The sequence below is a fragment of the Salvelinus namaycush genome, chromosome 18 (assembly GCF_016432855.1).
Source record: "Salvelinus namaycush isolate Seneca chromosome 18, SaNama_1.0, whole genome shotgun sequence".
Taxonomy (NCBI): Eukaryota; Metazoa; Chordata; class Actinopteri; order Salmoniformes; family Salmonidae; genus Salvelinus; species Salvelinus namaycush.
Genome location: NC_052324.1, coordinates 3,837,739 through 3,981,917, shown reverse-complemented (window position 1 = coordinate 3,981,917; position 144,179 = coordinate 3,837,739). Strand labels below are relative to the sequence as shown.

At 42.3% G+C, this 144,179-nt stretch overlaps 4 protein-coding genes and 1 long non-coding RNA gene across 11 annotated transcripts; 4 read left to right on the top strand and 1 right to left on the bottom strand.

Annotated features, from left to right (window-relative positions):
* Positions 1 to 11,016: 11,016 nt before the first annotated feature.
* Positions 11,017 to 13,987, top strand: LOC120063508 (protein Largen-like). The gene is made up of 2 exons (XM_039013884.1): positions 11,017 to 11,239; positions 13,244 to 13,987. Exons 1-2 carry the CDS (start codon positions 11,102 to 11,104, stop codon positions 13,985 to 13,987), a joined length of 882 nt encoding a protein of 293 aa, XP_038869812.1. The 5' UTR covers positions 11,017 to 11,101.
* A 9,856-nt stretch (positions 13,988 to 23,843) lies between these two features.
* On the top strand, positions 23,844 to 24,608 carry LOC120063507 (sesquipedalian-1-like). Its single transcript, XM_039013883.1, has one exon. It carries the CDS (start codon positions 23,844 to 23,846, stop codon positions 24,606 to 24,608), a length of 765 nt encoding a protein of 254 aa, XP_038869811.1.
* A 13,055-nt stretch (positions 24,609 to 37,663) lies between these two features.
* LOC120063028 (SH2B adapter protein 3-like) lies at positions 37,664 to 105,755 on the top strand. Of its 3 annotated transcripts, none has more exons than XM_039013136.1 (8): positions 37,664 to 37,747; positions 53,985 to 54,959; positions 96,614 to 96,715; positions 97,052 to 97,143; positions 102,296 to 102,387; positions 102,877 to 103,091; positions 103,232 to 103,397; positions 103,656 to 105,755. In XM_039013136.1, exons 2-8 carry the CDS (start codon positions 54,012 to 54,014, stop codon positions 103,994 to 103,996), a joined length of 1,956 nt encoding a protein of 651 aa, XP_038869064.1. In that variant the 5' UTR covers positions 37,664 to 37,747; positions 53,985 to 54,011; the 3' UTR covers positions 103,997 to 105,755. The 3 variants fall into 3 exon arrangements, with proteins under 3 accessions (XP_038869064.1, XP_038869065.1, XP_038869066.1); XM_039013137.1 differs by lacking the exon at positions 37,664 to 37,747 and adding an exon at positions 37,760 to 37,893; XM_039013138.1 differs by lacking the exon at positions 37,664 to 37,747 and adding an exon at positions 53,187 to 53,276.
* Positions 105,756 to 106,652: 897 nt separating this feature from the next.
* On the bottom strand, positions 106,653 to 137,730 carry LOC120063027 (ataxin-2-like). Of its 5 annotated transcripts, none has more exons than XM_039013130.1 (24): positions 137,227 to 137,730; positions 132,338 to 132,371; positions 132,002 to 132,061; positions 125,988 to 126,059; positions 124,703 to 124,853; positions 123,467 to 123,481; positions 122,549 to 122,682; positions 122,318 to 122,409; positions 121,954 to 122,142; positions 120,083 to 120,249; positions 118,621 to 118,833; positions 116,327 to 116,506; positions 115,952 to 116,128; positions 115,635 to 115,742; positions 115,444 to 115,514; positions 113,293 to 113,603; positions 113,041 to 113,107; positions 112,745 to 112,891; positions 111,220 to 111,292; positions 109,090 to 109,283; positions 108,804 to 108,933; positions 108,197 to 108,531; positions 107,861 to 108,026; positions 106,653 to 107,209 (listed from the first exon to the last, which is right to left on the bottom strand). In XM_039013130.1, exons 1-24 carry the CDS (start codon positions 137,304 to 137,306, stop codon positions 107,190 to 107,192), a joined length of 3,186 nt encoding a protein of 1,061 aa, XP_038869058.1. In that variant the 5' UTR covers positions 137,307 to 137,730; the 3' UTR covers positions 106,653 to 107,189. The 5 variants fall into 5 exon arrangements, with proteins under 5 accessions (XP_038869058.1, XP_038869059.1, XP_038869061.1 ...); XM_039013131.1 differs by having other exon boundaries at positions 111,226 to 111,292; XM_039013133.1 differs by lacking the exon at positions 137,227 to 137,730 and adding an exon at positions 134,405 to 134,447.
* A 3,475-nt stretch (positions 137,731 to 141,205) lies between these two features.
* Positions 141,206 to 142,896, top strand: LOC120062822. Its single transcript, XR_005478440.1, has 3 exons — positions 141,206 to 141,474; positions 142,100 to 142,260; positions 142,353 to 142,896. It is a non-coding gene; the product is annotated as an uncharacterized LOC120062822 (long non-coding RNA).
* The last annotated feature ends 1,283 nt before the right edge of the window (positions 142,897 to 144,179 follow it).

The following is a 144,179-nucleotide window of genomic DNA, read 5'->3' as shown; positions in this document are numbered from 1 at the left end:
GAAGAATAGTGAAGACATCAAAACTATGAAATAACACATATGGAATCATGTAGTAATCAAAAAAGTGTTCAAAAAATCTAAATATATTTTACATTTTAGATTCTTCAAAGTAGCCACCATTTGCCTTGATGAGAGCTTTGCACACACTTGGCATTCTCTCAACCAGCTTCACCTGGAATGCTTTTCCAACAGTCTTAAATGAGTTCCCACATATGCTGAGCACTTGTTGGCTGCTTTTCCTTCACTCTGCAATCCAACTCATCCCAAACCATCTCAATTGGGTTGAGGTCGGGTGATTGTGGAGGCCAGGTCATCTGATGCAGCACTCCATCACACTCCTTCTTGGTCAAATAGCCTGGAGGTGTGTTGGGTCATTGTCCTGTTGAAAAACAAATGATAGTCCCACTAAGCACAAACCAGATGGGATGGCGTATCGCTGCATTATGCTGTGGTAGCCGTGCTGGTTAAGTGTGCCTTGAATTCTAAATAAATCACAGACAGTGTCACCAGCAAAGCACCCCCACACCATCAAACCTCATCCTCCATGCTTCACAGTGAGAAGCACACATGCGGAGATCATCCGTTCACTTACTCTGCGTCTCACAAAGACACAGCAGTTGTGAAACTCTGTGAAACATTTATTTGGGCTGCTATTTCTGAGGCTGGTAACTAATGAATTTATCCACTACAGCAGAGGTAAGTCTGCGTCTTCTGTCAGTTTCATCATAGCGCTTGATGGTTTTAGCGACTGCACTTGAAGAAACTTTCAAAGTTCTTGACATTTTCAGATTGACTGACCTTCATGTCTTAAAGTAATGATGGACTGTCGTTTCTCTTTGCTTATTTGAGCTGTTTTTGCTATAATTTTGACTTGGTCTTTTACCAAATAGGGCTATTTTCTGTATAACACCCTTACCTTGTCACAACACAACTGATTGGCTCAAACGCATTAAGAAGGAATTAAGAAGGAAAGAAATTCCACAAATTCACTTTTAACACCTCATGAAGCTGCTTGAGAGAATGCCAAGAGTGTGCAAAGCTGTCATCAAGGCAAAGGGTGGCTATTTGAAGAATTTCAAATATAACATATATTTTTCATTTGTTTAACACTTTTGTGGTTAATACATGATTCCATAAGTATTATTTCATAGTTTTGATGTCTTCATTATTATTCTACAATGTAGAAAATAGTAAAAATAAAGAACAATTCTTGAATGAGTAAGTGTTTCCAAACTTTTGACTGGTACTGTATGTAATATATAATGTATATATAATATACAATATATATTTCCTTAATTATTATTATTAATAATTTTTCTGCCTCTTGGTTCCCTCACAAGCCTGGGCACAGGGGCTTTGGCCCCGTTAAACACCTGCATTAATCCGGCCTTGAGGCTATAGATCATTTGATTGAGACCACAATAGGCACACTTGATATTAGCGCCCAGCAGAGAGTTAGGGATGAGGGGCAGCATCGGACACACATCGAGATATAATAAGCAACTAATGATCAAACACTGAGCAATAGGACATTTAATAAATTATAAGTGACATGACCCTCCCCTGGACTAAATAAAAAAATACTAAACCCTCCCCCTGACTGAAATTGAAAAAGCATGACCCTCCCCCATTTCTTTCCTGGTAACAATTGGATATATTTCGACCTCTCACTTATTGGTTAAAGCAGTTTTCACTATTGTTGAATCAGGTGTGCTAGTGTTTGAATGCCTAGATCAAATATGAGGGTCATGAGGACCATTTGGGATACACTGGGTTAATTCAAGGTAACTAAATGTAATCAAAAATGTAATCTACGTAATCCCTAAAAGTAATTATTTATCATGAGAGGGCCATAAACAATAACTAGTAATTCTTTATACTTCAAGAAAGGCTCAAGTGCACAGTACAAATACTGTATGGTAAATAGGATGTATTTCCTATAAAAAAAAACTATGAAAATGGCTTGAAATGACTTATATGCTTTCTAAATATAGTATAATACAATTATAAAACGACTAACTATAAGATTTCACCTTCGTTATAACTGTAAAATACATAATTGTATGTTCAACGATGGATCGAAATTTACAGAATGTTTACTTGGAGGAAAATGGGGAAGGGTCATACTTTTTAAATTTCAGTCAAGGGTAGGGTTTAATATATATATATTTTATCTAGACCAGAGGAGGGTCATGTAATCTGTAATTGATACAATTTTGATATTTCTCAGTTTTAGAATTAGTTGTGCCCGATGCCGCCCCTCATCTCTGATTTTCAGCAGGCTATTTAGTGTGGTCTCAATCAAATGATCCATAGCCTACAGGCTATGAAGTGCATGCTCGGAGAAGCACGGAGCAAAGTTATATTTCTAAGATAGCTGCTGGAATGGTGTAAATTAAACTATGCTGCATTACACACTGCAGTGGATATTGCGGCCTGCTCTGCTCTTGCTGATCAAAACTTTATTTTGTGCCGCATACCCAATGTTGTGCTGAGTAGCCCTACCGTGGCAGTTCAGGAGTAGAGTCAAATAATTCTTCCACACATTTTTGGGGATTATGCCTATTCCAAAAAAAACTATATCTTGCCTTGGACTAGCCTATATCCTATGTTTTATTCCATTTGAGAAGGAGAGCGCAAAGATGAAAACGAGTCAACTTTGATATCTTGCTACTACTATAATGTATTTGAATAAAAACAATATGTTTCTTGCCCATTATATAGTCATCAGAGAGTTATTGACTTCACAATAAGACAGATTCGAGTAACTTACTTTGTGGTGCTGAAATTTGAAGCATCAGCCGCGGAACAATCAATCAGAAATGGAAAGCTCATGGTGCTGAAAGTAGGCAAATTGGAGTAGCCTAGGCATAATTCATTTCAACCTTCTTGTCATGTTTTGTCTTTGATCTTCATGTCTTGTCCCTGTGCTTCCCTCTGCTGGTCTTATTAGGTTCTTTCCCTCTTTCTCTCTCTATCGTTCCGTTCCTGCTCCCAGCTGTTTCTCATTCTCCTAACGACCTTATTTACTCTTTCACACCTGTCCCCTATTTTGCCCTCTGATTAGAGTCCCTATTTCTCCCTCTGTTTTCCGCTTCTGCCTGGTCGGATTCTTGTTTGATGTTTGCTGTTCCTGTGTCCTTGTTCCGCCCTGTCGTGTTCTTTGCCTTCTTCAGATGCTGCGTGTGAGCAGGTGTCTATGTCAGCTACGGCCAGTGCCTTCCTGAAGCGACCTGCAGTCTGTGGTCGCGTCTCCAGTCGTTCCTCTCTATTGACGAGAGGATTTGACCATTGATAATATCCAGGAGAATCATTATTTGTTTATTACTGGAATAAAGACTCTGTTACTATTACGTCGCTTTTGGGTCCTCATTCATCAGCATAACAGAAGAATCCGACCAAGATGGACCCAGCGACTATGGATTCTCTCAACACTGCCGTCGAGTTCCAGGGAGCAATGCTCGGCAGACACGAGCAGGAATTGTTTGCTGCTCGTCATGCCGTTGAGACCCTGGCCGCTCAGGTCTCCGATCTCTCTGGACAGTTTCAGAGTCTTCATCTCGTGCCACCAGCTACTTCCTGGTCTTCCGAGTCTCCGGAACCTAGGGTTAATAACCCACCATGTTACTCTGGGCAGCCCACTGAGTGTCGCTCCTTTCTCACCCAGTGTGATATTGTGTTCTCTCTCCAGCCCAACACGTACTCAAGAGAGAGAGCTCGGATCGCTTACGTCATATCACTCCTTACTGGTCGGGCTCGGGAGTGGGGCACAGCTATCTGGGAGGCAAGGGCTGAGTGTTCTAACGATTATCAGAACTTTAAAGAGGAGATGATACGGGTTTTTGATCGTTCAGTTTTTGGGAAGGAGGCTTCCAGGGCCCTGGCTTCCCTATGTCAAGGTGATCGATCCATAACGGATTACTCTATAGAGTTTCGCACTCTTGCTGCCTCCAGTGACTGGAACGAGCCGGCGTTGCTCGCTCGTTTTCTGGAGGGACTTCACGCTGAGGTTAAGGATGAGATTCTCTCCCGGGAGGTTCCTTCCAGCGTGGACTCTTTGATTGCACTCGCCATCCGCATAGAACGACGGGTAGATCTTCGTCACCGAGCTCGTGGAAGAGAGCTCGCGTTAACGGTGTTTCCCCTCTCCGCATCTCAACCATCTCCTCCCACCGGCTCAGAGACTGAGCCCATGCAGCTGGGAGGTATTCGCATCTCGACTAAGGAGAGGGAACGGAGAATCACCAACCGCCTTTGCCTCTATTGCGGTTCTGCGGGACATTTTGTCATGTCATGTCCAGTAAAAGCCAGAGCTCATCAGTAAGCGGAGGGCTACTGGTGAGCGCTACTACTCCTGTCTCTCCATCAAGATCCTGTACTACCTTGTCGGTCCATCTACGCTGGACCGGTTCAGCTGCTTCCTGCAGTGCCTTGATAGACTCTGGGGCTGAGGGTTGTTTTATGGACGAAGCATGGGCTCGGAAACATGACATTCCTCTCAGACAGTTAGGGAAGCCCACGCCCATGTTCGCCTTAGATGGTAGTCTTCTCCCCAGTATCAGATGTGAGACTACCTTTAACCCTCACAGTATCTGGTAACCACAGTGAGACCATTTCCTTTTTGATTTTTCGTTCACCTTTTACACCTGTTGTTTTGGGTCATCCCTGGCTAGTATGTCATAATCCTTCTATTGATTGGTCTAGTAATTCTATCCTATCCTGGAACGTTTCTTGTCATGTGAAGTGTTTAATGTCTGCTATCCCTCCTGTGTCTTCTGTCCCCTCTACTCAGGAGGAACCTGGTGATTTGACAGGAGTGCCGGAGGAATATCATGATCTGCGCACGGTCTTCAGTCGGTCCAGAGCCAGCTCCCTTCCTCCTCACCGGTCGTATGATTGTTGTATTGATCTCCTTCCGGGGACCACTCCCCCTCGGGGTAGACTATACTCTCTGTCGGCTCCCGAACGTAAGGCTCTCGAGGATTATCTGTCTGTTTCTCTCAACGCCGGTACCGTGGTGCCTTCTTCCTCTCCCGCCGGAGCGGGATTTTTCTTTGTTAAGAAGAAGGACGGTACTCTGCGCCCCTGCGTGGATTATCGAGGGCTGAATGACATAACGGTTAAGAATCGTTATCCGCTTCCCCTTATGTCGTCAGCCTTCGAGATTTTGCAGGGAGCCAGGTTCTTTACTAAGTTGGACCTTCGTAACGCTTACCATCTCGTACGCATCAGAGAGGGGGACGAGTGGAAAACGGCGTTTAACACTCCGTTAGGGCATTTTGAATACCGGGTTCTGCCGTTTGGTCTCGCTAATGCTCCAGCTGTCTTTCAGGCATTAGTTAATGATGTACTGAGAGACATGCTGAACATTTTTGTTTTCGTTTACCTTGACGATATCCTGATTTTTTCACCGTCACTCGAGATTCATGTTCAGCACGTTCGACGTGTACTCCAGCGCCTTTTAGAGAATTGTCTCTACGTGAAGGCTGAGAAGTGCGCCTTTCATGTCTCCTCTGTCACATTTCTCGGTTCTGTTATTTCCGCTGAAGGCATTCAGATGGATCCCGCTAAGGTCCAGGCAGTCAGCGATTGGCCCGTTCCTAAGTCACGTGTCGAGTTGCAGCGCTTTCTTGGTTTCGCTAATTTCTATCGGCGTTTCATTCGTAATTTCGGTCAAGTGGCTGCCCCTCTCACAGCTCTGACTTCTGTCAAGACTTGCTTTAAGTGGTCCGGTTCCGCCCAGGGAGCTTTTGATCTCCTCAAGAAGCGTTTTACGTCCGCCCCTATCCTTGTTACTCCTGACGTCACTAAACAATTCATTGTCGAGGTTGACGCTTCAGAGGTGGGCGTGGGAGCCATTCTGTCTCAGCGCTTCCAGTCTGACGATAAGGTCCATCCTTGCGCTTACTTTTCTCATCGCCTGTCGCCATCGGAACGCAACTATGATGTGGGTAACCGCGAACTGCTCGCCATCCGCTTAGCCATAGGCGAATGGCGACAGTGGTTGGAGGGGGCGACCGTTCCTTTTGTCGTTTGGACTGACCATAAGAACCTTGAGTACATCCGTTCTGCCAAACGACTTAATGCACGTCAGGCTCGTTGGGCGTTGTTTTTCGCTCGTTTCGAGTTCGTGATTTCCTATCGTCCGGGAAATAAGAACACCAAGCCTGATGCCTTATCCCGTCTCTTTAGTTCTTCTGTGGCTTCTACCGACCCCGAGGGGATTCTCCCTGAAGGGCGTGTTGTCGGGTTGACTGTCTGGGGAATTGAGAGACAGGTAAAGCAAGCACTCACTCACACTGCGTCGCCGCGCGCTTGTCCTAGTAACCTTCTGTTCGTTCCTGTCTCTACTCGTCTGGCTGTTCTTCAGTGGGCTCACTCTGCCAAGTTAGCTGGCCATCCCGGCGTTCGGGGTACGCTTGCTTCTATTCGCCAGCGGTTTTGGTGGCCTACTCAGGAGCGGGACACGCGCCGTTTCGTGGCTGCTTGTTCGGACTGCGCGCAGACTAAGTCAGGTAACTCTCCTCCTGCCGGTCGTCTCAGACCGCTTCCCATTCCTTCTCGACCATGGTCTCACATCGCCTTAGACTTTATTACCGGTCTGCCTTCGTCTGCGGGGAAGACTGTGATTCTTACGGTTATCGATAGGTTCTCTAAGGCGGCACATTTCATTCCCCTCGCTAAGCTTCCTTCCGCTAAGGAGACGGCACAAATCATCATTGAGAATGTGTTCAGAATTCATGGCCTCCCGTTAGACGCCGTTTCAGACAGAGGTCCGCAATTCACGTCACAGTTTTGGAGGGAGTTCTGTCGTTTGATTGGTGCTTCTGTCAGTCTCTCTTCCGGGTTTCATCCCCAGTCTAACGGTCAAGCAGAAAGGGCCAATCAGTCGATTGGTCGCATATTACGCAGCCTTTCGTTTCGAAACCCTGCGTCTTGGGCAGAACAGCTCCCCTGGGCTGAGTACGCTCACAACTCGCTTCCTTCGTCTGCTACCGGGCTATCTCCGTTTCAGAGTAGTCTTGGGTACCAGCCTCCTCTGTTCTCGTCCCAGCTCGCCGAGTCCAGCGTTCCCTCCGCTCAGGCTTTTGTCCAACGTTGTGAGCGCACCTGGAGGAGGGTCAGGTCTGCACTTTGCCGTTACAGGGCGCAGACTGTGAGAGCCGCCAATAGACGTAGGATTAGGAGTCCTAGGTATTGTCGCGGTCAGAGAGTGTGGCTTTCCACTCGTAACCTTCCCCTTACGACAGCTTCTCGCAAGTTGACTCCGCGGTTCATTGGTCCGTTCCGTGTCTCTCAGGTCGTCAATCCTGTCGCTGTGCGACTGCTTCTTCCGCGACATCTTCGTCGCGTCCACCCTGTCTTCCATGTCTCTTGTGTCAAGCCTTTTCTTCGCGCCCCCGTTCGTCTTCCCTCCCCCCCCCCCGTCCTTGTCGAGGGCGCTCCTATTTACAAGGTACGAAAGATCATGGACATGCGTTCTCGGGGACGTGGTCACCAGTACTTAGTGGATTGGGAGGGTTACGGTCCTGAGGAGAGGAGTTGGGTTCCATCTCGGGACGTGCTGGACCGTTCGTTGATTGATGATTTCCTTCGTTGCCGCCAGGGTTCCTCCTCGAGTGCGCCAGGAGGCGCTCGGTGAGTGGGGGGGTACTGTCATGTTTTGTCTTTGATCTTCATGTCTTGTCCCTGTGCTTCCCTCTGCTGGTCTTATTAGGTTCTTTCCCTCTTTCTCTCTCTATCGTTCCGTTCCTGCTCCCAGCTGTTTCTCATTCTCCTAACGACCTTATTTACTCTTTCACACCTGTCCCCTATTTTGCCCTCTGATTAGAGTCCCTATTTCTCCCTCTGTTTTCCGCTTCTGCCTGGTCGGATTCTTGTTTGATGTTTGCTGTTCCTGTGTCCTTGTTCCGCCCTGTCGTGTTCTTTGCCTTCTTCAGATGCTGCGTGTGAGCAGGTGTCTATGTCAGCTACGGCCAGTGCCTTCCTGAAGCGACCTGCAGTCTGTGGTCGCGTCTCCAGTCGTTCCTCTCTATTGACGAGAGGATTTGACCATTGATAATATCCAGGAGAATCATTATTTGTTTATTACTGGAATAAAGACTCTGTTACTATTACGTCGCTTTTGGGTCCTCATTCATCAGCATAACACTTCTTCATTTAAATTAGACTTTACTAACAACGAACAAGAGGGCTTTGTGTTGAGGCGTATTTATTCCTAAGAAATAAGAGATAGGCCTACCTGTTGGACAGACGGAATTAGATATAGGCTGCTATATCCATAGATTTTCCGGCCAATTCCTCCACCCACCATGCACTCTTTAAAATAGCCTGCCTCTGTGTCAGTAAAGGGCTGTGAAGTTAAAATCAGGACTCGAATTGAGGAGGTTTGAGAGAGTATGCCATAGGCCTACCTTTTATAAAAGAAAATGTCAAAACAGATCCGATTATTTACAGCGCTTTGGTCCGTGATGCTTTATGCTAGAAACAAGCTGTAAAACACCCAGAGAAGACGTGACAACGATTCATATGGGGATATCATTGTTTCATTTATTTGACACTGAGGCTGAGCTACAACCTTCTATAGCCGAGGAAAACAACAATTGACTTTAATTGTGAAGTAATTTAATTCTGACACTATCAATTAATTAAGACATGAACTTTCTGTACAGTAGAATATGTTTGAATGCAGACAGCTTTTAGGGAATCACTTGTGACCTTTTCTGGTTGGGTTAAGCCACGGAAGAAGAGTAGCCAGCAGTTAACTCTTAGCGCACGGATCCCGTCAACGGGATCAAAATCGACAACATCCGGTGAAGCTGGAGCGCGCCAAATTCAAATTACAAGATTGTAATATTAAACTTTCATGAACAAACAAGTGTTCTACATCATTTAAAAGCTTAACTTCTTGTTAATCGAACCGCGTTGTCAGATGTCAAAAAGGCTTTACGGCGAAAGCATACCATGCAATTATCTGAGGACAGCACCCCACATACAAAATTTACATTTACATTTTACATTTACTTCCCAGGACAAATTAGCTAGCATGTGCAAGCTAGCTAGCTAAATTGCCATAAATGTTTAATGCCTTTTGACCTGTCCCCAAATTAATGTAATTGGTTCAGAGTTTGTTTTGATATTTTAACCTGCGTGTCGTGATCGCATTTGGTGTGGGGGGACAACATAAATGTATGCACGATGGCGCACGCGCGCAGCCGGTTTGGGTTCTGTGTAACTATAGGTGAATAACTGCTTATTGTGAAGTCTACACAATGTCTCCCCCTTGTGGGAGTAAGAATACTTTTGGAACTTTATGACCAATATATATATATTTTTTTTGGAGAGGTTAATAATGGGATGGAAATCCTTTTGAGTTACATTTCCTTAGGAAACGCTTATATTGGCATAACAAGGTTGTTGGTTGAAGTTTATGTCTTTATCTCTTTGTTCAATTAATGTCAGGGGTATTCGTAATTTACTCAAGCGTAAGGCTATTTTCCTGTATTGCAAACGGTTAAATGCAGACTTTTGCAAGGAACTTTTAACAAGGTACACCTGCTAATAAAATGACGGTAGGCCTTCATTGTAAATAAGAATGTTCTTAACTGACTTGCCTTGTTCAATAAAGGTTAGATTAAAAAAAACTTTAAATATTGAAATGCATTTCAGGTGACTACCTCATGAAGCTGGTTGAGAGAATACCAAGAGTGTGCAAAGGTGTCATCAAGCCAAAGGGTGGCTACTTTGAAGAATCTCAAATATAAAATATATTTTGATTTGTTAAACACCTTTTTTGGTTACTACATGATTCCATATGTATTATTTCATAGTTTTGATGTCTTCACTATTATTCAACAATGTTAAAAATATTATAATTAAAGATAAACCCTTCAATGAGTAGGTGTGTCCAAACTTTTGACTGGTACTGTATATATATTTTATTTATTTATTATTATATATATTTTTGCTAGAAAGGTAAGGTAGAGCTCAAAACAGGTGTGGCTCTGCTCCTCCTGCCCTGAATGACCGGTTGCCACTGCATGTAACCGTTATTATATTAAATGGTATTCACTCCCTAATGGCAAATGGCTGCATTCTTGTTCATATTTTTTCCCAGTTGTTTATGAATAAGCTTTTCATCATATCCCCCATTTGCACAAAATACTTACTTGCCAGCTTGCAATACAGTAGGCTATTTTTGCCAATAGTAGATGTGTGTACGCATGATCTAAAGTTTGCTGGGATGTGAGCACATTCTCATGTCAAGTACATTTTTTATAAATGCCAACTTTGCGTGAAAACTGGCGCACGCACATTTTGGGGTATATTTTGTACATACTGTACACATGGTTTATAAATGAGGCCCCAGGTGATCTGCTTCTGCGGCGCGTGCGCGTGTGTCATGCGACTACAGCTCTAAGCGCAGCCGTATAGAGACCGTTCTCTCCCCCGACGTCGGCTATCAAACACCATGGAGGCTTCGATGAAGAGGCAATGTGAAAATGGAATGATTTTCACTTGTCATTTATTCAGTAATGTAACTGCAGTTTATGAATTTAACCTATACTATATCGGACTGTCGTTGTGTAGAATATAAATATATTTTTGAGAGAGAATCTGATCAACGGGGATGCCTGGCGCAGCCAACGGACCGTTATGATTAGAATATTGGGCATGGATTGGATTGCTGTGTTCTATCCTATTTGCCTTGTTCCTTATCATTCTGTTATCATGCTGGACCTGACTAGGCATCTTCAAAATTGTGAATTTGCAGTGCTTGCCACAAGGAAATGTGACTATCAGCATTTTAGTTTTTGAGAAAATGTGAAAGGTAACAGCGGAATGATCATGAGCGACTGTCGACAAACACCTCTTCAGCAACATTATATTGTATATGTTTCTTAAGATAATAGTATTTTTGCTATGCTCTATTGCGCAGGCGTGCTCGCCGGGACGCTGTCACTGCACTTCACTACATTCTTGCGTGATGTAGCCAATAGGAATGTGAAGAAAACTGAGCAATAAAATGCATCGACAAAATGGTCTTGCTTCGCCGAAAGGATTTATTAGTGATCCTTAAAATACATTGTGCCAACGAAGAATGTCAGGGACATCAAATGCAGAATCTTCCGAAGGAGTAGTCTCCAAAGTGAAAGTAAAAAAGCAGATCAAGACAATCATGAAGGATTTGGAGACCATCCTGGGAGACTTGAGGGATGTGGCCAAGGAACTCAAAGAGGTTAGTGGAATAGGTTTCCTTATGTCTAGCTTAAGTGGCTTTTAGACTGTTTGAGATGAACATACATGTTTTTTTTATTTCATGCTGGTATGGTTTGGCTATTGTTTTTCTGTTGGTGGGGAGCAAAACAAGCTTATTCTATAATAAACATCTGAAGGCTCAGATATAAATAATTAAGTCCAGGGCCTACAAACATTGCATTGGCCTATCATATGTGACAATATATCTTATCAGTGAACATGAAATATATTTAGGACAGGTTGTCTATACAGAGGATGACAACGCCTTGGAGCGCATGCTTTGATTTAAGCACACAAATTATTCATGATTAATTGTTCATCTTGAAGTTCCCCGGAATGGTTTTGCATTTCATGTCATCATCTTAATACTGTCTAGCCTAGGCCTGCTGTTTCCATGAGATTTGTCTCCTGTCAAAATATACAGCAGCTCTCTCCAGGCACCTTTTTACAATATCAGGATTTTGACAGTGCTGTCATTGGGTCCAAGTTATTTAAGCTGAATAACAATTGCAATTTTACTGCATTTATTCATTCATCTCATGCTTTCTTTGTTTTATTTTAATTTCACACATTGATCATAATAATCCTTGTTGTCTACCATCTTCCATAACCCGCAGTCTAACGTGCTTTGACATGTGGATGTCGCCAACCTATATGCTTTTGTAAGAATAGAGCTGTCCAGCTTGCTGGGGCTGAAATACTCGCCCCTATCTGACATGTTGTCACTTGGATAAGACCTACTTGCAAGATTTTTCTTACATCCTGAATTAAAATGGATATACGGCACACGTGACCTCTGAAATAATGTATTTGAATGGAATAGTAGCAGGGTCAGTGTGTTCTATTCAGGGAAGCATACACAGTCTGTTAGTCTAACAACACTGCTAAAACAACCAACCTAGAGGACATATTACAAGATTTCAGTCAATCCCATTCAAATGCAGTTATCTACTGCAACTCACACACTATACTGGCTGGATTCAAGCCTATGTTTAAGGGGAGCTGAACCCAGATGCTTGGCACGGAGAGAGAATCAACATGCCCTACAGCATGTGGCACTGGATACTGTGACTCTTTTTTTTGTGGCCCACTAAATGATCGATTTATGACTGTGCATGGAGATTTCACTCTACAGGAGCTTTTCGCCCAGCCACAGTTTAATATTCCATGAAATGTAGATATGCGGATATTGCTTCAATATTACATCAATGTCTTTAATTACTTCAAAATGATTTTTAAAAAGGTATACTGTATGGATACTGTTCACAGACATGGTTTGGCAAAGTATTGACTACCACTGTATTGTGAGTAGTGAAATGTTTTCATGATATGTAAATGATCTCCATAGGTCTTAATAGGTATTGTGTCAGTTATGGGTTACAAAGTCATTTCAGACTATCCATAATAGTTCTGAACATTGTGTCTTTTGATGCATGCATTTCAGTAATACGGGTTTATTTCTAGTCCAAATTAGTAAAGATACCTCAGGGCAGATGTAGTCATTCACTACGACACTGACTATATAGTATATTATTATAACCTCAACCATGAATGTATGGGAGGCAGAGTATGTGCTTTCAACAATTTTAAATTGAATATGTCCACTATGTGTAAGTGCATACACACAGAATTAATTCTTATCTAAACAAGTTAGTACTGCTAATTCATAGCCAGAGGGTCCCACTTTTGAGTCTGAATACAATTTGGTGGGTTGTGTGGGTAGTTTCCCCTTACCTTACAAATACATAATGAATCAGATAATATTGTTGTGTTGCAAGTGAATCCGGCTTGAGAATACCAAATGTTAAAAGTTATTATAATAATGCATTATTTTAATAGCCAGGTTGCACATCAACAAGTGCTTCATACGGTAACATTTTGGCTGCTGCTGTATTTTGTACTCTAATAGTCTGTTATTTTGATGTCTGTCAAGCTAAATATAAGTACTGTCCATGATAGCTCTTTTTCCTTTCTGCTGGTGCAGGTTGTGCATGAGATCGACTCCCTCACGTGTGACCTACAGCTGGAGGAGGCGATGACGGACAGTTCCAAGACAGACACCCTGAACAGCAGCTGTAGCAGCAGCACCACCACCACCACAGCCTCCAGCACTGACAAGATCAAGATCTACCCTGACGACGCTATCTTTAGGCCCCCATCTGTCAGCCCTGCTGTCCTGACTGTGCTGAAGAAGCCCCACCCTCCTCTGCCGCCTCCCAGGCTGACATCTATCAAAGCGGAGGAGAACAACAAGAATCCTCCATCAGGGAACCTACTAGCCAAGGCTAACGGGACTCTTATGCGCAATGAAGTTTTCACAGGGAAGCCAAACAGAGACTTATTGTACTGCATCTCAAATAGTATTCCAGAGAAAGGACGTACGCGCATGCCTTTGCTACGGCATGAAGAGAGCAAATGCCACCAGGCCACCAGGGAGCGGGTCCGATTCAGTGAAAAGGTCCAGTATCACGGGTACTGCCCTGACTGTGACCTGCAATATGACGTCAATAACACAGATATACACTTACAGACAGAATTGACTGGTGAAATGAGCCCTGTCCATCAGTGCTCCTCCTCCTCACCACCACCCCAGCTCCTGTTGGAAAATGGCAGCCTCAGCGTCAGCCATAGTTGCCCTCCTGCAAACTCGCCTTGTGTGCCTCATCCTAACCCTACCTTGAAACCACAGAAAACCATCCTCCGAAAATCAACCACCACAACGGTTTGAAAATCAACCACCACAACGGTTTGATGTTAATTACCCTTAATTAAACATTTCAAAATTATTTATAGTGTTCTATTTCTATTTTACCAGCTTTCTACTCCAGTCAAACGTGGATTATCTAAACAATGAGAAAAAAGAGAGACAGATAATGCACAAGGAGAGAATGAATGGTGAGTGAGTGCCAACCGACAACTGTCCTTGGAGTGTAAGGGGGTTTGGCAGGGTTGGGTTGAGAGAAGTAAAGTTAAATTGACTCATATTTTTGAAGGGATTCAAGAAACAGGAAGCTGTGTTAGAACATGTTATTAATTTATGCTCTAGGTTAAACAAGAAACCTAGCTTCCCTCAAATCCGTCCGCTGCACAACACACTCTGTCTGACAGTATGGCAATAAGGTCATACCTTTTCCCACTCAATATCGCTCCACTCTCACACTTCACTTGAAGGATACAAATACTGAGCTATATTGTATGCTCAAAAAAAGTGTTAATTGGCCACAAAATCAACATTTTGCAATGGTCTTCTCAGTCTCCGGACTTAAACCCCATTGTAAACCTGTGGTTTGAATTGAATAGGGCAGTCCATATGAGCCGATGAAGGATATCAAGGATCTGGAAAGATTCTCTATGGAGGAATGGTCTAGGAAGCTTTCCAACGTGTTCTCCAATCTCATAAAACATTTTAGAAAACGGCTGTGTCGTTATCCTTGTAAGGGGAGCATTATGACCCCTATCTTTTTGAGATTTGCTTTTATTTCTTGTTGAACAAAATGTCTTTCTCTGAGCAATTCAGAAAGTATTCATACCCCTCAACTTATTCCACATTTTATTGTGTTACAGCCTGAATTCAAAATGGTTAAACGAAACAAATACATGTCCACCCAGCTACACACAATAGCCCATACTGACAAAGTGAAAACATGTTCTTAGAAATCTTCGGACATTTATTGAAAATAAAATACAGAAATATCTCATTTACATAATAAGTATTCACACCCCTGAGTCAATACATGTTAGAATCCCCTTTGGCAGCGATTACAGCTGTGAGTCTTTCTGGGTTAGTCTCTAGGGGCTTTGCACACCTGGATTGTACAATATTTGCCCATTTATTCTTTTCAAAATTCTTCAAGCTCTGTCAAGTTGGTTGTTGATCATTGCTAGACAACCATTTTCAAGTCTTGCCATAGATTATCAAGCAGATTTAAGTCAAAACTGTAACTCGACCACTGTCTTCTTGGTAAGCAACTCCAATGTAGATTTGGCCTCTCCTGCTGAAAGGTGAATTCACCTCCCAGTGTCTGGTGGAAAGCAGACTGAACCAGGTTTTCCTCTGGGGTTTTGCCAGTGCTTAGCTCCATTCCATACATTTTTGTTTATTGTGAAAAACTCCCCAGTCCTTAACAATTACAAGCATGACACAGCCACCACTATGCTTGACAATATGGAGAGTGGTACTCAGTAATGTGTTGTATTGGATTTGCCCCAAACATAACGCTTTGTATTCAGGACAAAAAGTGAATTGATTTGCCACATTTTTTGCAGTACTATTTTAGTGCCTTGTTGCAAACAGGATGCATGTTTTGGAATATTTTTATTCGATACAGGCTTCCTTCTTTTCACTCTGTCAATTAGGTGAGCATTGTGGAGTAACTACAATGTTGTCGATCTATCCTCAGTTTTCTCCTATCACCATTAAACTCTGTAACTGTTTTAAAGTCACCATTGGCCTCATTGTGAAATGCAATAAGTGGTTTGCAACTGAGTTAGGAAGGACGTCTGTATATTTGTAGTGACTGGGTGTATTGATACACTCTCCAAAGTGTAATGAATAACTTCACCGTGCTCAAAGGGATATTCAATGTCTTTTTTTTTTACCCATCTACCAATAGATGCCCTTCTTTGCGGGGCATTGGATAACCTACTTGGTCTTTGTGGTTGAATCTGTATAGGTGTTGATTACTTGACTCAAGACATTTCAGTTTTTCATTTTTAATGAATTTGTAAAAATGTGTAAAAATGTAATTTCACTTTGACATTATGGGGTATTGTAGGCCAGTGACAAAAATCAAAATTAAATCTATTTCAAGTTCAACACAAAAAAATAGGAAAAAAGTCAAGGGGTGTGAATACTTTCTGAAGGCACTGTAGCTCCGTTTTTGTATTATTTATTTTATACAGTCTTTTTTGCTAATCTTGATTAAGGCTGCCAATAATTATGGACCTGGCTGTATATAACCATTCATCAGATGTTGGTATTTTGGTCTTAATTGACCCCATAAATGAATAGAACTGTAGTCAAACAGTCATACCCATGTGTGTATGTGGTAGGGCTTTACTATGTTATTATGCCATTCAAAACGTATGAAAACAAAGACATTTAGAACCTAAAATGGTTATTTTGCTGTCCCCATAGGAGAACCCTTTGAAGAACCCTTTTTGGTTCCAGGTAGAACCCTTTTGGTTCTAGGAAGAACCCTTTTGGGTTCCAGGTCAAACCCTTTGGGTTCATGAATTACCTTTTCCACAGAGGGTTCTACATGGAACTCGAAAGGGTTCAACCTGAAACCAAAAAGGGTTCTCCTATGGGGACAGCCAAAGAACCCTTTTGGAATGAATCAAATTAGGCATACCCTGGAGGTGGATGGAAATAGGGGCACCTCCTACTAGCAAGGCTTCTAATGAGCAGGACTAGGCTATTACTATGCTGATAGCAATCTTTCATACTGCCTTTGTACCAACACAAATGTTGACAATGCTCTAAAACGGACATGGAAAAGCAGCGTGTGTTTGAAATGTGTGTGAGACAAAGACAAAAGACAAAAAGCGGGGCGTGAAATTTTATGTTGATGTGACTCAATGCATGATCTCTTTGCTCTACTGGACAAGCTTACTAACTGCGTTCACAATTTAGATAAGGATTTGTGCTTATTCAAGCATTTAAAAAATTAGGAATGCCATGAAGGATGTAGCAATGTCAGGCTTGTGTGCCCGGTCACATTGTTGATGAGATTAGTAGAAACATTTTATTCTAGAGAAATCAAATGAAATCAATGTATTTACCTTCATCAAGAAGTACAGTGCTATTGAAAACTAACAAATTAAGAACAATTTCCAGGAAATACATAAATACATAATATAGCCTACTGAAAGGAAATGCTGAGAGATCAGTGTTGTGAGAACCTTAAAAGGGCTTCCACAAGAGTGTGCCCACACGAGCCATATAAAGAGATATCTATCGCAATGATGAGAGAGAGAGAGAGAGAGAGAGAGAGAGAGAGAGCATGAGTTTGAGAAATGTTGTTGTGAAGCCAACTTAATCAGAGATTATTATGCCCCTTTGGAGACTATTAAAAGCAGAGACATCAGCTGCATCTCCTTTTTTTAAGGGAAAACAATATTACAATTTGGACTTGTGTATCACAGCTATGGTGACACAGCTGTCCAGATATACACTCAAGAATTTGTCAAGTGTAAGAATTGACCAAGAGGCTATGAGGAATGTATGAAACCACACACATTTAGGAAATACAGTTAGGCCTTTTATGTCACCCCAAAACTTCACAGAAACTGTAAAAAAGGGACACTATCAACATTATACTGTTATGTGTCATCACCGTTGATGTAAGCCATTTGACTCTGACAATTAGATAAAGACAGCCCAATCTTCAGTCCAAGTACAAAGCATTCAAGTTGACCAACATCTGTGAGTTACAAACTGTTAGGTTCCAACAACATACAGGATTATTGATGTTGGCTATTATTCTGTTGCTGCATGCACATGTTTTATAAGAGAATGTTCTATTTTGTTCACTCTTTTGTGATTAGATGAAAAAAAAGGTGTACAATGCAGCCTTGAATGCTCTGAAAGGAATTGTGCAACAATGTCTGACAAAAAAACGTTTATTTGAATTGTGGTCGTGTTCTTTTTTTAATCTGTTCATTCCCATAGCTGCAGCTGTTTATGCAAGTTCAATTGCATTTCCCTCTTATTGTCAGAATGCTCATATGCATGTGTTTTCCTTGTTTCCCCTGCAGGTCCTTCTGGGTAAGAGTGGAAACAGCCTTCACTGACATTAAGCTGATCAACTTCAGTTCATCATACAGTCACTGAGAACGATGCTCCCTACCTTTGACAGGACATCCCCCAGAACCCCCGAGCCATGGCCAAATAATTCATCCTCACAGAGAGAGAACATTGGAAGTCCTCAAGTCATAGTCTTAGTCATAGACTCATAGTCATAGACTCACGGAGAAGTATGGCAGAAGTTCAAATGTAATGGAAGAATAAGATGAAAACATTGTGTCCAAGTGGGACTGGTTCATTTACAACTGAAATTAAGATGTTCTGTTTAGTCATAGGTTAAACGGATGTCCCCAGCATTCGGAGAACTCTTCCAGGTGGAAGTCTACTCATAACAGTCTCAACTCCTGTTGAGAGGGCAAGAGAGAGAGCGTGCGCGAGAGAGAAAAAACCATGGTCAATATTTTAAAGCCATAATTTGAACAAGAAAAGACCCACTCAGTTACAGTTTTTAGCTCTGTGAATTGTGCTATATTTGCCTTGAAGATAACATATTTGACATAAACATCCAGTGAAATCTGGTAATCTGCAGTGACTGCTCTGAAGATAGAAGCCGCAACATGGTCCTCTAACGTCTATACTGTAGTAGGGTGTGAAAAACATAAATGTGTCCTTTTGCAAATCCAACATACAATATGAGGCAAGTTGAATGGCTCAGAAATTGTAATGGAGGCTGGTCACTCATTTGTGTTCAGAATATGTTGTGCATATTGAAATCTATGTATGTTCAATGTCATGCTAGTTACTTGCAAAGATATGGCATACAGCTTTAAACAACTCTCAAAGACAGAATCATTTGCATCAAATTGTATTTGTATATATTTAGAGTCATTTTCTACAGAGATTTTAACATAAAATAATCTAATATTTTTGATATTCCATGGGATGAGAGTAGTATTTTGAAGAAGACTGTCACACTTTTGAAATACATTTATCTCTGCAGGGCATATGTGGATATTCTATTTCTATAGTGAGAGAGTATTTATATAGATTTTAAAAAACATGTTATCGTTATGTTACCGGGGTGTCAAAAAATGCGTAGCACATGAAAGCAAACTAGATTAAACCAAATACAGTACATTGTTGTGCTCATCAGAGGAGGCATGATGCTGAATGAATGCACGACTGATTCTTCTTCCACCTCATCCTGTCATCACTGTGGTCTCCTATGCATTTACTGGAGAGGCTGTTGAGACATGCTGCCCCTTCCACAAACTGGAGTGCACCTCACTTTTGCCCACCCTTAGCTGATGTGGACTTTGTGACTGTGTGTCCTTGTCTCTCTGGACCACTAATGACTTCGCTTTGAAGAGGATGGAACGTAACAAAACAAACTTTGTCAATGACGTGTCGGGAAAACAATGTACATGTCCACATCTTTATAAATAATTTGCACTTTGCACTTATGTTAGTCTTTATACTTTGTGGACTTTTCCCTTTAATATGTGAATTACAGGATAATTTCAAGTATGTGTGTTTATTGTGTTGATTTTACATGTCAAAGCTTTTTGAAAGGTCAATGACCTACAGTATATCACCCTCTGTAGGTCAAATGAAAAAGTAACTATTACAGCAAGCTACTACAATGTCATTATCTCAATCTCAAACATAAGAGGCAAAAGGAAGAAAAACAGAATAGATATTTTAATAATTGTATTGCATGAACCATGGGCTTGTGTGATCCATCCACTGTCCCAAGTAGACCTTCAATGTAACTTCCACCGACTTCACTCCTCGTCTTTTGTCTAAAGTCAGTTGCTTTCGCCTTACCACTCAAACGAGTCCAATGACTGTGTATATATGAATGGACAAAGCCATCGATCACGTGACACCATTCGTTCCTATGGGAAGACTCAATAGCGCATTGAAGCCAAATGAAGTCGGTTAAGACGGCGTCTCACGGAGACATAACATGCGCAGTTTGAGCTACTCCAGGAAGTCAAGTTGCAGGCTAGCTCAGTGCTGCCTCCTCTCATTGAGTAACTCAAGTTGAAGGCCGACCGGGGCACTGCAGGCTGCCATTAGCAACAAAGATATCCTTATAACTGCTTCTGTGTGCGATTTTTAAAATCATCAGTTCAAGGACTTATAACTGGTGTATTATAAGCAATTATTGGTACCGTGATTGTCTTCCAATTTTTGTTTTTATTTACATGAAGATTGACCACGAAGACTGCGATTTTTCTATTCACTATAATAAGGGATCCTGTTTTCTGCTAACAATGTCATCTTGAAATGTTTGCCCCCTCTCATTGAAGGTACGTAATTTTCCCCAAGCAGTTACCCATACTTGACGCATCGACCAAAGATGGTGGATAAATTAAGATAGTTCACGCAGAACAGTTGAAACTGTAGCAGCAGCACGACCAGGTGGACTGGGGACAGGCAGAAGTCATCAGGCCAGGTAGTCCTGAGGCATGATCCTAGGGCTCAGGTCGTCCGGTAGGAGAGGGAGAGAGATAGAATTATAGGGAGCATACTTAAATTCACACAGGACACCAGATAAGACAGGAGAATTACACCTGATATAACAGACTGACCCTAGCCCCACGGCACAAGGACTATTGCAGCATAGATACTGGAGACTAAGATGGGTGGGTCGGAGGACACTATGGCCACATCCGACGATACCCCCAGACAGGGCCAACCAGGCAGGATATAACCCCACCCACTTTGCCAAAGCACAGCCTCCACACCACCTGACGGATATTAACAGACCTTCAACTTACAACTCTGAGACCAGGCTGAGTATAGCCCCTGAATACCTCCTCCACCTCACCTCACGAGCCCGAGGGGGCACAAAACCGAACAGGAAGATCACGTCTGTGACTCAACCCACTCAAGTAACGCACCCCTCCTAGGGACTGCATGGAAGAGCACTAGTAAGCCAGTGACTCAGACTCCGTAATAGGGTCAGAAGCAGAGAGTCCCAGTGGAAGCCGGCCAGGCAGAGACAGCAAGGGCAGTTCGTCGCTCCAGTGCCTTGCCGTTCACCTTCGCACCCCTGGGCCAGACTACATTCAATCATAGGACCTACTGAAGAGATGAGTCTTCAGTAAGGACTTAAAGGTCGAGACCGAGTCTGTGTCTCTCACACGGATAGGCAGATCATTCCATAAAAATGGAGCTCTATAGGAGAAAGCCCTGCCTCCAGCTGTTTGCTTAGAAAATCTAGGGACAATAAGGAGGCCTGCGTCTTGTGACCGTAGCGTACGTGTTGGTATGTACGGCAGGACCAAATTGGAGAGATGGGTAGGAGCGAGCCTATGTAATGCTTTGTAGGTTAGCAGTTAAACTTTGAAATCAGCCCTATCCTTAACAGGAAGCCAGTGCGGTGAGGCTAGCACTGGAGTAATATGATCACATTTTTGGGTTCTAGTCAGGATTCTAGCTACAAAGTAGCCTATGCTTACCTGGCAGAATATCATGATTCTTTGCATCAATCCAGTGGCCATTTGTTTTGCAAACTCCATCTCATGTGCGCTACAGAAACACTGCTAACCAAACAACATTGCAACGTGCCTGCACACTTGAATTAAATGGTCACAACTAAAAAAATCTAAATTTCTTGTTTTTTTCTGCAGACCTCAAAAGTGGTCTTGTGATGTGATTTAAGCATTGTTGTGAACTTAGAACATCCAATTTAGTTGTTTTTCTATAAAAAAGTGTTGATTTGAGAGCAAAAGTTTGGAACCACCAAGACTCATCCTAGAGCTGGCCGCCTGGCCAAACTCAGAAATCGAGGTGCGAAGGGCCTTGGTCAGGGAGGTGACCAAGAACCCAATGGTCACTTTGACAGAGCTCCAGAGTTCCTTTGTGGAGATGGGAGAGCCTTCCAGAAGGACAACCATCTCTGCAGCACTCCACCAATCAGGCCTTTATGCTAGAGAGCCAGATGGAAGCCCCTCCTCAGTAAAAGGCACATGACAGCCCACTTGGAGTTTGCCAAAAGGCACCTAAAGGACTCTCAGACCATGAGAAACAAGATTCTCTGGTCTGATGAAATCAATATTTAACTCTTTGGCCTGAATGCCAAGCTTCAAGTCTGGAGGAAAGCTGGCACCATCACTACGGTGAAGCATGGTGGTGGTAACATCATGCTGTGGGGATGTTTTTCAGCGGCAGGGACTGGGAGACTAGGCAGGATTGAGGGATAGATGAACAGAGCAAAGTACAGAAGGATTCTTGACAAAAACCTGCTCCAGAGCGATCAGGATGTGGTTGATTAAGATGAATCCAATACAAAAAAACGTATCTCTATCTCTTAACTGACAGATTTTATGTTTTTACATTTTATTGTGCTAATTACAATTCCACAGGGGTGTGGACATCAACTTTAGTCTTTTTTCAAACCAACTTGCATAAACCTAAAACGGACCCTTACCCTAACCTTAACCAAACCCTTAACTCCGACCCTAACCCTTACCCTAACCACATTTTTAAAATAAATTCTGTCCTTATAGCCTTTTCCAATTGACACACTCCTCGAGCACTTATCCAGGTATTGGTCTTCGGATTAAGGAAGGAGAGGAGAGGCCATTGACTTCCATTGAAACAGAAAAAGATTGGGAGTGGGATGTTGACCCCCAGAGGTCTGATGTCTCGTTCCCTCTTCCGTCTCTGGCTTCAACAACACTGCAAGGTATGAGAAAAAACCCTGATGGACATGGGACAACTGTCATACCCAATTTAAAAAAATATATATATAAATATTACCAACGTAGCATAAAGTAGGCTACCCTGTTTTACGGTGAGCAAACTGCACTTGCTGAAGTTTACTGTCTGGACCAAAAACATTTAGCTAGGCAGATAGTAGGGGCAGCAAACTATAGTTTTTTTTTTGTGACCGTTGTCTTTTTTCAACTTTCCCTGGTTGGATTGACTAGCTAACACTGGGGTGTATTTATTACGCTGATTATGTGACTAGCATACTCCCTTAACTATCTACTACTAACCGTAGCTCTAACCATAACCTTAACCCTTATTCTAACCCTAAATTTAACCATTACCCTAGCCTTAGCCCTGTCCCTTACCCTAACCTTTATTCTAATTCAGCGTAATCCCAAATGCGGTCCTGGGGACCCCAAGGTGTGCATGTTTTGGTTTTTGCCGTAGCACTACACAGCTGATTCAGTGTAATATTTTGCAGTATACTATTTTCTGTTTCAACTCCAGCAGAAGGCGAGAGGAGGGATGTTGAATTCTGAGTTCCAAGGCTGTTGTGAGGTTAAACTGGACTGTGAAGGATTCACTTACTGGATATGAGATAGACCTATGAGGATACCCCTCATCTACATCCAGTCTTTGACGCACCAATTGACTGAAAATGCTGTTAAATGTAAAAGCACATTTTTGCACCCTAACCCTGTAGTAGCCTAATACTTAAAAAATGCATCACTGAAAAGACTTGTCTGGACATGTGAAAGCTACTGTATGTGGCAGAGCACTCGCCTTCACCTGTCCAATCATATTACGTCAATGCCATTAGGCTAAGTGGATCTAGCTAGCAGAGACCATTACAGTGACCTCTTGCATGACCCCAGGCATCTCGTAAACAAATCCAAATAATTCAAGACGTTGCACTACACTACTTGTAACCTACAAATGGGTAGACAGGACGTTTGTTTACAGTAGTCTAATCCTAGACGCTTCTAAACCGTATTGTGAAAGATGATTACCTAAATAATTCATACATCATCTTATTGATGAGTTTGACTAGTAACCAGATGCTGTATTGTACTTTTTCTATTATTAAGGACTCCCCTGTGGAGGTAGAGTAATGAAGCTGAACAAATGTAGTGTGGCTCACTATGCCACCTGCGGCTCGCCGCCAGACATGATGGGTTTTCTGTTCAAGAAGGGGGAGTGGAACACAGCCTACCACAGGCGCTGGTTCATCCTGAAGGGCAACATGCTATTCTACTTTGAGGAGTGTGAGAGCCAGGAACCCAACGGCGTCATCGTGTTGGAGGCCTGCACCGTGATGCTCTGCAAATCAGCTGAAGAGCTCGCCTTTACCATCAAGTTTGACTGTGCCAAGGTGTGTGTCTACAAGATGGCGGCGGAGAACCAGGCAGCCATGGAATCTTGGATGAAAGCTGTGTCACGAGCCAGCTTCGGCTACATGCGCCTGGTGGTGTGGGAGCTGGAGGAGATCCAGGATGGGCCTGGATGGCTGCAGGGCATGCCCAAGTCCTCCAGGAAGGTTGTGGCGGTGGCACGCTCCAAATCAGGAACATCATCCAGTGCTCCCCTGGTGCCCTCTTCCCAGGTTACAGGTTCAGCTGTCGCACAGGGGGAGACTCATACCCTCAGCCTTCAGGAGGAGGTGCAACTCCTTTCAGGCAGATCTAAAGAGAGTAAGCCCTCTGCTCAGGTCAATGGGTGCGCAGACTGCCCCCCTCTGGTGTGCCGTGGGAGGGGAACAGAAATGGGAACGGAGGGGGCGATGTGGTCAGGCCTCCGCCTGTGCCTCCGCGCAGTAGGGGTGCGTCTCTCTCCTGAGTTTTGCTTCTCCAAATTTCACGACTGGTACAGAAAATAGGTTGCTGAACTGAGGATGGAGTGGCTTCAGAGCTAGTTAGGCGCCCCTCCCTCCCACCTCACAGCCCAACATTAGAAAGGGTACTTGTCACCTCGCACATTTGATTTTAATGTGAGAGTGTGTCCTTGTAATTCCAAACACTGTCTTGGGGCAGTCTGGGAAGCTGGCTGGTTTGCTAAAAGCAGCACTTTCCCGGTAGTTTTAGCTGTCATGGGCCATCGGTAGTATGATGTGTGTTGTCATATGACTTTACTGTCACTTAATTTTATATGTGAGTATGGTATTTCAAAGAAAAGCTTTGTATTTACACATTTCTAGTTATTTTGTATTTTTTAAATCTTAAACTACAATTGAATCAGCTATTTTATCACGTTTTATATCATTGTTGTTTTCTACCATTTTTCTATACACAAAGGATGACCCCTGAATGTTACTGAATTGAGTATGTCTGACAGATGATAGAAATCAGTATATCGGTACGTACAGTACCAGTCAAAAGTTTGGACACACCTACTCATTCAAGGGTTTTTCTATTTTCTTGTCACGTAGCTAGGAGTGGTGGGTGTGGAGTCAGGCGCAGAGAGCAGAGGTTTCGGGAAAAAACTTATTTATTTCGGTAAGTAAATGGTCACGCCAAAACAACAGGCTAAAATAATGACCGACCCAAAACAGGACACCAAACAGTCCGGAAAATACAAAACATAACCATCCACAAACAAAACAGAGAACAAGCCCGCACAAAAGCAGGCGGGCATAAAAGGCTTAAATAGCCCTGAAACAACCCCCAAACAAGAAACAGGTGAAACCAATACAGACATAACCAACAGAAAAAGAAAAGGGAATCGGTGGCAGCTAGTAGACCGGTGACGACGACCGCCGAGCGCCGCCCGAACAGGAAGAGGAGCCACCTTCGGTGGAAGTCATGACATTTCTACAAAATATCATCTATATTTGAGATTCTTCAAAGTAGCCACCCTTTGCCTTGATGACAGCTTTGCACACTGTTGGCATTCTCTCAACCAGCTTCATGAGGTAGTCACCTGGAATGCATTTCAATGAACAGGTGTGCCTTGTTAAAAGTACATTTGTGGAATTTCTTTCCTTCTTATTGCGTTTGAGCCAATCAGTTGTGTTGTGACATGGTAGGGGTGGTATAGAGAAGATAGCCCAATTTGGTAAAATACCAAGTCCGTATTATGGCAAGAACAGCTCAAATAAGCAAAGAGAAACGACAGTCCATCATTACTTTAAGACATGAAGGTCAGTCAATCCAGAAAATTTCAAGCACTTTGAAAGTTTCTTCATGTGCAGTCGCAAGAACGATCAAGCGTTAGGATGAAACTGGCTCTCATGAGGACCGCCACAGGAAAGGAAGAGCCAGAGTTAAGTTCATTAGAGTTAACTGCACCTCAGATTACAGTCCAAATAAATGCTTCACAGAGTTCAAGTAACAGACACATCTCAACATCAACAGTTCAGAGGAGACTGCGTGATTTGTTTCACATTTTTTGGGTTACTAAAACCCAAAACTATTGTTTTGATGTCTTCACTATTATTCTACAATGTACAAAATAGTTTAAAAAATTAAGAAAAACCCTGGAATTAGTAGGTGTGTCCAAACTTTTGACTGGTACTGTACATTGTTGAAAATATGCATTTTATGATGTTTTACCAGAAGTCTTGAAATGGGGTCCATTGAAGAATGAACACGGTTTCATTATTTCTTTAAACCACAATGACTATGCTCATGCTATGGATTACATATTTTGGAAATTGTTCTTTCTCTTTAACCTGTGCCTTTTGATTTTCCTCCCAAACCTGTCATTGACGATTCGACACACAATATTGGTCCGTCTAATAATGACAGAGTACCCTCTGCCTTCATCTCTGCCTTGTGTTTTTGCCAAAGCCACATCTCAGTGGAATTTTGTTCATTTGTGACATTTAGCCAGATTTAACACAAAGTATTATCATTAGTACCTTTAAAAAATATATATATATGATTACTGATAATGGAATAACTAGATATTTTTGCGGTTTTTCTTTCCTGGTCACACCATCCTAACCTGGTAGCTTCAGACAACACTGTTGTGTTACTTGTCATGTAGGACAAGGAACAACAACAAGATCTGTGACCTGGCTAAACTATACTCTTTTATTGATTTCTTCTAGAGAAGGATGGACTGTGAGGCTGGAGGTGGTGATACAGATGTGATTATGACTAACCCTCACTGTTGCTGGGTGAAAGATGATCAGTTGTAATTTACTCATTATTATATTATTATTACATCAATTTCTCTGACACTAGGAGATCATTTTTGTACTTACTGATTATATACCTAGTTACATTTCCCTTTTTAATGACATGATATTTGGAGTATGTCAAATTATCAGATGAGACATTTCAAATATCTGTAAGGTCCCTCAATGGAGTACTACATTTCAAGCACATATTCAACCACAAAGACCAGGGAGGTTTTTCAATGATTCGCAAAGAAGGGCACCGATTGGTATAAGTGTAAAAAAAAAAAAAGCAGATGCTGAATGTCCCTTTGAGCATGGGGAAGTTATTAATTATACCCAGTCACTACAAAGATACAGGCATCCTTCCTAACTCAGTTGCTGGAGAGGAAGAAAACTGCTCAGGGATTTCACAATGAAGCCAATCGTGATTTTAAAACAGTTAAATAGTTTGATGGTTGTGATATGAGAACTGAGGATGGATCAACAACATTGTAGTTACTCCACAAAACTAACCAACAGAGTGAAAAGAAGGAAGCATGTATAGAATACATATATTCCAAAATCCTGTTTGCAACCAGGCACTTAGGTAATACTGCAAAAAATGGAGGAAAGAAATTCACTTTTTGTCCTGAATACAAAGGGTTATGTTTGGTGCAAATCCAATACAATACATCACTCAGTATCACTCATCATATTTTCAAGTATGGTGGTGGCTGCATCATGTTATGGATATGCTTGTCATTGGCAAGAACTAGGGAGGTTTTTTTGGGATAAAAAGGAAAGGAATACAGCTATTAGCACAGGCAAAATGTTGTCTGCTTTCCAATAGACACTGGGAGAGAAATTCACCTTTCAGCAGGACAATAACCTAAAACACAAGGCCAAATCTACACTGGAGTTGCTTACCAAGACGACATTGAATGTTCCTGAGTGGCCTAGTTACAGTTCTGACTCAAATCAGCTTGAAAATCTATGGAAAGACTTCAAAATGGCTGTCTTGACTCGTACTGTTAATACTTACGTAAATGAGAAATTTCTGTATTTAATTTTCAATAAATTAGCTAACATGAAATAAGCAGGAGATACAGAGGAACCTATAAGTCACTTAATTAAACAAATTTAAAAAGCTCCTTATTTTATCCAATTGTTTATCCTCGATTTCAGTGTTTGAATGAATACATTTATGTTGAACAGATTCTCTATTGGCTGGAATACCTTTTTGAGGGTAAACTGATGCCAGTTTATCTGTGTTGGCATTGGCATGTCTGTAGAATGTTTGTGAATAAGGATGGGTGTCCCGCTAGCGGGACAACTTCTGGTGAAACTGAAAAGCGCGCAATTCAAATAAATAATCATAAAAATGATGGATATTAAACATTTAGGAACATTCAAGTGTCTTATATCGGTTAAAAGCTTAAATTCTTGTTAATCTAACTGCACTGTCCGATTTACAATAAGCTTTACCACGAAAGCATGCCATGCGATTGTTTGAGGATGGCGCCCCACATCAAAATATTTTCCCACCGGCACAGGTTTCATGAATTCACAAATAGCGATTAAATATTCACTTACTTTTTGAAAATCTTCCTCTGATTTGTCCAAAGGGTCCCAGCTATAACATGTAGTGTCATTTTGTTATATAAAATCCTTCTTGATATCCCAAAAAGTCTGTTTAGTTGGCGCCGTTGATTTGAGTAATCCACTCGTTCAACATGCCAAGATAGGAATGCAAAAATCTTCCCCTCTTCCCCTCAAAATACGTTTCTATTAAATCCTCAGATACCCTAAAATGTAATTAAACTATAATATTTCATACGGAAAGAAGTATGTTCAATAGGAAAACGTTATTAGCAGGTCCTCTTCCTCGCGCGCGCATACACGAATTTCCAAGTCTGTATCCCTGTGGTAAAACTTATTATTCTTCCTCGTTTTGGAAGTAACAAGCCTGAAACCTTGAATATTGAGTGCTGAAACACAGTGGAAGCCATAGGAATTGCACCCTGAGAGCTAGATTTCAGAATGTCCCTTTACTTTCCATTGTAAGAGCATGGGCTCTCAAAAAAAAAAAATCAGTTTGGTTTTTCTTTGGATTTTCTCCTATCATATAAATTGTGTTATAGTCTCCTACATTATTTTAACATTTCTACAAACTTCAAAGTGTCTTCTTTCGAATTGTACCAATTATATGCATATCCTGGCTTCAGGGCTGGAGCAACAGGCAGTTTACTTTGGGCACATCAGTCAGGCGGAAATTGAGAATAAAGGACCTTAGCCCTAACAAGTTTAAATTAACGTGAGTGAGGAAACATAAATGCACGGCTTGAATCAACATCAGGCGACGAGTCCAGAGGGGACAATAGGAAATCAAAACATTTTACTCCATCAGATGTCGCTTCAAAGAAATGTCTAGGTGACTTCTCAAATTGGGGTATGAAAGCTGTATGGAATGGGTGAATATTATAAATTGTATGGCCAAATCTACAACAAGACAATTTGTGTTTTTATTTATTAGTGTTATAAGGATGTAATGTGTTGTTTTTTAACACTAAACTTTAAGTCTAACATGATAGTCTAAATAATAATTCAAATAACTTACCATACAGCATTGAATAATTTTTGTAACTTTATTCTTGCACATTTCACTTGTTCTGTTTCCCCAAAATATCAATACGAAATGAACTTGTTTTATGAGCTACTTTAAATAATTACATTTATATTAAATGCATAAGCTAGCCTAATCTTCTAGGGGGTGAAACCCAGTGCTTGACTTGGTCTGAAATAAGTGCTGGCACAACTTTGGTTTTAGAAGTGAGCGGGACATTCTTTTTGTATATATATATATTTTTAATCCAGTCAGATAAACACTTCAAACAGCCTACCCGACGCTCGGAGGCGTCCGCATGGTCCTAAAGAACACCCTACTCGTTTTGTATCACATTCCAATGATAAAACTGGGGGGGCAGACAAAAAGGCAATTTCAGAATCCCCACGTCCCCAGTGAAAGTTGTGCCCCTGGGTGCTGGTACTCAATTAATCCATGCTTTTGTTACTTCTAGATTAGACTACTGCAATGCTCTACTTTCCGGCTACCCGGATAAAGCACTAAATAAACTTCAGTTAGTGCTAAATACGGCTGCTAGAATCCTGACTAGAACCAAAAAATTTGATCATATTACTCCAGTGCTAGCCTCCCTACACTGGCTTCCTGTTAAGGCAAGGGCTGATTTCAAGGTTTTACTGCTAACCTACAAAGCATTACATGGGCTTGCTCCTACCTATCTTTCCGAGTTGGTCCTGCCGTACATACCTACACGTACGCTACGGTCACAAGACGCAGGCCTCCTAATTGTCCCTAGAATTTCTAAGCAAACAGCTGGAGGCAGGGCTTTCTCCTATAGATCTCAATTTTTATGGAATGGTCTGCCTACCCATGTGAGAGACGCAGACTCGGTCTCAACCTTTAAGTCTTTACTGAAGACTCATCTCTTCAGTAGGTCATATGATTGAGTGTAGTCTGGCCCAGGAGTGTGAAGGTGAACGGAAGGCTCTGGAGCAACGAACCGCCCTTGCTGTCTCTGCCTGGCCGGTTCCCCTCTCTCCACTGAGATTCTCTGCCTCTAACCCTATTACAGGGGCTGAGTCACTGGCTTACTGGTGCTCTTTCATGCCGTCCCTAGGAGGGGTGCGTCACTTGAGTGGGTTGAGTCAATGACGTTATCTTCCTGTCTGGGTTGGTGCCCCCCCTTGGGTTGTGCCGTGGCGGAAATCTTTGTGGGCTATACTCTGCCTTGTCTCGGGATGGTAAGTTGGTGGTTGAAGATATCCCTCTAGTGGTGTGGGGGCTGTGCTTTGGCAAAGTGGGTGGGGTTATATCCTTCCTGTTTGGCCCTGTCCGGGGGTATCATCGGATGGGGCCACAGTGTCTCCTGACCCCTCCTGTCTCAGCCTCCAGTATTTATGCTGCAGTAGTTTATGTGTCGGGGGGCTAGGGTCAGTTTGTTATATCTGGAGTACTTCCTGTCTTATCCGGTGCCCTGTGTGAATTTAAGTATGCTCTCTCTAATTCTCTCTTTCTCTCTTTCTTTCTCTCTCTCGGAGGACCTGAGCCCTAGGACCATGCCTCAGGACGACCTGGCATGATGACTCCTTGCTGTCCCCAGTCCACCTGGCCGTGTTGCTGCTCCAGTTTCAACTGTTCTGCCTGCGGCTATGGAACCCTGACCTGTTCACCGGACGTGCTACCTGTCCCTGACCTGCTGTTTTCAACTCTCTAGAGACCGCAGGAGCGGTAGAGATACTCTTAATGATCGGCTATGAAAAGCCAACTGACATTTACTCCTGAGGTGCTGACTTGCTGCACCCTCGACAACTACTGTGATTATTATTATTTGACCATGCTGGTCATTTATGAACATTTGAACATCTTGGCCATGTTCTGTTATAATCTCCACCCAGCACAGCCAGAAGAGGACTGGCCACCCCTCATAGCCTGGTTCCTCTCTAGGTTTCTTCCTAGGTTTTGGCCTTTCTAGGGAGTTTTTCCTAGCCACCGTGCTTCTACACCTGCATTGCTTGCTGTTAGGGGTTTTAGGCTGGGTTTCTGTACAGCACTTTGAGATATCAGCTGATGTACGAAGGGCTATATAAATACATTTGATTTGATTGGATTTGATTTTGTGTGCCATCACTGTTTATATTAAGGTGCAGGAGAGCCACAATACTTTTGAGCTAATATTCTGTAAGAGGGACAGGAGCTCAAGCAGTAGAACATTTTAGGTGCCGGTACTCAGCTCCAGTGTCCTCCTGCCCAAGTCAAGCACTGGTGAAACCTGAAAACATGCACTCGACCATGGCAATTTGACAGCGGAAATGAGGCCAACTTTTTTCCATGTAGAGTTTCATCTGTGTGAAGCCAGAAAAGCCAACCAACAGCTGCCTACAAACATGCCCTTATCTCTGTGATATGCAAAATAAAAGTCCTGCGAATAAATGGCATACGAACGTCATAGTATTGGAGTATTTTATGTTACATTCTCATTAAACATGATTATATATAGGCTACACGGGTCATTTCACCAACAGGATTCCTTTTGGTTAGTGTAATTTGGTCAAAACGTTTTATTTTACCTAATTTTAACATTGTCAATCAATCAATTAAATGTATTTATTAAGCCCTTTTTACATCAGCCGATGTCACAACATTGTCATAAAGAGCACATGTTCAAATTCATAAAAAAGCATTTCTTCCCCATCTCAAGAGGTTTCAAATTAAGAACAATTACTATAGTAAGTGTCAATTAAAAGTAACAGGGTTGAAGTTTTCATTTTAAATCAGCCATAACTCCCCTTCTGACAGGTGGAATGGACGCTTCTTCAACATAATGGGTTGTTTGAATGCAAGCTTCACAAAAAAAATTGGAATTGTTAAAACATGTCTAGCCTATCTATCTATGGGTATCAGGTTTGACATGTTATGGCCGACCTGCTCAGTTTTCCACCACAAAACACACGAAAATGGTCAAAAAGAGTAGAACCAGCTCACCTGCTTTCACACTATGATTTGACTACTTATTAATGTTCAATGTTTCTTTTGAAAAAAAAAAATTATGTTTTTTTTCACCACATTAAAATGAGAGTTCAGTTCACTAAACAGGGTTGACTTTAAAATGAGCGACAAACCTAAATGAATCACTAATCATGTGAAACAAATAATCTTCAGAAATGTCAAAGCAACAAAGTAACTAACTAGGGCTTTAGAATTATAGTGAAAGCTTGGGGCCATTTTTTGGTTAAGTGGTTTAAAATCTACCTAGAAGTCGGAAAAGCTGGAGGGACATGTCAAAATGCTGATTATTTGGCACTTTAGAAAGTCTTTATTCATCTTAAAAATCTGATTTATAGGGCCTCCCGATTGGCGCAGTGGTCACTATAGACCGCTGAGGCGTCACTATAGACCCGGGTTCGATCCCAGGCTGTGTTACAGCTGGCCATGACTGGGAGACCTATGCACACAATTGTCCCAGCATCGTCTGGGTTAGGGGTGGGTTTGGCTTGCCGGGTTGTCCTTGTCCCATCATGCTCTTGTGGCTGGCCGGGATCTTGTAAGCTGACTGGTTGCCAGTTGTAGGGTGTTTCCTCCGACACATTGATGCAGCTAGGTTCCGTGTAAAGTGAGCAGTGTGTCAAGAAACAGTGCTGCTTGGCTGGGTCTAGTTCCGGAGAACACATGTCTCTCCTGAGTCCGTATGGGAGTTGCAGTGATGGGACAAGACTAACTACCAATTTGGGAGAAAAAGGGGTATTTATTGACGTCAGATACCATAGGTTGATGATAGAGGAGGTTTTGTTGAAAAGGTATAATACCCATATCGTCGACCTACGGATATGCCATAGCCATGAATTTTCTGCAGCACCACGTTCAGCAGCACGACTACATTGCATCAACCAACAGTTGTGTGCTACATCATTGACTAGGCATCAGATTGTTATATCATATGATGTGGTTAGCTGCTATGTTAAATACCTATCCAGCCGTTGTAAGATTTGACATGCATCTGCATGTCAGGAACAGGAACTCTGAAGAACGGTGTGCACCGTTTTGCAGAAAGGTGACATTCGACTCATTCAGTGCAAATCTTCACGCAACGTAGCAAAACTAACCTCAGCAACAGTAGTGTAAAAACTGGTTAGAGTAGTGATTGAATAAAGGACTGTATCTTGATGTTGCTGGTTCGAGGTGGAGCCATCATGGTGGTGTGTCCATTAAAACACAGAGATGGATGCATTTTAACGGTCTGTTGCTAATGTTAGGATGATTTAAGGATGGGATAGTTAACTAGGAAACAAGAAAAGAGCATACATGGTGGTAATTTCATGTAAGGTAAAACAAATGCAAATAAGTACACTCAGGAATCTCAATAAAACAAAGGAATACTACAGGGAAGAAACTTTGGCAGTGGATTCAAGCATGAGTAAAACAAATGCATAAGGAAAACAAATATATCAGAGGAGGCTGGTGGGAGGAGCTATAGGAGGATGGGCTCATTGTAATGGCTGAAACATGTAGTTTCCATATATTTTATGTGTTTAACGTTCCATTAATTCCATTCCAGCCAATACAATGAGCCCGTCCTCCTATAGCTCGTCCCACCAGCCTCCACGGAAATAGATCAAATAATAACAGTACAAATGATAATATAAATCAAGAAATAAGAACAACTTTGACGTAAACACATCAAAAAACAAAAAGGTGACTTAAAATGTTTTCTTGATGGTGTTGTATTGGCAAATGTATTTTCTGTGTATCATGTATTCAAGTATGCAGTGTGTTGTCTATTTTAATTTAATTTTAACAATAAACAAAAAAAGTAATATGTTTTTGGTTTTTACATTATGAGAGGATGAGGTGGGACCGCCAGGGGTATATTTGGGATGGGTAGAGTGGGAGGGTGTGTTTGTTCAAAAATGAAATTGTTATTTTTTTTAATGATTGTGTTGCTCTTGTGATCCATTAAAAACAATTGTTCACAACAACAATAAAAAGATAAAAGGTGACATGCAAACAAAGGATTTGGTCAACCACACTGATTGGGGACAGGTGCGAGTATTTGACCTGTTGGTGGAGCCAAAGTCCCACCTCTGATAGAAGAGGATTGGACAGGGGATGGTGGTTGGTGATAGGATGAGGGGGACTGTCAGGTTAGGGGCAATTTGACAAAAGCGCCCAAAATATGGCACTATATTTTATTTCCATCCTCTAACAATTGCCAACTGTCCATCCTCATCCTCTGGTTCGAGAATCTCAGCCCTCCGGAGTTTGGCTCCAACTCGAATGAGACCTGTGGACTTGTCCACTTCAGGAGAGAGGTTTTGGAGTCGGCTTTCGTTGACAAGTAACAACTAAGCCTACCTACAGTATAGGACATTCTGTGCAGTGAAGTCCAATATGACAGGAGTACATGCAATCTTTCCATGGCTGGATTACCGACCGAGCACGCAGGGCACATGCCCAGGGGCCCGAACTCCAGGGGGCACCCATTGATTTAGTCATAATGTTTGAGTGACTCAGATAGCATGTGAACATGGCCATTGCAAAATGTGTAGAATTGCAGGAAATTGGCTTTAATGCTGCAAAATCTTCTCTCAGCCCCATGGCAAAATGTGTGGAAATGCAGGAAATTAGCTTTGAAACTGCATATTGTTCTCTCCGCCGCTAAGATCCTGGGACTAAACTCCTCCCTCTGCAACTGGATCCTGAACTTCCTGACGGGTCGCCCCCAGGTGGTAAGGGTAGGTGACAACACATCCGCCACGCTGGTCTTCAACACGGGAGCCCCTCAGGGGTGCGTGCTCAGTCCCCTCCTGTACTCCCTGTTCACTCATGACTGCATGGCCAGGCATGACTACAACACCATCATTAAGTTTGCCGAAGACACAACAGTGGTAGGCCTGATCGCAGACAACGATGAGACAGCCTATAAGGGAGGAGGTCAGAGACCTGGCCGTGTGGTGCCAGGACAACAACCTCTCCCTCAGCGTGATCAAGACAAAGGAGATGATTGTGGACTACAGGAAAAAGAGGACCGAGCACGCCCCCATTCTCATCGACTGGGCTGTAGTGGAGCAGGTTGAGAGCTTCAAGTTCCTTGGTGTCCACATCCCCAACAAACTATCATGATCCAAAGACAGTCGTGAAGAGGGCACGACAAAGCCTATTCCCCTTCAGGAGACTGAAAAAATTGGACATGGGTCCTCAGATCTTCCAAAGTTTGACAGCTGCACCATAGTGAGCATCCTCACTGGTTGCATCACTGCCTGGTATGGCAACTGCTTAGCCTCCGACCACAAGGTACTACAGAGAGTAGTGCGTATGGCCCAGTACATCACTGGGGCCAAACTTCCTGCCATCCAGGACCTCTATACCAGGCGGTGTCAGAGGAAGGCCCTAGAAATTGCCAAAGACTCCAGCCACCCTAGTCATAGACTGTTCTCTCTGCTACTGCATGGCAAGCGGTACCGAGCGCCAAGTCTAGGTCCAAAGGGCTTCTAAACAGCTTCTACCTCCAAGCCATAAGAATCTTGAACAGCTAATCAAATGGCTACCCAGACTATTTGCATTGCCCCCCCTCTAATAGGCTGCTGCTACTCTGTTTATTATCAATGCATAGTCACTTTAACTCTACCTACATTTACATATTACCTCAATTACCTCGACTAACCGGTGCACCTGTACATTGACTCTGTACCGGTACCCTCTGTATATAGTTTAGCTATTGTTATTTTACTTCGGAAAGTATTTAGACCCATTGACTTTTTCCACATTTTGTTCCATACAGCCTTATTCTAAAATGGATTAAATAGTTTTTTCCCTCATCAATCTATACACAATACCCCATTAATGACAAACCTCGCTATTGTTATTTTACTGCTGCTCTTTAATTATTTGTTCCTTTTGTTTTAAATTTTTTATACTTATCTATTTTTTACGTAACACTTATTTTTCTTAAAACTGCATTGTTGGTTAGGGGCTTGTAAGTAAGCAAGCATTTCACTCTAAGGTCTACAGTACACCTGTTGTAAACTGGTCATCTCTGTATACCTGTCGCAAGACCCACTGGTTGATGCTTATTTATAAACCCTCTTAGGCCTCACTCCCCCCTATCTGAGATATCTACTGCAGCCCTCATCCTCCACATACAACACCCGTTCTGCCAGTCACACTCTGTTAAAGGTTCCCAAAGCACACACATCCCTGGGTCGCTCCTCTTTTCAGTTCGCTGCAGCTAGCGACTGGAACGAGCTGCAACAAACACTCAAACTGGACAGTTTTATCTCAATCTCTTCATTCAAAGACTCAATCATGGACAATCTTACTGACAGTTGTGGCTGTTTTGCGTGGTGTATTGTTGTTTCTACCTTCTTGCCCTTTGTGCTGTTGTCTGTGCCCAATAATGTTTGTACCATGTTTTGTGCTGCTACCATGTTGTGTTTTTCCCACGTTGTTGTCATGTTGAGATGCTACCATGCTGTGTTGTCATGTGTTGCTGCCATGCTATGTTGTTGTCTTAGGTCTCTCTTTATGTAGTGTTGTGTTGTCTTTCTTGTCGTGATGTGTGTTTTGTCCTATATTTTATTAAAAAGTATATTTTTAATCTCAGCCCCCGTCCCCACAGGAGGCCTTTTGCCTTTTGGTAGGCCGTCATTGTAAATAAGAATTTGTTCTTAACTGACTTGCCTCGTCAAATAACAGTTAAATAAAATTAAATAAAATTCGGCCCATGTGACAATAAAAAAATGTGATTTGATTTGAAGAGGGGGAGACATCTGAAATGATCTTGCCCATGGCCCCAGATTATCCGGCCCTGGATTTTTCCATGGGTTTGACACAGACATCATTTTCGTTCTCTATTGAGTTTTCAGTGGAGGCTGGTGGTAGTAAATATAGGAGGGTGGGTTCATTGTATTGGCTGGAATGGAATACATTGAACGTTATCAAACACATCAAACATATGGATTTGTTTGACAATATTTTTGAATCGTTTCCATTTATTCCATTTCAGCCACCAGCCTCCTCTGAGTTAGATACTGATTATGCAATAGTAAATAAAATAATTATTTCACCAGCAATTATTTCACCAACAATTTATAATAATGGCCGAAATGTCGTTAATGAATCGTTAAGAATTCACAATTAATTTCACCGCCGTTTGTACTTTTTCTTTCTTTTAGGTCCGTACTTTTATTTTGAAGGTTTTGCCGGAACGTCACCGGGAACTGATCACCACGATATTGCTAATGCTGCTGGCGTTACACCAGTCAATTTCCTTCCTGAAAGTTTGTAGCCTGTTGCACGCATTCAAAATGAGAGAGAGAGCAACGGGCTTTTGGGCATGCAGGTACATTTTAAATACATATTTATTATTATTTACCGAGGTTGGTTTTAGTTATTATAAATGTTTCTCAACGCATATGGGTTATGCTACGTCACATTTTTGGTACGTCGTCTTGCTACGTGTGCTCATCCAACAAAATAACAGAGAACGTAAGTATGTTGTCAAGAGCCGTGTCAAATTTGGTCTCGTTTCTGTAGTGCTCAAAACTCCAATCGTTAGAATAAGTGTCATAAAGAATATGGTGGCTTGCTTGTAGTTAGTTGTTCAGAAAGTAATTTCGGGAAAGGTTGATAACGAACTCCAAATATTTTTTGTTGTTGATAGCGATCTAGTGTACTTTTCTGGATGACATTTAAAGAGCTGTCCTCTCCATCACTGAGGTGAGGACTGGTTGCCACTACTTTGGGTAGTTTCTTGCAAAGCATTTTGATAGCTAACTAGCAAACTTGTTCTCAGAAAGACTACCACGTCAGACCACGAACTGGATTTATTTAGTTAGTAAAACAGCCAACCTTGCTGAATAGTGATGTAATACTGTTTTTACTGAAACACAATACCAGAAACATTACACCAGGGCACGTTCATCGCAGTTCTGTAACGTTATAGTTATGTAGAACTCACATCCCTCTGACAGGGTGAATAAGGAATCATGTCTATTTGTAACATTTGCCTAATGAACATGTCGTTTGGGTAAATGGAAATGGTGCTGTCTGAACTCCAGGGTCGCATTCAGAAGGGTGCAATATAGTGAACTTTGCAGATAGACATGTCATTTAAAAAAACTCAGCTGGCACAAATCTTACCTGTCAGGCATACATGTTTGCTTGCTAGACATGCATTTTCTCCTACATTATGTTTATCTGAACGCTCTACAAAATGTTGCCCTGTTGAACAACATTTTGCAACAGTGAAACCTACTGAAGATAACCAAGCAGCACAAAATAGCCTACACCCATCCTCCGGTTGCTCAGAGGGTGGTTGTATACTGTGCTACTGCACAAGCTTGTCAATTTCTTAAAATAGGTCACTTGCTGCTTGGGGTCACATACAAAGATCAGTGACACACAAAGATCACATTTGGTATCTGATCCAAACTTAATATCCCTTGGGTTGGCTTGGACTGGCTAATCAGCGTCCTCCCAAAAACCTATGGATGGGCTAAGTCTGGATTTGCACTCCACTAGAAGTAGACTACTCCGTAGAGGCTCCACAACCTCTTTGTGAATTCACCACACACTGCACAGAGGGCTCCACATGGAGATTTCGATGAAATGCGGAATTTGTAGGCCTAATTATGCAAGCAACAGTGATGTTTCACTCAGGAGAACGCTTGGTGGAGTACAAACCCAAGGCGAGGTGATGCAAAAAAAAAAAACATTTTTTGTTGTTGTTGTCACATACACCGGATAAGTACAGTGGAATATGTTGTTTTACAGGGTCAGCCATAGAAGTACGGTGCCCCTTGAGCAAATGGGGGTTAAATGCCTTGCTCATCGACAGGTTTTTCACCTTTGTCGGCTCGGGAATTCGAAACCGTGATGTTTCGGGTTACTAGCCCAACACCACTAGGCTATCAATGGTTGCATGCCACACATCGACTGGCAAATTTTTATAACATTATGCAGTTAGTTGGTACTTAAAATACCTATTTATGTGTTGTAAGATCTGTCTGGCAACATTTGAGCCTAGGAACCCCGATCTTAGCTAGAAGACTCAAGTTGTCAAATGCTACACTTTGGATTACATTTGGTCATCTGATTGTTTGAAGGTGAACTGACATGATGTGAACGTGACATTAGACTGACTATTACTGTAAAAATCTGAGCGATAATCAGTTTGGATTCCAGGCTATGCCAGACCCACCAAACATGAGCAAATATACAGTGCATTCGGAAAGTATTTAGACCCCTTGACTTTTTCCACATTTTGTTACGTTACAGCCTTATTCTAAAATGCATTCAATCGTTTTTTTACCTCCTCAATCTACCCACAATACCCCATTAACGACAAAGCAAAAACAGGTTTTTAAAAACTTTAGCAACAAAAAAAGATAACATTTACATAAGTATTCAGACACTACTCAATACTTCGTTGGAGCACCTTTTAAACTGCTGCTACTCTCTGTTTATTATCTATGCATAGTCACTTTAACTCTACCTATATGTACATATTACCTCGACTAATCGGTGTCCCTGCACATTGACTCTGTACCGGTACCCTCTGTATATAACCTTGCTCTTGTTATTTTACTGCTGCTCTTTAATTATTTGTTCCTTTTGTTTTTAATTTTTTACTTACTATTTTTTACTTAACACTTATTTTTCTTAACTGCATTGTTGGTTAAGGGCTTGTAAGTAAGCATTTCACTATAAGGTCTACAGTACACCTGTTGTAAACTGGTCATCTCTGTATACCTGTCGCAAGACCCACTGGTTGATGCTTATTTATAAAACCCTCTTAGGCCTCACTCCCCCTTTCTGAGATATCTACTGCAGCCCTCATCCTACATATACAACACCCATTCTGCCAGTCACACTCTGTTAAAGGTCTCCAAAGCACACACATCCCTGGGTCTTTTCAGTTCCCTGCAACTAGCGACTGGATGGAGCTGCAACAAACACTCAAACTGGACAGTTATATCTCAATCTCTTCATTCAAAGGCTCAATCATGGACTCTCTCTTACTGACAGTTGTGGCTGCGTTGCGTGATGTATTGTTGTCTCTACCTTGTTGCCCGTTGTGCTGTTGTCTGTGCCCAGTAATGTTTGTACCATGTTTTGTGCTGCTACCATGTTGCGTTTCTACCATGTTGTCATGTTGTTGCTACCATGCTGTGTTGTCATGTGTTGCTGACATGCTATGTTGTTGTCTTAGGTCTCTCTTTATGTAGTGTTGTGTTGTCTCTCTTGTCGTGATGTGTGTTTAGTCATATATATATATATTTTTTTTTTTATATATATATTTTAATCCCAGCCACGATCCCCGCAGGAGGCCTTTTGGTAGGCCGTCATTGTAAATAAGAATTTGTTCTTAACTGACTTGCCTAGTTAAATAAAGGTTAAATAACATCAAATTTGGCGCATGTGACAAATAAAAAATGTGATTTGATTTGAAGAGGTGGGCCTCTAAAATGAAAGATCTTTGTGAATTCACCACACACCGCACAGAGGGCTCCACATGGAGATTTCGATGCATGGCAGAATTTGTAGGCCTAATTATGCAAGCAACAGTGATGTTTCACTCAGGAGAACTCTTCGTGGATGCTTCACCTCACCAAGGCGAGGTGATGCAAAAAAAGAAAAGTGGAAAGTTGTTTTACAGGGTCAGCCATAGAAGTACGGTGCCCCTTGAGCAAATGGGGGTTAAATGCCTTGCTCATCGACAGTTTTTTCACCTTTGTTGGCTCGGGGATTCAAAACGGGGAACTTTCGGGTTACTGGCCCAACACCACTAGGCTACCAATGGTTGCATGCCACATCATCGACTGACACATTTCTATAATATATTATGCAGTTAGCTGATACTTAAAATACCTATTTAGGTGTGGCATCAGCAACATTTAAGCATAGGAACCCCTAATCTTAGCTAGAAAACTCAAGTTGTCAAATGCTACACTTTGGATTACATTTGGTCATCTGTTTGGGTGAAGGTGAACTGACATGACGTGAACGCATTATTAGGCTAACTGACCAGTTTTTTTCTGAATTCTACGTTAGCGCGACTCCTAATTTGAACTTGCTAGTTATCTAAGTAAGTTGCTGAATTAATAAGTTGGACAGGGCATCGTATTGGGTTAGCTTTCTGCAGTGTTTGAGAAGTCAATGTCCTTTGGATGAGTTCTGTACAGCCGCCACTGCTATCTTGATTTCCTCGTTTTTTCTTCCGTGTCTGCTCCTCCCCTCCCCCCTCTTCTCCAAGCAGAGCAGTATTTGTATCTATTAGGCCTATAGGCTACTCATCTGAAAGCTCACGCATTTCACTGTAGCCTAACCAATAACCTAAAGGTCTACATATTTCGTCTATGGCAATGTCGCTTAACTTTTAGCCTAGGCCAGGCTGCTTCATGTTTAATTATAGAATATCTGAAGGCCTACTTGAAGTACAATTCCTGCCTGCCTTTAGGCTTGTTGAGCAATTACAAAAAGTAATATCATCATATCCTATTTTTAGGTCAATTTGATCTTTTCTAAATAGCAACTGACATGGGCTTTATTCATTCTTGCTCACAGTTTACGCAAACTGAAGAAATGCAGAACTGACAAACGTTTCATACAAAATAACAAGAAAACAATTAACACATTTGTAACACAAATACAAACACTAAAATACATAATAGGCTACAGAGCATTTCTTCTCTTGATGGGAAAACTGTGTTAACAAAAAAAAGATTACAATAGATTTGAGCTACAGCGAACTCTTCAGCTTATTTTCTGTAATAATTTTCAGCACGGGACAGCTCCTGTAACGACAGTTAAGTTCCACTTTGTAACAAGTGCACTGTGTGGTGTTTTTGGAAATGGGTGTGACATCGTCAGATGTTGACTATCGTAAAAAATAATGTGAAAAATAACACCAAAACATGCAAAGGAGGATATTGTACCTTTTTGTGTACCTATTCAGGACATGTAACCATGAAGAGAATTATAATTATGAATTTCTGTATAGTACAGATCAGGGACCCATGATGTTGTTTAACTTTGCAATCAATGGATTTTGTTTGGAGTCTGTCATTCTGTTACCATGCAATTAGTTGCAGTTGGTTAAACAAATGTGAAGGTATTGGTGTCATGTCTCCTAAAACTGCACACCGTTTTTGATATATAGTTTTTGTTTGTTCATTTTTTTTGTTGTCTATATTTTAATTGCACCTGGCAACAGTGTCATCGTGCACTGCACCCGGCCCGCCACAGGAGTCGCTAGTCCGCGATTGGACAAGGACATACCTGCCGGCCAAACCCTCCCCTAACCCAGGTGACACTGGGCCACTTGGCAGGTGTACACCGTTAAACTTTATTTGAGGTACAGTGCATTTGGAAAGTATTCAGACCCATTTTCCCACATTTTGTTACGTTACAGCCTTGTTCTAAAATGTAATACATTATTTTATTCCTCAATTTACACAATGACAAAGCAAACACACGTTTTTGCCAATTTATTACCAATAAAAAACTGAAATACTTTATTTACATACACTACTGTTCAAAAGTTTGGGGTCACTTAGAAAGGAACATCTGAAAAATAAGCTTTTTTGTGCATATTGAACATTTCTGGGATAATTTTATTATAGCTCATGAAACATGGGACCAACACTTTTCATGTTGCGTTTTATATTTTCGTTAAGTATGCATAAGTATTCACACCCGAGTCAATACATATTCGAATAACATTTTGGCAGCAATCAAAGCTACACTATATATACAAAAGTAGGCGGACACCCCTTCAAATTCGTGGATTTGGCTATTTCAGCCACACCTGTTGCTGACGGGTGTATAAATTTGAGCACACAACCATGCAATCTCCATAGACAAACACGGGCAGTAGAATGGTCTTACTGAAGAGCTGTGACTTTAAACGTGGCACCGCCATAGGATACCACCTTTCCAACAAGTCAGTTCGTCAAATTTCGTCTCTGCGAGAGCTGCCTCGGTCAACTGTAAGTGCTGTTTTTGTGAAGTGGAACAACTAGGAGCAACTACGGCTCAGCCGCGAAGTGGTAGGCCACACAAGCTCAGCACTCGGCGGTCCCGTTCTGTAAAGCGTGTAGCGCATAAAAATCGTCTGTCCTTGGTTGCAACACTCAATATCGAGTTCCAAACAGCCTCTGGAAGCAACATAAGCACACTAACTGTTTGCTTCATGAAATAGACCAGCAGCTGCACACAAGCCTTATATCACCATGCGCAATGCCAAGCGTCAGCTGGAGTGGTGTAAAGCTCGCTGCCATTGGACTCTGGAGCAGTGGAAATGTGTTCTCTGGAGTGATGATTCGCCCTACACCAATTGGCAGTCCAATGGACTAATTTGTGTTTGGCGGATGCCAGGGCAACGCTACCTGCCCGAATGCATAGTGCCAACTTTAAAGTTTGGTGGAGGAGTAATGGTCTGGGACTGTTTTTCATGGTTTGGGCTAGAACCCTTAGTTTCAGAGAGGGGAAATCTTAACGCTACAGCAAACAAAGACATTCTAGACGATTCTGTGCTGGGAAGGTCCTTTCCTGTTTCCTCATGACAATGCCCATGTGCACAAATAGAAATGGTTTGTTGAGATCTGTGTGGAAGAACTTGACTGGCCTGCACCGAGCACTGACCTCAACCCCATCAAACACCTTTGGGATGAATTGGACCGCCGACTGTGAGCCAGGCTTATCGCCCAACAACAGTGCCCGACCTCAATAATGCTCTTGTGGCTGAATGGAAGCAAGTCCCCCACAGCAATGTTTCAAAATCTAGTGAAAAGCCTTCCCAGCAGAGTGGAGGTTGTTATAGCAGCAAAGGGGAACCAACTCCAAATTTAATTTCCCATGATTTTGGAATTGATGTTCGACAAGCAGGTGTCCACATACTTATGTTCATGTAGTGTATGTTTCTTTTTGCGTAAGTCTAAGAGCTTTGCACACCTGGATTGTATACTATTTGCCAATGATTCTTTAACTTATTCAAGCCTTGTCAAATTGGATGTTGATAATTATTAGACAGCCCTTTTCAAGTATTGCCATAGATTTTCAAGCAGACTTTTAAGTCAAAACTGTAACTCGGCCACCCAGGAACATTCACTGTCTTCTTGGTAAGCAACTCCAGTATAGATTTGGCATTGTGTTTTCAGTTATTGTCCTGCTGAAAGGTAAACTAATCTCGCAGTGTCTAGTGAAGCAAATTTTCCCTCTAGGATTTTGCCTGTGCTTAGCTATATTCCGTTTCTTTTTTTATCCTGGGAAAACTCTCCGGTCCAAAACAATTACAAGCATACCCGTAACATGATGCAGCAACCACTATGCTTGAAAATATGAGGAGTGGTACTCAGTAATGTGTTGTATTGAATATGCCCCAAACAACCATTTTGTATCAGGACAAAAAGTTAATTGCTTTGCCACATTTCTTTCTTCATTACTTTAGTGCCTTGTTGCAAACAGGATGCATGTTTTGGAATATTTGTATTCTGTACGCTTCATTCTTTTCACTCTGTCAATTAGGTTAGTATTGTGGAGTAACTACAACGTTGTTAATCCATCCTCAGTTTTCTCCTATCACAGCCATTAAACTCTGTATCTGTATCGTGAAATCCCTGAATGGTTTCCTTCCTCTCCAACAACTGATTTAGGAAGGACATCTGTACCCTTTGTAATGACTGGGTGTATTGATACACCATCTAAAGTGCAATTAATAACTTCACCATGCTCAAAGGGAGATTAAATGTCTGCTTTTTCTATTTTTACCCATCTACCAATGGGTGTCCTTCTTCGCGAGGCATTGGAAAACCTCCCTGGTCTTTGCTGTTGAACCTGTGTTTGAAATTCACTGCTCGACTGAGGGATCTTACAGATAATTGTGTGTGTGTGTGTGTGTGTGTGTGGGGTGCAGAGATGAGGCAGTCACTAAAAAATAATGCAACATGTGACTTAAGCACATTTTTACTCCTGAACTTATTTAGACTTGCCATAACAAAGGGGTTGAATACTTATTGACTCAGGACATTTCAGCTTTTCATTTTTAATTTGTACAAAATTTAAAAAACATTCCTCTTTGACATTATGGGGTATTGTGTGTAGGCCAATGACAAAACATCAGTTTAATCCATTATGAATTCTATCTGTAACACAGCAAAATGTGGAAAAAGTCAAGGGGTGTGAATACTTTCTGAAGGCACTGAAGATATAGTATAGGCAACAAAATAAACATTCCAGTGACACTGACAGGCTGACCACACCGCTCGCGTTGCAAAATACATTTAGGAATCTATGTTATTCAATTATTGCACCCACACTGCTCGCGAGCGTCTGCGTTGCTAAGGGCTAAAATAGAAGTTATTCCTATTTCTGACGCAGATCGCGCTGCAAGTCCTGCCTTCCCATCTCCTCATTGGTTTATAGAAGCAGGTACCCACGTGCCATCTCCTCATTGGTTATACCCACGTGGGTGATTTAAAGACGAACTGTGTTGCCGGTCGGTGTAGTAATACTATGAAAGTTTAGATGCCAATCACCATATAAGTTCAAAGATGGAAAAAGCCTGGAAGGAGGAGAGCTGACTAGAAATGATTCGGTTGACCGTTTTATGTGTGGATTAATTGTCGGAGTAGAGGACCTTGTGCATTTTAGGTAAGATAACGACTCAATGTTTATATCCCAGGACAAATTAGTTAGCAACAGCAAGCTAGCTAAATAGGACAAATTAGCTAGCAAGTGCAAGCTAACTAGCGAAATTGCCATAAATGTTTAATGCTTTGATCGCGTTTGGCGTAGGGGGATAAAATAAATGTATGCACGATGGCGCACGCGCACTGCCGGTTTGATTTCCGTGTGACTCACCCAATGATGATGATGAAGCATAGGCTACTCACCGGTGATGGCCGATGTGCTTGTGCCAATATCTCAAGATAAGGTACTTTGAAAAACAGTACTGAAAATGTTTGTTTTTGATTAGTCTTCTCTTTTCAGCAGTAGGCATTTGCTTTCCAAATGGTAGCCTATGTTTTTCTTGCGATTGTATTTAGAAATTTGTGAAAGACAAACTGACAGCTGCAATGAACCATAAAAATAGAATCCCTAGATGGCAGTTCCCATTCAAATCATTTCTGGCAGCCATTGCTAGTGTACCCATGAGTTTAACAGTCAGTGTCAGGGTTAGAGGTTCCAAAATCCTTCTATGAATTATACAGTTGAAGTTGGAAGTTTACATACACCTTAGCCAAATACATTTAAACTCAGTTTTTCACAATTCCTGACATTTAATTCTAGTAAAAATGCCTTGTCTTAGGTCAGTTAGGGTCACCACTTTTATTTTAAGAATGTGAAATGTCAGAATAATAGTAGAGGGCATGATTTATTTCAGCTTTTATTTCTTTCATCACATTCCCAGTGGGTCAGAAGTTTACATACACTCAATTAGTATTTGGTAGCATTGCCTTTAAATTGTTTAACTTGGGTCAAATGTTTTGGGTAGCCTTTCACAAGCTTCCCACAATAAGTTGGGTGAATTTTGGCCCATTCCTCCTGACAGAGCTGTAACTGAGTCAGGTTTGTAGACCTTGCTCGCACACACTTTTTCAGTTCTGCCCACACATTTTCTATGGGATTGAGGTCAGGGCTTTGTGATGGCCACTCCGATACCTTTACTTTGTTGCCCTTAAGCCGTTTTGCCACAACTTTGGAAGTATGCTTGGGGTCATTGTCCATTTGGAAGACCCATTTGCGACCAAGCTTTAACTTCCTGACTGATGTCTTGAGATGCTGCTTCAATGTGTCCACATAATCTTCCTTCCTCATGATGCCATCTATTTTGTGAAGTGCACCACTCCCTCCTGCAGCAAGCACCCCCACAACATGATGCTGCCACCCCCGTGCTTGACGGTTGGGATGGTGTTCTTCGGCTTGCAAGCCTCCACCTTTTTCCTCCAAACATAACAATGGTCATTATGGCCAAACAGTTCTAGGTTTGTTTCATCAGACCATAGGGCATTTCTCCAAAAAGTACAATCTTTGTCCCCATGTGCAGTTGCAAACCGTAGTCTGGCTTTTTTATGGCGGTTTTGGAGCAGTGGCTTCTTCCTTGCTGAGCGGCCTTTTAGGTTATGTCGATATAGGACTTGTTTTACTGTGGATATAGATACTTTTGTACCTGTTTCCTCCAGCATCTTCACAAGGTCCTTTGCTGTTGTTGTTCTGGGATTGATTTGCACTTTTCGCACCAAAGTACGTTCATCTCTAGGAGACAGAACGTGTCTCCTTCCTGAGCGGTATGACGGCTGCGTGGTCCCATGGTGGTCCCATGGTGTTTATACTTGCGTACTATTGTTTGTACAGAATAACGTGGTACCTTCAGGCGTTTGGAAATTGCTCCCAAGGATGACCCAGATTTTTTTTCTGACGTCTTGGCTGATTTCTTTTGATTTTCCTATGATGTCAAGCGAAGAGGTACTGAGTTTGAAGGTAGGCCTTGAAATACATCCACAGGTACACCTCCAATTGACTCATATTATGTCAATTAGCCCATCAGAATCTTCTAAAGCCATGACATTTTCTGTTATGTTCTAAGCTGTTTAAAGGCACAGCCAACTTAGTGTATGTAAACTTCTGACCCACTGGAATTGTGATACAGTGAAATAATCTGTCTGTAAACAATTGTTGGAAAAATTACTTGTGTCATGCACAAAGTAATGTCCTAACCGACTTAACAAAACTATAATTTTGTCAACAAGAAATTTGTGGAGTGGTTGAAAAACGAGTTTTATTAATGACTCCAACCTAAGTGTATGTTAACTTCCGACTCCAACTGTATCTATGGCCACAATGCATCAAGCTGTTCTATATTAAGTGCGAGAACCTCCCAAATTGCGGCCTTCCCGACTTTAAGTGCTTGTTATAAAACGTAATCCACAGCCAGTTTTTGAGAAGCTATTGATCCTCTGTGGCTAAATTATGCTCTCTATTGTAGTAATTTGAATGATGTTATTTATTTCTGTTTAGACAGGAGTAATATAATTTTGTGGGAAATATTTTTTGGTCTAATTTTGCCCAAATTATTTTTATTTATCATTGGCCCCAGCACCCCTAATTCACGCTGCTATGGGTAAATCCATTTTAGTTCTATCACTTTTTGATTTGAACGAAGCCATCCGTACCTATTTGCCCATTGTAGAAGTGCTCAGAAAGTGACCTTTTGGACCTGAATGCCAGAACATTCGAGGTCCTCAATGTTGACCCATTTTACATACCCCACTGTATTATGAGACATCCATATATTCATCACTGGAAAAGATAAATGGTTGAGAGTTGATATCATTTAAAAGCTTACAAGCTTACAGGGTTGTCAAACTATTGTATAATTTTCTGCATAAAAATGTTTTTAATAAAAGTATGTAATTTGTTTAACCTTTTAACGTCAATTAGTGCCTATTTTACATCATCTAAGGTTTTTGTGTTGTGCCCGCCATCAGCTGAGACAACATGCTCATGTTTAATAACTGTAGAAAATGTCAACATTCAAGATGGTTGGAGTGCCACACTTCGAATAATGTTTTATTGAATGGTATATCTGTTTTTAAATTATACTGTCAATCCTCCATAGGAAACCTATGGAAATATAGATAATAGAATATACATGACAATTTAACTTGACATTCAATGGTAGGTGGACCGGCAGTCATCTTTGTGGTAGTAATTAGAAGTAAAAATGTACATTTAAATATCAAGATAATCCGTCCACCTGACAGGTGTGGCATATCAAGAAGCTGATTAAACAGCATGATCATTACACAGGTAAACCTTGTGCTGGGGACAATAAAAGACCACTCTAAAATGTGCAGTTTTGTCATGAAACACAATGCCACAGATGTCAAGTTTTAAGGGAGTGTGCAGTTGGCATGTTGACTGTTGGAATGTCCACCAGAGCTGTTGTCAGATAATTGAATGTTCATTTCTCATTTTGGAGAATTTGGAAGTACGTCCAACTGTCCTCACAACCGCAGACCAAGTGTAACCACGCCAGCCCAGGACCTCTACATCCTGCTTCTTCACCTGCGGGATCATCTGAGACCAGCCACCCTGACAGCTGATGAAACTGTGGGTTTACACAACCAAAGAATTTCTGCACAAACTGTCAGAAACTGTCTCAGGGAAGCTAATCTGCCTGCTTGTAATCCTCACCAGGGTCTTGACCTGACTGCAGTTTGGCGTCATATCCGATTTCAGTGGGCAAATGCTCACCTTCGATGGCCACTGGCACGCTGGAGAAATGTGCTCTTCAGGGATTAATCCCGGTTTCATCTGTACTGGGCAGATGGCAGACAGCGTGTATGCCGTCGTGTGGGCCAGCGATTTGCTGATGTCAATGTTGTGAACAGAGTGCCCCATGGTTGCGCTGGGGTTATGGGCAGTCATAAGCTATAGGCAACGAACAAATTGCATTTTATCGATGGCAATTTGAATGCAGAGATACTGTGATGAGATCATGAGGCCCATTGTTGTGCCATTCATCCGCCACCATCACCTCATGTTTCACAAAGATAATGTACGGCCCCATGTCGCAAGGATCTGTACACAATTCCTGGAAGCTGAAAATGTCCCAGTTTTTCCATGCTCTGCATACTCACCAGACATGTCACCCATTTAAGCATGTTTTAGATGCTCTACAGTGTATTCCAGTTCCCAACAATATTCAGCAACTTCGCACAGCGATTGAAGAGGAGTGGGATAACATTCCACAGGCCACAATCAACAGCCAGATCAACTCTATGCGAAGGAGATGTGTCACGCTGCATGAGACAAATGGTGGTCACACCAGATATTGACTGGTTTTATTATCCACGCCCCCACTTTTTTTTTTAAAAGCTATCTGTGACCAACCGGTGCATATCTGTATTCGCTGTAATGTGAAATCCATAGATTAGGGCTTAATTTATTTATTTCAATTGACTGATTTCCTTATGAACTGTAACTCGGTAAAATCTTTGAAATTGTTGCATGTTGCGTTTTTATTTTGTTTGCGTTCTATATTGCAGTGTAAATCCAGGAAATTGTTTGTGTTCCTTCTGTGCATCTAAAGTATAGCTACATTGTGTTGGGCTGAGCTTGCATTGTTGTGTGTAAAGCATGTTGAAGGACTGGGGATTAAAACAAAGGGTAGACTTTATGGCTCCTCTGCCAAAGAGGAATCAACTATACTGGTAACGTACCCAGAAGCTACTAGAGAGGTAAAGAAAAGCTCCAGTTGCCAATACAATATACTCCACTAGTAGCCTATACTATAGTTTACGACCGCTTTAGATTATTGCTTTGTATGGACAAAGAGTTGACACAGAGAACTGAACACAGCCTACGTATCCCATCCCTTTCCCACATAGCCTACACCAATATGATGTCGTTGCTGTATGTGGACTTCAAGCTGGCTGGTGTGCACTTCAGCTTCCTCTCTGGCTCAGGGTATTGAACTGTATGGGAGCTGGCTCCCACCGTTTCCAGGCTAGTCTGGGGGTAGGGTTTCTGTTGGAGCTGGTTGCCAGGCCCGGGCAGGGCAGGGTTTCCTGTTCCTGAGATTGCTGCCCAAGCAGAACTGGCCGCTAGAGCTATCTTTTGTCTCAGTGAGTCTGCCACCTGGGTTCGTTCCCTCCCTCCCTCAGAGACCCAGGCCAGAATGTGGCTTTTACATACTTCTCTGTGTGCCCAGTTTGTCAGTGTTTTCTTCTTTCCTGAAAACTACTTGTATTCAAACACCAAACCAGTGCAATATGGAGAATCAACAAGAGTTTTGGATTGGATTCAAGTTATCGTGCGATAACAGGGGATTGGCTACTTTAACAGTTACTTATGTAGCCTAAGAATAGAGGGGTGGTTTCTCTTGCTAAAAACAGCCTCAGTAAAACAGTCAACTTTATCTCTGTGTCATAATATGTTCAAGGTGAGTGTTTGTCATCTGCCTGGGATAAACTCTTTACTGGGCCCACTGCAGCAGGCTTGAGAATGTAGACAAGTCAGTGAGGGCTCTTTTGTCTTCTCCATGCCCGAAAGTAACCGCCGTTCCCACCGGGGCTAACAAGAAACACTGTGTAGTGTGTGAGCACAGATATGACCTCAGATATCTAGGTCCACCCTGCAAGAGGGCATCCACTAGGGCTGATAATATCACATGATGACACTGCTGTGTATGTGTAGGGTTGTCTCTGCTCTGCCTCTAGTAAAACATGATGGCACAGTGAGTATGGACTGTTGGTGACCCAGGGAGGAGGGTTTGGGTAGTGTCACTGGGCACACGGCTGAGCCCAAAGAGAATGCGGGGGACTGAGACAGCCTAGGCCAGGGCAAGGCAGGCACACTGGAGGAGAGGAAGTGTATGTTGCAGTGCTGGAGGCTGCTGAGTCATGACTGAGCTGGCTACGCTGATAGAAACAGTGATCTAGGGGCCAGCGACAGGGGTGGGAGTGCCGGCGGGAGCATGCGTACAGGGGTTTTGGGGTGGTGAGGAAGGGTAGTGGGGCATTGATGGTTGGTGACGCAATATATCTGGATGCTACCTATGCCTCTGAAACGCATTGAAGTGACGTCTCAGACTCCTATACGTTATATAAAAAAACATGGTTTGTTAGTGAGCCAAAACAGGAAAAAAGTGGGGCACGCAGTCAAATTTAGGTTAGAGATTTCAGTCCAAGAGACCGCACTTTTTTTTTTTTTTTTTTTTTTTTCTCCATGCAGGGCTGGGCCACTCCCCCTGATTCTGTGGTTTCTGTGATCTGTTGAAAGGTTCGCCCCCACTTCCTCTAGTAGACCTTACTCTGCTGCGAAGGTATGTAATGAGGAAATTATTGTTTAATACACCATGAAAGTGCATAACTCCAGCATTGAGTTGTGTTGCTTTTTGATGTTGGGAGCCATGTTGAAAAACAAACCTTAGTCAGAGATTGTCTTTTGAAAAAAAATTCCGTTCTCAGAAGGGTCATTGAATGTCTCTATTTTGGAGAGATGGATGCATCAGTCCATTGACCCATTACTTTAAGGACGCGTCCAGTGATTTGTTTAATTTCCTTATTCCGGTTAAAATGTGTATGAGAGTAGAAAGCTGAGGTTTGATCACTGCACCCATTGATAAGGCAACTGGTAAGTGATCTCATTTGATTTAAAAAATGCCACAGCATGTGACCTTTCGGTTTTTGAAGGCAGTTGGAGACTTTGGCGTTAGACTTTGACTATTTCCACAAAAGCAATGAATTCTGGCTAAAACCGTGAGGTCTATACAATATCACAATTAAGCTCAGAATGTTGGCGTTTCACAGGCCTTGGTCTTCTGTCTCGAGGGAGGGAGAAGCCATAGATGACTGCCTAGTGTGTGTTTTGGCAACAGTAGTCCACAACATGGGCTCTCATCTTGAAAAAGGAGAAGCCTCAGCTGTTTGTAGCATCCATTGAGAAATGCTAAAGCCAACTTCCTCTATTTGCCCTTCATTCACTGTCACATTACTGTGTTGGCTCCATTCATGTGGCCTTCTTCCTCTGTAAAGCATATGAAACTGATTTGGACTTAATCTAATCAGGTTTTATTGACCTGCCTTTTTACTAACTCCGGTTAATATTTTTATTTAACCTTTTATTTAACTAGGCAAGTCAGTTAAGAACAAATTCTTATTTAAAATGACGGCCTACACCGGCCAAACCCGGGCGCCGCTGGGCCAATTATGCGCCACCCTATGGGACTCCCAATCACGGCCGGTTGTGATACAGCCTGGAATCGAACCAGAGTGTCTGTAGTGACCCCTCTAACACTGAGATGCAGTGCCTTAGACCGCTGCGCCACTCGGGAGTTGAGGTGTAATGAAGTTGTTCTCAAGGTAGGCTAGCAGGATACTTTTTCCTTATTATTGTGCTTGCCGAAAGCAAGAACACTAGACATCTCACCCTCTTTATTATTTGCATTTCAATGGTCATAGAAGTAAATAGACTCACTTTGCTACAACAATTACTTCAAGACTAGCAAGCACACACTTTTTTTGTTTTTTAAGGATATATGCTTTTATAGTTTGACTGAGGCTACTATAATCATCTAGTAACTTTTTCCCTCTGGTTGCTCTTCAGATTTATCAGAATCTTGTGTGTGTGTGTGATGTGTGTGTGTGATGTGTGTGTGTGTGTGAGATGTGTGTGTGTGAGATGTGTGTGTGTGTGAGATATGTGTGTGTGAGATATATGTGTGTGTGTGTTTTTCCAATGATTCAAATTATATTTTTGGGTGCAGCAGATACTTAATCTGTAAATAAATTGAATTTGTTTTATTGTATATAAAATCAGAAATTTGCTCTCCTTTTCCAAATGTCCAACTACGTGTTGTGTATCATACTCTTCCCTTAGACTTCCAAAGGTCTTGGATTTTGGGTGCACAGAGGTTCTTAATGATAGTTGAAGGTTTTAAGTTAGATTGAATAGGCCTTGGATCTGTATCAATAGATATTTTTCAAATGTAAGTGAATGTATTAAAATGGCCCCTATTAATAATACATCTCTTCCCTCCCCTGTCCCCCCAACACCTTTTTAATTTGTAGTGATTCTCAGCTGTGCTGGTTACTGCAATGAATGGTGACACTATCCATCAGGCGACAACCACAGCTTCCGTTGCAGCACCGTGTGGCTGGAGGGAATTCTGCGAGTTGCATGCCATAGCCACGGCCCGGGAACTAGCCAACCACTACCGTAACTTTGCCAGGGAGCGGCCAGATCATGATGTCATCCCACCGGACAGCTTCTCCAAGCAGTTCAGCGAGCTGTTCCAGCAGCACTTCCACAGCGAGGTGGCCGAAAATATCCCTGCATTGGCCCCTTCGCCCATGATGGGCCAGCTCCGCATCACCTCCTCCGGGGTGCTGGACTACCGGGAGGCGGGCCAGCCTGGCGCCCCGGCCCTGTTCACTGTGCTGGACCCAAAGCCGAAGCACGGGGTGGTGGAGCAGCCCCTCCAGTGCTCATCAGCCAACCCAGGGGTGCGAGCTCGAGCTCCCGTCCGGAGCCACAGCCAGGAGGAGGTGTCTGTGTTGGAGCGGCGGCCTGTGTCTGAATGGTACACCCCCACCTCACCCTCCTTCGCTGCTGCTGATGTCACGCACTTCTCTGTCAGCCAGATCAGGCAGAGCGTGCGCTGTCTTCTTAAGGAGCCCCTGCCGCCACCTCAGGACCTGCTGTCGAGAGGGCCGGGGGACAGGGGAACAGGAGGGACTCTGGACGAAGTGACGGCCTTATCGTTGTCAGCGCTGACTGTGAACTCCTCCCCCGAGACCTCTGCCTCGTCCAAGGCGGTCCACCTCCTAGACCGTCTGGCCAGCAGGTTTGGCAGTAGGCAGAGTGTGAAGCGCGGGCCGCAGGCTGCGGGCAGGTGCAAAGAGGGGCAGCTGAGGTACCTGGTGGTTGACGACACGATCTCGGACACACAGCATCGCTGGGAGCGCTGCCGCCTACTGGTGAGGAAGATCAGAGACGGCCTAGCAGGAGAGAGGTTCCAGCTGGAGCTCTATGACCCCCCCAAGGTAAAGCCCCCTGGTCCCAGCTGCTGAACTGGGCTCTCCCCTTCTACTATCACATTAATCTGGCTCTTTCTGATGGGGTTTTATTTCATTAAACTGGGCTTCACCTATTATTGGCAATTGCTGCTGCAGGAGCTCTGATAATTTGGAAGTGACGTTTAGGTTGCTCTACCTAAACTGTCTGTCAAATACAGGTGATCTAAAGCTTGACAGAAACGTTTCAGTTCAGCTGGCATGGTCTTTCTCTGGGCAGTAACCATATTGGGCTCTCATCGAGTGTTAACTTTGTACCCTAAGGGGTACTATAGACACACACATTAAGCACATTGCTTATATTTACAACAGCAGTATAGCCTACCTAGCTGGCATGAAAATAAACCACGGGGAAAAGTGTCCTCCATTCGCTTTTTAAGTGCATAGATGACATCACGCTGACCCGGTTTCGATACAGGTGCATGATAATGGTCCATTCTAAATCAAAACAACTTTCACACATAAACTCAGCAAAAAAAAGAAACGCCCTCTCACTGGCAACTGTGTTTATGTTCAGCAAACTTAACATGTGTAAATATTGGTATGAACATAACAAGATTCAACAACAGACATAAACTGAACAAGTTCCACAGACACGTGACTAACCGAAATTGAATAATGTGTCCCTGAACAAAGGGGGGGGGGGGGTCAAAATCAAAAGTAACAGTCAGTATCTGGTATGGCTACCAGCTGCATTAAGTACTGCAGTGAATCTCCTCATGGACTGCACCAGATTTGCCAGTTCTTGCTGTGAGATGTTACCCCACTCTTCCACCTAAGGCACCTGCAAGTTCCCGGACATTTCTGGGGGGAATGGCTCTAGCTCTCACCCTCCGTTCCAAAAGGTCCCAGACGTGCTCAATGGGATTGAGATCCGGGCTCTTTGCTGGCCATGGCAGAACACTGACATTTGTGTCGTGCAGGAAATCACGCACAGAACGAGCAGTATGGCTGGTGGCATTGTCATGCTGGAGGATCATGTCAGGATGAGCCTGCAGGAAGGGTACCACATGAGGGAGGAGGATGTCTTCCCTGTAACGCACAGCGTTGAGATTGCCTGCAATGACAGCAAGCTCAGTCCGATGATGCTGTGACACACCGCCCCAGACCATGACGGACCCTCCACCTCCAAATCGATCCCGCTCCAGAGTACAGGCCTTGGTGTAACGCTCATTTCTTCGACGATAAATGTGCTGTCTGGTCCAGCGACGGTGGGTTTGTGCTCGTAGGCGACGTTGTTGCCGGTGATGTCTGGTGAGAACCTGCCTTACAACAGGCCTACAAGCCCTCAGTCCAGCCTCTCTCAGCCTATTGCGGACAGTCTGAGCACTGATGGAGGGATTGTGCGTTCCTGGTGTAACTCGGGCAGTTGTTGTTGCCATCCTGTCCCGTAGGTGTGATGTTCGGATGTACTGATCCTGTGCAGGTGTTGTTACACGTGGTCTGCCACTTCGAGGACGATCAGCTGTCCGTCCTGTCTCCCTGTAGCGCTGTCTTCGGTGTCTCACAGTACGGACATTGCAATTTATTGCCCTGGCCATGTCTGCAATCCTCATGCCTCCTTGCAGCATGCCTAAAGCACGTTCACGCAGGGACCCTGGGCATCTTTCTTTTGGTGTTTTTCAGAGTCAATAGAAATAGGCCTCGTTAGTGTCCTAAGTTTTCATAACTGTGACTTTAATTGTCTACCGTCTGTAAGCTGTTAGTGTCTTAACGACCGTTCCACAGGTGCATGTTCATTAATTGTTTGTTTCATTGAACAAGCATGGGAAACAGTGTTTAAACCCTTTACGATGAAGATCTGTGAAGTTATTTGGATTTTTACGAATTATCTTTGAAAGAGGTTCCTGAAAAGGGACGTTTCTTTGTTTTTGCTGAGTTTATATTATTTAGTATATGTAAAGACAAGATTAAATCACGAATAGTCTAATGGGTGACAATATTAGCCTATCAGTTGTGAAATATATATTATCACTTGTGAATGATGCCCAGCATAAGAAACAAAGCCTTTTTTTGCGACTTTTTCTAATCATAGTCGCACACCCTATGTAGCTTAGCCCATATGCCTATAAGTTTTGATACAAATATTATTTAAACAAAAGGGGTCTAAATATGTAAGCTCATTAATCCGCTTTACAAGGGGTGTAGAGCCTAAGTGCGTGAGTTTCAAGTTTGTGGAAGATAATTTTCACCACATAAATGCATCTTTAAACTCAAAGCATTACATGCATAATTGCATTTGCGGTCACTTTTGACAATGGTGTTTTTTGCGCTAATGGAACTTACTACCATGTGCGCATTGCTGCGCTTATAATGTGAATAAATTGTCTAATAGTTTAAGCTAAACGTTCTGATCTGTTGCGTCAAAAGTTTTTTTGATGCTAGTGGTTGTATTAATTTGGGATCTATGGATCTATCGCATCCCACAACTGTCCCAGACTATGTTTGGATTATTTAGAATAGAATAGGTTTACCTTTTGTACTATGGGAGATAGTAGATTGGCATACAGTGCTTCGACAGTATTCAGATCTCTGGACTTTTTCCACATTTTATGTTACAGCCGTATTCTAAAATTGATTCAATGTTTTTCCTCATCAATCTACACAAAATACCCCATAATGATGAAGCAAAAACAGGTTTTATACATTTTTGATTAATTTATTTAAAAAAATAAACAGATACCTCATTTACATAAGAATTCAGACCCTTTGCTATGAGACTCGAAATTGAGCTCAGGTGCATCCTGTTTCCATTGATCATGCTTGAGATGTTTCTACAACTTGGAGTCCACCTGTGGTAAATTCAATTGATTGGACATGATTTGGAAAGGCACACACCTGTCTATATACAGTTGTAGGCGGGAGTTTACTTACTTAGGTTGGAGTCATTAAAAGTCTTTTTTCAACCACTCCACAAATTTCTTGTTAATTAACAAACTATTGTTTTGGCAAGTCGGTTAGGACATCTACTTCGTGCATGACACAAGTATTTTTTCCAACAATTGTTTACAGAGAGATCATTTCACTTATAATTCACTGTATCACTATTACAGTGGGTCAGAAGTTTACATACACTAAGTTGACTTTTAAACAGCTAGGAAAATTCCAGAACATGATGTCATGGCTTTAGAAGCTTCATAATTTGAGTCAATTGGAGGTATACCTGTGGATGTATTTCAAGGCCTACCTTCAAAATCAGTGCCTCTTTGCTTGACATTATGGGAAAATCAAAAGAAATCAGCCACGACCTAAATGTATTTGGCTAAGGTGTATGTAAACTTCCGACTTCAGCTGTGTGTATATCTATCTATCTATCTATCTATCTATCTATCTATCTATCTATCTATCTATCTATCTATCTATCTATCTATCTATCTATCTATCTATCTATCTATCTATCTATCTATCTATCTACACATACACTCAATTAGTATTTGGTAGCATTGCCTTTAAATTGTTTAACTTGGGTCAAACGTTTCGGGTAGCCTTCCACAAGCTTCCCACAATAAGTTGGGTGAATTTTGGCCCATTCCTCTTGACAGAGCTGGTGTAACAGTTAGGTTTGTAGGACTCCTTCCTTTAACACGCTTTTTCAGTTCTGCCCACAAATGTTCTATAGGATTGAGGTCAGGGCTTTGTGATGGCCACACCAATACCTTTTACTTTGTTGTTCTTAAGCCATTTTGCCAAAACTTTGGAAGTATGCTTGGGGTCATTGTCCATTTGGAAGACCCATTTGCTACCAAGCTTTGACTTCCTGACTGATGTCTTGAGATGTTGCTTCAATATATCCACTTAATTTTCCTGCCTCATGATGCCATCTATTTTGTGAAGTGCACCAGTCCCTCCTGCAGCAAGCACCCCCACAATATGATGCTGCCACCCCCGTGCTTCACGGTTGGGATGGTGTTCTTCTGCTTGCAAGCCTCCCCCTTTTTCCTCCAAACATAACAATGGTCATTATGGCCAAACAGTTCTAGGTTTGTTCATCAGACCAGAGGACATTTCTCCAAAAAGTACGATCTTTGAGTCCATATGCAGTTGCAAACCGTAGTCTGGCTTTTTTATGGTGGTTTTGGAGCCGTGGCTTCTTCCTTGCTGAACGGACTTTCAGGTTATGTCGATATAGGACTCGTTTTACTTTGGATATAGATACTTTTGTACCTGTTTCCTCCAGCATCTTCACAAGGTCCTTTGCTGTTGTTCTGGGATTGATTTGCACTTTTGCACCAAAGTACGTTCCTCTCTAGGAGACAGAACGCGTCTCCTTCCTGAGCGGTATGACGGCTGCGTGGTCCCATGGTGTTTATACTTGCGTACTATTGTTTGTACAGATGAACGTGGTACCTTCAGGCGTTTGGAAATTGCTTCCAAGGATGAACCAGACTTGTGGAGGTCTACAATTTTTTGGGGCTGATTTCTTTTGATTTTCCAATGATGTCAATTGAAGAGGCACTGAGTTTGAAGGTAGGCCTTGAAATACATCCACAGGTACACCTCCAATTGACTCAATGATGTCAATTAGCCTATTAGAAGCTTCTAAAGCCATGACATCATGTTATGGAATTTTCCAAGCTGTTTAAAGGCACAGTCAACTTAGTGTATGTAAACTTCTGACCCACTGGAATTGCGATACAGTGAAATAATCTGTAAACAGATTAATAAGTCTGTAAACAATAGTTCGAAAAATTACTTGTGTGCACAAAGTAGATGTCCTAACCGACTTGCCAAAACTATAGTTTGTTAACAAGAAATTTGTGGAGTGGTTGAAACACTTAGGTTGGAGCCATTAAAACTTGTTTATGTAAACTTCCAACTTCAACTGTATATAAGAAGTAAACGTTTTCTTGTATAAAAAATAAATAAAATCTGGAATATTGTAACATAAAACAGATACCTTATTTACGTAAGTATTCAGACCCTTTGCTATGAAAATAAGCTCAGGGTGCATCCTTTTTCCATTGATCATCCTTGAGATGTTTCTACAACTTGATTGGAGTTGACCATGCATGTCAGAGCAAAAACCAAGCCATGAGGTTGAAGGAATTGTCCGTAGTGCTCCGAGACAGGATTGTGTTGAGGCACAGATCTGGGGAAGGGTAACCAAACATTTCTGCAGCATTGAATGCCCCCAAGAACACAGTGTTGTCCATCATTCTTAAATGGAAGAAGTTTGGAACCACCAAGACTCTTCCTAGAGCTGGCCGTCCGGACGAACTCAGCAATCGAGGGGAGAAGGGTCTTGGTCAGGGAGGTGACCAAGAACCTGATGGTTACTCTGACAGAGCTCCAGAGTTCCTCTGTGGAGACAGGAGAACCTTCCAGATAGACAACCATCTCTGCAGCACTCCACCAAACAGGCCTTTATGGTAGTGGCCAGACCGAAGCCACTCCTCAGTAAAAGGCACATGACAGCCTGGTCCAAAAGGCACCTGAATGAGTCTCAGACCATGAGAAACAACATTCGATGGTCTGATGAAATGAAGGTTGAACTCTTTGACCTGAAGGAAATCTTGCACCATCCCTACGGTGAAGCGTGGTGGTGGCAGCGTCATGCTGTGGGGGATGTTTTTAAGCGGCAGGGACTGGGAGACTAGTCAGGATCGAGGGAAAGATAAACGGAGTAAAGTACAGAGAAATCCTTGATGAAAACCTGCTCCAGAGCGCTCAAGACCTCAGACTGGAGCGAAGGTTCACCTTCCAACGGAAAAATGACCCTAAGCACACAGCCAAGACAATGCAGGACAGACTTTGGGACAGAGACCTGAAAATAGCTGTGCAGCGACACTCCCCATCCAACCTGACACAAGCTTGAGAGGAATTGCAGAGAAGAATGGGAGAAACTCCCCAAATACAGGTGTGCCAAGCTTGTAGCGTCATATCCAAGAAGACTTGTGGCTGTAATCGCTACTAAAGGTGCTTCAAAAAGTACTGAGTAAAGGGTTTGAATACTTATGTATATGTAATATACAATTTTAACAAATAATATTTGCTAAAATGTATTTTAACCTGTTTTTGCTTTATCATAATGGGGTATTGTGTGTAGATTTAATGAGGAACAATTCAATCAATTTTAGAATACGGCTGTAACGTAACAAAATGTGGAAAAGGTCAAGGGGTCTGAATACTTTCCGAATGCACAGTGCATGTGTCAATACTGCCAATGCATGTTTTTCTGGATGCAGGATAAAGTCAGTATATTTTGGGGGACTTTCATTTGAAAAGGACATTCCAGGACTTTTCAAAGATTGTTGATTAACACTTTTCTCATCTTTCTATCTCAAACATATTACTGCCATGTATGAGAAAGGCATTTCAGCATATAGTTTCCAACAGAATCTTAGCTACAACACATAATTTTCAAGATATCAACAATTGCTTCCGTGAAAGCCTGAAGAATACATCTCAGAACAATCACACAATGTGGTGAATGCACAATCTTCTGAAGCGAATATATGGTGCATCAATAACCATCACATCCAGATCTGTTATGGATGTTACGGATATCAATACGCTAAAAAAGGATACTGATAATGAAAAGAAAAAACAATTATAGACCATATAAAACCTTGAAAGAAGTTCGCTTTACAGAGAAAGTTTCAAGATGATCTGATGTAAGGTGCATTTTTGACAAAACCTTTTCCTAAAAGTACTTTATGAATGTTACATTGCTTGTCCCAGTTGCTTCAATAACATCTCATCTTCATAACTAACACTGGGGGACAGTGTGGAAAAACAAGTTCTGTGAGCCCTTTTTAAAAGCCATGAAATATGATTGACTGAAAATACTTTTTTGAGACTTGACATCCTACTCTGTAATGGTCTAAATTCATACAATTTACTAACTGAACATTTCAAATAAAGTCTGAACTCTAACATATAGACTTTTTTTAAAGATACATTTGACCATGGTTTCATTCGAAAATGACTAACTTCATTTGTGGATGCTCAGGTTGACTTTCCCACGGAATTGCCCCAATGGAAAATACTTATTATACTACCAAACCTCATCGGCCATCTGTTTTTTGTTTGGGCCTATACTTCAAACCCACAAAGCAACATGCAGCGTTAATTTCAGTCACACTGCATACCACAACTAAGCATCTGAAAATTTAGCCTGAGCCAGTGAAAACAGTTACTCAATTAGCCGCCCTCAAGAGTTACAGGAAACGTAATGAGTGATGAAAAAGACATGCTTTAGTACTCAGAATAACCCTCTCTGCCTTCTTGTTCTTTTTATCAAAGTTAAAGCTACTGTCTTCTCTTAGGCTATCATTATGCACACCAGTGAGTTTCTTGTTTAGGCCTAGTCACTACACTGTTATGGAACTAGGAATGTGAATTGACTCAAACTTTGATTGAAATTGTGGGAATTGTTCCACTATTTGCTATTGGGGAAATGTTTTTCTGCTTTTTAATATAGTATTTATATAATGTTACAATGATCCATTATTGGGATGTAATGTAATATAAGCCTATTTCCATATGCTTATGGCCTTATGATATTATATGAAATGATATTGCGATCTAGGCCTAGACTATTTGGTAAAAAAAAAAACGATATCAATTTGAAGAGAATAGATAAACTAGGGGTGCAAATTTCTGTCAATGTTGGTTCCGACTAACCAACCCTCATTAACCGATCAACAAACTGTATTTTTTTCCCCCCAAACCGTAAAATAACAAAAAATGCTATGCATACATACAAGGAACTGACATTTTTCATTAAGAGCTTAATGAAAACATGGAATAATGGCAAGCCTATCGTCTTAAAGGCTATAGCCTATTATTGAACATGCAAATGCTGTAATGAAATCTCATCGACGGGGCTGTAGTGGAGCAGGTTGAGAGCTTAAAGTTCCTTGGTGTCCACATCACCAACAAACTAACATGGTCCAAGCACACCAAGACAGTCGTGAAGAGGGCACGGCAAAACCTATTCCCCCTCAGGAGACTTGGCATGGCAAACTTCCTGCCATCCAGGACCTCTATACCAGGCGGTGTCAGAGGAAGGCCCTAAAAATTGTCAGACTCCAGCCACCCTAGTCACAGACTGTTCTCTCTGCTACCGCAAAGCTTGCAGTTCCCGGAGCACCAAGTCTAGGTCCAAGAGGCTTCCAAACAGATTCTACCCCCAAGCCATGACTCCTGAACATCTAATCAAATGGCTACCCAGACTATTTGCATTGCCCCCCGCCCCCTTTAAGCTGCTGCTGCTACTCTGTTATTATTTATGCATAGTCACTTTAATAACTCTACCTACATGTACACTTCCGTTCAAAACTTTGGGGTCACTTAGAAATGTCCTTGTTTTTTCCATGAAAACATACATGAAATGAGTTGCAAAATGAATAGGAAATATAGTCAAGACATTGACAAGGTTATAAATGTTTTTTATTTTTATTGAAATGATAATTGTGTCCTTCAAACTTTGTATTCGTCAAAGTATCCTCCATTTGAAGCAATTACAGCCTTGCAGACCTTTGGCATTCTTGTTGTCAAATTGTTGAGGTAATCTGAAGATTTCACCCCATGCTTGTTGGATTGGCTTGATGGGCACTTCTTACGTACCATACAGTCAAGCTGCTCCCACAACAGCTCAATAGGGTTGAGATCCGGTGACTGCGCTGGCCACTCCATTATAGACAGAATACCAGCTGACTGCTTCTTCCCTAAATAGTTATTGCATAGTTTGGAGCTGTGCTTTGGGTCCTGTTGTAGAAGGAAATTGGCTCCAATTAAGCGCTGTCCACAGGGTATGCCTGTGAGTGATGGCCTTCCTTTTTCAAGATCCCTTTTACCCTGTACAAATCTTCCACTTTATCACCACCAAAGCACCCCCAGACACCACATTGCCTCGACCATGCTTGACAGATGGCGTCAAGCACTCCTCCAGCATCTTCATTTTTTTCGAATGTTGTTCTTTGTGATCAGAACACCTCAAACTTAGATTTGTCTGTCCATAACACTTCTTTCCAGTCTTCCTCTGTCCAGTGTCTGTGTTCTTTTGCCCATCTTACATTTTTTTTTCTTGGCCAGTCTGAGATATGGCTTTTTCTTTGCAACTCTGCCTAGAAGGCCAGCATCCCGGAGGCACCTCTTCACTTTTGACATTTAGGCGGATGTGTTGCGGGTACTATTTAATGAAGCTGCCAGTTGAGGACTTGTGAGGCGTCTGTTTCTCAAACTAGACACTCCAATGTACTTGTCATCTTGCTCAGTTGTGCACCGGGGCCTCCCACTTCTCTTTCTATTCTGGTTAGAGCCAGTTTGCGATGTTCTGTGAAGGGAGTAGTACACAGTGTTGTACAAGATCTTCAGTTTCTTGGCAGTTTCTCACCTGGAATAGCCTTCATTTCTCAAAACAAGAATAGACTGATGAGTTTCAGAAGAAAGTACTTTGTTTCTGGCCATTTTGAGCTTGTAATCGACCCACAAATGCTGATGCTCCAGATATTCAACTAGTCTAAAGAAGGCCAGTTTTATTGTTCTTTAATCAGTACAACAGTTTTCAGCTGTACTAACATAATTGCAAAAGGGTTTTCTAATGAACAATTAGCCTTTTGAATATTATAAACTTGGATTAGCTAACACAACGTGCCATTGGAACACAGCAGTGATGGTTTCTGATAATGGGCCTCTGTACGCCTATGTAGATATTCCATAAAAAATCAGCCATTACAGCTACAATAGTTATTTACAACATTAACAACTGTATTTTTGATCAATTTGATGTTATTTTGGGGCGGCAGGTAGCCTAGTGGTTAGAGCGTTGAGCCAGTAACCGAAAGGTTGGTGGATGGAATCTCTGAGCTGACAAGGTAAAAATCTGTCGTTCTGCCCCTGAACAAGGCCATTAACTTCTCTTTGCTACGGATCCCTTTAGCGGGATCATTTTCCTAAACAACCGCTGAATTGCAGGGCGCAAAATATTACTAACAATATTTATAATCATGCAATCACAAGTGAAATATACCAAAACACAGCTTAGCTTGTTGTTAATCCACCTATCGTGTCAGATTTTCAAAATATGCTTTGCAGCGAAAGCAATCCAAGCTTTTGTGAGTGTATCAATCAATGCTACAACAGCTAGCCCCAAATTAGCATGGTCACGTAAGTCAGAAAAGCAATAAAATGAATCGCTTACCTTTGATAATCTTCGGATGTTTGCACTCACGAGACTCCCAGTTACACAACAAATGTTCTTTTTGTTCGATAAATATTACTTTTATAACAAAAAAACGACATTTGGGTTGCGCGTTATGTTCAGAAAACCAAAGCCTTGTTCCGTTCGACTAAAATTCCAAAAAGTATCCGTAATGTTCGTAGAAACATGTCAAATGTTTTTTATAATCAATCCTCAGGTTGTTTTTAACAAACATAATCGATAATATTTCAACCGGACCGTAACCTATTCAATAAGAGAGAAAAACAAAATGGAGAGCTACCTGTCTCGCGCGCAGGAACTAATCAGAGGACACCTGACTAGTTTTGAAAAATCTCGCTAATTTTTCAAATTAAAAGCCTGAAACTGTCTAAAGCCTGGTCACAGCCTGAGGAAGCCATTGGAAAAGGAATCTGGTTGATACCCCTTTAAATGGAAGAAAGACGGGCCAGGAAACATAGATTAAAAAAAAAAAAAAATCACTTCCGGGTTAGGTTTTCGCCTGCAGAATCAGTTTTGTTATACTCACAGACAATATTTTGACAGTTTTGGAAACTTTGGAGTGTTTTCTATCCTAATCTGTAAATTATATGCATATTCTACGATCTGGACCTGAGAAATAGTCTGTTTACTTTGGGAACGTTATTTAAAAAAAAAAAATAATCTGACCCCTAGCGTCAAGAGGTAACCCACGGTTCCTAGGCCGTCATTGTAAATAAGAATTTGTTCTGCCTAGTTAAATAATTTTATGGACAAAAAAATTGCTTTTCTTTCAAAAACAAGGACATTTCTAAGTGACCCCAAACTTTTGAACGGTAGTGTACATATTACCTCGATTACCTCGACTAACTGGTGCCCCGCACACTGACTCTTTGCTGCTGCTCTTTAATTATTATTATTATGGGGGATTTTTTTTCTTTTTTTTTTCTCTAAACAGCATTGTTGGTTAAGGGCTTGTAAGTAAGGTATACATACACCTGTTGTATTCGGCGCATGTGACAAATCAGATTTGATTTAATGAAGTAGCTAATAAAATGTACTTTTCAAACATTTGCCAAACTGCAATTCGCGGGAAAATACTGTTCTAAACAGCGCCCCTCATGCTGTTCCATATGTGACAGAGATAAACAAAAATTGCAGTTAGAAACTTAGAGGGGGAATCTAATAGCAACAACCAGGGTGAGTTGCTAATATGATTATGATTGTGCCTTTGGCTTTTGGACAACAAAAGAAAGTTGATGTGAAAACCAATAGAACAGGGGAGAAATGCTGGTTAACGGCATGAGGAAGTCTATAAAATAATTGCCGCGACATTTCTACGGTTGGATTTTGGCTAGGCTAATTTCAAGCAAGGTAAGACATTCCTCGTTATTTGAGGTAAAGTAAGACGTTCAGGGTTCAAACAAGTATACTGCCTCAAGCTCACATTGTAGTTGTGGGTGACGCGCTGATTGCCTGTTTACCGTTGACTATAGCCTATGCACTCGAATGGGAGGCGCACTTTTATTTACGAGTTGAGAATGAGAAATAAAAATAATGTATTTTTAATCGTATCCATCAAAACAGTTTTAACACGCAATTGCATTTAGAATTGTTATTTGTTGCGCAATGACTGGGTTTATAAAAGCATGTATCACTCCAGTACCAGCTTTTTGAGGAGCTGCTCTTGTGCTGTCTGACAGGTGATAGGCCATTCCGCTCCTCAAACTAGACTCTGTATGCTGTGCGCCGTGTGATAAAATACGACGACAAACGAAAAGACACATGCGCCAATTTAATTCCACTAAATTAAGCAAATTAACCTATAGACCGATAAGCATGACCGGTCAAATGTATTTTCAGCGGCTAACTGATTAACGATTAATGGTTAACCATTAACATCCCTAAACCAAACACCATATTTTCTGGAATGTATAAATCAGAACACCTGCTACTAGCCTACCGCACGCAGATGAATGAAAACCAACTAAACTGGCTCTAGTACAGGGTTCATAATCATCCACAGATATTACTAGACACTGCAGTTTCAGTTTTCATCACTCGGGTCTCAATTTCAAACCAACTGTCTTTCTCTTACCAGGTCCTGTTTCTTGAAAACCCTAAGCAATTTTGCAACCTTGAAATTGTAGAATTATGTAGGCAAAACTAATCTATAAATTTAGTTTGCTTGTTCCAGGCAGGCATAAAGGCATTGCCAGTGTATTATCTGCCAAGTAATATGCCTACTAGGCCTGAATGCATTAAAATGCCAGCATTTTCATTTTCATGTGCTATAATTACATTTTTTATTCATGCTTAATAAGGAATCATAGGCTAGCCATTGTATGGGAGTTGACACAACGCATATTATTGTGTATATCCACATGTGAGAGAGAAACAGTTCACACACCAACAGTGACTGTGTGCAAAGGGCAATGTGTGGTTAATTAATGTTGCTTTTAAATGTGCTTAATGAGATGTATGGCTTTCCGCCATTTAAAATGTGTCAGTGGCCTCCTTACGTGTAGACTGGCAAGTGTCCTCCGGTGGAAATAGATCTGAATGTAACGTGCCATGTTTCTAACAGAATTGTAGCACAGTCAAATGATCATGATAATTTTGCACATAACACCCAAGCTGCCATTTTGATAATGTATGTTTTGTGATTAAAAACTAGGAAAACCTGCTGTCACTGAAATAGTATTTGTCTTTTAAGCAGCAGCGGTCAAGTAAACGGTCAATGCTGATGCTGAATGTCATCAAAACGTGTATTTGATTGACCTCTGCTCCTTTAAAAAAAATACATTACATTTTAACACATACTGTGAGTGGAGGTTTTCGTTTTGTTTAGTTAGTCTCATTTTCAGGCTAAACCAGTTCCCAAAATGGCCAAATCAGTCCATTCTCCATGCGCTGACCTCGGGACCAAAACGCTGCTTTCTTACCAATAATCTTACTATAGGTCTATACAGTGAATTCAAAGTATTCAGACCCATTTACTTTTTCAACATTTTGTGTATGCACACGTTTAAGTTTGTGCACATGAGCACAGAAGCAAACCATCAGAGATAAGGAGGACTGGTAAAAGTGGGAGACTGTGTGAGTGTACACTCCAGACATTTGCTCTCCCTTGTCTTTGTCCACTGCTGGGCACAGAATGAAACATGTACAGCCCTGCAGTTTTGACCTCTGACCGGGGCTCCTAAAATAACAGGGCCTGGCCCCGGCAAAACAGGCCCAGAGGTGCAGCACCGATAAAGCAGCCTTCGTGGCTCAGGAGCTTAGTGGTGGTGCGTCTGGCTCTGTCTGTCAGTTGGTCTGTGTACACTGGCCCTGGCTCTGTAAAAAGCTATTCAGGCAGATCAGTCAATCACACGGGGCCACTCATCTTGTGTACAGGCTAAAGACGGTAAACCACACACAGTACCATGTCTCACACACACAGGGGGGTAGGGGCACACAGCCAAAGAGAGTGGAGGCATAGACAGAGTGATAGGGGAAAGAAAGGGGAAATGTGATTTAAAAGAGAAAATTACCAGAGACTGAGAGAGCAGAGGAAAGGGGTTGCAGAGACAGAGGTAAGCTAGATGAGAGACAAAGCTCCACTTAGGGGCTTTCCACAGGCAACTCTGCAAGGTCACGTGCACTAGCACTGTGGTTACAGTCCATCACAGAGCGATGAGCATTGTTGCCCACAACACACACACATCAGCGAACTAGTGTTGCACGGTATACCAAAACGTCTGTACTTTTTCGATACTAGAACATAAATGGTCTGGTACTAGAATTTGTGTTAATTTCGTTACTTCTGTCAAATGTGTCTCACGGATCCAGACAGTCTATATAAGTGCAGCCGACCCCTTGTTCCTTGTTATAACGCACACTGTGCCTGCTCCACTTACTCATGCTAGCCTGTTGCGCCTTTGTTTAGACGGGTCGTTGCGGAAGCTTCCGTAGGCTGGTGTCCTTGAGCAACAAAATCAAAACTATTCGGTTTCACCAAAATATAGTTTCCAGTCAACAGAGGCATATCCCATATCTCTAGGAACGATTTGACAAGTTGAATGTGTCCTTCGCTATCAAACAAGCATTTTAAAACACGTTTCTATCCAGGCTCTCCCGTTTTCTGTCTGTAGAAATGGGAGATTACCTTGTACCTTACTCTCGCATGACTGGGTGGTCTAGAATGGACTACAATGGCAACCCACAGGCATAAAATGGGAGACCCTGGATAAAAATGTGTTTTTAAATGCTTATTTAACTTTTTAGGGATAGGGGGCAGCATTTTCACTTTTGGATGAATTGGTGCCCATGGTGAACTGCCTCCGACTCTGTCCCAGATGCTAATATATGCATATTATTATTACTATTGGATAGAAAACACTCTGAAGTTTCTAAAACTGTTTGAATTATGTCTGTGAGTATAACATAACTCATATGGCAGGCAAAAACCTGAGAAAATATCCAAACAGGAAGTGGGAATTCTGAGGCTGGTTGATGTTAAACTCATTGTCTATTCACATCCCAGTAAGATATGGATCTGTTCGCACTTCCTACGCCTTCCACAGTCAGTAGAACGTGGAATGAAGCCTCTAGTGTGATGTGGGGCCGGATGGCAGCTATTTGAGTCAGTGGTCTGGCAGAATGCTAGTTCCTGGTTATGCGCATTACTCATGATATGGCCATGCGTTCCATTACTCTGTAGACAAAAACGTATGCTCCGGTTGGAACGTTATTGGATATATATGATAACAACATCCTGAAGATTGATTCTCTACTTAATTTGACCAGTTTATTCGACCTGGAATATAACTTTTTAAAGTTTACGTCCGAGTTCGCCTGGACCGCCGCCAGCGTTTGGACATGTGAACTAAACGTGCTAGCAAAAGTAGCTAATTGGACACTAGTAATGGACATTATCGAACAAAACAACGATTTATTGTGGAACTAGGATTCCTGGCACTGCATTCTGATGAAAGATCATCAAAGGTAAGGGAATATTTATGATGTAATTTCGTATTTCTGTTGACTCCAACATGGCGGAGAAATTTTGTATTTCTGAGCGCCGTCTCAGATTATTGCATGGTATGCTTTTTCCTAAAGTAAAAAAAAAAGAATCTGACACAGCGGTTGCATTAAGAACAAGTGTATCTTTAATTATATGTAAAACATGTATCTTTCATCAAAGTTTATGATGAGTATTTCTGTTATTTGACGTGGCTCTCTGTAATTACTCCGGATATTTTGGAGGCATTTCTGAACCTGGCGCCAATGTAACCCGAGATTTGTGAATATAAATATGCACATTATCGAACAAAACATAAATGTATTGTGTAACATGATGTCCTATGAGTGTCATCTGATGAAGATTATCAAAGTTAGTGATTCATTTTATCTCTATTTCTGCACTATTTCTGCTTTTATCTTTGGCTGGGAAAAAATGGCTGTGTTTTTTTGGATTTGGTGGTGATCTAACATAAATATATGTTGTGTTTTCGCTGTAAGACATTTTAAAAATCGGACACGATGGGTAGATAAACAAGATGTTTATCTTTCATGTGCTGTATTGGACTTGTTAATGTGTGAAAGTTAAATATTTCTAAAAAATATTTTTCAATTTCCCGCGCTGCCTTATCAGCGGAATGTTGGGGGGGGGGGGGGGGTTCCTCTTGCGGGACGTGTGTCCTAGAAAGGCTAACATGATGCAGCCCGACTCCCAGTGCAGGCTAGCTTGCTTCACGAGCCATTGTTTACAGATGGCTCGTTGCGGAAGCTTCTGTAGGCTGGCATCCTTGATCAATGAAATCTAAACTATTCGGTTTTACCAAAATAAAGTTTCCAGTCAACAGAGAGATATTCAGTATCTTTAGGAACAATACTTACGATTCTACATGTTGAATGTGTCCTTCACTATTAGCTCCCATGTTCTACGTGTTGAGTCACGATAATCTCCTCTTGTCCACTCTGGACATATCTCTAACGATCATCAGTTCTCTAATGGTCTGGTACTCAGGGCTCTATTATCCCTCTAACCACTCTGTCATAAATGCAAATGCAGTTGAAAATCACATCAAAACGGTTAAAACTCACATCACTGTGATTGATCAATTTGAAGAAAGAAGTTCAACATTGTCATTTTGGATGTTGTTTCAAAGCCTAACACAACGAAATGGACAGCGCTTTCTAAGGTGATGATTCATTCAAAACACCCATATGCATATTAAAGCTTATGCATACGCTAAAGTGCATTCGAAAGTTTTCAGACCCCTTTACTTTACTTTACTTTATTTTGTTACGTTACAGCCTAATTTTAAAAGGGATTAAATAGTTTTTTCCCCTCATCAATCTACACACAATATCCCATAATAACAAAGCAAAAACAGTTTTTAATTTAGCAAATTTATTAAAAGTAAAAAACTGAAATCATATTTACATATGTATTCAGACTCTTTACTCAGTACTTTGTCTGAATGCACTGTATATGCATAGGCCTATATGAGTCCAAGCCCCCAAAAACGTAAATAAAATTATTGTCCCGTTATACAAAACATAGCCTACCGCATATTACACACGGCAGAAAGACATTTAAAAAAAAAAATATATATATATATATATATATTTTTTTTTTTGGTACAGTTAGCCTACAATTATAGTGAATTTGTATTTTCTTTTTGAATAGCATAGTAACATAGTTAATAGGCTGACATATTAGCTTTAGCTACAGAATATCTTACCACCATGCATTTCCATCTTCTCCCCTCTCTCCTTTCCTTTTTCCAGTGCGCAGAGAGAAGGGCTTTCAACAGTTGAAATATGTTTAGTTGTGAAAACATGTTACTTTTAATGTTCCCGAACAGATTTGACTCAAACACTTATGGCTGCAGGAACAGGGTTGGAGAGCCCATGGCATACAGAGGTTGGGAGGAATGTCACGTAGCGAAATAACCGGAGTAGCCTACCCAACATGAGTGAAAAATTAACATGCGGTAAAGTGGTCTCCATTCGCTATTCGAGTGCATATTAAATCAAAACACACGGATCCTCTACCAAATCACCCCCCCCCCCCAACCCCCTCCCATGCTCTAACAGAGCACCAACCCAAAACCAGACTTAAAGTAGGCATGATATACAATGAGCAATATTATCAAATAGTAAAAAATATATATATTATTCAAAAAGTTAAAAAAATATATAAGAATTTGGGTTGGTTTATGGAGTTGTGAAATTAGCTGGATCCATGTCTTCTACAAAGGATAGGATGGAGTAGTGTATTTTCTCTAGCTTGAGATATTGCATAAGTTCCTTTTCCAATGGTTAAAAGTAGGAAGAAACCATCCTTCCACTTAAATAGTATAAGACGTCTAGCTAGAAGAGTAGTAAATGCCAGCATGTTGCCCATAACTGTTTAACCTCTCTTGGGTAGGGGTCAGTATTTTCACGTCCGGATGAAAAGCATGCACAAAGTAAACTGCCTGTTACTCAGGCCCAGAAGCTAGGATTTGCATATAATTGGTAGATTTGGATAGAAAACACTCTAAAGTTTCTAAAACTGTTAAAATGATGTCTGTGAGTATAACAGAATTGATATGGCAGGCAAAACCCCGAGGACAAACCATCCCTTCCACTGTTTCCAATGGCTTTCATGTTTATTATGAGGCGAAGTCCTCCCAGATTGCAGTTCCTAGGGCTTCCACTAGATGTCAATAGTCTTTAGAAAGAGTGTCAGGCTGGTTTTTGGAAAAATGAGCTAGAAGTTGTAGTTTTTCGAAGTGGCTCCCATTTTGGCTGTAGTGTTTCCATGCGCGTGGGTGAAAGCACGTTCTTTGTTATTTATCTTCGGTAATGAACATACTATTCTCCGTCTTAAATTGTATTGTTTATTTACGTGTTAGGGTACCTGAGATTTGATTATAAAAGTTGTTTGGATAAGTTTATTGGTAACGTTTGGGATTAATTTTGTATTAATTTTGAAGGAGGGAAACCGGTGGATTATTGAATGAAGCGCGCCAGCTAAACTGAGTTTTTTTAAAATGGATATAAAGAAGGACTTTATCGAACAAAATAACCATTTGTGATGTAACTGGGACCTTTTGGAGTGCCAACAGAAGAAGATCTTCAAAGGTAAGGCAATGATTATATCGCTAATTCTGACTTTCATGTCGCTCCTGCCTGGTTGAAAAATGTTTTTCATGTTTTTGTATGCTGGGCACTGTCCTCAGAAAATCGCATGGTGTGCTTTCGCCGTAAAGCCTTTTTGAAATCTGACACAGCGGCTGGATTAACAGGAAGTTAAGCTTTATTTTGATGTATAATACTTGTATTTTCATGAATGTTAAATATTTATATTTCTGTAATTTTAAATTCGCGCTCTGCAATTTCACCGCATGTTGGCCATAATAAGTTAAAGGGGCCTCCTGTGGTGCCACACTGAATAATGCAATAAAAGCAGAACGTTCTATAGGTCTCTCCAGTATCTTAGAAAAGGTCTCAAATTGATATCCAGAAGTCTGTCAATTTTGGGCATGTTCAAAACATGCAATAAAGTAGAAGGAGCCTGCTGTCATGTACTCCCGCGTTTCCCTTCCAGCATTCGAAGCCGGTCCTAACAACCATAATCACGCGTACATGGCATCAAACATTACGCGCACCTGCGGTTCATCATGAGGCACACCTGGACATTACCTCACTCATTACCTCTCCTTTATATGGCACTCCATTAGGTTAATTCCCCAGGCAGTATTGCTTCTGTGTTTCATGTCAAGATGCTACTCCAATGTTGTATCATTCCATATTCGTTGTTTTATTAAACTTACCACCTGTACCTGCTTCTCGACTCTCAGCGTCTATGTTACAGAATGCTGCCTCTACAAATGGAAGCAGCAGGAAATCAGAACATCTCCCAGATGGTTGACGAACAGGGATACTTACTTCGTCAACGTCACGACCAGCTGGCGCAACTGTGGAAGGCTATGGAAGAGGTTCTTTGCAGTGTTAAACGTCTCGAACATACCCGAAAGGCTTTGATTTTCTCCACCACCAGTCGATCCAGCACACCAGCCCATTCAACAACCCGCTCAGGTCAGCGACACCCATATGTCCCTTCCAGATGAATATGACGGCACCCTATGCCGTGGCTTCCTACTACAGTGCTGCCTCGCACCAGATGGAAGCCCCAACCGCCGAGAGGTCCAAGGTTGCCATGGTTGTTTCTCTGCTGATTGGGCGGCCGTTGGAATGGGCCATGGCCGTCTGGGAGACAGGAGAGGAGGAGCTGGATTCATATGAGGTGTTCATGGCTATCTTTGATAATCAACCGGAGGGCAGAGCCGGCGCTTCGTACGCTATTCAGAGGACTGCACGAGGAAGTCCAGACAGAACTGGCCTGTCGAAACGACAACCTCTCCTTTGAGGCACTCATCACAATGGCCATCCGTCTGGATAACCTACTTCGCGAGCGTCGGTACTCTCATCGCTTCTCTCCCTCCCTCAGTGAACACTTTGAATCAGAGCCTGAACCCATAGAGGTAGGCGCTTCCCCGCGGCGGCGCAACGCAGATAGATACAGCTGGGGCTCTGTCTCTATTGTCGTCAAGGAGGGCTCCAGCAATGTCACCAGAATGCACCAGAATGCCGGAGGACCTGCTTGCTCATCCCCTGTGGTTCCATGTCAGTTTGAGTCCTGCGGTTGCCCTTCAGTCCAACATCCCAGAGGTATACCAGGATCTGCGGGAGGTATTTTCCAAAACCCGCGCCGGGGGTATGTTGCATCCATGATGCACTCCAACAATGATTCATCTGCATGTCCACTTCTGCGTCTGCAGGCTTCTTATTCGTGACCGAGAAGGATGGAGTGTTACACCTATGTATTGACTACAGAGGACTCAATGATATCACCACCAAGTACCACCAAGTCCCGTTACCCTTTCCTGTTGGTGACGGCAGCCATCGAACAGCTCATCGGGGCCCGTCATCCGCATCTGGGAGGGGGATGAATGGAAGACAGCTTTTAGCATGATGTCTGGTCACTATGAGTACTTGGTGATGCCATTTGACTTATCCAATGCTCCTCAGTGTTCCAGGCATTCGTCAACAAGGTGTTCCCGGGACATTCTCGGACTCCAAGTGGTTGTGCATATTGACGACATACTGGTCTCCTCGGCTACCTTGGAAGATCACATCGCTCACGTCCGAGTAGTCCTGGAACGCCTCCTGGCTAACCAACTGTTTGTCAAGACAGAGAAGTGCCAATTTCATCTGGAGGCTGTCTCCTTCCTAGGCTACCAAATCAGCCTGCAAGGGGTGAAGATGAAATTCAATAAGGTAGATGCAGTCAGGTCATGGCCAGTTCCAACCACCATAAAGGGGTTACAATAGTTTTTGGGGTTTTGACAACTTCTACTGCTGTTTCATCAGGAACTTTATCTCCATCGCCACTCCTCTCACTTCTCTCCTCAAGGGTGGTCCCTGTAGGTTGGTGTGGAGTCCATCAGCTGACGAGGCCTTCCGCCTACTGAAGGGACATTTCACCTCCGCCCCATTGCTGAAACGCACAGATCACACGATACCCTTTGTGGTGAAGGTGGATGATTCAGAGGTTGGAGTGGGGGCAGTTCTGTCTGAACGACAAGGTAATACACAAAAATTGTATCCGTGTGCGGATTACTCTAAGAATCTGTCCCCTGCCGAGAGGAATTACGATGTTGGTGATTGAGAGCTCTTGGTGGTGAAGTTGACATTAGAGAAGTGGAGACACTGGCTTGAGGACGTCAAGGACCCATCCGTCATCCTCACTGACCACCGGAACCTGGAGTACATACGGACAGCGAGGATGCTGAATCCGCGCCAAGCAAGGTGGGCCCTTTTCGTTACGAGATTTGACTTCACGCTGACCTATCCCCCAGGTTCAAAGAACACCAAAGCCGATGCCTTGTCCTGTCTCTACGACTCGGGAGAGGGTCCTGTCCTGAATGCACCCATAATCCCTTCCTCTCGAGTCGTAGCCCCTGTGGTCTGGGATGTAGATGTGCACATTCACCAGGCTCTGGAGAGCGAGCCCGCACCCACTACCTGTCCTCACGAGCGCATCTACGTTCCCACGGGGATAAGGGATCGGCTGCTGACCTGGGTGCACACAGTTGTCGTCGCTGGACATCCAGGTATTTCTATTTCCGAGAAGTACTGGTGGCAGGACGTTATTCACGACGTCAACTCCTGTTCCGTATGTGCTCCAACCAAATCCCCCCCCCCCCCCCCCCGGTGCGCTCCAGCAGGAAAACTCCTTCCCATGCATCAGCATCATTGGTCTCATCTATCCATTGACTTTGTCACTGATCTCCGTCCTTTGACGGTTTCACCACCAATTTGGGTTGTTGTGGATAGATTTTCTAAATCGTGTCGTTTCATCCCTCTCTCTGGTCTCCCTACTGCTCTTCAGATTGCTGAGATATTGTTCCAGCAGGTCTTCCAGCATTATGGCCTTCCAGTGGACATCGTCTCTGACTGTGGCCCCCGATTCACATCACGGTATGGAGAGCCTTTATGGGGAAGCTCAGGGTCATGGTCCGCCTCACTTCCGTGTATAGGCCTCAGTCTAACGGGCAGGTGGAGAGGATGAACCAGGAGCTGGGGAGGTTCCTGAGGAGTCACTGCCAGGACCGGCAGGGAGAGTGGGCCCAATTCCTTCCATGGGCGGAGTACGCCCAGAATTTGTTACGTCACACCTCTACCAGGCTGACTCCCTTTCAGTGTGTTCTGGGTTTCCCGCCGGCTCTGGCTCCGTGGACCCTTGGCCAGACCGAAGCTCCTGCAGTGGAAGAGTGGTTCAGGCGCGCAGAAGTGTGGAGCGACGCTCACGTGAGACTCCAGCGTGCCGTCCACCGTCCGAAGGAGCAGGCAGACCGCCACCTCAACGAGACTCCCGTGTTCCATCCTGGGGATCGTGTATGGTTCTCTACCAGGAATCTACCACTTCGCCTGCCCTGCAAGAAGCTGAGCCCCCAGTTTTTGGGGCTGTTCAATGTTCTCCGGAGGGTCAACGAGGTGACGTATAGGGTTAGAGCTTCCCAGTGAGTACGGTATCTCACCTTCTTTTCATGTCTCCCTTCTCAGGCCGGTGGTTCCTGGTCCCCTGGCTGATGCTGTCCCCCACGACACCCGAGGGAGGTCCCGCCTATTCCGTCAGATCCCAACTGGACTCCTGACGTTGTGGGGGTTGGCTCCAGTACCTGGTGGAATGGGAGGGGTACAGACCAGAGGAGCGGTGTTGGGTTCCGGTGGAGGACATGCTGGATCCCAACATCATTCGTGATTTCCATCTTTGCTGCCCATCCGCTCCTTGTCCTCGGGGCCATCCCTCTGGTCAGCGTCGTCCTGCGGCTGGAGCTGGGGGGGGGGGGGGGGGGGGGGGGTTCGATGTCGCTGGTTTACTAACCACCGGTCCTGGCAACCATCATCACGCGCACCTGGCATCAATCATTACGTGCACCTGCGCTTCCATTGCCTCACTCATTAACTCCCCTTTATCTGGCACTCCCTTAGGTTCATTCCCCAGGCAGTATTGCTTATATGTTTCATGTCAAGACGCTACTCCAATGCTGTATCGTTCTTTGTTTTATTAAACTTACCACCTGCACCTGCTTCTCGACTCCCAGCGTCTACAATACACCTGCGTACATCGTTCACAAGTGTGATCTATTTCTGGTCTAATTTTGGATAATTTGCCTTTGACCATAGCAGCCGATTTAACTATTTTAAATTGAATTTCAGCATGTCTTAGACATATAGATGAAGAATGTATTCTCTGAAGCATACTCTGCCAAGTTTAGTCATAAAGTTGTTCACCTAAATCCTCTTTCCATTGTTTCTTAACCTCTCTAGGGTACGTGGTACAGTAGCGTCCCACCTCTTCAACAGCCAGTGAAACTGCAGGGCGCCAAATTCAAAACAACAGAAATCCCATAATTAAAATTCCTCAAACATACATGTATTTTACACCATTTTAAAGATACACTTGTTGTAAATCCAGCCACAGTGTCCGATTTCAAAAAGGTTTTTACGACGAAAGCAAACCAAACGATTATGTTAGGTGAATGCCTATTCACAGAATAACACAGCCATTTTTCCAGCCAAAGAGAGGATTCACAAAAAGCAGAAATATAGATAAAATGAATCACTAACCTTTGATGATCTTCATCAGATGACACTCATAGGACTTCATGTTACACAATACATGTATGTTTTGTTCGGTAAAGTTCATATTTATATCCAAAAATCTGAGTTTACATTGGCACCTTACGTTCAGAAAAGTTCCAAAACATCCTTTGATTTTGCAGAGAGCCACATCAATTTACAGAAATACTCATTATAAATGTTGATGAAAATACAAGTGTTATGCTTGGAATTTTAGATGCACTTCTCCTTAATGCAACCGCTGTCAGATTTCAAAAAAGCTTTACGGAAAAAGCAAACCATGCAATAATCTGAGGTCGGCGCTCAGAGCCCAATCAAGACAAAAATATATCTGCCATATTGTGCAGTCAGCAGAAGTCAGAAATAACATTATAAACATTCACTTACCTTTGATGATCTTCATCAGAATGCACTCCCAGGAATCCCAGTTCGACAACAAATGTTTGTTTTGTTCGATAATGTCCATCATTTATGTCCAAATTCCTCCTCGTTGTTCTAGCGTTCAGTACACTTTCCAAACTCACGACGCGCGGAAAGTACGGACGAAAAGTTTAAGTTATATTACAGTCCATAAAAGCATGACAAACTAAGTATTGAATCAATCTTTAGGATGTTTCTAACATAATTCTTCAATAATGTTCCAACCGGAGAATTCCTTTGTCTTCAGAAGTGCGATGGAACAGAGCTCGCTCTCACATGAACGCGCATGGTCAGCGCATGTTCAGCTCATGGTAGACCTTACTCAATCCCCTCTCATTCGGCCCCACTTCACAGTAGAAGCATCATACAAGGTTCTAAAGACTTTTGACATCTAGTGGAAGCCGTAGGAAGTGCAACATGACCAATATCCCACTGTATCTTCAATAGGAGCTGAGTTGAAAATTGACCAACCTCAGATTTCCCACTTCCTGGTTGGATTATTTTCTCAGGTTTTTGCCTGCCATATGAGTTCTGTTATACTCACAGACGTCATTCAAACAGTTTTAGAAACTTCAGTTTTAGAAACTTTCTATCCAAATCTACTACTAATATGCATATTCTATCTTTTATGGCTGAGTAGCAGGCCGTTTACTCTGGGCACGCTTTTCATCCGGACGTGAAAATACTGCCCCCTACCCCAAAGAAGTTAAGAGTTAAGGGAATCTAGATTGTGCGACTTTAATAATGTGTAGATCAAGCTTATGCCCCCTTTGATATAAGGGTTCACTTTAAAAATAGAATCTAGAAGGGAGGTAGGTGGGCGTGATGGGAAGTGACTAGAGTATGAAGAGGCCTACAATTACGTAGTTTTGTATCTAAAGAAATGGGATCTAGGAATATCAAACTTTTGTAGTAACTTATCAAAAGATGTAAAAGTCATATCAATGTACAAGTCGTTCAGTGAGGAGATCCCTTTTCCAGCCCAGATATGAAATGACCGGTCTAATAATGATGGAGAGAACGTATGGTTCTTTAATAATGGAGCAGAATTTTTTTTAATTCCCAGAGACCAAACAATCGCCTGAACTGTTTCCAGATTTTTTTGAGTGTTTCACAATAGGGTTTTTAGTGTATTTGGAAACAGGCTCAGCTAATGCAAGTTTTGAGCAGAGTAAGGCAGCGGGGCCACATGATGAGATCTCCAAGGTCATTCATTTCAGGCCTGTAACATCTGGGATTTCTGTCAGCCAATATAGAATGATTCTTATGTTAGCTGCCCAGTAATAGTATTGAAAGTTCAGAGGTGCTAGACCACCCTGAGAGCGAGATCTCTGCAATACGCTCTTATGTATCCAAGAGTTTTTCTTGTTCCGGATAAAAGCAGATGTCAGTTTATCTATGGAGATAAAAAAAGATTTTGTCAGAAAGATGGGAATACATTGAAATAAGTATAAAAACGTAGGTAATAGATTCATTTTAATTGTGTTAATTCTTCCGCCCAAAGAAAGAGAAAGTAAATCCCAGCGTTCAAGTTTCTGTTTCAGGCGGAGTGTTTTTAAATTTGTATTTTATTTTAACCTTTAACTAAGCAAGTCCGTTAAGAACAAATTCTTATATACAATGATGGCCTACCCTGGCCAAACCTGGACGACGGTGGGCCAATTGTGCGCCACCCTATGGGGCTCCCAATCATGGCCGGATGTCATACAGCCTGGTATCAAGAGAAATTGGCTTTATAGATTTCTTTGAAATTGTGTGTGACTCAAATTCCTAAATATTTTAATTTCTTGTGTAGTGACTCTGAAGGGCACATGACTAAAATAAGTTTGCATGGCATAAGTATTAATAGGCATCAATTCACTTTTTTGTAGATTAACCTTATACCCAGATATTTTATCAAATGTCTTTAGTAGAACCTGGTTGTCTGGAAGACCAGTTAAAGGGTCAGACATATATAATAGCATGTTATCTGCAAAGAGTGAGACTTTATGCTCTAAGCCCCCTCTTCAAATACTTTTGATAGTCGTGGTATTACGTATTGCTATGGCTAAAGGCTCGGGGATAGAGGACAACCCTGTCTTGTCCCACGTTGAAGTTTGAAATATTATTATTATTATTATTATTTGTGCGCACTGCAGCCATGGGAGGGGTAAAGAATTTTGATCCAGGACATAAAATTGGGACTGAATCCAAATTGTTTGAGAGTATATAATCGATAATCCCACTCCACCTTATCAAAGGTATTCGAAGGCATCAAGTGATAACATCTCTGGAGTGTCAGATGAAGAGGGATTATGAAGTATATTGTAAAGATGTCTGATGTTGAAAAAATAATTACGATTTAAAGAAAAATGAAATCTGTAGAGATAATGGAGGGAAGTACTGACTCAAAACGGCAGGTAATCATCTTAGAAAGTATCTTTACATCACAATGCAGTAAAGAAGTTGGCCTAAATGAACCACACTTAACATTTTTTTTTTTTCCTTTTTCAGAATAAGTGAAATACATGCTTCTCATTGTTGAGGGTAAAGAGTTTGAGGAGAATGATTCCTCATGTACGGAAAGCAAGAGGAGAGAGTTGATCTGAGATTTCTTTTTAAATAATTCACTCGGAAATCTGTCGGATCCAGGGGATTTACCACACTGCATAGATTTAATTACCAACACAATCTCTTCTTCAGATAGCTGCTGAATTAGAAGAACAGTTATCTCAGGTTCAACTGTAGGAATATCTAAGTTCTCAAAGAAGGTGTCGAGTAAGGTGGCATTACCAGCTGATTCCGAAGTGTATAGTTGTGAGTAAAAGTTATGAAAGCATGAATTGACCTCTAAATGATCAATACATTTTTTACCCAGCTTGTCAGTTATCTCAGGTATGGTTTGATTTGCAGCTGGTGTGTGAGCATTTTCCCTGATTTCTCTCCATGTTCATAAGTTTTGTATCGAGATTTACTAATTTGATTTTCAGCTTGTCGAGTTGAAAGAAGATCCAACTCTGTCAAACATTGTTTTAGTAAATCTGCAGGTGGAGAGTGTGAATATGCCATATCCAAATCCAAGATTTTATTTGTAAGTTCTCCTAGGCGTTGAATATTGCACTTCCTTAATCGCACTGTACGAAATAATTTGTCCCCTTAGATAAGCCTTCATTGCTTCCCATACTGTTGTAGGAGACATTCCAGGGGTTTGATTAACCTTGAGAAATAGCTCAATTTGAGATGAAATAAAAGCAACCAAGGTTTCTTCTGATTGCAGGAGTGAGTTAAGTAGAAGTAGTTTCATAGTAAGGGGAGAATGATCCAAAATGACTATAGCTTGGTAATCACACTCAGTGATAAGTGGCAGAAATCTATTGTCTAGGAAAAAGTAGTCTATACATGAGAAGGTCTTATGAACTGGTGAGAAAAAATAATACTCCCTAGCTATGGGATTGCGGAAACGCCAAGCATCAGATATGCCGTATGTCTTAAGAAATGGCTAATTTGTGGATACTGTGTTTGATGAAGATGATACCTTAGGAGAGCTACGATCCAGATTGGGCGACAGTGCACAATTCATATCACCACCTAGTATTAGGTGGTGTGTGTCCATATTTGGTAATCGAGAAAATACATTTGTGACGAATTAACTGTTATCCTAATTTGGTGCATAAATGTTAGCTAAAATAACAGGTGTATTATTACAGTCTTCCTACTACAATAATGAAACGGCCTGCTGAGTCTGCCTCTACACTTGACGTTGCGATTGGTATGTTTTTACTAATTAAAATGGCTGCTCCTCTAGTTTTAGAATGAAAATTGGAATGATATGATTGACCGATCCACCCTCCTTTTAAAAGAGAGTGGTCGAAAGTGCAGAGATGTCTCCTGAAGAAAGATGATATCTACTTTAAGGTGATATAGATGAGAAAGAATTATTTTACGTTTCACTAGGTGATTTTAAAGATTTAACATTCCAGCTAGCAAAAGTGTCCCTCCCAGTTGTCCCTCGTGAGATTAGGCCTGGCCATGTAAAGTCAGGTGGGGAAAGGATAGATGCCAGATTACAAGAATAACTGATCCATAAAAAATGTTTCCAAAAATGAAAAAAAAAATGAAAATAATTGAAGAATAAAAAAACAATACTTATGAAAAAGAAAACCCACCCTGGTCTCCTTAAAGAACAAGGTAACCGCTAATCCCCACGCAAAGATATCCACACATGATGTGCTTGTAGTGGGGAACACTAAACCTAACGAGTAGAGAGCCCTGCTGAAATAGTGAAGGATTTTAAGCAAGTTGTGCATAACAAATAAATAAGAGTTATTTACAACCCAAACTAGGCTGTTTTAAAAGCAAGTATAAAACATTTTATAAATCGCATCTTACAGCAATACCACTAGCAGCAATGTCTTTAAATAAATGACTTAGTGCTTTTTTAAATGTTATTTTATTTACCCCCTTTTTTCCCCTAATTTTCGATCTTTTGTCATCGCTGCAACTCACCAACTGGCTCGAGAGAGGCGAAAGTAGAGTCGTGCGTCCTCCAAAACATGACCCGCCTAACCGCGCTTAAGAGCCTCCAGTTTAACCCGGAAGCCATCCGCACCAATGTGTCGGAACACTGTTCAACTGGCGACCGGTGTTAGCCCGCAAGTACCCGGCCCGCCACAAGGAGTCGCTAGAGCGATGAGTCATGTAAACCCACACCGGCCAAACCCTCCCCTAACCTGGACGACTCTGGGCCAATTGTGCGCCGTCCTGTTGGACTTCCTGGCCACGAACGTTTGTGGCACAGCCCTGGAATGAACCCGGGTCTGTAGTAATGCCTCTAGCACTCCGATACAGAGCCTTAGACCGCTGCGCCACTCGGGAGACCCAATAGAACTGTGCTTTATCTACCCTGGATACGGGTACCATCGAGAAATAGAATTAGGGATGCACGATATATCAGTAAGCATATTGGAATCGGACGATATTAGCTAAAAATGCCAACATTAGCATCGGTCCGATGTCTGTCTAGTTTAAAGCCGATGTGCAAAACCGATGTAAAAGCTGACGTGCATACCTACATAACGTAGGTAGATGTAGTAATGACACCACAAAAAATATAGTCCTCACGTGCAACACAGCATTCCTAACCTAGCCCACAATGTCTGCTGTGTGGATCGAGCAGACAACAAGTCAAGCAGTCATTTGAAAGAGTAAGAACATTTCAGCGAGACAACTCAAAGGCGAAATCCATTATCGGATGTACACAGTATTGTTGAAATGCACATCCATGAGCTACTGCTATTAGCTTCCATTTGGACCAGCGACGTCAGCCCCATGAGCATGCTGAGTCTGACAGCACAGTGGGTCGATGAGGATTTCGTACTGAGGAAAACCGTATTGCATGCTCAAGAATGTGCTGGTTCTCATACCGCTGCTGCCATTTCAATGGCATTTGAGAACATGTTTTTTGCCGTGGTATCGTTTTGGTATAGAGTATCGTGATGGTATCGAGTATTGCAATACTTAACCTCGTATCGAAATTAAAATTCCGGTATCGTGACGACACTACCGCAAACCACAGGCGTGCATCCACGAACACACATGCACACACCAAGGTTATTATAGTTTTGTGATTTTCCAATCGTTTTTATTTCTATAAGTTTTTAGATTTATATTTTAAATTCTGTCTAGTTTGTTCAGACTTGATTTACTAGTTTTTATTCTGTTTTTATTTTGTTTTAGTGTTAGGGACAGAAAGTAGCCTTATGCATGGGAGGCTAGGAGCAATGTATGTGATGTAGGCCTATAGCACGGGTACTATTATACAATTTGAGATGGTCCTGTAATACAAATTTCCTATGTGACAAAAGTCCGGATGCATTGTCATGTATCGGCTTAGTAACAAACGCCCACCTCACAACCCATGAGACCCCAAACACCCTTCTTGTTGGCAGAGAGAAAAATGTGCAGTTTCAAAGCACATTTCCTGTAATTCTAAAAATGTTCCATGTCTTATGTGTGTTCATATGATACCAGGAGTCGAATCCTGACCGAATTGTAAAAATAAAATAATAGCTGTCTCACTCAAAATAATCCCATATAAGGCTTTGCCTTTTGCGACCGACCACTGCTGGTGTTGGGGTTTGCTGCTGCCATTGTTCACACCTATGGTTCACGCTCATGCTCTGCGCTCGCCCTTGGAATACTTCCCTGTTAGCTTCTGATAGCTAATGATAATATTGCACAAGATAGGCCTTTTTGAAAAATTGCCATCTACTGGCAGCATTTACATGCCAGATTCAGAAGCTAGAAAAGCCCATTTGAAAAAATGCTTGATTAAACCCATTTGATTTTTGCCACATAGAAAATAAAAAAACTAATACATTTTGTTTTTTTATTTTGTATTGGATAGTTTTGCAGTCAGTTTCAGTAGCCAATAGTTTTTATTTCAGTTTACTAAATTGTTTTTCCAATCTTAGATTTTATTTTAAGTTTTCGTTTACTATAAAAACCTTGATATACACACACACACACAAACACACAGTTTTTTTCAAATCCGTCGGTTACAGACTCATTTTCAGCTGGCTTCATTTACCACTTCAGGTTACTTTTAATTTAAAAGTTTAAATTCACTAGTACGTCGAGTCCTCTCCCGCTAGAATGAACGAAATGCATCTTCTAGTGATCTATTAAAGCGAGCAATGACAGGGAAACACTGCAGAGAGGAAGGTTTCACTCTCGCCAAAATATGTCCAAAATAAGCCCAATGCGTTTCTATGGGCTTATTTTGGACCTAAATTTGTCACCTTTGGGACAACAACTCCTATTGTTAGGGCGGCGACATGAGTATCTCGTCATTATACTGTGTAGCTACAGATCTTTGGTTGCAGTCAAATTTCTTTACACTGATGGAGAGAGCATGATCCTCGTGAATTTGCTCGCCCCATGTAAGTAATGTAAGTGGTAATGATGAGTCGAAATCCACAATTTAGGCTAATTATTGTTTTCTGACACATTCTTCACATAGCCAGCCACGCTGAGTCGTGGTGCATAGTATGCCTAGGCTATTTACTGTGCAGTGCAGTGAGTTACAACTGAACAGAAAGTGTTGACTAGTTTATAAAATGTGTCGAACTGACTGAATAAAGTCGATTTGCTGTATCCCTTTGCCATTCATAAATCATCCAATGTCGTATCGCATCGGGGCAAGTAAACCAAAGGATTACCCAGGTTTCCTTTCCTAGGATGTTGGGGCTTGCCAGACCGTGACGCTAAAGTGAGTGACACTTCTCGTCAGTCAGCGTAGACTATCGCATAGGTGAGAAAGCCGTTCATTTGTCTCCTTAAATTGTATAGGCTACTGGTAGGCCTCGGCTTTTTGGTGATTATCTGCAGATAAATTATGAAAACACCTAATGAAGATGGTGAATCATCACTGTAGGAACAACTAAATGTATTGGAAATTATTTAATTTAAGATAGATAGATATTTCGAGAATGCCCGTCTGTGTGCGGTGCGAGCGTCTATCACTTTGTGTAGCCATTAGCGATGATGCTAAGTCAAACAGTCTTCTGGTAGATGGAAAGGCTTTCACAAAAACCTTCTCAATGAAATGTTAACTACAAAGTAGCCTATGGTTACCTGGCAGAATATTATGATTATTTTCATCAATCCAGTGGGTACTTGTTTTGCAAACTCTACGATCAAGTGTGCTACAAAACACTGCTAAAAAACAACCTCTGGCTAGGTGTGCACTTGAATTAAAGGGTAACTACACCCAAAAATCTAAATTTCTCAGAATTTTCCCAGTGTTCTCCTGATGTGGTTTAAGCATTGTTGTGGACTTTAAAAAACAACCAAATGCAATGTTCTGTTATAAAATCAGGGAAAAACGCAAACCCCCCACAAAAAAGGAACATTTATTTTTCATAATGTGTGCTATTTACTTCATATTTCTGTTTCAATAAAATACATAATTTGAAGAACAAACATCATTGTGGCAATTCATATCTTGCAGTATAACTGTAAATAAGGCTAGAATCTCAAGAGAAGACAGGTTAAATGTTTAATTTTTAATGTTCTCTTACTTAGAAAATAGTCCTGATCATATAAACCTAGACCTGGACAATATTCAAAACTACTAGCAATACACTGAATTCATACATTTTCTGTGATATAAATTGTAAAGTCTTTCTACACAATAACACAACTAAAAATACAGTTTTTACAACCGTTTGAAGCTGGTGTAGAAATTGTATTTCATCTTATTAAACGATATTTCACAGCAATTTAGATGGCACAATGATTCCCTACACTATAAAGAGCTTGTTTTCTCACATAAACTGAAATTGAACGAACAGTGTAGAATTTTAGCAACCAGGAAATGACAGAGCGTTTTCCACTAGATAACATAGCCACAAAGTCACAACAGGTTTCCCAGTTTGACAACAGATGCCAGTCCTGCGTGAGAAATCAATCGGCGAATATCATAGCCAATCACAACACTGGCGGGTAAGTAATACAGTGATGCACTATCATTCCACTATTAGCGGCAGATATATTCTGGACATTTTCTGAAATTACAATGCACAAATTCTATGTGTAGAACCTTTAATGTGCTGTAATATCTATTATTACCATTTAATTCGAAGATACTTGACACAAATTCTAATAGAAAAATAGGGTCTATTCATTTCTGTTGACCTCTTTCACTTTGCTTCCCTGGCACACATCGACAGACGGTGTCTCTGAAATGTTTCCTAGAAACCTGTCATTTCTCAGTTTTACCTCGGCCCCGCTGTCCCCACATCCTTGCTGATGTCATATCTCGCTAGATCTGATTCGGAGAGCTTTATCACCATTCTATTCGCTGCTGGTCCCTTTAGAGACTCCAGAGAGTCTAGGGGCTTTTTCTTTTCTGTGACACTTCTGAGGATGTAGAGTTGTTTGAAAACCTGCTTCACCATGAAGAATGCAAAGCATCCATGCCGAAGCTGATTTGCAAGCACATAGCCTAGTGTACCGGAGGCCATGGGTGGATGTGGTAAAGGACCTATTCTAAACGTGAACTACCAAATTCTCAATAACCTAATGAGTTTGTCAACCAAATTAAATCTAAATCAAATGTGGCATATGAAAATCAAATCCCCCTGTATTGTGTGTATGTGTGTGGTGTGTGTGTGTATTAATAGCAGAGGGGAACATTTGGAAAGTCTCTGGAGACAGTTCTGATGATGACGACAACCCCAGGGTCAGCGGAATGTTAGAGCAAAGCAAGCTTGGAGTCCTGCCCCGGGTGGACAGTTACAGCGGTCTTAACCCTCTTAGGGGATAGCGGAATTCTGGGTGAGTGGGGTGTTGTCATGGAGACGGCCTGAGAATGGGACCCTGGGAGGCGCTAGGGGACCCCAAACTTCCTGTGTCTCCTCTCTGGTTCAGTATGACTGTGTGGGTGGGGGTGGGTCTGAACAACCAATATGTCTTTGTGTTTAAAGGGATAGTTCACCCAAATTACATTTTGGTTTCCTAGTCTATTACATTGCAATCATTTGATATAGTGATTTTCATTACAAACAAGAATCTTATTCTATGGACAAGGTGTGATGACGGCAATACATGCTTTAGTTTAGTTTCCCTGCTGCCACTGTTTCTAAATGCTAACGTTTTAGCATTTGTAACACAAATCCCATACGAGTCATGGGACCAATATAAGCATTTTCTGCGCATGTGCAAATCATCAAAGTATCTCAAATTGATTGTGAAGCTCACCGAAGTCACTTATAGATGATTTGAACACGAAAAATGCAAATATTGGTCCCATGACTTGAATGGGATTTGTGCTAAAATGTTAGCGTTTGGAAACAGTGCCAGCCACCGCCAGGGAAACTAAACCAAGCACGGATTACTGTCATACCTTGTACGTTGGTTTCCTTACCCCGTAAGCAGTTTGTGTCCGTTTGTAATTTGGGTGAACTATCCCTTTAAGTGCAGAATGTTAAGGTCTACCTACAGCTGACACCAACACTTTTTTGTGTTGTCTTGTAAGTTGAAGCCTGTACATACAGTATGTGTAGCCTAAGTTTGTTTGTGAATGTGTAGATGAAGTAGGCCTATATGGGCCTAGGCTTATTATGTAGTCTAACTCACGCATGTTGAGGTTTGTGAATGTGATCGTGTGAGTATTTGCTTTGCCCACGCGTCTGTGGGTTAAATTGGCAATTTCCTCAAACCGCAATATCAAATGTTATGTTTGTGTGTGACTGAAGCTGAAAGGCCGACGTGCACTCACTTGTCTCTCAGCATCATATTGAGTGGCTTTCTGCAGTTCAAACAACAATAAAAGGCACCCCGCCACTGTTTTGGTACGCAGCTGATCTCTGATGTGAGATGTGGTTGGGACGGGCGCTGACTGAGTAGCATGAGACCCCCGTTCTGCATGTGTGCTGTTCGCTGTTGTCACCCAGTCATTTCTGCTTCGCATCAAATTTCTTGAATTTGTGTCGCATCTCTTACTGCCTACACCATGTTCTATTTGCTCATCACTTGTGGCTTCACAGGCTCAGAGCATACCTTATGAAGTACACAGAAATGTACAAAACAAGCTTGGAAACGGACAAACAGTTTCGATGCGTCGTGTATACAATCGAGGAGATGGTGTCTGGCATTTCGAAGTAGACAGCTACAGCAAGGGCAATTCCACAGTAACAGAGTGATGCTGTTCAGTGGAAATTGTTGAGAGTAATCCTTGTGCATAGACATTCGTTTTCAAGTGCTCACAGGCTTCTAATGTCATCACCCTCACAAAGCCTTCCTGTCACATACTCTTAATACATCAGTCACATGTAGCCTCTCTGGTGTTCTTTCCTGTTTGTATTAAAGGTTGAAGAGCTCTGGAGTTTTTCTTTACGCTAGACCCTCTACCGAGTCATTCCACGCCATTTCAGCATGCCATGACACCCACCATCTCTGATTGTTCTGAAATCGTTTCTGTATTTAGAAACAGATATTAGCATTCCTGCAAAATTGTTTTATTGAAAATTAATTTAGATATCTGAGAAATTCAGCTTCACGATTGCACCCAAATTAGCCCTTTTAATTTATAGGATTAACATAATATTCAAGAAATATAGTATCCAACATCTGATTTGCATAAGACATGAGGAATCCAATAAAATAGTAAAAAGCCACCCACACATCCCACGCCAATCCTACCCCAACAACCACTACACAGTATTCAGTTCAGTACTCAGTTCTCTGTCTGACAAGGCCTTGTTATGGATCTGCAGATTTGAGTATTGCTTCTTCATCCTTTGTCGTGTATTCCCTGTGAATCTGGTGATATTTTTTTCCCCCCTGTTCAGAGAAATGAGCTGTTGAAGTTGCTTGCTTTATTTACCATGAACTACAGTGAACTTTCACACTAGATGCCGCTGTTCCTGCTACTGCCACATCCTTTTATACATTTTGCTGGTCTCTTGTGTTTCTTAAATTATGGATCGCAATATTTTCTTTGCAATTTTGGATTGAAAACCAATAGCTTTTGCTCATGATGAAAAGCAATTGTGTGGTGATCTTCACAAGTCAAGCCAGTACTCCATGAAAGCAATTCACTCAAGTGGGCCAAACAAACAAAGCATCACCAGATTTAGGGCTGTGGCTGTCCTGATTTTTTTCCCCCAGCAGGTTATTGTCATGCAAAAGTCCGCTGGTCTCACGGTAATTGACCGTTAATTAATAAACACCTTTAGCATATCTAGGCCTCCACACATATAAGCTGCTGATGTGGCATTTTTGAACATCTACACATCTACAACCAATTTAATGTACACCATCACAATAAATCCTTTATTTTAGTCGGGTCTAAAGAAACAACATGATATGAAGAAATTGTATTTCAGGTGAATAGAATATGAGTTGGCTTACTGTAGGCCTATGAAATCTGGCTATGCGCCAATCCATAGGCTGTATGCTTATAAATCCTGTGCAATTGTTTTATTTTATATGATTTTAAAGAGGAATATAATTGAATTTAACTGAATGAAATAGAAAGGATATTTTTCACATTATGTAGCAAGTGCGCATATTGCGCTATGTTGAACGTAAAAGTGATAATTTGAAACCGGTCCTATATGCTAGATTTAGTTATTTGGCAATTTTAGTTGTGAACGATATCAACCTTAGAATGTCTTAGAAATCAACAAACTATATGGGCTACATGGACTATAGGCTATTGATGATTTGAGAAAGTAGCAAAAAAAATCTTGCCCTCTGTTCCTTGCCTCAGGCTATTCTCAATTTAATTTGGTCTTTACTAATATGTAGAATTTGTTTAGATTCAGAATGGTCCATAATCAAATGGGCAGGGGAAAAATAAGGGGATGACAAGCAGATAAGAGGCAATCCGTAATTTCGATTAAGACATTAATGAGCGATCTAGGACGGACTTAGTCAATAAAAGTATTTGTTTAGCACTTTTGAAATGTACAGCGACAGAATTCATGACATGGGCTGTTCTTACAGTGTTCTCCCTGTACACCAAGTCAGAACCGTAGGATAAATCAAGGGGGCATATAAGCAGACAATGAAGCTCTTACAATATTCTATGATTAAATTTCTCTACAACAGACTATAGGCTACATGTGCACCACCAAGTCAATACAGTAGGAGAAATTAAGAGGGGTAAATAGACCAAATTATTAGGGTGAGGCACATGGGCTACTACCATCTTACTACACAACATACACTTAGTATTACTTTCTAAGCTACAGTATACATATCTCCCTGGCATATTACATAATTTATGCAGCAGCATACAATACATTTTTGGACTCGCCTTGTTGTGCTGCGCTCACTTGAACAGGAAGGTGGCGTGGCGGTCCTTAGTGGGCAAATTGTGTCATCAAAGGCTGGTACATCAAAGTCTGGCATTCTCTGGATTTATGCCGCTTTCAAAACAACTGGGAACTCTGAAAAAAACAAGTTCGAATCATGATGATGTCATTGATCTTCAGGTCGTAGCTCTAGAAAGAGGCCATATTTACAATTCCGAGTTGGATGACAGTTCAAAACGTATTTTCCCAGTCGGAGCTCGTTTATTCCTTACTTCCCAGTTTTCTTGAACTCACTGAAGTCAAGTTTTCGCAGTTCCAAGTTAACAGTTGTTTTGAGTGCAGCACAAATCATGCTTCATTGACAGCATGGCCAATGTTGAATGTTTATCATTTTAAACTTGGGAAAGAGCCCCTTAATCCCAGATTTGGGACCACACAGCCACTGTCACTGATTCCTTCCAAACCAATCTTTGTTGAATTTGCAATTTCCAACTTGTTGTGTAATGTTTATGGCCGATGAGCACCAATACGTTTTATCTGTCATTTAAAAGGGATTTACCAGTAGATTGTCAACTTGATTCATGACGACGACTGCTAGCTAAGATTTTGAAAGTATGATGTTGACATGATCAGTCCAATCAAAGCTACTGTACATATAACGTGATTTGATGTCATTTTTCAGTGGCCAATGACTTTGAGCCTTCTTGGATGGGCACTTCTAATGTAACTCTATGGTAGCACCCAAGGGGCTAGAATTTTTGAGGTCTACCCTTAGACTTGGCAGTGACGTAGTGTCCCCATGAGTTACAGAACACTGAGCCAATCACGCCTCACCGTATTTTCTGCTGGCTTGCCCCACCACCACAGAAATCACTGAAATAGGCTGAAACACCTTCATTTTGGAGCTTCCTTACTCAAGAAATCAAAAAAGAGACCGTGTTTGTATGCGGCTTTATTAACTGAATGATATTTTTTTATACATTGTTTGAAAACTGAAATGTGACACGTATTAATGCCAACATAACATGCAAAACAGGCAAAACATTTGGAACTCAAAACCGGTGTGCCCTGAATGACGGGTCGCCACTGGCCTTGCGTAATATGCGGTAGGCTATGTATTGTGTAACTGCACAATCATCATTTTCATTCAGGTTGTTTTTTTTATTTTAGGTTTAATGCATAAGCTCTAATATGCTTATTTGTGTTTTGAATGAATCATCCCCTTAGATAGCGCTGTCCATTTCGTTGTGTTAGGCTTTGAAACAACATCCACAACAACCATGTTATACACTGTTTCAACCTGCTGTTGAACTTCTTTCTTCCGATTGATGATCACAGTGAGATGAGTTTTACAAGTATGATAGGCCTACTGTTTGGATAAGTGTTTGATGTGATTTTCGATATCATTTGCATTGATGTCAGAGTCGTTAGAGGGAGAATTGAGCCCTGAGTACCAGGACATGATGATAGTTAGCAAGTTGAGTGCTACCAAAGCATGTCCAGAGTGCATAAAAGGAGATTATGTGACTCAAAAGTCACGTGGAATTTTACTGCAGTCATGACTCATGACTGCCGGTGTGGTGATAATATGGTCACAGCAATAGCCCTAACCAGATTTACAGGGAATACATTACAAAGGATGAAGAAGCTGCAGCCCTGTACTTCTTGTCAGACATACAGTATACTGAACTGATAGTGGACATACAGTACACTGGTTGTCGGGGTGGGATTGGCATGGGGTGCGGGGCATCCGTGGGTGGATGGCTTTTGATTCATTTTATTGGATTCCAGAGGTCTTACTCATTGTTAGGAAGAATTATGTTTGAATCCTGTGGAATCAATTATCTTAATTTCTCTTATGTTTCTAACTACATAAAAGATTTCAGCACAATCTGAGATGGTGAGGGTCGGATATTCCTACCTTTTTTTGCCAGTCTGTTCCACTTGTTTGACAGTGTCAATAGCTATTGATCTTTCTTGCTCTTATCAATCAACGAACGCTATGTATACATAAGTATTTGGACACCCCTTCAAATGAGTGCACCCATTGCTGACAGGTGTATAAAATCGAGCACACAGCTGTAAGTGCTGTTATTGTGAAGTGGAAATGTCTAGGAGAAACAACGGCTCAGCTACGAAGCACACAAGCTCAGAGAATGGGACCGCCGAGTGCTGAACGTGTGTAGCGCGTAAAAATCGCCTGTCCTCGGTTGCAACACTCACTACCGAGCTACCGAGTTCCAAACTGCCTCTGGAAGCAACGTCACCACAATAACTTTGTCGGGAGCTTCATGAAATGGGTTTCCATGGCCGAGCAACCGTACACAAGCCTTAAGATCACCATGCGCAATGCAAAGTGTCAGCTGGAGTGGTGTGAAGCTCGCCGCCATTAGACTCTGAAGCAGTGAAAACGCGTTCTCTGGAGTGATGAATCACACTTCACCATCTGGCAGTACGATGGACGAACCTGGGTTTGGCGGATGCCAGGAAAACGCTACCTGTCCCAATGCATAGTGCCAACTGTAAAGTTTAATGGGAGGAGGAATAATGGTCTGGAGCTGTTTTTCATGGATCGCGCTAGGCCCCTTAGTTCCAGTGAAGAGAAATCTTAACGCTACAGCATACAATGACATTCTAGACGATTCTGTGCTTCCGACTTTGTGGCAACGGTTTGGGGAAGGTCCTGTTTCAGCATGACAATGCCCCCGTGCACAAAGTTAGGTCCATACAGAAATCGTTTGTCAATTGGTGTGGAAGAACCTTACTGGCCTGCACAGAGCCCTGACCTCAATCCCATCGAACACCTTTGGCATGAATTGGAACGCTGACTGCGAGCCAGGTCTAATCGCCCAACATCAATGCCCGACCTCACTAATGCTCTTGTGGCTGAATGGAAGAGTCCCAACAGCAATGTTCCAACGTCTAGTGGAAAGCCTTCCCAGAAGAATGGAGGCTGTTATAGCAGCAAAGTGAGGACCAACTTTATATTAATGCCCATGATTTTAGAATGAGATGTTTGACAAGCAGGTGTCCACATACTTTTGTTCATGTAGTGTATGTAAACTGAGAGTTTGGGGTTAATGGTTACTTGGATTGTTGATACTTGACAAAGCTGTGGAGTGCGCACTGAACCTCAGGTACATTTGTTTGAGTGTCGGTACAAAGGCTCGGCGTTGTGCTGTATCGTGGATATTTGTGTAGGCCAATTTATGATGGCTGGTGTGTGTGTTTGCCTATGTTTAGCGTGTGTGTGTGTGTGTGTTCAGCATTTGGTATATATTACCCCCCATCCTCACTCAGACTCAGCATGGTGGATGGGACAGGGCACATGCCCATAGGACTGTTTAAAAAAAATAATTTGACAAAATATTTTGAACTTTTTGGAGTGTGTGTGGAAGGTAGGTTGATGGAGTTGGCAGAAAGAAAAGCTGTGGGCACGGACTCATTTGTCTGCTTCTTTTTTGTACACACTCAGTCAGTGAGATGGTTTCTCAGAGAGCCAGTTAGTCATTTCTTCTCAGATCCCTTCAATGAGTCAAATACTTTTAATTTCTCCCTAAAGCTGTTTGGATGAACAATGACTGTGTTATTAATTTATACTAAGATTCATGAGGAAAGGAAACGAGGGGGAAAGGAATCTCCTTTTGATGTGCCCAACCTGTCTGTGATTATTCCAAATGGCACACTATTCCATATGTAGTGCACTACTTTTGACCAGGGCCCATAGGCCTCGTCCCAAAATTAATTCACTGTATAGTGGATAGGGTGCCATTTGGGATGCACCCATAGACATTCATCCCGCTCACACACTGTGACATTTGCATAGGGTCACACTCATCTGACTCAGCCTTCTGGAATACACCTCTTGAGTGTTGCGCCAACTGTGCTTTGTTATGCTCTGCTGTTTGATCCCCATTTCTGGGATTTATTGTAAAGGAGCAGAGAGAGTGAGACGTTCTGGTGATACATGTCATTGTCTTTTTAGGGATTATCTACAAAAATAATGGAGATCTAGGCTTAGTAATTGGCTGTACAGTGAGGAGATGTACATTTTGGGTTATGCCGTTCTGACTACACCATATGCAAATCCAGTACATATTGTTTCCACCCACCCACCCACTCTCTCCAAGGTACACTTGCCTTCACATAGCATAAGGATTCCTCATAACGAGGTGACTGGGGCTGATATCACATGCACTTCATCCATCCCGGCAGCCAGCACGTGGAACAGCTCACACATGACACACACAAAAGCCCAGCTATCATCAGCACACAATGAGCACCTTCTGCTCTCTTTCCCTCCACCCATTTGCGCTGGGGGAAAAAAGCGACGAGATTCAATTTGGAAAATGGTGAACTCTCCTCCTCTCGTGTCCTTTCCTCCTTCTGAGCTGGGCTGGAGAGTGCGTGTTCCGTGAGCAGTAGCCTTCCTCCAGCCCACTCTCTGGGTCTCTCCAGTCTGAACGGGGCCTGGTGCTCAGCCCAGAGAGCTCCACTGAGGGACGCTCCAGGGTAAGAGCCAAGCTGGATTTTCAAGAGCAAAGACTCATACACACAGGCACACATACTTTAGACACACTGAAACTGAGAAAGAGAGGCACGCACGCACACACAACCTGCATGTCCCAGTGAATGTGCGTTTCCCACTAGTTCCTCCAGCATCTGGTACCCCTCTCCATCCAGTTCTGGAGCTCCTGTCAGCGAGATCTGTAGAGCAAAAGGAAAAACATCAAAACAGCGATAGATAAAATTCATGCAACCTAATATTTCTACTCTCCAAACCAACACAAACTTAACCTCCTCACCACAAGCACTGGCTAAAATGGTCCTGACGAACGAAGATGTACGTAAAGCAGAAGCAAACTCTAGCTCGAAACTTCTCTTAATGTGGCACAAACACACCGGTGTGACGTACGTGGTGTTTTAAAGGGAGTTCCGTCGATGTGGTGTGTTACTGGAACAGAGTGGTGTTTGAGGGGTCTGGAACATGACATGCTGTTTCAATGTCTGCTTCTTCTCTGTCTGTCTATCTCTCTTTCTCTCTCTCTTTCTTTCTTTCTCTTTTCCAGGGCTCTAGTCCCAAACTGACAGTTCATTGCGTAGACATCCTGGCGATCCGCCGCTGCAACCGCCTGGAGATGCCCGACAACATGAACACGTTTGTTTTAAAGGTGAGGAGGAGACTCTCCCCTGCTAGTGATGCTGATCCATCTTCCTGCCTTGTGTCGTGTCCCTTCGCCACATGGTCCATGCACACATTCAGCCAAGGAGTCAGCTTGTTCTGTCCAAAAGGACTCTTGGATTTATAGTGCCCATTGAGCAGTGAGCTTCCACATGAAACATCACTCAAAGTGTATACACGCAAGCAAGCACACACACACACACACACACACCCTCTGCCAAACTTGTCTGTTTCTTTCCATTCCTGTTCTTGAGGGTGTGTTTGTCACATATTTCTGTGTGTGTGTGCATACAATCTCCTTTACCACTAGTTTTGTCTCCTCCAGGTTAATCACTATCCAGGTAGTCTCATATTTGAGACGGAAAATAACCAGCAAGTCAGCTCCTGGACAACAGAAATTAAAGAATGTATCAACAGGTGAGGGACACGGCACACTGTAACGTTATCAGTACACTAGTTATTTAACATGCTACTCTCCCTCCCCATCTATTTTGTATTTTCTTCATCTAGCTTTATTCCATGTGTTCTGTGGTGTGTGTGCACGTGTTTCTGTGTGTGTTTCTCTCTCTCTCTCTCTGTGTGTGTGTGTGTGTGTGTGTGTGTGTGTGTGTGTGTGTGTGGGGAGCTATGTGTCAGGCGCAGCCATGTGAAAGAGGAAGTGTGGGGGAGGTCTGAGTCTCAGTGGGGGAATCTCAGGACCTTTCTCATTTCTGCAGATGTCTGGAATTCTCTATCTCGCTTCCCCTCCCCAGACTCTGGTTTTCAGTCCAGCACGGCTTCAGCTCTGTAGCCCCCATGTCCCGAGGCCTTACACACACACACACACACACACACACACACACACACACACACACACACACACACACACACACACACACACACACACACACACACACACACACACACACAGAGTTAAAATGTAAGTTAAAAATGATCATCTTCTTGCTAACGGTTGGACCCCCTTTCATTGGGGCGCCAAACATTAAACTTCCATCTCAGAAGGCAGTGCTGTATTTGCTAGACTATAACAAGCTAGCTACTGTAGCTGTCGGAATTGCTGACAAAGGCTAATGAATACAATACTTATTTCAGTCTCATGCATTTCTCTTATGCAGTACTGACACATAGTATGGTAACACTTTTGTCATCAAAATGGACACCCTGTAAAATGGTTGAAGTGTGCAGGGAATGGTGAGCTATTGACACTGATAGTGCTGTCATTTCCTATTTCGGATGATAGGATCGTGCTCTCTATCCATGGCATGGCTGCCCTTTCAACATGTATGCTATCATGCTGTTCCAAATCAGGCAGTTAGTCACAGTACACAAGATTGTACTCAAGATTGTATGAGTGTGCACATTCATGAGTTTGCGCATGTGTGCGTCTATTTTTAGTGTGTGTGTGTGTGTGTGTGTCTTAGAGAAATATATAGAGGCTTCGTCTTTCTCCTTTTGGGTGGAGGACCTGTGAATATGTATGAGGAGGAAAAACTCCATCTCTCTCTCTCACTCTTACTCTCTTTCAAAAGACAGACAGACCGTGTGTGTGATATTGGGGGTGGAGTGGAGGTATCATGTACAATAACACTAGCGTTTTCAAGATTTACTGTAACAAGACATCCTTCCTGACCGAGCCCCGACGCTTTTGTGTGCCTCCGTCCTGCTGCTTCCTGTAGACTCGATGGCCCCCATCCCTCTCTCCCGCTTCCTCTTCCTCTTTCTTTTTCGTTCTTTCGTTTTTTCACTTCTCCCCTAGTGTAACCACAACTCCAAAGCTCCCGTTTGTGGTTTATATGATTGAATAAGCAGATTGTTGGATTAATATTGACCTAGTGTGATATAAATGTTTACTTTCTTGTGAATAATGCAGTATCTTTACGAGAGGCCAATGCACATACCGATAGGACGCATGGGGAGTGAGTAGCTCCGTTTTGTACCCTCAAAACTGTGATTCTATGTAGAAGTCGGACAATATCGTTTAAATTAAGCCTCTAAAGTCAAAAGATCAATATATCCCCAAGCAACTGGAGGAGAGTGAGCGGTCAGTTATATACAGCCACGAACCAATCTGTGTTAAGCGACGCCAACAAGCCATGGCTTCCGTTGACGAAGAGGAAAAGACAAAGAATAACTTGGAGATGCAAATGAGAGCCACGGACGGCTAAAGGATATCCAGGAAAACATAGCTAAAATGCTCTCAACGCTCACCAAAACAAGCAAACTGTTACAATCTGTTGTTAAAGAGGTAGATTTGCTCAAAAGGAAAGTAGAGTATCGTCAGATATGCATATACAGGGCAGGCGCGTGGACGAATAGGACAACAAAAATGGCCTTCTGGAGACAGAAGAACTCTAAATATCCTCACACGGTATGGGAACACAGAGGATGGAGTTCACAAGTGCCGATGAAGCCCTGAACAGGCTGCAGTAAGCCTTTCCAGTTGAAAGAGAGCCCAATGCCCTGAGGAGGAAGAGGCAGAAAAGTGATAAGCACACTAGGCTACATACAATGATGCCCAAGACCATCTTATCGTAAGTTGAGAAAATATTATTTCCCTCTCCCCCCCCCCATACAATCTAGACTCCATTGTCTCCAAGTAACTGTTCTTATCTAGGAAGTAACAATTGAATTAGTCAATGCCAATGAGATACATGGTCAATGAAAAGGCAATATAAAAAAGGAATTATAAACCGGTGGTTCGGGCCCTGAATCTGGATTGGCTGAAAGACGTGGTACATCAGACTGTATACCGTCGGTATGACAAAGCAAATCGTGTTACTGGTCTAATTACGTTAGTAACCAGTTTATAATGGCACTAAGGCACCTCTGTTGTTTGTGGTATATGGCCAATATACCATGGCTAAGGGATGTACTCCGCGTTGCGCCGGGCATAAGAACAAACCAAATACCACACCTCATCGGGCCTCATTGCTTAAATATAGCATGTACAGTACCAGTCAAAAGTCTGCACACCTACTCATTCCAGGGTTTTTCTTTATTATTTACTATTTTCTACATTGTAGAAAAGTAGTGAAGACATCAAAACTATGAAATAAGACATATGGAATCACGTAGTAACTAAAAAAGTGTTAAACAAATCAAAATATATTTTAAATTTGAGATTCTTCAAAGTAGCCACCCTTTGCCTTGATGACAGCTTTGCACACTCTTGGCATTCTCTCAACCAGTTTAACCTGGAATTATTTTCCAACAGTCTTGAAGGAGTTCCCACATATGCTGAGCACCTGTTGGATGCTTTTCCTTCACTCTGCGGTCCAACTGATCCCAAACCATCTCAATTGGGTTGCGGTCGGGTGATTATGGAGGCCAGGTCATCTGATGAAGCACTCATCACTCTCCTTGGTCAAATACCCCTTATACAGCCTGGAGGTGTGTTGGGTCATTGTCCTGTTGAAAAACAAACCAGATGGGATGGTGTATCGCTGCAGAATGCTGTGGTAGCCATGCTGGTTAAGTGTGCCTTGAATTCTAAATAAATCACAGACAGTGACACCAGCAAAGCACCCCCACACCATAACAGCTCCTCCTCCATGCTTTACGGTGGGAAATACACATGCGAAGATCATCCGTTCACCTACATGCATCTCACAAAGACACGGCGGTTAGATCCAAAAATCTCCAATTTGAACTCCAGACCAAAGGACAAATTTCCACTGTTCTAATGTCCATTGCTTGTGTTTCTTGGCCCAAGCAAGTCTCTTCTTATTATTGGTGTCCTTTAGTAGGGGTTTCTTTGCAGCAATTCGACCATGAAGGCCTGATTCACACACTCTTCTAAACAGTTGATGTTGAGATGTGTCTGTTACTTGAACTCTGAAGCATTTATTTGGTCTGCAATTTCTGAGGCTGGTAACTCTAATGAACTTATCCTCTGCAGCAGAGATAACTGAAATTCTTGAAATGTTCTTGAAATGTTCCGTATTTACTGACCTTCATGTCTTAAAGTAATGATGGACTGTCGTTTCTTTTTGCTTATTTGAGCTGTTCTTACCATAATATGGACTTTGGTCTTTTATCAAATAGGGCCATCTTCTGTATGCATGGGCTCCATGATGGGGGAAAAAAGCATATGGTTCTCGAACACTTAACCACATCTGCTAACAATCTCTTTTTCTTGCAAGAGTTACATTTTTTTTTAAAGAGAGAAATGTAATATTTGGAGAGGCCCATGCTGCCACCTACTGTAGTAACAGTAGAGGTGTACGCATCCTGATAAATGAGAATAAATGGGAACGGTATGAAGTCCAAAAGTTATGGTCGGACCTAGAAAGTTAGCTGTCAGAAGTATTGCTGAACAAAAATGTAAATGTAACATTCAACAATTTCATTTTACTGAGTTGCAGTTCATATGAGGAAATCAGTCAATTGAAATAAATTAATTAGACCCTAATCTATGGATTTCACATGACTGGGAAAACAGATGCCTTTTAAAAAAGAGAGAAAGGGGCCTCACAATGGGCCTCAGGTTCTCGTCACAGTATTTTTGTGCATTCAAACTGCCATCGATAAAATGCAATTGTGGTCGTTGTCCGTATCTTATGCCTGCCCATACCATAACCCCACCACCACCATGTGGCACTCTGTTCACAACGTTGACATCAGTAAACCGCTTACCCACACAATGCCATACACGTGGTCTGTGGTTTTGAGGCTGGTTGGACATACTGCCAAATTCTCTAAAACAATGTTGGAGGCGGCTTATGATAGAGAAATTAGCATAACATTCTCTGGAAACTGCTCTGGTGGACATTCCTGCAGTCAGCATGCCAATTGCACACTCCGTCAAAACTTGAGACATCTGTGGCATTGTGTTGTGACAAAACTGCACATCTTAGAGTGGCCTTTTACTGTGCCCAGTACAAGATGCACCTGTGTAATGATCATGCAGTTTAATCAACTTCTTGATATGCCACACCTTTCAGTTGGATGGATTATCTTGGCAAATGAGAATCGCACACTAACACGGATGTAACCACAATTGTGCACAAAATATGAGAGAAATAAGCTTTTTATGTGAGTATGAAAAATGTCTGGGATCTTTTATTTCAGCTCATGAAACATGGGACCAACACTTTACATATTGCATTTATATTTTTATTCAATATACAATGTAAACTTACTTTTAATCCATCTGTCTGCATATTTCAAGACATGGCATATGGGGTTGTCGTGAGATACCCAATGGGCTAAATCCCTAGCAAACAGGTGATTAATCAAATTGCATTCTATACTGAAGATCATGATTAGGTGATTATTGGAGTCAGGTGTGTTAGCTGGGGCTGAGGCAAAACTGTGACACTAATCAGGCCCTCGAGGACTGGAATTGCCCACCCCTGGTCTAGACGATTCTCTTCTCATCACTCATCTTGAAAAAATGTATCAATCAGTCCGCCATCATTAACACAATGGAAAAAATCAAATGATTTATTTAAATAGTACATTTCAGCCTTGTGCAGTTGATGGCAGCGTCATGTCAAGAAGGATGGGCTAACGTTTTAGCCCAGTCTGGATTGGCTGCTGCTAACTGAAGTCATTGTTTATTACACAGGTCTGGCAGTGTGGATTTGGAGCTCCTAACCTACCCTGTGGACAATGCTGCGATGGCCAACCGGAGAGGGAACTCCGAGTCAGGGAGTCAGGGTGGGTGTCAGGGACAGGAAGGGTCGGACCCCAACCTGGAAGTGTGTAACAATTAATATCTCAGGATGATATTGTATCTTTATGTTTGAAATTATGCTGTAGTGGTTGGCCCAGTCACTTGTAACGGTTTGAGGAGTTGTGGGTATGATTCCTGCATGGGCTGCATGTATATCTTATGAACATTCCGGCAGGGCGACAGGTAGTCTAGGGGTTAGAGCGTTGGACCAGTAACAGAAAGGTTGGTGGTTTGAATAACCGAGTCAACAAGGTAATCGGTATTCTGTCGATTTTTCCCTTGAGCAAGGTGATTAACCCAAATTTGCTCTAGGGGCACCATACTACTATGGCTGACCCTGTTAAACAACAAATTTCACTGCAACTATCCAGTGTGTGTACCCCCCAAAAAATGAGCTATTTGTGGATCAAAGTGTCTGCTAAATGACCATGTTACATTCTGTTCTTACACTTCACTTGTTGTCCCCCCACTAGGATCTGCGACCTTTGCCCTCTCGGAGCAGGTGTACCATAAGACTGACCACTTCCTGTGTTCATACCCCTGGTTCCACGGGCCCATCTCGCGGGTCAAGGCGGCCCACCTGGTCCAGAACTTGGGCCTGGAGGGCCACGGAGTGTTCCTAGTGAGGCAGAGTGAGACTCGCCGCGGAGACTACGTCCTCACCTTCAACTACCAGAGCAAGGCCAAGGTGGGGCGCACACACCTTGGATCTACCATAGGTTCTAGAAGAATACCTTCTTAGTTTTTGATATCATGAAGATGTCTGAATAAAAGCATCGTTGACATTGTTGTTCATGTCGATGTATCTCCCTCCGCCTCTTTCTGCAGCACCTGCGTCTGTCTCTAACAGAGTGGGGTCAGTGTAGGGTGCAGCACCTGCGCTTCCCATCCGTCATGGACATGCTCAGTCACTTTCGCCTCTACCCCATACCCCTGGAGTGTGGCACTGCCTGTGACGTCACCCTCTCAAGCTTCGTGGTGGCTAACTCCCAAGGTGAGCCCTCGTCACTGACCCCTGACCTACACTGGACACAAACACACGCACCCACCAATACTTTTGAACTTAGGGCTACTGCTAACACTTAACTTTACATAAATGTATCTAAAAAAATTGCACACAAAGAAATACTATTTTATTATAGATGTGCCATAAACAGCTACTTGGATATAAAGTATATGGGAATCCGCACAGGATGTTACAAGTGAAACCCTTTGTCAGCATAAATAATGTTATGTCATTGTGTCCTCTCAGGTCAGATTTCAGCGGCTGTTCTGGTTCCCTTCTCCCTGAACTGCTGGAGCTCCGAGCCCAGCCTGGCCCACTGCAGCCCAGCCACCTGCCCCAGCCTGCTCCCCTCAGCAGGCCCCTCTCCAGGCCCTCTGCCCCAGCCCGGACACCCTCATCTATACACCTCACCCCTCCCAGACCTCCCCACCTCGGGTCCCCTGCGTCGGAGCGAGTCGGTGGGCCGCAGACCCCTACTGCGTCACCCCAACCCCCACCCACCCTTTACTCAGCGAGACTCCGACTACGAACTGGAGCCAGACAGGGGCCGCAAGCGGGCCATCGACAACCAGTACATGTTCCTCTGACCGGCCGACTCCCTTTCACAGCCGGCCCAGAGGTCACCGCAAAACTCCAAGCAAGTGCCAGATGGACTCATGAGTGAACGTGTATGCCCAAGTTGAGGTCTGTTTCGTGGTGGGGGTGACAGAGTTCATTATGAATGTATTTTTAGGATAGTGTTTAATATTGTTATGATTATTCTCATTTTATGAAGCAGATGTCGTTGTTTTAAGGGATGTTGCTACATGGGAAAGGTCTTCCCTCAGGCAGGGGAGGGGGGCACCCTCACTGCCTCTCCCTCCCCCTTTAACCCCATAAAGAAAGCGGTCGGGAGGGGACACACCCTATTCTAGAGTCCCTGTTCCCCTCCACAGCCTCGACTCTCAAGCCCTGTGCACAAATCTTGTATAACACATTTCACACAATGTTCGTGATACAGAGTTTGTCTGCCCAAAAATGTTTACACAACCACTGTGCAAAACTCTGTTGTATCACAAAGCATTGTACAACTTGAATAGGGCCAAATATTAGCATGTTAATTTCCTGTTGGCATTTAACAGAAGAGTCCTTACCTTCATAGCATTAACTTCTTTCATCTTAACATTGTTCTCTCCAGCTCTACGACTCAAGGACAAAGCTGGACCTTTCTGAAGGCATTTGTTTTTTGCTAGTTAAATGTTTCCAAATGCTACATTTGAACGTTTGTCTTCTATGGCTTCTTAATCAGTGAGCTCTTGAAAGAGACAAACTTCGCCAAAGAAAAGACTGCACTCCCTTGCTTTGACGAAGAACCCTTGTGTACATGGCCCCTTAACACATTTTATGTAAGCAACCGTTCTGGTGTACATTTTGTTTAGTAATTAAACATTCTTCTTTAACATACCAGTACCCGTCACTTTTCTGTATGTACATCTTTCCCTTGCCTAACACTAACTTAGCAGTGAAACCTTAATCATTGAGTTGTACAGCTTACCCTCTAGAAGTCCTACAGTATTTATGGTCATGTTCATTTCTTATCATAGAAGGGCTTTGTTTTTAAGAAATGCACAAAGGCAGGTTGATTTCCTTTTTAAATGATCAGGACATCGACTTGCCTTTTCATTGCATGACCCAGCTAAAAATCTATCAAGGAATTTTACAATGGTTTTTAATCAGGTACCTTCCAAAATTGAAACTGACATTGTCAAATGTTTAGGTGGGAAAAAAGGTTAGACAATTGCGGTTTGTTTCCTGTGCTTAAATTGAAACTAATCCCAATCTGTTCTGCAAATGCAACAGGAAAGCAACGGTATCATTGACTTATCAGTCCCTTTGACCTGTAGCCAGAAAGACTGCCTTGCCTGAAAACTGCTGTTGCTTTACGTGTTTGAACTTAGTGCAATAACTGAGATTTCCAATAATTTAGCCTATGGCACATTGAACGCTTTATATTATAGCTTAACCTGTACATCGTCTTTGCACTCAATCATATTGGGAAAACACAAATCACACCAAGAGTTCTGGCAAGCTTAGTGCATTCCACTACTGTAGTCTGGTGTTGCTCACTCTTCAACACCTGTCTGTCTGCACATATCAGGTTAGTTTTATACTCCAAATGGCCCCAATGTACCTCAGGCCTATGTATTAGAACATTTGCTTACATGCATTTATTTTGCCCAGTCAGTCAAGCTTTCTGACATTGTTCCAAGTTCAACTGATTTAATGTGTCTTCTCAATACTGTTGATTATCTGTTATGTATTAGCACTAAACATTCCCCCCAAGCTAATTAAACCACAAAAGCTTTCCATCTGTCAATCTTTGATCAACTGTCACATTTTCCTTAGTTATAAGCATTCTAAATTATCTCAACTGTATATTTGACTTTTGTAATATAAAGCTAACCCAAAAAATGTACCTACAACACAGCAATTTTTTTGTGACTATGAAAAAGCTCCACCCTTCCCTCGTGGTTGTTTTTCTGCATATATTACTTTGACAAGTCTAAAAATGTGTGCTCTGAAATTAATAGACACAGGTATAAAACAGCATTGTATGGCTCCTGCACATAGCCCTATAATGCTTTCACCGGTCTAGTCCTTTCAGATCAAAGTGGGTGAACCAAGAACAACCCAAGAGACATGGTGTGAAACATGAGTCTTGTTTATACCTGGTGGCATCCTGATCTCATTGACATTTTAAGACCGGTTTCGGCTCATCCTGACCACCTCCAGAAGTAGTCAGGGATAAATTGATTTGTTGAATGAAAGCAGTGGGCAGAGCTTAGTGACAAATAAAGGCCTTTAAGGATGGTAGGTTGGAGGGCGTTAATTATTCTAAAATTACTTACTGAGTAGCGTACTAGGCACAGGTTCTAATCTTGCAGATCTTAATTTTAAAAAAGGATTTGTAAACATATCTGGATGGTCAAATCATTATACCACCCTCTAAAATCAACGGGATAGGGACCAGAAAGTCAGATTCTTGCCGATGCCCGTTCTTACGTGTGAACCTTGCTTGGCCATTTGCAACTGACTTTGGACCAATTTACCGGTAACTACAATGCATATTTACTGGAAATTAAATTGTAATTCGTATCGGTCAAGGCCACTGACAAACCTATACTTCATTTTTAGACGTAATCAATGAATGGCATTACAAAATTAACACTTGCTTATGCAAAAAAACACAAGACTGCTATCCGGTTTTTAAAACTTTTTTTTATTCCCCCCCCCAAATGTTTTAAATTATTTATATTATCTACAAAGTAAAAGTTACATAATGGTCAGGTGAGAAGTGGGATCACTTTAGCCATCATAATTAATAAATAATGTTTGTCCTTCAGGCCGAACTTGTTATTAATTACAGGAAGATTCTAATTTGTTTTAGTTTGGTTAAAACCTGTTCTGAAGTCTTGAATGCAGCAGCTGTTAAAATAATTTTCATATCAAGGTGCAGATAATTATATCTTTCTCGCAATTCTTAATTGGCAAGCTGAATCAAGTTTTATTAGGGACCCTCTGCAGGTTTCTTAAAAGGTGTGTGTGTGTGGGGGGGAGACCGCGGGATCCGTTCTGTTATTAATCAAACTCCAACCTGTTGAACATTCTTTATGGCTGGGAGAGGAAAGCATATGTGTAGTAGCATGACGAGAGATCTGTGTGGCTTCTGTGTCAAGACCCTTGAAGAGAGCGAGGGCTGGATAGGGGGTCCAATGTTCTCAGTAGCACCCTCCACAGCTGCTACTGATGGTGCTGTTGCACTGGAGGGACACAAAACGGAGGAAATCAGTGAAATTGGCCAGTCGTGGTTAGAATACATTAATCATCCAATCAAATTTGATTTGTCACATGCACCAAATACAACAGGTGTAGACCTCACTGTGAAATGCTTACTTTACAAGCCCTTGACCAACAATGCAGTTCAAGAAAGAGCGTAAAAAATTCTAATCAATCAAAAAGTAACAAATGTACATGACTATATACAGGGGGTACCGGTACTGAGTCAATGTGCGGGGGTACAGTTTAGTCGAGGTAATTTGCAAAGTGACTATGCATAGATAATAAACAGTGAGAAGCAGCAGGATAAAAACAAAGGGGGGGGTCAATGTAAATAGTCCAGGTGGCCATTTGATTAATTGTTCAGCGGTCTTATGGCTTGAGGGTAGAAGCTGTTAAGGAGCCTTTTGGTCCATATCACTTATTACAAGAATTTCAGTTTTCAGCTAAATGTATCATTAACGATAATGCTGGGGAAAATTGGATCAAACATTAACGTGATGAACAAACATATTTGCCCCAATTTAATACTTGGAAGTGTATTTAGTTGAACAAGCCGTACAGAGACATCCGTCAGGTGATTGGAAGAGTCCTACCCCTGAGGCATATAGGGATGGGGTGACGTAGAGATGTACCTTGGGGGTGTGCCAAGTAAGAGAAGTGTGTAGTGGAGGACACCGGGATGGGGTTGAGGGCGTTCTGGGGGAGTTGGGGCTGGTGGCCGCCTGGCTGCTGGGTGGCCATCAGCATCATCTGAGGGTGGCCTGGGTGGGAGGGAACCATCCCAGACTGCATATGGGCCTAGGGGGGGGAGAGAGAGAGAAAGAGAGAGAGAACATTAGTAGAAAGAGATACATACAACTGTTATTGACTCCATAAAAGGGTTTTGTGTTTTTGTTCCTGGGACCACTAACCTGTTCATATAGTATGTACTCAGAGTGAAGGGAAGGGCTTCTGAAGGTGGAGCTCACCTGCTGCATGTGGGCCATGTGGGAGGGGTTGTAGCCGTGCTGCATCTGCTGGGGGTGGAGGTAGACGGCCTGCTGGGCCGAGGGGAAGCTGCCCTGGGGGGACTGGGGGTTGGTCCCCGGGGTCATGGAGGGCGGGGTGGGGGCCAGGGCCTGGTACATCTGCTGCTGGGGCTGGTTGCCCATGTGCAGGGCCTGGGCGGCTGCAGCCTGGTGCTGTTGGACGGGGCTGGGAGCCGGGTGGTTTCCCCCATGCTGCCCGCCCTGCTGGGCCTGGCCTGTGGGCGTGACCGAGGGTTGGGGGTGCTGGTACTGCTGCGGCATGGGGCCTTGTGACACTGGAACCCCAAAACAAAGACTGGGTTATTGGCACGGACCAGATTGAATGTAGAGTGTTTGCTTTACCACAACAAAGTTATCTAAACATACATTTTTTGGGGGAACTGGAGTGAGTATGCAACGCTATTACAAATTTCTCTACTTCCGGTCCCAGAACCTAAATGAAGTAGCTAATTTTGTTCTGGGTGCCAAGATAAGGTACACAAAGACAGAAGACTAAACAAAGTGACAATAGAGTGACACACAGAGGGGGGGGGGGGGCGTTGCTTACCATACATGGTGTGAGTCTGCTCGCCATACTGGGTGGTGGAGGAGGAGACCAGCTGGCCGGGCTGGCCGTGGTTGGGAGGGGCCATCATCCTGGCCTGACTCTGCATCACCGGGCTAAACACATGCTGAGCCTTTGGGGGAGAGACACATTGCTTGTGCATGTGTGTGGGTGTGTCCTATTCACAAGACACTGCTAATGATTTAAAGGCATACATGCCAATCTTTTCTGATACCTTTATGGACCGTGGAAAGACTCGAGTCGAGTTGTAATTTTGGCATATTGTTACCTGTGACTGGTAGTGGGGCATCTGCTGCATCAGTTGCTGGCTGGTAAACTGCTGTGGGCTGCAGGTGAAGTACTGGGCTGAATAGGTGGGGCTTTGGGCCACAATGGGCTGCCCCGCGGCCTGGGCCGGGTGCATCATGGTGGGTGTGCCCTGGGGGTGGTGCTGGTCTGACCTCTGCTGGGGCATGTTGGCTACTGCAGCAGCCAGTGGAACACAACATCCAGGATTACAGGAAAGAGATAGTTGAAGTCGGAAGTTTACATACACTTAGGTTGGAGTCATTAAAACTCGTTTTTCAACCACTACACAAATGTCTTGTTAACAAACTATAGTTTTGGCAAGTCGTTTCGGACATCTACTTTGTGCATGACAAGTAATTTTTCCAACTATATCACAATTCCAGTGGGTCAGAAGTTTACATACACTAAGTTGACTTTGCCTTTAAACAGCTTGGAAAATACCAGAACATGATGTCATGGCATTAGATGCTTCTGATAGGCTAATTGACATAATTTGAGTCATTTGGAGGTGTACCTGTGGATGTATTTCAAGGCCTACCTTCAAACTCAGTACCTCTTTGCTTGACATCATGGGAAAATCAAAAGAAATCAGCCAAGACCACAGAAAAAAAATTGTAGACCTCCACAAGTCTGGTTCATCCTTGGGAGCAACTTCCGCCTGAAGGTACCACGTTCATCTGTACAAACAATAGTACGCAAGTATAAACACCATGGAACCATGCAGCCGTCATACCGCTCAGGAAGGAGACGCATTCTTTCTCCTAGAGAGGAAGTACTTTGGTGCGAAAAGTGCAAATCAATCCCAGAACAGCAAAGGACGATGTGAAGATGCTGGAGGAAACAGGTACAAAAGTACCTATATCCACAGTAAAACTAGTCCCATCTCGACATAACCTGAAAGGGCGCTCAGCAAGGAAGAAGCCACTGCTCCAAACCCGCCATAAATAATCCAGACTATGGTTTGCAACTGCACATGGGGACAAAGATTGTACTTTTTGGAGAAATGTCCTCTGGTCTGATGAAACAAAAATAGAACTGTTTGGCCATAATGGCCATCGTTATGTTTGGAAGCCGAAGAACACCATCCCAACCGTGAAGCACAGGGGTGGCAGCATCATGTTGTGGGGGTGCTTTGCTGTAGGAGGGACTGGTGCACTTCAGAAAATAGATGGCATCATGAGAAAGGAAGATTATGTGGATATATTGAAGCAACATCAAGACATTAGTCAGGAAGTTAAAGCTTGGTCTTCCAAATGGACAATGACCCCAAGCATACTCCCAAAGTTGTGGCAAAATGGCTTAAGGACAACAAAGTCAAGGTATTGGAGTGGCCATCACAAAGCCCTGACCTCAATCCTATAGAGAATTTGTGGGCAGAACTGAAAAAGTGTGTGCGAGCAAGGAGGCCTACAAACCTGACTCAATTACACTAGCTCTGTCAGGAGGAATGGGCCAATACTGACCCAATTTATTGTGGGAAGCTTGTGGAAGGCTACCCAAAACGTTTGACCCAAGTAAAACAATTAAAAGGCAATGCTACCCAATACTAATTGAGTGTAAGTAAACTTCTGACCCACTGGGAATGTGATGAGAAATAAAAGCTGAAATAAATCATTCTCTACTATTATTCTGACATTTCACATTCTTAAAATAAAGTGGTGACCTAACAGGAACTTTTTACGAGGATTAAATGTCAGGAATTGTGAAAAACTGAGTTTAAATGCATTTGGCTAAGGTGTATGTAAACTTCTGACTTCAACTGTATGTTCACGGGGGGGACAGCCTTCTTAAATTCAATATTAGTCTACAGTACTGAATTTAACCTATGACATGGTTTCCAAAAGCACTGTTAATCAGAGCAGCTCCCCAGCAGTTCGCTCCCCAGCAGACTAGACAGCAATATCTAGCACCGCTACGACCCCATGCAGGCCAGGTGTTACAACGAAAAATGTACCTGCACACGTGGTCTTATTCTCTTTTGACTATGCGTTTGCTAGAATACTTTGACTCCATACGCATGTGTGTCTGACATACCAAGATGCTGAACTGTGCTATTAGTGAAGACAGGGGACTACATGGGACAGACAGCACTGGCAGTGAGCATTCTCACCTTTACCTGGTCTGTAGGGCTTGGACTGGCTCACCGTCATATGAGGCATCTGGACATGGTACATCGCTGGAGACTGAGAGATGAGAAGAAGACAACGTTTAACCAACTGAAACCTTACATTGATTCTCCGCCCCCCCCCCCCCCACCCTTTCAACATTGACTCCCTTCTCATCCACCCACACTCCTTGTTCACAGCATGCCGTGTGGACTTGGAGTGAGAAGAAAGGTTGGCTGGGCACTTACCTTAGGCCACATGGATACAGTGCAGCTGTCCAATGGGTTCCAACATAGCCCATTTACTAACCTGGATGACCATGCACTTCTTATTCTATATCTATCTGCAAACATTAATGCAGGCTTATCAAATAAAGACGTGAGATATGCTCTGCATTGCTCCGGTGTTTGTAAACTGTGAGCAAGAATGACATAATACTAGTCATATTATTCTAGGCCTTATTCTAGGCCTAAGAATGTCACTTAAGAAAGCTGTTACAACAAGGATGAGGTTAAGTTCTTGATAACAACTGTAGCCAATTGCAAATTGGCAAACCAACATCTGATGAGACATTTTCAAGCAAGCAAAACATCTCATACGGATTTTTGGCAAAAGGGTAAGAAACAAGTAGATAGCTTAAGAAATGCACGAACCTTCCAGATAATGCTTTTCTAATGGAGAGAGAGGAAAGGGAGAGAAAAAAAAAAAAAAAATTCTTTAGTTGCTCGTTTTTTTCTTCAACCAGAAATTATTCTCTGAACTCAAATGACCGATGTTGGATTACCAACCATTTCTGATAGCAACTTCAAAACCAAAATATATTTTAGAACAATAAATCACTTAGTCCAGAGAAATCACCATCACACCATTATATATTTCACAACAGATTAACTTGTCTCACAAACTGCATTCAATCAGAGCTCTACATTACTTCCAACTACCCTACAACAAAACACTTATCTTCAAGGCTACAGAAAAGTTTAAAAATGAGATTCAATTCAGAGAAAACATTAATTCAACCTCGACTCGAACCAACCTAAAGTCTCTGGAAATGTCACAAACCAATATCAACAAGCAGTAGGCTACTGTACATGACTTCACACACGATGAGTTTATGGCTGTGGGATGGTGAAGACCGGTCAAAGTGGGGAATGGTGAAACGGTGACCAGACAGGCCAAAGTGAGAGGAGAGGGCCTCCAACATGTGCATGCCACAACTGCATATCCAAATTCTGACCACACAAATACACCCCCCCCCCCCTCCCTCATTTCTTCCTGTTGCATGATACATTCCTTGCAAGGAGAGAGATGCAGGGTTGATGCAACAGAGAGGACAACAGTGAGAGATATGACAGGAAAGGAGGCCAACTAAATATTTTAGAACACTCATACATCTTCCTTGCTGCTTAGGAACTCTGCATGCCAATCATTAACCAATTATCATTCAAGGGTATGTCTGAGCTTCCACAAGTACTCTTCTGAGCTGCAGAGGCATGCAGGTGGGATGGAGAGTGTGTGCATGTGTCTCACCTGAACTCCAGGGCTGACTGGGGTCAGAGGGTACATCTGGGGGAAGCAGACCGTCTGGCTGTAGACTTGTTGGGGCTGCTGCACCACGATGGAGGGGCTGGGCTGGCCCTGGGGTCGCGGGGGGGTTGGAGTGGTGGCCGGCTTGGGCTGCAGGCCACACGCACGCACACACACACACACACACACGACAGGGAAACTCTATAAAAGTCACTACAGCTTAAAAAGGAATGTCTGTCTCAAGTGGCAATGTCAAAAAGCCGGATGAGAATAGTTACTGGGGCAGTCAGACAACTAACCTGAGTATTGAACACCCTGGGTTTGAACTCATGGGCATTAGGATTGAGAGTCGACGTCATGATTTGACTGCGGACCGGGAAAAAAGAACACAGTTAACTCGAGACAAAATCATTTTTTCCCCTCAACATTTTTCGCTGGTCAGTTGTCGTTTTAAGCCACATTCTGTTATTTGTGCTTACCCTCAGAGGCCCATTCTAAAACACCAACTCAAATAGAAATAATGGGAGCAAATGCGTGGCCATGACACTCACTCTTTGACTGGCTCCTTTTCTTCTTTGTCCTCAGGCTTGGCCCCTCCGCTGAAGGTGGGTGCAGATGTCTGGACACCCTGTGAGGTCACGTCAGGCCCCCTCTTCTGCTCCGTGGCAGGACAGAGGGTAGAGGAGGATGGTGCTCCAGGGCTGCCTGTCTTGCTGCTCCCGGTGGGGGCCACAGCGCCCTCCTCAGACCCCTCCAAACCCTTGTCCAAAGGAAGCTCCTTGGGCTTTTCTCCCGCGGCATCTGGTGAAGGCTTGGTCATCATCTGCTCAAACTGTGGATCTGGGTTAGAGCTGGACTGCAACTGAGCGAGAGAAAGAAAGCGAGAAAGAGTGTTTTGATCGCAAGCCGATAGTAAGTCAATACGACTAGCAATGAAGAATTGGTAGTTAGCTATCCACGAAGAATTGACAGCATAACATTAGTTTTAGTTATTTTTTTCTTTCAACTAGCTGGCTAGATATTACGATTCACAAACAGCTAGCCGATAATTATGAAGTAAAACATTTTCTTTGTGTACATATATATCTTGTAAAGTTTATTGCCATTGTCCTGGCTGGAAAAAGGTTCAGTAAATGATGAGGTGCAACCAGCGTGAGGTAATATAGCAGGGAGGAGTGCGAATGCCTTTCAAATGTAGGTTGTCCACCCACTCTGCCCAGTGGGTGAAAATGCACTATGGTGATTAAATTTCACTTCCTTATGTTCTAAAATACATTTTACCAAGACAAATATGATTAATCATGTTCTGAATCGTTCAGTGGGGTCTTTCATTAAGAGCCAGTTTGCGCTGTTCTGTGAAGGGAGTAGTACACAGCGTTGTACGAGATCTTCAGTGGCTTGGCAATTTCTCGCATGGAATAGCCTTCATTTCTCAGAACAAGAATAGACTGACGAGTTTCAGAAGAAAGTTCTGTTTCTGGCAATTTTGAGCCTGTAATTGAACCCACAAATGCTGATGTTCCAGATACACAACTAGTCTAAAGAAGGACAGTTTTATTGCTTCTTTAATGAGCACAACAGTTTTCAGCGGTGCTAACATAATTGCAAAAGGGTTTTCTAATGATTAATTTGCCTTTTAAAATGATAAACTTGGATTAGCTAACACAACGTGCCATTGGAACACAGGAGTGATGGTTGCCAATTATGGATTATCTATGTAGATAATCCATAAAAAATACAAAAAAATCTGCCGTTTCCAGCTACAAGTCATTTAAAACATTAACAATGTCTACACTGTATTTCGGATCAATTTGATGTTATTTTAATGAACAAAACATGTGCTTTTCTTTCAAAACCAAGGACATATCTAAGTGACCCCAAACTTTTGAACAGTGGTGTATATCAGAAAAATCGTATTTCGTAACCCAATATATCCGATAATAAGCACCGAGCTCTGTTGCCATAGCTGTGCAGGTTTCGGGCGAACAACTTGAGAATTTTACATGTTGTGGTCGTCGTCTTTAGAAGTTGTTTTAACAGGTTATGACACGAGCTGAATTCAATAGAAAAGGCTTTGAAAATAAAACGCTTGTTGTATGCTCAGCATTCCGTTGACATCTCAGAGATCCGCTACGTCATCTCTCAAAATTGATATCCATCTTACCGCTATATTGTTTTATGTCCTGCGGAGAAGATGACGAGTTCAACAGGAAAGTGAGCCTGTCAGGTAGCCAGTAGCATTAATTCTTGCACAGAATCCAGCCTAGCTGACATGATGCAATTTTCTTTATTTTTGACCACTTTTTCTCTGGCCTCCATTGATTTAGTCACCCAAATTCTGGCCATCCTACAAGGGTAAAAACTTTTGAACAGATTATGAAAGAGACATGAGGTTTGGACCATTGGTTTTCTTAGAGGATTATCTACACAATTAACATTATTTTACCCATTGGTAAAAATAGACATTTTTGATTGGACACCCTATCAAATGTAATATTTGATGTATTCTCCACATAAGAACATTCTCAAGAGAACGTCTGCGGAGAATGCACTCAGAGCATGAGAGCGTGGAGACAGTAGTATGCATATTGAGAAACACCTTAAGATTCTTTGTGACAACTTCTGTATTTTACTGTCAATACCTCTTGATGAAGGAAAGTGACACTACAATAAATGCCTGATAGTGAGGACATTTAACTTACCCTAAAATCGACACTAAATTTCTTTAAGTTGTCTATTTGTTTTCTGTGGTCTGGTGCCATGGAGGGGGGTCCTGCAGCGAAAGAGAGAAATAAAGCGAGAGAGAGGAGACATCGATCATTTCACCGCTAGTTTGATTTGAGACTTTGAAATATAATCTTCCTAAAAAGTGAGCCGTGTCCACACTGCAGACCTTTAGAGAGGGGTCTGCTGATACTAGGGGGGCTCTCCAGAGGCTTCATGTTCTCCTTGTTGGCCGTAGGGGAGTTCTGTCTCGTCTCCTGGACCCGAGACTCTTTTGCTATATCGACGGAAGAAAGAGAGGAAAAGAGTCACCCTCAGTTCTATCGTCGAGTGCGGCCGAGCAAACTGCTTTGTTTCAGACGGTTTAGCCTGAGCTCACAGCAAAGGGGAGCCACAATTTTATCATTGTGTATCAACTCTTCCCAAAATGTTCTACGTATAAAAATGTTTAAAAACAGTCTGCATGGATGTGGCAAACAGACTTACCCTCTGCTGAGGGAGTGGCGGCCATATCCCGGGCGGGGCTAGCAGCAGTGGGTGATGAGGCTGACTGTGTGGTAGCAGGTTCTACGGGGGTGGTCCCAGTCTGGGCCAAGGGGAGGGAGGAAGGGCCAGGGGAGGCCCCGCCCATTCTGTTCTGCCGAGGGGAGCGAGGCCTGTGTACTTTAGGAGAGAGCAACGAACGCTGTTAACTGAAAGTCACACAGAACTACATCCCTTGCACTACATAGCCTTCACAGCTACAATACACACGTGCCTACTATGACCATGCAGTGGCTATTTGAGTAACATTTCTGTACAATCCAAGTTATTGTCAGGGGGTGTCATTCCCATCCCAATCCTGAGAGAGTGGTCTCTTACCTCCGCTGACCACGGAAGACCAGGTGCCACCGGAAGAGCTGCTGCGGGTTGGCGGGGGCACAGGCACCTCTCCTGGAGCATTGTGGGGCATGAAGTCTACTCCCGGAGGGACTCTACCCCCAGGGGGAACTCTGTGGGTGCGTGGGGTGCGCTGTGTCTTCGGTGACATTCTGGGAGGGCCTGGAGGGAGACAGATTGTTGTGAGACATCACATCATTTAGATAGAAGCGGAGGTAGGGACTGCAATCATCCATTAGTACCAGTAGTGCTCCGTCTGTTGGACCAGGGATAGCAGGGACACCCCTGCCAAAGGAAAAGGTTAAATCAAATTAGCTGTGGGCCTCCCGAGTGGCGCAGTGGTCTAAGGCACTGCTTTGCAGTGGTAAAGGCGTCACTACAGATCCAGGTTCGATCCCGGGCTGTGTCGCAGCCGGGCCGTGACCGGGAGACCCATAAGGCAGTGCACAATTGGCCCAGCTTCATCCGGGTTAGGGGAGGGTTTTGCCGGCTGGGATGTCCTTTTCCCATCGCGCTGTAGTAATTTGTGGCGGGCCAGACTCATGCACACTGACTTTGGTAGCAAGCTGTGCGGTTTTTGCCTCCTGCACATTGGTGCGGCTGGCTTCCGGGTTAAGTGAGCAGTGTGTCAAGAAGCAGTGCAGCTTGGCAAGGCTCTTGACCTTCGCCTCTCCCGAGAAGAACTCTGGAGCGCTGTCAGAGTGACCATCGGGTTCTTGGTCACCTCCCTGACCAAGGCCCTTCTCCTCCGATTGCTCAGTTTGGCCGGGCGGCCAGCTCTAGGAAGAGTCTTGGTGGTTCCAAACTTCTTCCATTTAAGAATGATGGAGGCCGCTGTGTTCTTGGGGATCTTCAACGCTGCAGACATTTTTTGGCACCCTTCCCCAGATCCGTGCCTCCACACAATCCTGTCCCGGAGCTCTACGGACAATTTCTTCAACCTCTTGGCTTGGTTTTTGCTCCGACTTGCACTGTCAACTGTGGGACCTTATATAGACAAGTGTGTGCCTTTCCAAATCATGTCCAATCAATTGAATTTACCACAGGTGGACTCTAATCAAGTTGTAGAAACATCAAGGATGATCAATGGAAACAGGGTGCACCTGAGCTCAATTTCGAGTCTCATAGCAAAGGGTATACTTACTTAATACTTATGTAAATATATATTATTTTTTTTTACACATTTGCAAAAATGTATAAAAACCTATTTTCGCTCTGTCATTATGGGGTAGTGTGTGTAGATTGATGAGGATTTTTAGAATAAAGCTGTAACGTTAAAAAAAAGGGGGAAGGGTCTGAATACTTCCCGAATGCACAGTATTAAATGTATTTTATAACATTTTCACGATGGTAAAACGTTTTCAGTGTAAACTTAAATTTTTTTAAAGATAATGGACCTATATATTTTTCTATAAAATCATCTTTGAGAACTAACAACCGCCAGTATAAAAACAGTTAAAGAGAATCTAATATTCCCAAAATGTTGTGGAATCAGGCCCCCATTGATTTTGTTATAATATTTGAGTCACTCAGATAGCAAGGCATAAGCCATGGCAAAATGTGTAGTATTCCAGGAAAATTGCTTATAAACTACAATTTCTTCTCTCAGCCCCAGACAGAATGTGTAGAATTGCAGGAAATTTGCTTTAAAACATAAACATTTTTGTCTCTGCAGACAAGAGGGCCTCAAAATTTCCGTTGGAGACCGCACCATTGGCCATGCCCACACGCACCCCCCCAACAATAACTGTCACCACTGCTGAAAACAAATCCTAGGGGAAACACTGATCATGAATACATACACCATATTTACATTCAACAATACAATGGCCGTCAATTCACCCAGTGGACATAAGCACTCACCGGTCTGCGTGACAGCAAGACTTTCACTAGTTTCACAATGCCACACATGGAAGTGTTACCGGTGAGTGAGACACACAGAGACCCAGCCCCCTGAAGAGACTGCCATGAGTGACCAACACCACACACAATTCACACTACAATGCAAATCGGGGTGAGTTGAGGGAGAGAGGCGAGAGCGAGAGCACGAGAGAGAAACAGCGAGTGAGAGGAGGAAAGGTAGGGTGAAGACGAAAACACACAACAAAAAAATGTCAAAGTCCAAAGCCGTGACTCAAAAGCAGCGTCAGGAGATTAGTGAGCGAAACACTACGAGTAGCAGTAGCACAGCTAGCCCAGTGTCAACCTAGTTCAGTGAGCCCAGCGGTGCATGTGGCTCTGTGTGTTCGCCACTCTGTTGGGAGGGAGGTAGCTACCTTCGGAGGACATGCGTCTATTGGGCATAGTGGAGACGAGAGCTGGAGCGCCGTGGGCGGAGGGGTGAGACGAGGGCCGGGAAGCCCGCGAGGGAGGTCTGGAGGGAGGCCGGGTGGGTGTGGCCACCCTGGTTGGGAGAGAGGGCCCTGACTGGTAGCAAAAAGGAGGACGCAAGGAGGGAGATGGGCAGGGAGATGGCCACGAGGCGGTACCTAATAGGGACAATTGAGAAAGCAAAGAAAGAAAGAGGACAAAACATTAAATAATGACAAATAATAGGGAGAAGCGGTAAATAGGAGGGATGAGGTCTATGAGGAAAAGGAGGGTGATTCAAGGAAAGGCGGAGAATGGTTTAGGTAGAGAGAGATAGAAACAGCGCAGCAAAGAAGAGAGAACTCCAGTGATGTTCTGATGAAAACAGTATAAACTTGAAAATGGTCAAAGAAACTTAAGCAGGTGCAGAACAAGAGGACATTTCAGGAAGCGAAACTCAATTGACATTCAAATTGTTAACGCAGGACGAGATGCATGTGATTAAGTTTTTTGGATGAGAGGATGACCCGTGTCCCTGAAACGCGAGGCCAAACCCATATGGGCCAGTTTCACAGACACAGATTAAACATAGGCCTGGACTAACAAGCACATTCCATGGAGATATTCAATGTCAAAGAAAGGTTTCAAATTAAAATAAAATCACACTGCAGGATTAAATGAGGATTAGTCTTTTTTGCGCTTTGCACAGTGCTTATTCTGTGTCAGAATAACCTGAATCCTACAGGAGAAAGTCTTAACTCAAATGTTGCATTTCGGAAAAAAACTGTTCTGAAGACTGGTAAGCATACCGGTGAACTGAAAACAAGGAACGCTGAAAACTAGGGATTGGGTAGATTCAAGAGTCTGAGATGGACCCATGCAAGGACAGCCAAAGCGATGTCCACACAACTGCCCTCTAACTATAGGATGCCTGTAACAACCCACTCAGGGTGAGAATCTCAATTGTATTTCCTTGATTCTTCATGTTCTCTCTCCTCACCTCCTTCTCAAAACCCATTGGATGAGAAGGTCAGAGGTCCCTCCCCTCTGACCTCATCTAATGGGTTTTGAGAAGGAGGCGAGATGACAAGGAATCAAGGAAATGGCTCCCGAGTGTTGCAGCGGTCTAAGGCACTGCATCTCAGTGCAAGAAGCGTGCGTCACTGCAGTCCCTGGTTCAAATCCAGGCTGCATTACATCCGGCCGTGATTGGGAGTCCCATAGGGCGGCGCACAATTGGCCCAGCGTCGTCCGGGTTTGGCCATCATTGTAAATAAGAATTTGCTCTTAACTGACTTTTCTAGTCTGGTTCTCCCAGGGTGACCCAACACGCATACTTCCTCTAGCTTTGACAATAGTGCCATCTCATTCTCAGTCATTGTGTGGTATCATTATTGTTCTGTGCTCTAGGGTACAGGGGGTCCTTACCTCCGTTGACAACCCGCTGGTCGGCTCCAGAGCTGGGGCTGTAGTCATGGGGACCTGGCCGCGGAGGTCCGCTGCTGCTCTGGACCAACTTGGGGGAGTTCTGACGACCCACTCCCCATGACATCCCCTCTCTGTTCCTCTGGCCCGGGGGAATGTACTTGTTTTCTCTATGGAGAGATCAGAGACCCAGGTGGACAAGTTACAAACTAATGCAACTGCCACAATGTCAAATCAGAGTTGTGAATTGGTGGAATCCTGCAATAAACCTACAAGCGCTCTTCTGAAATGTCCACAATGGAACAAGAGCTTGAAAACACTGCAGTATGCTAACCCTGCATGACTTAAGGAGCGAGTTACAAGTGACTGTCTGAACATGGCTGTAGCAACCTTTACAACCGGCAGGTAGCCTAGTGGTTAGAGTGTTGGGCCAGTAACTGAAAGGTTGCTGGATCGAATCATCGAGCTGACAAGGTAAAAATGACAAGGTAAAAAAAACTGTTGTTCTGCCCGAGCAAGGTATTTAACCCACTGTTCCCCGGGCGCCGAAGACGTGGATGTCAATTATGGCAGCCCCCCGCACCTCTCTGATTCAGAGGGGTTGGGTTAAATGCGAAAGACACATTTCAGTTGAATGCATTCAGTTGTACAATTAACTAGGTTTCCCCCTTTCCCTAAAGTGTTGGTTCCATGTTTCATGAGCTGAAATAAAAGGTCCCAGAAATGTACCATATGCACAAAAAGCTATTTCTCTCAAATTTGGTTCACAAATGTGTATACAATGCTGTTATACAATGCAGAGAATTGAATGTTCCTTTCTCTACCATAAGCCACCTACAACGTTGTTTTGGAGGATTTGGCAGTACGTCCAACCGGCCTCACAACCGCAGACCACGTGTCTGGCGTTGTGTGGGCGAGCGGTTTACTGATGTCAACGTTGTGAATAGAGTGTCCTTATGTTGGCGATGGGATTATGGTATGGGCAGGCATAAGCTACGGACAACACAATTGCATTTTATAGATGGCAATTTGAATGCACAGAGATAGAGTGACAAGATCCTGAGGCCCATTGCCCTGCCATTCATCACCTCATGTTTGAGCATGACAATGCACGGCCCATCGCAAAGATCTGTACACAATTCCTGGATGCCGAAAATGTCCAGGTTCTGGCCTGCATACTCAGACATGTCACCGATTGAGCATGTTTTGGATGCTCTGGATCGACGTGTACGACAGCGTGTTCCAGTTCCCGCCAGTATCCAGCAACTTCACAGCCATTGAAGAGGAGTGGGACAACATTCCACAATCAGCCTGATCAACTATGGAAAGGAGATGTGTTGCGCTGCATGAGGCACGGACTGGTTTCTGATCCATACCCCTACCTTTTTTTTTAAAGGTATCTGTGACCAACATGTATTCCCATTAATGTGAAATCCATAGATTAGGGCTTAATTAATTTATTTACTTATATTCTACTTGCACATCATCATCTGCTCATTTATCACTCCAGTGTTAATCTGCTAAATTGTAATTCTTCGCTTCTATGGCCTATTTATTGCCTTACCTTCTCATGCCTTTTGCACACACTGTATATAGACTTTATTTTTTCTACTGTGTCATTGGCTTGTTTATTGTTTATTCCATGTTATTCCATGTGTAACTCTGTGTTGTTGTACTGCTTTGCTTTATCTTGGCCAGGTCGCAGTTGTAAATGAGAACTTGTTCTCAACTAGCCTACCTGGTTAAATAAAGGTGAAATAAAATTAAATTAAAATTAAAGATATGAACTGTAACTCAGTAAAATCTTTAAAATTGTTGCGTTTATATTTTTGTTCAGTATAATTATGTTGAACTCCCCCCTCAGAGAGACCCACCTGTTGAGTGTGTGTGGCTCCCGCTCTCCGCGCACCACAGCTGAGTACTTCTCCTCCTCGGTGCGCTCGTCGTTCTCCAGGGCCACGCGGGCCTTGTAGGTGGCACTGGCCTCGATCTCCTGCGCCAGCTGGGCTGCCCGTGCCTCCCGCTTCAGGAACTCCTCGGAGTTATCCCGCTCCAGGGCAACACTGCATGGGGCAACACAGCACAGGGCAAACCTTAGACACACACCCGTCCCCAAACACACAAACAAAGCTAGGTGGGTGCTACACACTGGTAGTGGATGAGGCGAGTTCCTCCTTGATACACTTGACTGTGCCTGTACGAGGCATGAATGGAATGAGAGAAGCGAGTGCTGCTTACGTGTAGGTAGACAGGCTGCTGTCGTAGGTCGACATGATGCCATACTGCTCTTCGTTGTACTTGAACATGTCATTCGGGTCCCATCCATTAGACTGGAGAGAAGAAAAAGAGAAAGAGGTTTTTGGTCAGATGGCGTAAACTGATGGTGAGTGGGAAGTAACAGCGTTTTGCTACAGTGTGCACTAATGAACACACCCCGGTACATGCACAGCACTAAATGGAAAGCAATACCACGTCTGTGTCCAGGGACTCCAGGCTGCCTGAGACAACGTGCTGCTGCTGCTCCCCTCCATCCCACGGCTCCAGGTCCTTCTCCTTGTGCTCCCCGTTGATTCTGCCGCTCACCGCCGTATCCGTGAAGTTGTCTACATGTTACATCACACATTCACATTTATATACAGTAGACAGACACGCATGCAAACAGAGGGGCCAAACACACACACACAGTGCAGGTGTCGAGGGGTACCACATACACACTGTGCAGGTGTTAAGAGGGTACCACACACACACAAACAGTGCAAGTGTGCTCTCTGCTTTGGCAGTGATCATGTCAGGCTAGCCATTAGACAGTCACAACCCAGAGGTAGCAAAATCAAAGGGTTGACATTAGGGAGAATGAGTACAGAAATCAATGAGGGTAAGCAACAACAAAAAACATGCACTTAGATTGCAGTCATGTAGGATGAAATATTTGACTTATGGCCTGCCTGGAAACGGGATAAGGCAGAATTGATTGAATAAGCAAAATGAATGTTAGAATGTACAAGCCAGATTCTTATACTTGAGATCAGAAGAGAAAAGTGCCATATTTCAGCACAAATCTTTGCGTTGTACACCTGTTTAAATACTTTGATGTGTTTCAGTTGAATTAATTCAATAGATTTGTCTAAATCACACTTTGTTTATCTAAAATCACCCCTCTGGCTTTACTTCGAAGAATAAAGCTCTTTAGAGAATAACGAGATTCGGGTGGGGTACTGGTGGGTCCTCCATTGAAATACTGTCTGACTGAAACAAGTTCAATATGAGGATTGTCCATTAGCAAAGTTTGCATTTCCGCAAAGCTTTAGAGATATGACAGTTTAGTCCCTTTCAAAATGAAAATGTGTCAACAAACAAAAGTGCAAGAACAGAAAACAGACATATTACCTGTGTCGGTAGAGACTACACCCATTTGAGAAGACAGAGACATGGAAGAGAAGGTCAGTGGAGAGAAGACAGGTAGCCTAAACCTAGCCTACCCCTGGGGTTCCCAACCTTTTTCCTAAAGCACCACCGTATATTGAGGTTTCCATTCCAACCACTTGGTTATGTTTATTTCCTTTTCAAAACAAATGGGTTACTGATACGGTTATGGGTTAGCTGTTCAATATGGCACATGGCCATCACGTTTTGGAGATAATGTATGCATATTGTATGCATCTAAAATGACTGGCAGACGTGTGCAAGCCTTAACATGTGGCATTTGCCGTTTGTCAGCTGGAAACTGGGTCGGCGAGAACAGGAACACTGATCCAAGATCAGATCCCTGGACACTCAGGAATGCTTCAGATTTGGAAGTAGGGAAGCCCTGATCTAACCTATCTCTCCTTCACACAGTGCCACGTCACTAGTTGATTTGATTACAATGCTAACTCCCAGAAAGAGTATCATAGTTCACTGTGAAGTGTATGGGCCCTGACAGGTTTAGTGGCGATATACAGTGCAGTCAGAAAGTATTCAGACAATCCATTTAAAAAAAAGTGAAGGTAAAATAATTTTCTTCCTCATCAATCTACACACAATACCCCATAATGACAAAGTGAAAACAGGATTTTAGAAATGTTGGTTAATTTATTAAAAATAAACAGAAATATTCAGGCCCTTTGCTATGAGACTCGAAATTGAGCTTAGGTGCATGCTTTTTTCCATTGATCATCCTTGAGATGTTTCTACAACTTGGAGTCCACCTGTGGTAAATTCAATTGATTGGACATGATTTGGAAAGGGACACACCTGTCTATATAAAAGGTCCCCACAGTGCATGTCAGAACAAAAAACACAAAAAAAACAAGGTATGAAATTGAAGGAATTGTCCGTAGAGCTCAGAGACAGGATTGTGTCGAAGCAACATCATGCTGTGGGAATGTTTTTCAGCGACAGGGACTGGGAGACTAGTCAGGATCAAGGGAAAGATGACCGGAGCAAAGTAGAGAGATCCTTGTTGAAAACCTACTCCAGAGAGCTCAGGACCTCAGACTGGGGCGAAGGTTCACCTTCCAACAGGACAACAACCCTAAGCACAATCTTTGTATTGGCCAACAAATAAACATCTATTTGTGCATCCAGTCAACTTTAGGGGACAGTGACAACCTGGAGTGTATAGGTCTTGACAGTAGGCCTTACTTTTACTGGCAAAATTGAGGTCCACGTCTCTGAAGTGCACCACCACCACGTCAGAAGCCTTGAAGATGATGCTTTCCACAATGTCTTCCTGTCGCGGGCCCTCGCTGGGCTTAGGGATCTTCCTGTGGGCTGCATCTAGGACCAGGTCACACTGGGTGGACAAAGAGTGGTGAGAGCTAAATCACTTATGGTTGTAAACGCTTGCTTCCTGGAGGAAATGCATGGTTATGTTTTACATTTATTTTGTGTGCTTGACGTGAGATTATGAACACTGTCCGTAACTGAGCCATGCAATGCATTTACCCTGAATGAATTAACGACAATGCTGTTAAACTTGAACCTAATGTTGAATGTAGGCTAAAGCGCTATTCGCACGGGACTAATTACTATTGAACGTTGGTTATGTAAAAATTTCCCCAGCATATCAGTTTCTCCAGTGGATGTTTCAGACAGGATTTGTTTTAACCAAACTACCCCTGTAATTCTTTCCCCCCCTCTAATTCACAATTGACCATTATGACGGAAGCCTGGAGGCTCTTCTAGGCGTGAAGATATTTCAAATATAGGCCTAATGACCTTCAGTTCAGAAAGTCTAAATATTAATGTACATCAATAAGAACCATGAACTGTAACCTATGCAGATATTTAATTACCTGCTGTATTTGGCAATTTATTAATTGGCACAATATCGTCCCCTTCATCTTTTAAAAGAGAAGTATGGCACTAGGAATGTTGATATGACAAAACAGATCATTTATCTGTAGGCTATGTGCATAGCAACTTGTTTTAAGCATCAATTTGTTCCCATCTTCTTACCCAAACTGGGTGCTGCACTTGTTAAACTCTAAATATCCCTCAAAACACAGGTATGACAATTCACACAGGATACTGTAAGTATTATCAGAGAACTTCGGAGTTTGCTGAAAAACAGTAGGTTTAGGGCTGTGATAACCTTCCTGCCAAGTACAAATGACTGACATGGCAGATTCTAACAGGACAAAAATTACAGATGTGGTGATTTGTGCTTGTGTACATAATGACATTACCTGAGCTCCCCCAGTAAAATTTATCCCATCCGAATAGGGCTTAAGGTCCAGTTTTTTTGTGTGTAAGCCTCCTTTTTTTTATTACCAATAAAGATTGAATATGCTGGACCTCAGGTTATAGAACACTGCTCCAGCCACAACAATTAATTGACTTATCACCTAATAGGAAAAAGGACAGAGCAGTATGTGGTGGTGAATGTTGAAGAGTTGCCATTGTTTTATGTGATTCTCCTCCTTACCTCTGGGCCATATGTTTTAAACACTCCGTCATAAACCAATCCATTTTTAACCTTCAGTTCGCATTTGGATCCCTGAAAATTAGAAAAACACTTTATTTTCATACACATGAGTTATACTGTTTAACTATGACCTTTGCCCTGATGCTAGGAATAACTCCATTGGCAGTCTGAACAACACATTTTAAAGACATGCTCCATAACTTTGACTAGTAAGTATGTTTTTAAACCTCCCGCTTTGGGCTGGATGTGTCAATGTGTAGTTCATACTAGGGCTGGGCAGTATACCATATTTTACTATATACCGGTATTGATGCACGGGCTGGTTTGGGTTTTTACTTTACCATGTATAATGAAATTTCAATGTTTGGTTTGTTAAATGTCTTATGCCACTCCGTCCTGTGCAATAATGTCCATTTCCCTCTCTCCTTCCAAACACCAAGCCCCGCCGCATGTCACTCAAGGAGAGCTGTTTATTGCGCTACCACCAGAGATGGAAGAGAAAGCAAACACCCCACTCGCTGTTTATTTTCTGGTTCAATGAAAGTAAATGAACTAAGTAGACCAGACTAAGTATACCAGCTGCTATTGCATAGGCGTCTATGGGAGACCCACCCCGTTAAGTAGACCGGAACTGATCTTTTGTTTTCAATGGTAAACGACCTGAGTGAATTATCTTCATTTGTCCACCATCTTTGCTACCACCCCGAGTCACAACAACCACACAGTGAGTCTGCATGGTCAATGAATGCAGTGAAGATGCAATGCTGCAGATGGTGACAACAATGCTGCTTTCCACTTTGCGTCTTAATATAAATCCACAAGCGTTCTGTAAGCACAATATTCGTTTGTTACTGTCTGTAAACAGCTAGTTTGTCTTCTTAGCGAGTTGTTTAAAATAAATCTTGTTAGCCACTAATGCTAATTGCTAGTTAGCTGGCTAAATGTACTTAGTCAGAGCAAAGGTAGCTAGCTAATATATCCCGATACCAGTACTGGTGTATGCCTAGATCCGTTTGTGAAATGGTATATTCTAAATCGAAGAGGAATAGGCAAAGCATTAATATTTGAGCAACAATGAGACATTTAATGTAACATTAGTGTCCACTGGGAAACACCGACCAACACGTTGGTTCCTACCCTGTCACAACCTCTCCCTGGCTTTTTCATTTTATGTCACGTTAAACACTATATTCAGTGTCCACTATATTCCAAATTTTGGTTAAAGTTTCATTGAACAGTATTTAACAATTAGAATGGACAAAGCCTCTGACTGTGTGTTGCCACCAAATGATTTATATATACAGATGACTGAAGGGGGGCACTATTTTGAAGCCACCGCGCCTCCATCTTGGCACACCCCCCACCCTTGTAAAAAAATATTTTGGAAGCTATAGAAATTAATTTACTCATGTCCACTTGTTTTTTTTCCATGTCTATTACATTAGACACATTAAAGCATACTTTTAAATTACATTATGTGAGCAAAGCAAACATTTTTTAGAAAGTACTGTCACCACTACCACAAAGAAATACTTAAACATTTAATTTTGTCCTTGAAATACTGTAGAACTCCATATTGTTTTTCTGAGGAGAGCCAATATGGCCAACCGGTGGCTTCAAAACCTCTCATTGGCCAAAACATAGCATCAACAATCCAGGGTTATATATATATATATATATATATATATATATATATCATTGGTTGCCATCCTTGGGTCATGCAAAAAATATTTAGAACTTTTATAATTTAAAAAAAAATCAAATATTCAAAAATGGGAACAATATGATATTTGGCCATGTCGCCCAGCCCTAGTTCATACACGCATAATCTATGAGCGGAATTAGTCTTACCTCAATTAGCCACAAATCAATAGTTTGAAAGCTGTTTACTAGAAGCTGTAGAAGCTGTTACTAGAAGCATTATTTTCCCTATATTTTCCCCCACCTGGGCCACCCCCCTAGCAATTTGAATTCCAGCCAATAAGCTTTAGCCCCACACAGCTAGCAAGATGCGCACATACAGCAGAGTGAGAATGAGAGCAATAACGTGGTGCACATACAGTTGAAGTCGGAAGTTTACATTCACTTACGTTGGAGTCATTAAAACTTGTTTTTCAAACACTCCAAGTTTCTTGTTAACCTGTTTGGGCTGCAGGGGGAGTATTGAGTAGCCAGATAAAAGGTGCCCATTTCAAACGGCCTCGTACTCAATTCTTGCTCGTACAATATGCATATTATTATTACTATTGGATAGAAAACACTCTAGTTTCTAAAACCGTTTGAATTATATCTGTGAGTCAAACAGAACTCATTTGGCACAAACTTCCTGACCAGGAAGTGGAAAGTCTGAAATCGAGGCTCCGTTCTACTTCCTGCCTATAAATGGGCATGATACGTATTAGTATACATGCACTTCATAGACCTTCCCCTGGATGTCAAGAGGCGGTGAGAGAAGAAATTTAGTGTTTATCTTGGTCTGAAGTGGAATACAAGCTCTTTGTATGACGTGTCCCCCATTTCCTGTTTCCTGGAGAGCGCGTCAAGGGACCTGGATTTGCCTTCTGTTTAGCTGCCGTTATAGGCGACTACTATCTCCGGCTTTGATTTTATTTGATACATGTGACCATATCATCGTAAAGTATGTTTTTTCAATATAGTTTAATCAGATTATTGAAATTTTTTCGGGAGTTTTGCCGTGTTCCGTTCTCTGACTGTTGACGATGGAGAGATTCGCGCCACTTGGCTAGTGTGCTTGCTAAATCGAGAGGGAAAGTGGCCGTTCTAAATCCAAACAACGATTGTTCTTGACAAAGGACCCCTTGTCCAACATTCTGATGAAAGATCAGCAAAAGTAAATAACATTTTATAATGCTATTTCATATATCTGTCGTACATGTGAACTAGTCGTGGGCGCCCAACTTTTGGGTACTCTAGCTATACCGAAGCTGGATGTCGTAATGAAGTTATTTTTTAGAATTCTAACACTGCGATTTCATTAAGAACTAATGGATCTATCATTTCCTATACAACATGTATGTTTTAGTTATGTTTATGAATAGCTATTTGGTCAGAATATGTGTGTCAGAAAAAGTGTCCGAAAAAAATCCGGGCGTTGTGGGAAAAAGTAGCTAAGTTAGCACAATGTATAACCATTGATTTCAGCTCTAAATATGCACATTTTCGAACAAAACATAAGTGTATGTATAACCTGATGTTATAGGACTGTCATCTGATGAAGAATATCAAGGTTAGTCAAAAATTATATATCTTTTACTGGTTTGTTACGATCGCTAACTTTTACTGCTGGGGAAGGGCTTGTGTTTTTGGCTATTGTGGTAAGCTAATATAACGCTATATTGTGTTTTCGCTGTAAAACACTTGATAAATCGGAAATATTGTCGAATCACAAGATGCCTGTCTTTCATTTGCTGTACACTATGTATTTTTCAGAAATGTTTTATGATGAGTATTTAGGTATTTGGCGTTGGTGTCTGTAATTATTCTGTCTGCTTTCGGTGCAATTTCTGATTGTAGCTGCAATGTAAACTATGATTTATACCTGAAATATGCAAATTTTTCGAACAAAACATAGATTTATTGAATAACATGTTATAAGACTGTCATCTGATGAAGTTGTTTGTTGGTTAGTTTGGTTGGTTCTTGGTTAGTTAGGTTGGCTTTGTGCATGCTACCTGTGCTGTGAAAAATGTCTGTCCTTTTTTGTATTTGGTGGTGAGCTAACAAATATACGTGGTGTTTTCGCTGTAAAACATTTTAAAAATCGGACATGTTGGCTGGATTCACAAGATGTGTACCTTTCATATGCTGTATTGGACTTGTTAATGTGTGAAAGTTAAATATTTAAAAAATATATATATTTTGAATTTCGCGCCCTGCACTTGAGCTGGCTGTTGTCATAAGTGTACCGACGTCGGGCTTGCAGCCAGAAGAAGTTTTAACAAACTATAGTTTTGGCAAGTCGGTTAAGACATCTACTTTGTGCATGACACAAGCAATTTTTATCAACAATTGTTTGCCATTATTTCACTGTATCACAATTCCAGTGGGTCAGAAGTTTACATACACTAAGTTGACTATGCCTTTAACCAGCTTGGAAAATTCCAGAAAATTATGTCATGGCTGTAGAAGCTTCTGATAGGCTAACATCAATTGAGTAAATTGGAGGTGTACCTGTGGATGTATTAAGGCCTACCTTCAAACTCAGTGCCTCTTTGCTTGACATCATGGGAAAATCAAAAGAAATCAGCCAGGACCTCAGGGGGGGAAAAAAAGTGTAGATCTCCAAGTCTGGTTCATCCTTGGGAGCAATTTCCAAACGCCTGAAGGTACCACGTTCATCTGTACAAACAATAGTACGCAAGTATAAACACCATGGGACCACGCAGCCATCATACCGCTCAGGAAGGAGATAAGTTGTGTCTGCTAGAGATGAACATACTTTGGTGCGAAAAGTTCAAATCAATCCCAGAACAACAGCAAAGGACCTTGTGAAGATGCTGGAGGAAACGGGTACAAAAGTATCTATATCCACAGTAAAACAAGTCCTATATCGACATAACCTGAAAGGCCGCTCAGCAAGGAAGAAGCCACTGCTCCAAAACCGCCATAAAAAAGCCAGACTACGGTTTGCAACTGCACATGGGGACAAAGATTGTACTTTTTGTAGAAATGTCCTCTGGTCTGATGAAATAAAAATAGAACTGTTTGGCCATAATGACCATCGTTATGTTTGGAGGAAAAAGGGGGAGGCTTGCAAGCCGAAGGACACCATCCCAACCGTGAAGCACGGGGTGGCAGCATCATGTTGTGTGGGTGCTTTGCTGCAGGAGGGACTGGTGCATTTCACAAAATAGATGGCATCATGATATAGGAAATGTATGTGGATATATTGAAGCAGCATCTCAAGAAATCAGTCAGGAAGTTAAAGCTTGGTCGCAAATGGGTCTTCCAAATGGACAATGACCCCAAGCATACTCCCAAAGTTGTGGCAAAATGTCTTAAGGACAACAAAGTCAAGGTATTGGAGTGGCCATCACAAAGCCCTGACCTCAATCATATAGAACATTTGTGGGCAGAACTGAAAAGGCGTGTGCGAGCAAGGAGGCCTACAAACCTGACTCTGTTGCACCAGCTCTGTCAGGAGGAATGGGCTAAAATTCACCCAACTTATTGTAGGAAGCTTGTGGAAGGCTATCCAAAACATTTGACCCAAGTTAAACAATTTAAAGGCAATGCTACCAAATACTAATTGAGTGCATGTAAACTTCTGACCCACTGGGAATGTGATGAAAGAAAGCTGAAATGTCAGAATAATAGTACATTCTGAAAATAAAGTGGTGATCCTAACTGACCTAAGACAGGGGTTTTAACTAGGATTAAATGTCAGGAATTGTGAAACTGAGTTAATGTATTTGGCTAAGGTGTATGTAAACTTCCGACTTCAACTGTATGTGATGTAGTACGCAATTTTCAGGGACCCTTTTGTTTCATGAGCGTTACTTTCAGAACTACTAACTGAAAAGTATACAAAAGTACGAGAGAATCATTTTAAAACAATGAGTTTAGAAAAACATGCAGTTAAAAAGCTGAATAATTCATTCATTGCAAATTCACTCCGAAAAACAGATGCCTCTGTTCTTTCAAATGTATCTGTCAATCACACATGGCGTAATTATCGCAAGTGCAGATTTTGTGGACAAACATGTGACTATTGCTTGCTTGATATGCAATACAATACTTTTTTGACTCCATGTTACCCCTTCCGTGACCCGACAGCTCTTGTAGCGTGCTGTCATAAGGATTCCAGCGACCATTAACTAAAACTATGTCCAGTATTTCCCCTGCTATGAGGAGTGGGGACAGCTTCCATATATAGCTTGCTCTGCTACCTCTGTCTATGGAAATATGTCCTCAATTAGTTTAGTTTTGCCAGCCTTGATCATGCATAAAGTGATGGGGGTAGCTAAGAATAATAAGAACAGGAGGGAACATACCACTACTGATGTCAAGACATGGACCATCCTCATGTTTGCATATACACCGTTGAAGACAACCTGAAAGACAAAAAAAAATGTATCATACAATTCAAACCTGAGAGCCCAAAACAAAATAACGCCAAAGGAAACATCTGCACTCATTGTGGACAAAGCCTGTGACAAACCAAGCAACTGAGTATGTACCAGTGTGCTGTTTTTTCTCTCTCATTAGGAAAGATACCAATAGTAAATAAAATACCGTTCAATTTCACAATCTAGGCGATCTTCCAACTTCACCTGCCCAATACAAATAATGGGTTAGAAAAATGTAATAAATTATTAAATTTAACTTACTGCTGCCGAAGTACCTTTGGCACTATGCCGTCCCCTGAATAAAGCCAAAAATAATGGTCAATATCATTGTCATTAGGGCAAGTTTCAACTAGAAATATGGCCTGCTCACTAGGTGTGCAGTGGTTACTTCACTTTACAACAAACACACAATTTCCTTTTGGATGAGGAAATATGTGACTTGAATTACATTCATGCTCGACCCCCCCCCCCAGCTCATATGATGAGAGCTTCATTGTATATTATATGCATGGGTCTGGACTCCAATGAAACGCGTACTGTAGTCCTGCCAATAGTTTACTGTCAAAATAGACTGAAATGCTGCTGAAATCAAGCCCATCGGGTTAACGGTAGTTTTTACAAATGTCATCTTTCAAGGGCACAATTTTACATAAGCAGCAGCGACAACACCAAGGTTGAAAGCCCGTCGTCGGTCTCTTTGACCCAAACCCCCTGGCCGCCCCGCCCCCCTTCTTACTCGCACTTATATTACAACGTCAAAATGATTGCAACACTATTGCTGTGATTGTGACTTCACAACAAAAAGGTAGGAAGCTATTGAAGGTAGCTAGGCAATTTTTACCTTCAATTGTCGGTGCTAAAGCCTCCATCTTGCAACAAGATGTAAAAGCAAAACGTTGCGTAGAAAGGTGGTGGTATCCTAACATAGCCTTGCTACATAATTGGTAACGGGATTTGTGATTCTCCATACCCGTTAGAGTACGTGTCAAACTCATTCCACATAGGCCGAGCGTTCGCTGCGTTTTGCTCCACCCTTGTACTTGATGAATTAAGGTCACTAATTAGTAAGGAACTCCCCTCACCTGATTGTCAAGGTCTTAAAAACAAAACCCACAGACACTAAGCCCTCCGTGGGACAAGATTGACACCCGTGTTAAAGGTTCACTAATGAAAAGCCTCGCAATACATTTTTCCAACTGTTATTGGCGATACTTTCTTCGTTCCCTTTTCGGTGACCAGTTGCAGTTGGTTCTACAAAATCCAGTGAAAACTCGGTAAGATATTAAATCCACATTTTGCACAGAGTGATGTTCCCTTACCATTTTAGCTGCCAGACAACTTGCATTTCCCAACATATTTGCAGGAACTAGTCATTTCCAGATGATGCGGCCACATCAAAGACGATACAACAGGGTTCCCCAACTAGCGGGCCACATTTTATTAGGCCCCTCAAGTTTTCTATTGGACATAAGAGTGTAAAAACCAGTAAATCGGCTCGAAGTGATAAGAATTTTGGAAATCTGTTCCAACGTATTCCCATGCATAATAGAGACATATGTGCTTGTATACAAATGTAAGCAAGGTTTGAAATGATTGTTTTAGTCAAATATCTGTTTGGGATTTTTGCGTTCAATTTGCAGTCTACAAATTATTTGTAATCATGTTCCGGACCCCTGAAGCGTTGCGCCAAAGATGGTGGATAAATGAACAGTTCACTAAGGCCATTAACCATTGAAAAAAATGTATCAGTTGCTGTCTGCTTAACTGGGTGGCTATTCCATAGATGGGTTAGCTAACAACGTCAAATTATGCGCACGCTTCAATGGGGCATTAGTCCATGAGTTGATGTTATTCTGGATGGCCAGATAACTATCAACATTGACAAACTGCCACGTAGAAAATTGTAAGTGAGTGATTTCAGCTAGATTCATCTTGTTCTTGATACCAGGTCTTGTTTTGGGGTGTTTGACTGATTTCATGTCAATGCTAATATGGCTAAAACCGCTAGCTAACTAACAATGTATGAAAGATGTTCTCATTGTGCAAATGTATTTATGTTTTCAATAAACATTGGAGAAATATAGTTTACATGTTGGAAACCATCGAAGCCAGCCCAGTCTGTTTTGCCCCATAGTTGAGCACTTCGGTTTTGTTAAACAACCAACTCTTCAGTAGACACCAACGTGATAGCAGCTAGATCTGGCCTACTTATAAACTGAAACACATTTATAAGTATTTAGACACTTTACTTAGTACTTTGTTGAAGCACCTTTGGCAGCAGTTACAACCTTGAGTCTTCTTGGGTATGACACTACAAGCATGGCACACCTGTATTTGGGGAGTTTCTCCTATTCCTCTCTGCAGTTCCTCTCAAGCTCTGTCAGGTTGGATGGGGAGCATTGCTGCAGAGATATTTTCAGGTCTCTCCAGCGATGTTCGATCAGGTTTAAGTCCAGGCTCTGGCTGGGCCAATCAAGGGCATTCAGAGACTTGTCCCGAAGCCACTCCTGCTTTGTTTTGACTGAGTGCTTAGGGTCATTGCCCTGTTCGAAGGTGAACCTTTACCCAAGTCTGAGGTTCTGAGCACTCTGGAGCAGGTTTTCATCAAGGATCTCTCTGTACTTTACTCCATTCATATATCCCTTGATCCTGACTAGTCTCCCCGTCCCTGCCACTGAAAAACATCCCCCAGCATGATGTTGCCACCACCATGGTTCACCGTAGGAATGGTGCCAGGTTTCCTCCAGACGTGACGCTTGGTTTAATCAGACCAGACAATCTTGTTTCTCATGGTCTGAGTCTTTAGGTGACTTTTGGCAAACTCCAAGCAGGCTGTCATGTGCCTTTTACTGAGGAGTGGATTCTGTCTAGCCACTCTACCATAAAGGCCTGATTTGGTGGAGTGCTGCAGAGATGGTTGTCTTTCTGGAAGATTCTCCCATCTCCACAGAGGAACTCTAGAGCTCTGTCGGTGACCATCGGGTTCTTGGTCACCTCCCTGACCAAGGCCCTTCTCCCCCGATTGCTCAGTTTGGCCGGGTGGCCAGCTCTAGAGTCTTGGTGGTTCCAAACTTCTTCCATTTAAGAATGATGGAGGCCACTGTGTTCTTGGGGGCATTCAATGCTGCAGGAATGTTTTGGTACCCTTCTCCAGATCTGTGCCTTGACCCAATCCTGTCTCGGAGCTCTACGGACAATTCTTTGGCCTCATGGGTTGGTCTTTTACTCTGTCAACTGTGGGACCTTATAGACAATTGAATTTACCACAGGTGGACTCCAATCAAGCTGTAGAAACATCTCAAGGATGATCAATGGAAACAGGATGCACCTGAGCTAAATTTCAAATTTAATAGCAAAGGGTCTGAACCTTTATCTGTTTAAATGTTTTTATAAATTTGCCAAAATTTCTAAACCTGTTTTCGCTTTGTCATTATGGGGTATTGTGTGTAGATTGCTGAGGATTTTTATTTTATCCATTTTAGAAAAAGGCTAATGTAACAAAATGTTGAAAAAGTCAATGGGTCTGAATACTTTACAGGCACTGTAGATGACAGCACGTCACACAGTGCAAACAAAACATATCTACCCACATGCAAGAAGCATTTCTCACTCTGTACAAAACATGGATTTCATACCTTTGTGTTTGTTGAACCAAGGACATTTCGAAGATACTTTTTTTACCAAATCGAGAACAAAGGCGGCATCACCAAGCATAGGTTAGTTTAAAAATCAATGGCAGCGTATGTATAGGCCTTTCTTGTAACACCCAGTATGAAAACATATACTGAACAAAAATATAAACCCAATATGCAACAATTTTACTGAGTTGGTTCAAATAATGTAATCAGTCAATTTAAATAAATAAATTAGGCTCTAATCTATGGATTTCACATGATTGGGCAAGGGCCCAACCACATGGAAGCCAGGCCCAGCCAATCGGATTGAGTTTTTCCCCAAAAAAGGGCTTTATTACAGACAGAAATAGTCGTGTTTCATCAGCTGTCCTCGTGGCTGGTCTCAAACGATCCCACAAGTGAAGAAGCCGGATTTGAGGTCCTGGGCTGGCGTGGTTACACACGTGGTCTTTAGTTGAGGCAGGTTGGACGTACTGCCAAATTCTCTAAAACAATGTTGGAGGCAGCTTATGGTAGAGAAATTAACATTCAATTCTCTAACAGCTCTGGTGGACAAACTTGAGACATCTTTGGCATTGTGTTGTGACAAAACTGTACATTTTAGTGGCATTTTATTGTCCCCAGCATATGTCAGGTGGATGGATTATCTTGGCAAAGGAGATATGTCACTAATAGGGATGTAAACTAATTTGTGCACAAAATTTTAGAAGATTTTGTATAGACGGAACATTTCTGGGTCCCTTTATTTCAGCTCATGACACATGGGACCAACACTACATGTTGCATTTTATATTTTTGTTCAGTATAATATCACATTGCTGATTCTGTTGCAAAACGTTTTGCAACAAACCATTTACTCAAAACAAACTCAAACAAGAGTTTCTATTGGACAAAATCAGGTAGGTCCCGCCCAGTTTCGTTTACCATTTCAGAACCAGAAGTAAAAGGAGCAAACGGTTTCCGTAATGAATACACCCCTGGCTTACAAATTGGTAGCTAGAATTAGTCGACTTATCCAATAATACCATTTGATGCTGATGCTGATACAATGGCATGAATTAATGGTAGTTGGCTAACGTAGCCTAAATCTAGTGAAGAAGCTAGTTATGTAGTATATACGTTTGATTAGTTGCTGTATATGCATCTTGTCACAGTTATCCTGTGAAGCAATTGACAAAGGACACAAACCAGCAACCACTGCTAGTTTACTAATGTTCTCAATACTCGTTAGCTACTAACAAACAGATGGAGCTACCAAAATAACTAAGTACCGGCAATACTGCTGGATTGTGTGTCAGCATGATTCGTAGGCCTAACTTGCTAGCTGGCTGGCTAAACTTGACCACCAACGTAGTAAGCAGTCAGGCCCCACTGAAATGTGCATTCACATAACACACGTTTGACGTTTTTCGCGGAAATGTCAGCTCTTGTAACTAAGAGCATAATAAGCTTATGTTAATTTTCAAACGTTGGCATTATTTGCTAACTAAAATGTCGACTGAATAAATCACCGACCTGCCCAAATTCTGTCGTCCGGCCCCAGCGGCAGCACCACCGCCGGGTTTGCGATTACCACCGGCCTGCTTCATTGACATTATCCCATAAACGACAACGTTTGCGGTGTACTCCTAATATCTCAAAAACACTATACACTGCAACCAAATGATGAAAATATAATATTAGGGTGAGTTAGCGAGCTAGATAGCTTTTTTTTAATGACCGCTAACGTCAACTTACTAGTTGAGCTACTCGCGCATGTGATTCAAAACCTTAGAGAACCTTGCTAGCTATTAGCTTACTTAGCAAATAGCAGGCTAGCTAACGTATGTGTAATGCCTATTACAACAGAAGTTAGCTCTCCTCTTTAAAAATAAATACAATATGCGCCGATTACACTTAAGTAATACATTAGTGACTTGAACCTGCGGTCAATTTATTTTTCGATTTGCTCAAACGGGATTTTCAGCTAACAGCGAAAGGAGCAGGTATAACGTACGCCGGCTTCTTCTTCTTTGAGGTTTATTGGCAGACTCCGCTCAGTGTATTGCCGCCACCTACTGTACGGGGTTGTAAAATATCCCCAAAAACAAAAGATTCATACACCTACTTTCCTGGCACAATCTGTTAAACCAAACACGACGTACGCAATCTGCTTGCGCATGTCATGATTAACTGATCATGCCCTCGAAGCCGGTGTTTGTTTGATATATTGTTACGGGGCAAACCGGTACAATATATCCAACAAACACTGGCTTCGAGGGCATTATCACTTTTATACAACGGGTTACCAACATATTCAAATGATCGACATATTTTCATTAAACGTTATATTGCTCAATTTATTCGTTTTATTTCATCCTTCCACAAGATATAGTCCCGACACAAATCTAGGGATGCTAGGGACGTAGGCCGTCATTGTAAATAAGAATTTGTTCTTAACTGACTTGCCTAGTTAATTAAAAATAAAGGTTTGATAAATAAAGAGACGCGACCCAGTCGTTCGTTCTTTTTGTTCTGTATCTATAGACGCCACCCAGTCGTACGTTCTAAACGTTCCGTTGCCATACTGACTGGCAACGTTCTTATCCCTTGCTTGTTAACTAGCCAACTACGGCTAATTTACAGTCATGTCAAAAAGTGCAGCCAGAATAACCGCAAAGTAGGCGCATTTGCATTTGTTTAAGCTGTTTTCTAGTTAAGATTTATTTGGATACATCCATAACAATGAGTTTGATGTGCGATTTTGTCTGGCAGAAAAAAATGTGCTTGTCAGGACACTGTTCAGACAAAAGAATGATAATCCATGACGTTCATTTCAGCTGATTTTAATAAGTGACGTAGCTATAGCTATAGCTACTTATTGTGTCACATGTATCTCTGTCCATTCCCCTGGATTGTGCATTGGTTGAAATATCTGCTACTACTTCTGCTGCCTTGCTTCAGCCTTTTGGGTGTTGTGCCGAAAATCTCACCCTGACAGAATCCCTCATAATTTCCTTAATTTTGTGGCTAGTCAAATACTTTGTGTGCCACACAGAGTTAAATACTTTATAAAGAACAAACTTCACGTCAGGATAGGCAACCGAAAATAATAATTAATGTATGTGTGTTATATTAAACATAAAGGGGGGAGTAGGGCGGCATTTTTTCGGGGACTGCACCGTGCGCCCCCGGGTGCGGGCGGGCGCTGAAGGGGGGGGGGGGTGTTCGCCCAGGACGCCAGACAAGCTAGAACCGCCACATACACATGAAACAAGTAGCCTGTAGAAAAGGCCCATGGAGTTGGTGGAATAATCCTTTAATTCATGGCCACTTATTCAGCTGGGCCAGGGTGGCAATGACCGACAGATCTCATCCCCACGCCATCGCCTGATCTCGCTGCTTTCTCTTCCTTAACTCCGTTTGCTCCAGAAGTTCTGTGCGTCCATGAATCCACGTAAGTCCACCGACTCTGTTACCTTTCATCTGAACTATCTGTTGCGATCGGGAGAGTGGGCCATCAGTTATTGTTTATAGTTATTACCGCGGAGCGCGGCTTGGAGCGCACGCTTCAAACATATTGTGAATGGTCAATGATCACGGCCCTACGGATCCTCATAGGCCAATTATGCAATCGATATGGTTAATATGAAATTAATTACATGTACACATGAAGACAATTGAAAGGGTGAAGTGAGAAACGTCATTGTTTGCTAACTGATCGACTTTGATATCAAACTAATGGGGTTTATAGATTGAATAACCATTCACTGTCTGTTCTTTCATGATATATGATAAATAGTTACGAGCCTAAATGACTCACGGATCATTACTATTGACTTCTTAATGAACTGGATTGTTGAATACCCTAATTATGTTAATCATGAATGATTATGATATGATCTTTGTGATTATGAATTTGATCGGATACATGTTATTTTGTTTCCTTTGTTATGCAGCACAGACTACTAAGTAAATATACCACTTTATGGTTAAAGGAATTCCTGCCTCAGTCTCATCCATTCCTGACACGTGACCACCTGTTCACCTTCACTGTCAGTCATCCTACCTTTCCAGCTACCCACACAGATTCCACTAATCTTTCATAGCCAAACCGAAAACTGCTTTCTGCTACTAAGATCAGTGAAATGTAGGCTTAACTGACAACGGAGTGAAGAGCAGGAATCTCAACTAGCAAGCAAGTCGCAGCAATGAAGAACGGGGGGATTCTCAACACCGGTACCGAGTCAATGTGCGGGGGTACAGCCGGTACCGAGTCAATGTGCAGGGGTACAGCCATTGGCCAGTTTCTGGACTGTGTGGTCCTGATGCTGTGATTTGTGTATGTCGTTTCCGCTATGGAACGCCGTTTGGGTCTTAAAGCACGTGGTCAAAACGCAATATTTTTAATGCTGCGTGTGTAAAGTAAACAGGTGCAGGCGCTAGATTAACACGTGCACGCGTTAAATTAACGCCTATATGAGTCAAATAAGCGGTGCAAATGTGCTAAATAAACGGCTGCACAAGCGTCCTGCATAAGTCAAATTAATGCCTACAGCTGCTAAAAATACACCTACACATGCTAATTTAACACGTTCTTTAATATGCTAATTTTACCAGCCAATTTCCCTAGCTCCTCCTTTCATTAAATCGGTGTACAGTCAGTTTGATGCAACAACACCACAATTGAAGATGGCGAGAAGGAACTTGCATATCTGCTGCAAACAGACCCTAAATGGATGCACTCACCTTCTGCTCTCCAATAATCCTGGACTTGATGCCCTTCAGTCCACGTTATCAAGGTTGATTATTTTTAAATACTATTATTACTTAATCATAAAGTTGATCTGCTAGCTAACATGGACGGATCTGTGTATGGCTATGTTGGAGGCTCCGACACAGAGAGCAGTGGAAGTAATTTAGGCCTATGTGTTGCTAATATTGTAAGTCTGTTTAGGCCAAGGGAGTATTTTTATATTTAGCTAGTATACTCATTCTATTCGTTCTTGGTCAACATTTCTATTTATGTCTTGGCTTTAAAATCCAATATTATAAAAATATTACTTGGCCACAATCTGTGATAGTTACTATAATTTAAATGTGTTTTTGGAACGACGGGGGTGGGCTGTGTCACAATACATTAAGTAGCCTAAACACAGTGTATTATTGTCACAGCCAGTTCCAGTTACGGGGCTCCTCGGACTTGGAGAGGAGCTAGAGGTGCGCCTTGTTATGCCATCACTCAAGAGCAACTGAGGTTTCTGATGTCCTGTGCTTTCAGTGTGTCTCAGATGGCAGATATTCTACATGTGTCCCGATCGACAGTCAACTGTCGTCTAAGGTCAGTTGTGCTTGGGAGTAATGCTATAAACTACAGACTTTAGCTGCATGGTTTCCAGTTTCTTACCAATCAAACAATTTTAGAATGACTACAATCAAGACAGGACTTTAAAATGATTATGATGATATGCATTACCTCATCTCTGTCCATTGTTACTTTTTTTTCCAGACACTTTAATCTGTCACCGTTATATTCTGACATGTCAGACTTGGCTCTGGATGAAAAGCTTAAGGACTTGGAGGCTGGGAACGACAAACGTGGACCGGAGGCTGTTATATCACAATTAAGGGCTCTGTGTGCAGACACAGAGTGAAGGACAGCATGCTTTGTGTTAACCTGAGGGCGGCTGCCCTCCGAGCCATGTCGCAGAGGCTGCATAGGTCATGCCGTGTTGCTGGACCAAACTCGTTATGGCACCTTGATGGACACCACAAACTGATAAGGTATCTTTGTTATAGACACTTATCTATATCACTGAGAAGTTGTACATTGTAACATCTCAACTTGTTCATCATCAACTTGTTCATCATCAACTTGTTCATCATCAACTAACAGTTCAGTAAGCAATGGCCCTTGATACCATATGTTACTCATGTGGATAATTGTTTTGTGTTTCTGCTACTTCAGTGATTGATAGAATATCTGCATCATGAAATTAACAACATGCTTATATTGAGGACATACGGAGGCAAAAACAGTTGGAGCAAAGTATTTGTGCCTAATTGTGAACAGGAGAGTGTCCTCTTGACTCATCAAGATAAACGTGGTTATTTTTCCAATTAAGTAGATATTGTAATCACACATCTTCCGCTGCAGGAAACAGTCTCTAACAAACCCTTGTTGTAGCCTTTAGAGGGCTAACAGAAGTACTTATAGTTGTGATCTGCGGTAGATTGTTCATTAACATTGTTCCACATTTTGGATGTTAATGTAATATTTGGACTGCTGCTTTGTTATATTCTGCAGGAACCTGATGCAGCATTTAAGTGGTAAAGGAGGATGGTGATGTTTGTATATTTAATGTATCTTCAGCTTTTGTATCAACCAGTGCTGTATTTTCTGATTTAGGTGGAGGATCGTCATACATGGTGACATTGATGGGTACAGCCATCTCGTTGTTTCTCCGTGCTTCCAGCAACAATCGCAGCAGTACTGTAATGGATTGCTTCATGAATGCTGTCTCCAGATATGGTGTTCCCTCCAGATGTTGATGTTTGTGATGACAATGAGTAAGTCATCCCTGTAAATAATTAAATGTCTTGTTATTACAGATGAATTGTGGGAAGTATCTGAGCTTTGTTATTCTGAATGTCTCTTTTAGTGTTGACCTCCAAACACTGCAGAAGTTAATGAGATGCCAACCAAATTAACGTGATGAGGGACAGCGTTTATGATTGTGCGAGGCTTTAAGAGAGCCCGCTTTAATCCTGAGGCAAAAATAGACATGGTTTTTAGGGATGCTGACGGAAAAGGAGCAGCTGATGAGAGTGGTCCCTCAAGAATTTCTCCGGCTGCTAATGAGTGCCATCCATTCCTCTGCAATATTTGAGGGACCTGATTGGCAAAAAATGCCTTTCTTGAAACTCTCAAGATGAGTTACACTTTTACACCAACAAAAACACGTTTGTTAATGCAATATATATGACTTGAGTAATATTTGATTTTTGTATAATGTGTCCTTTATTTACAGTTTGTCTTCTGTGTGACAGTACTCTATGATGGCATATAAAAGCAGGTGGGCCGCATGATTGCTGTCTGGTACATGAGGGTGTAGAGCCACATTGAGGCTATACAGGCAAGTGTGTGGCCTACAACCTCCTGTGCCAGAACTGAAAGAAATTGTGGAATATGACTTCAGAGAGAAGTTGAAGGTAAGTGACTTTATACTGTGATGGATGTTATGTTACTGTTAATTTGCACTAAGTTTGAAAAAAAATTGGGTTGTATTTCATGAATACTTTTCCACATGGATTTGGTTTCCTTTTGTTGGCAGTCGATCATTTTTAAGGGTAGTGATAATCAGTTTATTGTTTTGCTAATTTGTCCCAAAACACAGTTCCATAAACAATCTAAGTTCCAGTTAGCACAAACTGTTGACGAGGCACAGGAAGAGGTCATGTTGGGTCCAGTGCGATACATTCGTACATTGGAGAGGGATGCCCTAGTGGAGTCAGCCACAAACTTCTACTTAGAAAGCAGGATACGGGATGCTCTTGAGTAGTGAGTTTCCATATATCTAAGGAATCTCAAGTTTAGTTAAATTCTTCATGGTAAATTCATTGACTTTTTTACTTTATAGATTCAAAGAGTGTCTAGGTCTCCTGCCTTGCATGAATAGACACTCAAGCCTCTTCAGAGAGGTTTTCATCTACGCTGAGAAACCTCTTTTGGCCAAAGACATAGCTTCTCTCTTTAAAGCAGAGCGCTCCCCACCTGGTACCAATCAAAGAGCAATAGAGAGAAGAGTCATATGTTTCTGGAGGGACTGGCTTCTGGAGATGGAAGGTTAGATGCAAAACCATGATCATTGAAGTAACACGGCCCACATCAGATAAACATCCCCTAATCACTCTCACAACTGTGGGACAGCATTTTATAGCCTTATTCTTCCATGGGCCCCCTAAGAATGTAATAGATAAATTCAATCCCAAACTACTTTCACTTAGAGTATTGTGTTCTCCAACAAGTCTTACTTATGGACTTTAATGCCCCCCTTTCCCTTTTTTCAGGGGGAACACATACCCTTTAACCATGAAGGTTTTCATTTGCACTTAGGGGGCTTCAGCATTCCTAGGCTGGGATTGCCAGTGGAGCCACAGCTATAGTTCTCGCTACTACTGCACGGCAAGCGGTACCGGAGCACCAAGTCTAGGTCCAAGAGGCTTCTAAACAGATTCTTACTCCAAGCCGTAAGACTACTGAACATCTAATCAAATGGCTACTCAGACTATTTGCTGCTACTATCTATGCATAATCACTTTCATATCTCTACCTACATGTATATATTAACTTGACTAACCAGTGCCTGCACATTCTCTCTACCGGTATCCCCTGTATAGAGCCTTGCTATTGTTATTTTACTGATGCTCTTTAATAATATATATTTTAACTGCATTGTTGGTTAAGGGCTTGTAAAAGTAAGCATTTC

Excerpts from the sequence above, each read along its gene's own strand:
- LOC120063508 (XM_039013884.1), top strand. The coding sequence starts at position 11,102 with ATGTCAGGGACATCAAATGCAGAATCTTCCGAAGGAGTAGTCTCCAAA. Across the intron at positions 11,240-13,243 it reads TGGCCAAGGAACTCAAAGAG|GTTGTGCATGAGATCGACTC; the intron begins GTTAGTGGAATA and ends CTGCTGGTGCAG.
- LOC120063507 (XM_039013883.1), top strand. The coding sequence starts at position 23,844 with ATGAAGCTGAACAAATGTAGTGTGGCTCACTATGCCACCTGCGGCTCG.
- LOC120063028 (XM_039013136.1), top strand. The coding sequence starts at position 54,012 with ATGAATGGTGACACTATCCATCAGGCGACAACCACAGCTTCCGTTGCA. Across the intron at positions 96,716-97,051 it reads TGAACACGTTTGTTTTAAAG|GTTAATCACTATCCAGGTAG; the intron begins GTGAGGAGGAGA and ends TGTCTCCTCCAG. Across the intron at positions 103,398-103,655 it reads CGTGGTGGCTAACTCCCAAG|GTCAGATTTCAGCGGCTGTT; the intron begins GTGAGCCCTCGT and ends GTGTCCTCTCAG.
- LOC120063027 (XM_039013130.1), bottom strand. The coding sequence starts at position 137,306 with ATGTCAATGAAGCAGGCCGGTGGTAATCGCAAACCCGGCGGTGGTGCT. Across the intron at positions 116,129-116,326 it reads GTCTTCCGTGGTCAGCGGAG|TACACAGGCCTCGCTCCCCT; the intron begins GTAAGAGACCAC and ends TCTCTCCTAAAG. Across the intron at positions 107,210-107,860 it reads TTACTTGGCACACCCCCAAG|TGCAACAGCACCATCAGTAG; the intron begins GTACATCTCTAC and ends GTGTCCCTCCAG.